We start from the raw sequence: 121,964 nt of genomic DNA on the forward strand, positions 1-121,964 counted from the left end.
ACTATAGCTCGACTCTTTGGAGGATTATCGAGAATATCATCCCTACATCCCTTCCTTTCTAATTCAATAGAAAAATGCTAGATGGATGGATAGATAGAGAGGTAGATATAAAAAAGAGAGGGAGGGAGGAAGAGAGAGAGAATTGGACTCATGTAAAAGAGTCTACAATCTACGTTTATGCTTGAGACAAAAATTAACACGTATTTATGAGACAAAGGAAAACACATGGAAGTGAAGACCTAATAACCTTATAGATGTTTCTAAGGTTGATTATTGAGAAGCCAGTCCCGAGGATGAGACTTTTTTTGTTTGCTTGTTTGTTTTCTAAATTTATTTATTTATTTATTTTTGGCTGCGTTGGGTCTTCATTGCTGTGCGTGGGCTTCCTCTAGTTGTGGCGAGTGGGGGCTACTCTTCATTGCAGTGCGCAGGCTTCTCATTGCGGTGGCTTCTCTTGTTGCGGAGCTCAGGCTCTAGGCAAGTGGGCTTCAGTAGTTGCGGCACACGGGCTCAGTAGTTGTGGCACACGGGCTTAGTTGCTCCGAGGCCTGTGGGATCTTCCCAGACCAGGGCTCTAATCCGTGTCACCTGCATTGGCAGGCGGATTCTTAACCACTGCGCCACTAGGGAAGTCCTGATGAAATGTTTTGAACATTAATCTGTGTATTATCATATGATTGGAGCCAATATGTGCATTTTATAAGGGAACAAAAATCTTATAAATGTCCATATTGCTTGTGGTGTTGATGACTTCTGTAAGTTCCTCTCTTGGTCTCACTATCACACAGCTGTGCCACTCTGTAATTTACAGACCAGTTTTAGAGAACAGGATACAGACTGTTCCTAAAACTGACTCCACAAGTACTTTTTTCTATAAAATGCTTTGATTCGATTATGACTGAGCTCTGTCCCCAACCTCACTGGGTACCAGGAAGAGAGGAAGCACGTTGTCAGTGGGCAACCCATTTGGACTTATCTGTACAATCCTGGATTCCATGAAAACCATCAAGATCAAGCCCTAAACTGGAATCAGTTAAACCTGGAAACTTTAGGGTTCCCTACCACAACCTTTTTAATCTGTGGATTCCACCCATAAGGAATCTAAATTTTGAAATATGTGTTTATAAACTCACTAGCAGTCTCAGGTTTACCCACTTCACAGATATTTGAGGGCCTGTGTGTGGCAGGAGGTGATGCTGCGGGAAGGGCTGTGGAGAAACACAAAATGTTGACTTAAGTGCATCTAGGGTTCAAGGAATGTCATGTTTTATTATTAAAATTGCAAATAGCGCTGATGAGAATATGCTGAAGGTGGGTTTGGGGGTGATCCTGGCAGGGGGCCCTATAATAAGGACAAGTCTGGTTTAGGTGGAAGCAGCAACAATTACAAGGAAAGCTGCACAATGCATGTCACACACAACAAAATGGATGGACCCTCACATGACGTGCTTGTCAAAATGAGGGGCTTCTCCTGCTCTAAGCCTGGACTTACTTTGGCTCTTTCAAAATAAGCAAGGAGGAGGGCATCTCATGGTAGCAAGGGACCTAGAGACCATTCTGCAGGGTTTATTCTGCTATCTCTTCACCCTCTACACAAAACTACTTTTCACAGCATTCAAAGATGACCACTGTATGTCCCCTTAAATTCACATGTTGAAAACCTACCCCTCCAGTGTGATGGCACTGTGGGGACAGTGGGAAGTCATAAGGTCATGCGGGTGGAGGCCTCAGGAGTGGGATTAGTGCCCTTATAGGAGAGTCCCCAGAGAGTTCTCTTGTCCTCTTTGGGCCACGTGAAGATACAGTGGGAAGCTGGAAGCCAGCAACCTGGAAGAGGGCTCTCTCCAGAGCCCGGCCGTGCTGGCACCCTTGTCTCAGGCTTCCAGGCTTCAGAACCACGAGAAGTTAATTTCTGTGGTTTATAAGCCACCCAGTCTGCGGAGCTTTGCTATAACAGCCCAAACGGACAAAGAGAACCACCCTGGATTTGGCTCTCCACATGTGTTCTGCATCCTTTTTTCCAATGCATTTGCACAGATTTGAAACTCTTATCATTGAGAGGGGCAGAAATAAAGATTTGGCCAGATAACAGGTCCTGCTTTAAAGCTGGGGAGGGGGTTGGTGCCACCTTCCACGCCCTTCTCTGTGGTGACACGCAGTGTGAATCTTCTATGTCATGTTGGGCGGGCCCTTCTTTCCTCTCCAGAAGCAACATAAAACAGTAACCAGGACAGCGTTTGAACAGGGATTCTCCACAGGAACTGTGCAAGCATTACATGGGTCATGTGTTGCAATAATGTGAAGTTTATCTCGCTGAGAAAGGAACACAGCGATCTTGGTGGGACTTACTTGGGAACAATAGTTAACAGTCAACTTATTTCCAACTGTTTTCCAACAGAAGGGAAAAAATAATTCAATATATGGTTAGTTTTAAGAGGCTCCATGCCTTTGAAGGGGATTTGAATATTCTCCGGGAACAACACTTGGACAATCAGATGTAATAATAATAATAATAAATAATGGCCAAAGGCAAAAGATAGAATCGCAGAGCTTTTAAAAATGTATTTAAAAAGTGATCAGCGACTAGCTGTAAGGGAACAATTGCCCCCAAACAGGACTAAGTATTTCAAATGTTCAGAAAACACCAAAAATCTTTATGCTGAGATCTAAATAATCACCTTAGTTTCCATCTCCTCTCACTGATTGCTTTATGGGAAGCAGAGCTCTCCAGCACGCAAGTGATTTTAAAATATTGCTTAGTATTTTTTATCCCAAGACAATTACCAGTTCATGCTGATGCCAAATATAAATTATGTTTATTTCTCTCCGAAAACCATGGCAGGGATTTTCATGGCATTCACTAGAGCATGTGATCAGACGCGTGCATTATTTTGAAAGGTTACTCATATATGAGCTCCAAACTCTCATGTACACTTTGTTGAGGATGGTGACAGTGTTCGCTGGTCTGAGCTTACATCAGTTTATTTCACTTTCAGATGAGCTCTTACATCGAACTCTCGGCAGTACTGACATTAAAATGCTAGCGTTTGCCAACTAGAACACTGTCAAGCGTGTTTCAGCACCCCCGTTCACGCTGCCATTCAGGGGAAAATGCTCTCACTCTCACACTGCATCACAAGTGACGGTCTTAATCCCACCTGAAGTAATAGAGCTGAAGTTGCTACTTAATTTCCAGCATCCCCCTAACGATGGCAAGTGTCCCTGCAAATGTCAGGCGTGCAGTTCTCAGTATCAAAGTAGATTTTGCACAGTTTGCTCTAGGAGAGAGTGCTGTTGTTTCTTCCCTTAGCAAAGTCACCAAACAAGATAGATTTTTATTTCTTTTACAGTACAATGGCTGTAAAATAAACAGTCATCTTTATATACAGCCTGTCTTCCTGGCCTAAGGTTGAAATAAATACAGAGAATATGTTTGAATTTAAGGCTTTTCTGAACAACACAGTCACCAACTACTTACATACTGCATGAATCTGTCTTTTACATCTTTCAAATGCCAGCTGCAGACTGCATCTCTTCCCCTGAGTCCCTGTTGCTAATACTATCTGAGCAGGCTATTTTGATGTCCTGTGAGAATTAGGCTTCTTTTGGAAGCAGAAACATAACTCCCACTGGTCCTGATACAAGTTCTGCATGTTGCAGAATGAAGACAGACAAGGTATGAGAAAAATGAGCTGCTTACTTACGACGGCATAAGGTGTTAACCAGCTGTCCGTACTTCTAAACTTTAGAACTATCTCCAAGTTAATAAGAGCACATTCGATCTTGTATAGACCCACATTCTTTCCTGGGAAAGGCAGTGAAGGAAGCAAATGTCATTGCCCAGAGTTGAGAAATAAACACAGGAAGATGTGGGTAATGTCTTAAGTAACAAAGGTTGAAGGGCAGAGCGAAATCACTTGGATAAATTAAAAGCTATTCAAATATTTGCTAGAACTCAAGCTTTTAGCTTCCTGGAGAGCTCATATTCTTCATTAGCATTATAAAATGAGATTTATTCATTATTTATGCAATGGGACGGATCATATTGGCACAGAAAGAACTTGAAGCTTTGCTGGACTCTGTGAAGTTGATCTAGGTTGAATGGAGCGTGGCCATCAAGGGTCTCCTGGTAACACAACGACCAACTTTTCAGAGAGCTCAACAGATGTACGTCAACAACTGCGCACCAGACCCTTGTAAGAGTTTTAAGAAAGAAATGGTCAAAGAATGAATACAAATGAAAACTAAAGAATAGGAAAGAGAGCCTTGCTCCCATCTCCTCGATTCATTAAGAAGATTTATGGAAGCTGCAGGCATGATCTATAGTGACCAATCAGGTGTCTTAATCCGTGATATAATCAAGTGATCTCAGAAGATCAGGACTGTGACCCTCCCACAAGTTACGAACCTCAGTATTAAATCAAAGCCATCCAAAGCTTAGGCTGATGGCAAATCTGTGCAGGATGTGAGGGGATGCAGACATCTCCACCTTCACACTACTGACAGCCGAGGGACGCTGGACAAGACCTAGAAGCAAGGCCATCTCTGACCACTCACACCAGGCATCCTAAGACCACCTTGTGGACAGCTGTGCGGGGAGAGCAGCCTAGTTAATGGGATGGCGTAAACCTCCATGCACTTACTGAGGGATCGCCAAGTGGCAAACATTTCACTACTCCTGATTCTGCGACAAGAGAGAGCTTTATTGTACCTCAGTGAACTCTGCATCCCATAACCTCCTCTTCATTTGGTTGATGAGGAAATTTCATGGCTACGATGGTTATAACTGTTTTTAATTGAGGTATAACTGACACATAACATTATATGAGTTTCAGGTGTACAACATTATGATTTGATATTTGTATATACTGCAAAATGATCAACACAATAAGTCTAGTTATTTGTCACCATACATAATTACAGATTTTTTCTTGTGTTGGAAAATTTTAAGATTTATTCCCTTAGCACCTTTGAAATATACAATACAGTATTATTAAGTAGAGTCTCCCTGCTGTACATCACATCCCCATGATTTAAAACACATCCAATACGTCATAATTTATACCCGTGCAGTCAAAGGAGTGAATGGATTAGTGATACGATGGCCCAGGCTGTGGCACATGTTAGAGAGGGAAGTCTCTAACCAGTAACTACTATGATTACTTCCGACTAAAAAGAGGAAAATATTATTCCCAGTTTAGAAGAGTTTTCTCTTTGAAGGATGAGTGATACCCCCTGCCCTGTTCTTTGAAATCTGTTAGAGTACCTCAGTCTCTAAACGTATGGACAACGTGGCATAATGAAAGGCTGATACAGTTTGCATACCTAGACTCACAAAAGTCTGTGCCCGTTGCTCTTTTCAAGTGACCTGTTATTTTGTAGCCTGCATCCTAGCAGGTGGAGGACATTTAATTAAATGTCGCATGTAGAATACTCCACACAAACCTGGCCCTTTGCAGGTGGTCCATAAGTATTAATTTTGATACTCTATCAGGCGAACAAGAATGAGACATCGCTGCCACTGAGAACCTGCTTGTGTGGATTAGTTTTCTCTCAAAAGCCTCATTTTGTGGCAAATCAGACTTTAAAGACAAAGGTAACAAATTGATGTGTCCCAGTTTATTTTGGGTTCCACACAGCATTCGGTAACCTTAACAACAGTGTTGTCTGAGCACGAGAACTACTATCCATCTCCCCTTGAGATACTAAATGGTCTTCCTCATCCATTACTGGCAACAATTTTTTAAAAACAAGGAATGTTTTTAGTAGAAATACAGGAAAGGAAATGTAGGGGGAATACATGAGCCCTTCCTTAAGTATCTATGATGGCTCGTATTCCAACTACACCTTCAAAACTGTTACCAAATGAAATGTAAGCCTGATTACATAAGTTATGAGCTCTTAGAGCACATATATTCACATACAGCAAGATGTAGAACTTTAGGAATTTTGTTCAGGAAACAAACATAGGGGTTAAAAAATGAGAACTGCGTTTGAAATTTTAAGCCTAAAAGCCAGAGCCGTACTGCTTGCCAAAGAGCAGTTATACTTCTTGGCTGGTACGTAACCAAGGAGATCTTGTAAAGAGAGATGGGTTTTAGTATTTTTTAATCAGCCAAACCTAAGGTAAATGTCTATGATTTTACATTGAGAAGATGTCCATCTTTAAGCTCCCCAGTTGATGCTATGTTAAGAAAAAAGAAACAAAACAAAGACAGTACATTCACTACCTTCTTCAACTTCTGTAGTAGATACAACCATTCTATACGAGAGCAGGGTGGTCTCCACTCAAAAGAACTGGTGTTTGCCTTTTAGCACTTAGCATATATCCTGGAGGCTGCCGGGAAACACGAGGTACCACAGGATCCATCATTCACAGTTTCAGGTACCCTATGTAATGGCTGGATTCTCTAACAGCCTAGAAATCATTGACCATGTTCATTTGCCTTCTGTGGCACCTGCAGACATGGAAAAAAATCTAGGAAAATGAAAGACATTTCCACTACACGAGCATGCACCTGGTGTCATTGCCAGAGAGGTCATAACTAATGTACTGACACAACACTGAGGGTCTGACCGGGTTTGACTGTATTTTCCAGTTGTATAAACTCAGCGGCTTTTTAAAACAAGTTCAATTAACTTGACACAGCTTCACACGGTATAACATACAATAGGTAAAGCCACTCAGCATAAGATGACTCAAGTCATGGGTATGAAAGAGGTCACTGGGGTTTTTTTTCTTGGTTTTCCTTTTTTCTTTGGACTTCATTTTTTCAGAGCAGTTTGAGGTTCACAGAAAATTGAGGGGGTGTACAGAGATTTTCCATATACCTGTTGCACCCACAAATGCAGAGCTTCCCCCATGATCAATACCTGCCACCAGATGGTACATTTATTGCAAATGGTGAACCTACGTTGGCTCATCACAGTCACCCGAAGTCCACCCTTTACATTACGGCTCACGCTTCACGCTGCATATGCTGTGGGTCTGGACGAATGTATAACATTTATAATATAAATGTACATTTATAATATAAATGTATAATATAAATGTAATATAAATGATACCATTATGGTGTCCCACAGAGGATTTTCACTGCCCTAAAATCCTTTGCCTACACAACCCTCCTCACCACCCAACCTCTGGCAACCACTGATTTCTTTTTTATTGTCTCCATAGTTTTGCCTTTTCTAGAATGTCATATAGGTGGAATGAAACAGAATCTGTGGGCTTTTCATATTTGCTTCTTTCACTCAGTGATATGCATTTAAGACCCCTCCATGTCTTTTCATGGCTGGAGAGCTCATTTCTTTTTAGTGCTGAATGATATTCCATTGTCTAGATGGACTGCCGTTTATTTATTCATTCACCTACTGAAGGGCATTTAGGTTGCTTCCAAGTTCTGGAAATTATGAATAGAGTTGCAATAAACATTTTTGTGCAAGTTTTTGTAGAAATATAAGTTTTCAACTCCTTTGGGTAAGTACCAAATAGTGAAAATTCTGGAGTGTACGGTAAGAGTACGTTTTGTTTTGTAAGAAACTGCCGGACCGTCTTCTAAAGTGGCTGCCCCATTTCGTCTTCTCACCAGCAGTGAATAATTCCTGTTGCTCCACATCTTCACCAGCATTTGGTGTTGTCAGTGTTTCAAATTTGTCAAATTTGGGCCATTTTAGGGGCTTCCCTGGTGGCGCAGTGGTTGAGAGTCTGCCTGCTGAAGCAGGGGACACGGGTTCGTGCCCCGGTCCGGGAAGATCCCACATGCCGTGGAGCGGCTGGGCCTGTGAGCCATGGCCGCTGAGCCTGCGCGTCTGGAGCCTGTGCTCCGCAACGGGAGAGGCCACACCAGTGAGAGGCCCGCGTACCGCAAAAAAAAAAAAAAAAAATTTGGGCCATTTTAATAGTGTAATGGGATTTCATTATTTTAATTTGCATTTCTTTGATGACACATGATGAGGAGCATCTTTTCATATGCTTTTTTGTCATCTGTATGTCTTCTTTGGTGAAGTATCTGTGAAGGCCTTCTGCCTATTTTTAACCAGGTTGTTTGTTTTCCTATTTTTGAGTTTTAAGAGTTCTTTACATATTTTGAAGAAGAGTCCTCTATCAGATATGTTTCCTTTTGAAATATTTTCTGCCAGTCTTTGTCTTGTCTTCTCATTCTCTTGACAGTTTTCCACAGAGCACATGTTTTAAATTTTAATGAAGTCTAGTTGACCAATTATTTCTTTCACAGATTATGCCTCTGGTGTTGCATCTAAAAAAATCATCACCATACCCAAAGTCATCTAGGTTTTCTCCTATGTTATCTTCTAGGAGTTGTATATTTTTGTGTTTTACATTTAGAGCTATGATCTTCTTTTGAGTTCATTTTTGTGAAGGGTGTAAGGTGTGTGTCTGGATTCAATTTTTTGCATGTTGGATGTCAGCTGTTCCAGCACTATTTATTTAAAGTCTCTCTTTGCTCCACTGTATTTCCTTTGTCCAGGATCAGTTGACTGTACATTGTTCTATTTCTAGGCTTTCTATTCTGTTCCATTTGTCTATTTGTCTACTCTTCCACCATAGACATACCACATTGTCTTAATTACCATAGCTTTATAGTAAGTCTTGAAATCTGGTAGTGTTAGTTCTACAACTTTGTTCTTCTTTGATATTGTGTTGGCTATTCTGGGTTTTTTCCCCTCCCTATAAACTTTAGAATCAGTTTGTCAATACCTACAAAATAACTTTCTGGGATTTTTATTGGGATTGCACTGAACCTACAGATCGAGCTGGGAAGAACTGACATCTTGAAAATATTGAGTCTTTCTGTCCATGAACATGCAACATCTCTCCATTTATTTAGTTCTTTGATTTCATTCATCATTTTTGTAGTTTTCCTCATATAGTTCTTATACCTATTTTGTTAAATTTATATTTAAGTATTTCATTTGGGGGGTGCTAGTATAAATGGTGTTGTGTCAATTGACTTTGTATATTAAACTTGTTTCCTGTAACTTTGCTTTATCACTCATACATTAGTTCCAGGAGGTCTTTTTTTTTTTTTTTTTGGCTGATTATTACAAATTTTCTATATAAGCGATCATGTCATCTGTGAACAAAGACAGTTTTATTTCATCCTTTCCAATCAATATATCTTTTTTTCTTCTTGTTCTTGTTTTAATGCATTAGCTAGGACTTCTAGTATAATTTTGTAAAGCAGTGATGATAGGGGACATCCTTGTCTTGTACCTGATCTTAGTGGGAAAGTTTCAAGTTTCTCATCATTAAGTATGATGTCGGCTGTAGTTTTTGTAGCTATTCTTGATCAAGTTGAGGAGGTTCCCCTCTATTCCTAGTTCACTGAGAATTTTTATCATGAACACATGTTACATTTTGTGTGATGCTCTTTCTGGATCTGTTGCTATGGTCAAGTGACTTTTCCTTTTTAGTTTGTTGATGTGATGGGTCACATTCATTGGTTTTTGAATGTTGAACCAGCCTTGCATACCTGGGATAAATCTCACTTGGTTGTGGTGAATAATGATTTTATAGATTGTTAAATTCAATTGGCTAATATTTTGTTGAGGATTTTTTCATCTTTGTTCATCAGAGGTATTGATCTATAGTTTTCTTTTCTTGTGAAGTCCTTGCCTGGTTTTAGTATTAGGGTAGTGCTAGGAAATATTCCCTCTACTTCTATTCTTGAAAGAGATTGTGGAGAACTGGTATGTTTGATAGAATTCATCAGTGAACCTATCTGCACCTGGTGCTTTCTGTTTTGAAAAGGTATTAATTATTGATTAAATTTCTATAATAGATATAAGCAATTCAGATTGTCTATTTCTTTTTTGTGTTTGTGAGTTTTGGCAAATTGTGTCTTTCATTGAATTGGTCCATTTCATCTAGGTCCATCATTTAAAAAAAACTTTTGGGGCTTCCCTGGTGGCGCAGTGGCTGAGAGTCCGCCTGCCGATGCAGGGGACACGGGTTTGTGCCCCGGTCCGGGAAGATCCCACATGCCGCGGAGCGGCTGGGCCCGTGAGCCATGGCCGCTGAGTCTGCGCGTCGGAAGCCTGTGCTCCGCAAGGGGAGAGGCCACAACAGTGAGAGGCCCGCGTACCGCAAAAAAAAAAAAAAAAAGGATAGATACCTAATCAAAGTGGTAGTCAGTTTCATACATGTTAATGGTTAAGAACTATGTAAGGACTACAATAGATGTTGCACTTTACCTTGAAAAAACATGAAATTTACTCGGGGAAGGTGTGTAGAAAGAAATGCAGCTTGTGAGTTATAGTCAAGCGGTGGAAGGAGTGTTATCAGAAATTGGAAGGAAATTTTTAACACCAGATATGGACAGATGTGACAGACAGTGAACTGAGATAGAGGTAGATGCCTGGGATGCGGGGGGGGGGGGGGGGTGTGTGTGTGTGTGTGTGTGTGTGTGTGTGTGTGTGTGTGTGTGTGTGTGTGTGTGTGTGTGTGTGTGTGTGTGTGTGTGTGTAGTTTCTATACTCCTTTGTGACCTGGTTCAGTTGGGTGGAGTTTTCTGTGTTTCTTGTGGATATCTTACACATAATTAGCACATGTGAAACTCTAGCTATGCTCAAATTGTTCCTTAATATATCAATCATGTTGGAACAAATTCACATTTTCAAAACAAGTGTTATAGCCTAACTAATTACACTTTATTTCCATCTTAACATTTGCCATTACATCTACTTCTTATCCTAATTTCTAGTCTCAATGCTTCTAACGAGGTGCCCTCCCCGTTTAGGAAACCTATTCTTCCAGCCGTGCTTTTGGTGGCAGTTAAATCAGTGGGTCGCTCTGTCCTTCAAGGGGTCTATACCTCTAAGACTTGCAGCAGCTCTCTTCAGCAATTCGATGTAAAAAAATGTCTCTCCCCTGACACCTTGTCTTCCCACTGAAAAGCGGACAACCTCCTTTTTCTGTCAAAGTCCTACTCTGTACCCTGTCATGCCTCCGCCTAATCTCCTGATTCTCTTCAACTAATAAGCGTAAGGGGAAAGGCTCCACATCTATAGCCGCCATCTCTCTTCACACCATGACAGACTCTACTTCCCTATCAGCTCTCTCGGTAATAGCCTCCTTGCCGGCAAATTCATCCTTTTTCTTTCCATTTTCATGCCCCATTCCTGTAAAGCACCTGGTTGCTGGTCACTGTTTTATTTTCCTGGGGCTGCCATAGCAAAGCACCACAGGCTGGGTGGCTAAAACAATAGAAACGTGTTCTCTCACCGTCGTGGAGGCTGGAAGTCTGAATCCAGTTGTCGGCAAGGCCGTGCTCCCTCTGAGACTCTGGACCGAGTCCTTCCTGCCTCTTTCTAGCTGCTGGTCATGGCCATCACCCTTGGCTCACGGCAGCCTTCTTCCAATCTCTGTCTCTGTCCTCACAGGCGTCTCCCTATGTGTCACTCTTCTCTCTTATTAGGACACCAGTTGTACTGGATCAAGGGCCTGCCTTATTTCCAGTATGACCTCTTGTTAATTTACATCTTAATCACATCTGCAAAGACCCTATTTCCAAATAAGGTCACATTCACAGATACCAAGTGTTAAGATGTCAACATCTTTTGGGGGGATACGCCCATAACAGTCACCTCTTCTTTCTTGAAACTCTCCTGTTCATTTGCTTTCCAAATGCAATAAAAATATTTTTAAATTTCTGAATGTTTACTCTGTGCCCCCGTCTGTGCTAAACATTTTACATCGGTTTTATATATTCCGCACAATCCTCACAACTCTTAGATAGGTGCAATTCTTCTTGCCCATTTTACAGAGGATAACATTTTAAATAGCTGCTCATAAAGACACAGCCGGTCAGGTGGCTCAAATGCGAATCTAGGAGATCTGATCCTGACACCCACACCTATCACAATCCTTTGACCAGCAACCCAGGATCACAACTACTGGGAAAATTAGTACTTCACTGCTGATCTTAGAAAACATGGCTGAACTAGAATGATGGGAGAAAATCCCAAACCGCAAAGATTTAGGAGAGAATGGGAAGAGAAAGAGACAAAGCAAGAAGGGTAGATTAGTATTACAAAAGGTTTTGCAAAGAAGGGGAGGAGAACGGTCGGTCGTTTCAGAGCAGAACAAGGGTCATTTTGAGAACAGGGGAGCATAGCATGTTGGTAGAATGAAAGCAGAGGTTAACTAGAAGCATCCTGAAAAGGCAAGAAGAATAAGGTCGGCTGATGGAACACCATCCTGAAAGGCAGACGAGGATGTGATGAAGACCAGACATCGAGGTGCTGGTCATTGAAAAGGCACCATTTCACCAGGTCACCAGGGAGGGGTTAGAGAAAGACGTTTTTTTCTCTCGTGTCTCAGCTTTACCAAACATCTAACATCTATCTCAGAGCAGACTTCATTACACGCCCTTTTTCTCTTCTCCCCACAAAGGTTTTTGGCCTAATTAAGGAGAGGGTCGAGCCATTCTTTTTTGGCACTCCTCCAATAAATAAAACCTGATTACTATCTGCGGCCCATAATCTTTTTGTTTAATATGTAGCCATTAAATGAGAAAGTGTATTCCCTCTGAAAAGTGGTTACCTTCTTTTTGTAATTCATTCTGTGTTGGGATTTCGGTTTCTGAAGTTTTTTCTGCATTTAAGCAGAGCAACTCTACCAGCTTTTCTCAGTAACAGTTCACATGTGAAAATTTGGTGGTCGAGATGTAGATGTCATTCAAAAATACTTCAACTTCTGTGACTGAGGGAAAAACTCAAGGTAAATTGTCCCTAGGAGCTGACATCCACAGGAGAGTCAGTCGTGTCAGTGGGGCATTGCTTAGTGCTGCAATTCCTACGTGCCCGATGCAGTCAGTGCGAAATGTCACCAAATTCCAAGTTTCAGGTCCACCAAAAGATAAATAAACAAACACATAAATAAATAGAAGGAGAAGAAGAAGACGAAGACGGAGGGGAAGAGGAAAGAACAGAAAAGAGAAATATACAGAAGAAAGCCACACGGAGCTTCGCCAAAATCAGAATGACATGCTGGCCCCCATTTAGCTAATGGCTAAGAATCTGTAGATCCGCATAGACATCTAACCTGTAGACAATGAAGAGGTCCAAGAGAAACGCTCCTGCTCTTAATGTGCACACTCACTGCCCTTCTCCAGGCCACCAGCCTAGTCTGGGCTCCCTCTGCGCTTCCTCCTGCCTGTAGCCTCCACTCGTGTTTCTGCACAGACCCCCATCCCAGCAGTAGCCACCCACCAGCCACCTGCCAAGCTGCCTTCCTGCCCTCATTCATCTGAAAAATTATCTTAAATCCCACCCCATCAGGAAGACTACCCCAGTCTGTGGGCAGGATTTTAAGAATCAGCCTCAGGAATATAAAGACAAGAATGTTTTATGCTTTATATAAAGTGCTTTAATTGTGAGCTCTTTCAATCTGTCCAGTAGCATTATAAGGTATTATTGTACCCATTTTACAAGGGAGGAAATTAAAGCTTAGAAACATTAAGTGGTTTGTCCACATTTCCTAGACAGTAAAGGTCACAGCTGGAACTCAAATAGAGGTCTTCTAATTCCTGCTGGTATAAATTGTTCTTAAAAGGGCAAAAATGTATGATGCACTCTATTCTAGGAACATAAGCGATATTCAAATGATTGTGCAAGTGCCCTGTGAGCGCTTAATAAATATTAAACCTATTCATCTACAAAACTAATTGCCTTCATACAGTAGTAAACGAGAAGCAGGAAACTGCCTTCTAGGAGTGAAGGGCTTAGCCACTAACTTTGCCCAAGCAACAGAGAGAGAGTACTATTTAGTGTTTCAATTTGCAAAAATGCAATGAAAAGCTCAGCTGAATCTCTGGGCAGGTTTATAAGCAAATAATAACCATATAAGATACATGGGATTCCTTTATGATGCCCTCAAAGTGAGAAGGATCACAAGGGAAATTTAACAACGAGCGCCCCAAGAGCAATGAGCAAATATTCAACAGACTTCAGCCAAGTCACTGTCATTAAACTTTCCTGCTTTCAACGTGAATATGCAGGAGTGTCTCGTCTATGTCAGTCAACGGATAAGATTCAGGAGTTAGCAGCTGAGCGAGGCCCAGGCCCTGCAGTCTAGGAGCTCTTCTCTGCCTGCTGTCTTTGAACTTTCTGCTCTAATGGACTCTTGCTCTGATTTTGTCTTGGTCATTTTTCTAAAGATGTCTCATTTTTTTCCAGCCTGTCTCTCAGTGACATTTCAGGTGCTCCTCTAGGGTTGACTCTGTAGTCTACGGAGGGTAGCTGTCAAAACTGCTGCAAAGCCTGACATTATTTTGCAAGCCTTTTTTTGAAGGAAGAATCTTTCTCCACTCTCTATACCATCCTACAATCAAGGCTCCCTTCAAGACCTATGATTGGATCAGGAGAACATTACAGTTGCCCCACTGCCACATACAACATGAACCAGTTATACAAAAGGGAAATTTTCACTGTTCTGACAGTAATGAGGTAGTCAGTGTTTCAACACTACTTGGCTGGTAGCTCTTAAATTTCATGGATTTGGTCACATGACATATTATAGGCGCAAAGTCACATTTACATCGGGTCGGTTCTTATTCGTCTGCAGCGGATTACAGAAATCACAGCCGTAAATAGAAGATTTCATAGAGGAATAGAAGTTTAATAGAACAAAATATGATAAAGGGGAGAGCATGACTTCTGGAATGACATATTGAGTCCCTCCATGTATCCACTCCTCCAAAAATGCGATAGCAAAAATGATTGAAATCAAAATTTCAAGAACTCTGGAAATTAACCAAAGGCTCGCAATGATCTGAGGAGTACTTATTCAATGAAAACTCTAAACCTTGGTAAGAACAGAAGGGTTTGTGCACTGTAACTTGATCTACTTCCATTTTTCTCTCACCAGTTCCACAATATCCTTAAAATTCAGCCACCTTGCAACCACAGTAGCTGTGAAAACCAACAGGAAGCCTGTGTACTTCCAGACACAACACAGACTACTGAAAACCAAAAATAAGGGGAGAACACCGGAAGCAGTAAAAGAAAACAACTCATCACATACCAGGATCCTCAATAAAATTAACAGCTGACTTAGGAAACATCAGAGAGCAGTAGGATGACATCTTCAAACGACAAAAGAAAAACTGTCAACCAGGAATTCTACATGCTAATTAAGACATTCTGAGAATTCATCACTAGCGGAACAGCCTTACAATAGAAACTAAAGGGAATCCTTGAGGTTGAATTGAAAGGACACCAGAAGTCATTCAAACCCATACCATTGAGAAAGTTAAAAGACAACTCACAAAATGGGAAAAAACATTTATAAGTCACATATGTGATAAGAGACTCATATCCAGAATGTATAAAGAGCTCAAAGTCTTTAGTAAAAAGATAAATAATCCAATTAAAAATGAGCAAAGAATTTGAATAGACATTTCTCCAGTGAAGATATACAAATGTCCAACCAGCGCATGAAAAGATGCTCAGCATTACTAGCCATTAGGGAAACGCATCTCAAAACCACAATGAGACATCATGTCACACCTACCAGGACGACTAGGATCAAAGAACAGACAATCATACATTTCCGTGAGAAGGCAGAGAAATAACAGTCCGCAGACGTTGCTGGTGAGAATGTAAAAATGTTTCAGCCGCTTCGGAAAACAATTTGGCAGCTCCTCAAAATGTTAAACACAGAGTTACTACGTGATACAGTAATGCTACTGCTAGGTGTCTACCCAAGAGAAACGATGACACACACAAGCATGGATGTTCATAGCAGCATTATACCTAATGATTATGTCTATTCATAGAGGAAAATAGAAACAACCCAAATGCCTATCAATTGATAAACGGCTGAATAAAATGTGGTCTATCCATACAATTAAATATTAACCATAAAATATGAAATACTGATACTTGTTACAACAGGGATTAACCTTAAAGCATTATGCTAAATTTTAGAAAGCTATACACAAAAGACTCCATGTTGTATGATTCCATTTATGTGAACTATCTAGAACAGGCCAATCTGTGGAGATAGAGAGTAAATTACTGATTTCCAAAGGCTGGAGAACAGGGGGTTGGAGAGTTACTGCTATTGCATATGGATTTTGGGGGGAGGGTTATGAAAATGTTCTCAAATTACAGCGTGGTGATGGTTGTACAACTTTGAGAATATATTAAACACCAAAAATTGTACACTTTAAACAAGTGAATGTTATGGTACGTGAACTCATTTTCACAAAGCTATTTTAACAAAATGGTAAGAAGTGAAGATAACTTACATAGATCCACAGTCACATACGGTAGCTTGCAACAAGGTGCTGAGAAATTTTAATTAAAAAATTCACAGACTTAGGAAATGAACTTATGGTTATAGGGAGGAAGGGTGGGGGAGGGAGGGATAGTTAGGGAGTTTGGGATTGACGTGTACACACGGCTATATTTAAAATGGATAACCAACAAAGACATACTGTATAGCACAGGGAACTCTGCTCAATATTACGTAACCACCTAAATGGGAAAAGAATTTGGAAAAGAATAGATACATGTATATGTATAACTGAATCACTTTTCTGTACAACTGAAACTAACACAACATTGTAAATCAACTATAATCCAATATAAAATAAAAAGTTAAAAAGATTTTTTTAATATATCATCAGTTTTACTGCAGGGCAAAAAAAAAAGATACTAAACACTACATATGGCAGAAATAAACACCATGATTTGGGGTGTGTAGTAATGATTTAATAACAATTAAAATTTACCAATTACTATGTCTTGCTGGGCACTGTGCTATAAATTAGACACTTTTACAAATTCCTTTGTCAGAACGGATCAAGAGAATCCCATTTCTCAGAAAGTGTCATAAGGAAAGAAGACAGCTTTGGTAAGAAAAAAGAAGAAACTAAGGTAAGAAATGTCTTTGTTACAGCATTATTTATAATAGCTAAAACCTAGAAGCCATTTAAATGTCCAACAATAGTGAAGTGCTCATCTACCTTTGGTAAATGCAGTGGTAAATTTCATATACATAATATTTAATCAATAAAAATTATAACTGGGAAGACTAGCTCCTTGTTTAAATAAAGGGCTACAAATTTGCTTATGTGCTACAATATTAATAGCAAACATGTATTGAGCATTTCAGATACTGCTCTAAACACTTTCCATGGATTAATTCATTTAATCCTCATGGTAACCCTTCGAGGTAAGTGATATTCAGGCACATAGCAGTTAAGTAACTTGCAGAGGTCAGCATGCTAGTAAGAGGTAGGGTCAGCATTTGAATCTTGGCCATCTGACCCCTCAGACCGTGTTTTAGCCTGGACCACCTTTGGTGGAGGCTGGACCACCTTTCCAGCATAGCATCGTACTCCATGGATACAGACAAGGACCAAAAAAGATACTCCAAATGGAAACATCTGACTTGATGGAAAGATTAGGAGTAAATGTTTTCACTCTAATTCTTTAACCTTCTGAAGTTCACATACTTTTTGGCTTTATACAAATAGAAAGCGAGGGAGAAACAAAAGTCTTATACTCCCATCATTATTCTTGTTTCCCAGCTCCCTCAGGATAAAAGATTTCATGTTTACCGAGAAAATGTAATGCAAACGCAATACCAAAGCAAACAAACAAAACTTTTCTCTATTCCTTCTTGAGAATGTGTATTGTAATATGTCTTAGTAAGAAAGTTATATCAATTTTACCTTGAATATATCTGCATGGTTGGGGTTAAACAGCTGGTGTTTCCCAGATGCCAAAATAATAGGACCTGAACATCTCGTTTCTCCATAGACATAAAGGGATACTGTTGCCGCGGTGCCGGCATTCTCAAGATCCCCAGTGACAACAGTCACCTTCCAATCTCCTTCTGCAAAGGAGAAAGGAAATCAATATGAAATTGTGGAGGAAAACCACATTGATATTAGGAAATGAGGAATTCTGCGTAATCTTAGTTATGAAATGAATAACTTGTGAACTTAAGGAGTATGAGCATCACTGCTAATCATGGGCTCCCTCTTGGAAGGCAGCATGTAGAAAAGTTTTCGCCATCTTATAGCATTTTAATTACGAAGCAAATAAGCAGTGGGCTTTTCGCGACAACAGATACTTGGGGGAATTTAGCACCAGGTGTTTGGCTGGCGGATTTAGGAGTCTATTTAGGCAACACTGGCAGATGTGCGGGTGGGAATGGGTGACAGACGTGTGACAGCCTAACATGAAGGCATTATCTGCACTAGGAGTCACCCTTTCAAGCCGGGGCTGGTGACACACTTTAGAGATCCGAGCAGAATCATGGAGACGATGCAGAAGACCTAAAAACAAAGCAAAAGGAGCTAAAAATTTTTTCAAGGAAAAATACTGGAGTCCCCTAAGGGTTGGAATGTTGTATGTAGGACCCAGCAAAGGAAGTTGGGTTTGGGAGACGGAGGATGAAGAAAAGAGGGATTTGAAATAAAGAAAGACAACATATCATGTAAGCAGAATGGATGGCTGAGCTCCCTGCCCTGGTGGTGCTGGGAACACAGGAAGGCTGAGTGAGCAGAGAATGACAGAAAACCTCTTTTTAAAAGATCTGCAGCTTGTTCTACGACTGTTTAGCTGGAAAGACGAACTGAGATGGTATTTATTTGATCATTTGGTGCACTTTGGAAAACTGTACCATCAACCCCGCAGCAGTAAACCCTCTGACGCTGAGGGCGCACCAGGCAGTCAGGCAACAGAGGATGAGGTCCTGTCGGCTGGAAATCTATGCAGGGCACACAGTCTACTCATCATGGGTCATCCCTGGATTGCAGGGACAATTTAAGGATGTCTTTATAGTTATTTCCAAAGGCTCCATGAACACACACCACCTTGTGAGTATTTTTTACATTTTCAAAATGTGATTAAGACCCACCACCAACCCGGACACCTGAGTTCTCAGCAACGTCTCCAAGACGTTATCTTCCTTTCAATACATAATACTATTCTCCCCTCCCCAATGTGTCCACAAAGATCATTCATATATCTGATTGCTTTAACACAACTTGTGTCAAGTAAATTTTGCGTAATGTTAAAGTTGATAATGAAGGCGGAGCTTAAGGCTTGGTGCCAAGATGGCCCAGGAGTACAGACCTGAGAAAGGACCCCTCCGCCCCTTCTACCCTGTGGCAAGTATGCTTTGAGGAACTGTTATTCACATAGGAAAATAGGAAACATGCAAATTTCAAACTATAATTCCACTGAGAACCCTATCACGATATCGATTCTTACAGAAAGCTTTCCACCTGGGCTTTGATGAATAATTCAAGAAGTTCAAGAATCTCTTTCCTTTTTCTAGATCTTTCCCATCTCATCCTCATCTCCTTCCCTGCCACCTGAGCCTGCCCTGGGACCTGGCATCATGCTTTCATGGGGAGAAGGTCAGGAATGAGTTTGCACATCAGCTTGGATGTCTTGTTTACTAAAACAGAGGCAAACAACATTGATCCATGGATTTATATGATACTCTTGTGTTCTTCCCTTTTGGAACTAGCGTGTCACCAGGACATGAGCTTTAAAGATGGAGTTACTAATGAAATATCTAATGTGATGATTTTTGTTGATTTTCAAGTTTTCCTGGGCATAATTTTCTTTTCTACCACTGGATGAAAGTAAGTATTTTCCAATATTTCCATAGTATACTTTTAAAATATGATCGCTTAACTTCTCTAAGAATGTCTCAGTATCATACAAAATAGGAACATTTGTAGAAAATAACATAGAGGAACACTCTGAGTCTATATTTAAAAGTTCTACCGTCCTGAGAAACAGTTGATTTTTATCAGAGTTAAAAATATGTTCATAATTTTTGTATTGCTTATAATATGTGTCACAGTTACAAGTTTTTTTCTGTAATTTGTGAAACTTTTTCACCAAAAAAATCAAAAGAACATGAGTTCAGATATTCTGTCTATACAAGTTTTTCTTTCTTTTTTCTTTCCTTGTAGCTGCTATCTATTCAACCAAGGAATCATACCCGAAAATACGGTCATCTGTTAACCCCTTTAGAAATCATTTCTATTAACTCAAAACTCCCAAAGGAAGAAACAGAATTTCATGTAATTGAAGTATTTCTTATGTTTACCAGGGTTTTGAAAGGCTTAAAAAATGCCATTGTTGATAATCTACCTCAGATGGTCCCATTTTATTCTCTTTTTGTTGGCTTTTGACCTTAAATTGGGGAAGACACTAAATCCTGCTACAGAAAAAAGAAGAAATTTCTTGGACACTTCGTCCTAGTAGGCTTATTTTTCTTTTGTGTCAACAATACTTTTAAAGAAGTCTAGATATACTTTATGATCTCTAAATAGCCCATAGTAAGTTTGGATTTCTTGTCATAAGGAAGTAAGGTTTAACAGGAACTTCCACTTTAACAATGAAAAGTATAGGCTCTGTCCTTTGACATTCCTATGCACCTAAGGGCATTAAGTATATATACAATTGAACTAGAAAATCCTGAACTTCAGGATACAAAGCTATGCCAACAATGGGAATTCCATAATACTTGCTAACCAGCTGGTTTACAGATATTAAGTGTCCATATTACGTACAAGCCTTGTGATGGACATTCAAGAGGCTCTAAGGGACCACGTGAGTCAAATCAGGAAATCGGACTCAACAGAGGTTATAGATCTCACCTAATACCAAGCTTACTGGTGATTCACTAGCAAACCACAAGCTAAGCGTTCTTCCTTTGGAAAGATCATAGACCAGGGTTGGCAAATTATGGCTCACTGGCCAAATCCAACCTGCCGCCTGTTTTTGTAATTAAAGTGTCACTGGAACCAGCACCCTCGTTTGTTTATGGATTGTCCGTGGGAGCTCTCGTGCTACATGGCAGGGTTGGGTAGCTGCCACAGAGACCACACGGCTTGCAAAGCCTAAGATGCATACTAATCAGCTCTTTATCATAAAAGTTCGCTAACGCCTGCCCTAGATGACCAATACAACTCAAAAAGGTCCTCTCCAGCCTGCAGTGGAACATGTGCTGGTTCAGATTGAACATGTGGGATGTAAACAAGGCAATGCAGAGCCATCACGCCCCATCGATTTCCCAGCTCACGTAACAGTTTCCAAGCATGCCCCAATCCACAAACACCAGGTTTATTTACAACAGGCAGCCTGGACAAACCAGGCGTATCCTGCTGTGTCATGCTGCATGATTTAGAGAACTCCTCGCTGATAACTCCCAACCCACTTGCTCTTCTGCAATGTGACCACCCTACTGCTCTGTGAAGAGGTGGAGTCTATTTCCCTCCCCGTGAGTCTGGGCTGCCCTTGGCTGATACAACACAGCAAAAGTGACATTCTGGGACTTGCGAGTCTAAGTCAGCCTGGGTCTGTCAGAACACTCTCTCGTGGCCCCCGGAGGCACACAGCGAGGCTTCAGGCAGGTAGGTAACTCCAGGTGAGCACCCGCGGCGGCAGAACCATGGGGCTGAAATCACAGGAGATTCACCTAGGCAAACCCACTTAGCTGAGCCACAATCTATTGAAAGATAACATAAATCACTGTTTCGAGCCACTAAGTTTTGGGGTGGTTTCTTGTGCAGGAAAAACTGGAGCAGCTGTTCAGACCAATTCACAGGCAGGAGCTCTCAATTATCTTTTTACTTACAGATACCGTTTGTGTTTTTTCCAGGAGGGCTGACTGTTAGCATGTACGCAAGGACTTTGACTGAGGCACCCCTTTCATTTCCCAGGTAAAGGGGAAAAAACAAAACAGATTGCAGGCCTGCTGTTAACTTTTTCCTCTCCAAGTTTTCTTACTAATTGGAGGTTTATCTTCAGGAAGGCATGAGCGAGTTACTTGGGTGAACAAAGTCCCTGTAGCTGGTGGAGTTCAAAGCCCTTTCTTAGATCTGAGCGCTTCATCTTCACCTTATTCTGTGCATTGTGTTACAGGGGTGCATGGACTTGACTTGGTGGCTCAGAAAACTGTCCCTGTGGTTGAATACAGAAACTTCTGTGTCTAGAAGCGGTTTCAGTTACTTGGCGACTCTCCACTGAGTGAATACTCAAGAAACGCAGGGAGGATGCATGGAAATTACTTGCTTGTTCACATACTGAGGGAAAGTCTTCAAGCTGCCTGCGGTTACACAAAGCACAGTAAACACTGTGGGACTGGCACACTTTGCTTGAAGACACACACACAGCAGCGCATGCCCCTGACACGTACCCAAGCATCACAGAGAGATGCAGCGAAGGTAACAAAACCCAGTGCACCTGTGCAGATGCACCTCCGCGGGCCTGGTTACGGGAAGGGAAGGTGGGGCCAGCCTATGAAGACAGGTACCACGCCGCCGCCGCCGCCGAGACGCTTGCGCAGCGCCTGCTAGGTGGAGGGGAGCCTCGGCGCAGGGGAGATGGAAGAGAAAGAGAACTGCAGGCCCTGAAGTTAAACAGATCCGCCTCCACCCCGAAGCCCCAGGGGAGGGTCCCCCAGACGCCACGTGGTGAATCCAAGAGTTCCTTCCACCCACCGTCCCTTGGCTCCTTGAGAGGGGCCTTTCCCCACCTTTACTTCCACGGCGGTGTTTTAACCTTACAGATCAACAAGCCTGTGAAATGCTTAACTCAACTCTGCTGGTGATACTGACACCCGCCGAGCCACAGCACCCCCGAAAGCAGCCTCCGACCCCTGAGGCCCCCTCACAGGACAGCTTTGCTTTGCTCCACCCTCCAGCCATCCAGAGGGCCCCTTCCCACCTCCAGGCTCAGCCAGGATGTCCCTCACCTACCTCTCCTCCTCCCCCTCACCCCCCCCACCCCCGTGAACACCTTTGACCCCGGGCTCAGCTCAAGGTCACCCCCTCTAAGGAGCGTTTCCAGACGCCCTTCCCACTCACGAGAATGAAGCCTGTCCCTGCTCTCCTGGACCCGGGCACACTTCAGCCCTTAGACAAGTAAATGAATGCCTCCTGTCCATGCCTCCCACCCCCTGAAGGGCACGTTTCTATCTTAAATGTCCCTGTGTCCCCAACGCCTAGCACAACACCAGCACACGGTAGCCTCTCAGACAAAGAATGAGTGGAAGATGCATACAACATTTGGGGATCTGTTAAGAAGTATTTTGAAAAGTAAAGACCTCATGGGTGAGGAAGGGCATTCAAGGTATTATTAGGAATGTTTCAGCACAATACAAAAATATTTCTCAATAACAAAGAACAAGTCTTTCTGATGATATGTCGTTAGTGTTATTTTTTGTACAAAGGACAAGGACATTGTTATTTACCTCATAATTGGTCTTGTTATTAGCACAAAGATAATAGAAACAATATTGACCTCGTATGACCCAAATTTTGAAGGGTGAGTAAATACATTTCAATAAGATTGGCAAAGACATTGTAAATAAGACAAATTATTACTTTATTCTAATTTTGATAATTTTATCTCCAAACAATTCTATGTATATAAACTCACAAGTCCTTGAAAATACAACCTCATAAGAGGATCATGAGATTTTTTTTGAAATTTTTAAGTACTTTACAAATATTTTTATTCTTCCAAGAGACAAATATTATTAATCCTATTATACACGTAAAGCAATAGAGAAATTACATGCTGACTACCACACGAGTTGGGAAACATTTGATTCTGAATTAGAAACAGTTATGCTTCCTAGAATAAAATGCTTTCAAACAATGCTTAATATTCTCCACTTTAAGTCCGGAAAACAACCATAGAACACTATCAGCAATGAATCTATTATATATTTCATATTGATGTTGGATTAGGGGGAATCTCTTGTCGTCTCTCAGGTTCTGTTCAGTGTGTATTGCTGTGGTGAAGGACATCCCAGTTCTAAGTGGGGAAGCAGTGCCAGAGACCGTGGACAGCGGTGCAGCCTGCTCCCCTCTCCAGCCCAGATGCTGGTCCAGTGGGGCTGCTGTCAGATGCTCAAGACCCATGACACATCTCATCACCAGGGAAAGGAGATTAAAAATGAGCATCTACTGCGCACATGCGACGCACCAGGGTCTGTGTAAGCGCTTTACAGATATAATTTTACCTAATCTTCACAGCAGCCTGATCGTTTCTATTATTGTCTTCGTTTTAAAAGAAGGAACTGAGACACGGGGAAATACAGTGATTTACCCAAGCCATGCAGGGAGTAAGTGGTACCATCAAGATTTAGAATCCACGCTATTAACCAAGATGCTCAGTAGCCTCTCTGCACGCTGGAACCCGTTACATGTCACTATTCAGGTAGAATGACTGTTCTCTAGGGCAGTTTACCACGAATCCCCTGCCCCTCTGGGGGGTATATTCAGCTCCACTTCAAACCTTGACTCGGCAGGGAGGACGGCATCACAGTTAAACGGCAAGTTCCTGTCAGGTGCCCAGGTTCCCTGTGACCAGCCTCAGCCTGGATTCCAGCTTCTCATCAGAGGCGTCCTATCACAAAATCCCCCTCAGACTCACACTCGCTGCTAATTCTCCCCGTGCCGCTCCACCTCTGCTCACCACCACCTCACTCTGGCTGACCTAGAGGCCTCCCTGTGGGTGTTTGCTAACAGTTCTCAAGTACTTTGTGTTCTGATCGCCGAGCGGTTTACTAGGTCCCAACCTACCTTCAGAAGCACATCGCTGTACACCAGTCACTAGAACAGCAACCCATGACCTTCATTTTACGTAGAAGTCAAGTCTTGACTGAGGTATGCACATCTCCGTGAGCTACCCTCTACCAGTTCTGCTGCTGTGGTCATCGACTGCCATGCAGCAAACCACCCTACGCTTGATGCCGTAAGACAGCAACAATTGCTGCTCTTGCCAATGTGTCTGCAGTTTGGGGCCGGCTCGGCAGCGAAGGCTCTCCCCTGCTCCACACAGTGTCAGCTGGGGTGGCTCCATTGCGGGCGGGGGGATCTGCTTCCAGGATGGCTCTTACATGACTGGAAGCTCCGCCAGGGCTCAGGGCAACAGCCTCTGTGTCTCCGCAAGCAGACCTCTCCATGTGGTCTAGGCCTCCCCGTAGCATGGGGGCTGGGTTCCAAACATCCCCAGAGAGAGAGGCAGGGCCAGGCAGAAGCGACATCGCCTTTCAGGACCTGCAGTGCACAGCAGAAATGTCACATAGCGTAACTTCTGCCCCACACGCTTAGCTGAGGGAGTCTTAAAAGTCTGCCCAGGTGACTCCACCCTCTGATGAGGAATTGGCAAGGTTCTGGAAGAGTGTATGGGACAGGAAATGCTATAACTGCAAACATTTGTGGCAGATGCAGTCTGCCCCCTTCTGACACCCCTCAGCCCCCTTTTCCAACAGAATCACGATTCTCTAGTTCAGTGGATCCCAACAGGGGGCTGATTTTGCTTCCAGGGGACATGTGGTGATGCCTGGAGACATTTTTTATGGTCACACTGGGGCTGAACGTTATTAGCATGGAGTGGGTAGAGGCCACGGATGCCGCTAAACATCCTGTGATGTATTTGACAGTCTCTGCAGCAAAGAATTATCCAGCCCCAAATGTCAGCAGTCTCAACGCTGAGAAACCTTGCCTCAGATAAAGTAAGAACCACTCGATTAATTTATTTCACCCCAAACCGTACTCTGCTATCTGTGAATTATCTCTAAACACAAACTGGTTGAAAGTAGGCTCTCTGTGGCAATGTGTCTGCATAGCTGTTGGATGTTCTGAAGATGCTGAGATCACAGTATTTCTGTGCTAATGTCAAATCCACTCCATTCAATTACTGTGTTGAATTACGGGTTTTTTGTCTCAGTCAGGGAAAGGCGTGGACCAATATTCTAGAATCAATGGCACACGAATGACTAGCCAAACACTGGCTATTTAATGGCAGGAGAAAATGAGGCGAAAGCCAAGCAGGGGCCTGGGAAGCCCTGTGTCCTCTTCCTGGCTGCTCACTTAGCTCTTCCTCAGACGCACGCCGAAGGTTCCGGGCACCGAACAGCAAGTCCCAGCAAACATCGGCCTCTGCTGCGGAAAGCGCGCTAGGCTCACCTTCCTCCTCGGGTTCCACACCTCTTCACACACGGCCCCTCCTGCCCATTAGTCCCTGGAGTCTGACGACCCGGTTGCAGGCTGTGTGTCAGGGCCGGTGAGGCAAAGCCCAGAGGCGGCTTTGCTGGCACGTGCGCTGCACACACCACGGGCACTTCTCTGCGACGCTGGCCCCTAACCACCCCCCCACCCCGTTCCCAGGCACCCCCGCTGTGTCCTCCTCTCCAGGAAGCCAGACTGACACGGGCAGAAGGTTCTGACGCAGGAGTTCATTACTGTCCACACAGCCACTGAAAACTGTGCCGTAAGTGATGGGAGCAGGGGGCAATCCCAAGCCATCGACATTAAATTCGGGATGCAGGAAGATTTCATAGGATAGTTTATGTTCTTAATTATGTTTAGCTGAGGCTAATAATTAAATTTCAGTTTCTTCCCCAGAGCAGATGCCATGTGGGTTGTGAGGCCAGTGAGCATATATGGAAAATAGAATCACGAAGACAGGAAATATTTTAATCTATTTACCACAGATAATCCACCAAGTTGCTAATAATCAGGCTACAAAGAGCTGGCATTGCCTGTAAACAAATGAGCAAGTGCTCCAAGAATGTTACAGTCCCTCCAGTCAGAAGCCCTCGAGGGCGTGTAGGAAGCAGAGCCACTCCGAGCGCAGCAGTTTTGTGTAATGGTGAAGCACTGAGTTCTTTCTTTCACTAACTGCTTGATTTAAGACCAGTTTCTGATACTTCTGAGCCAGTTTCCTGGGATGAGATTTTTACCACCACCACCATCCCCTCACCCCCACCCCCCGCCCTGCACTATAACACCATTAGATTCCAAATAAATGGCAAAAACAAACACAAAAAAACCCTCAAAACCCCAAACTTTTTAGTTCATTATTTCATTCCCAAGGAAGTTAAGAAAAAATCCCCAGTGCCAAATAACAATAACGATAAAAGGGGCCATCGGCAGAAAACAAGGGGTGAGCACAGTTGAAATCAAGACGGCTAGGGACTTCCCTGGTGGCGCAGTGGGTAAGACTCCACGCTCCCAGTGCAGGGGGCCCGGGTTCAATTCCTGGTCAGGGAACTAGATCCCACAGGCATGCCGCGACTAAGAGTTCGCATGCCACTGCTAAGGAGGCTGCCGGCCGCAACTAAGGAGCCCACATGCTGCAACTAAGGAGCCGGCGCAACCAAATAAATAATAAAATAAATAAAATTTGAAAAAAGAAAGCCCGGCTGACCCGTTGTGGAGGTGCTGAGGCCCCGGGCTGGGCTCCCAAGCAGGTGGGAGCAGGCCGGCCTGGCAACTTTGGAAGTGAGCCCAAAGGGGCTGCAGCCTTGGTGAGAGGTGGGCCAGCAAATAAGTGTCAGCAAAGGGGGTTTACCAGAAACACAATTTGTCTCCACAAAGGTTCTAGGTGGAAAAGAGATTAATAAGGATAATAACAATAACGATGACAATCTCCCCTGACAGTTAAAAACATACTTTCACTTGGGCCCGGAATGAGGTTGAAAGCTAAAAATCCAAAAATATGGCCTAATAAGTTAGAAAAATAACACAACAAAGTAAATCCAAAGATACAGATGATATATACACACACAGAAACACAGGCATTCTTAATGTCCGTGGGAAGTTAGAAGGCGTTCCTTTAAAGCAAGAACAGTACAGGCTATGGAGTCAAAACCATCTGGATTCGGATTCTAAATCTGCTATTTGCCACCTGTGTGACTTCAGGCAAGCTAAAAAAAATCAAACCAACAAAAAGCTTCTCTGTCCTTTAGTTTCATCACCTGTAAAATGGAGCAGCGATACTATCTACCTCATGGGTTATTGTGAGGATTACATAAATGAGTATATCTAAAACACTCAGCACCAACACAGCAAATCCTATATGTGTTCACTACTAATGTTCCCATTACTGCTTCTCCACATTGTACCAGGGACCTAGACAGCATCTTAGGACAAGAAAAGGGGCACGATCATTCACATGTGATACGGCTGTTTTTCCGGATCATTCAAAAGTATCTTGTGAAAATGTATTAGAATTAGAATTCATTTAAATGTCCTTATTATTATAGGATTAATATAAACATATTGGCATTAATAAGAGGGTTTAGTATAGTGGCTAGCTATAAGAGCGTTACACAGAAGGCACTGACAAGTTAGAAAATTCAATCCAGCAATGTACATTAAAAATATTATCTCATGACCAAGTCCAGTCTAACTCAGAAATGCAGTTTTACTAGGGCAATGATTTTACCTATAGAATTATACTTACGTTTATAAGGTGTCAAGCTTTGGAAAATATGCCTTAGATAATTGTGGGAGTTCATTAAACATGGCACAGAGTTAGTGATGGTACCTAATTGTACTTACTATTAATCACCCCAAAATGAAATTAGCTGAGCTGATTCCTTGCTTTTCCTTTCCTTCTACCATTACACTGAAATAGCATATTTTATGCAGCAACATAAAAAGGGATGAATTATATAAATGTGCTTCATACACTTTCAAAATCTAAGACTCATGGTTGCTCCTCAGGACTGAACCACAAGGGAACCCCGCCTCATCAGGTTAGACTTCCTAACTTCTCAAGGTTCTTGCCACACCATAAGTTAGCTTATTCACCTAACTATAAGACTATCAATGTATTTCTAGAATCATATTGAAATGGAGCAGGGACCCCACTTTCGGTAACAATATCCCAAGACATATTAAAGATCATATTCTTCAGAATTTAAAAATGAAATAAAATAAAAGAGGACCATTCACAGACAAATGATAGTGTCTCACGAACTAAGGTCTGCGATTAATCCACGTTAGTACTGTAAAAACAAAGATAGACCTAGAGTCTGTCATACCGAGTGAAGTAAATCAGAAAGAGAAAAACAAATACCGTATGCTAACACATATATACGGAATCTAAAAAAAAAAAAAAGGTTCTGAAGAACCTAGGGGCAGGACAGGAATAAAGACGTAGATAGAGAGTGGACTTGGGGACACGGGGAGGGGGAAGGGTAAGCTGGGACGAGGTGAGAGAGAGGCATGGACATATATACACTACCAAATGTAAAATAGATAGCTAGTGGGAAGCAGCCACATAGCACAGGGAGATCAGCTCGGTGCTTTGTGACCAGCTAGAGGGGTGGGATAGGGAGGGTGGGAGGGAGACGCAAAAGGGAGGAGATATGGGGATATATGTATACGTATAGCAGATTCACTTTGTTATAAAGCAGAAACTAACACACCATTGTAAGGCAATTATACTCCTATAAAGATGTTAAAAATAGAAGACATTTTAGTGAGGCCATAAGAAAAAACTAAAACCACAGAAATAATAACCAGAAAAACCACCTTATAATAGTTTATTTTAACCAAAATTACACTGATAAACTATATCTACCAAACTCCTAGGTAAACACTTCTGCTGTATAACATAACTTCACTATATTCGGTAACACTTATATTGATTACATGGCTAATACTATTAACAAAGGAATTTCAACACTTCCATCCTTAATTAGAATCTTCAGCTTAAAACTATTAGCCTCTATTATTCATATATGCCCTGCCAAGTTCTGGAATTAATGGATAATTTTCCACTTAGAATGTCATTTCAAGCTCTATTACTTAAGGGCTTATTGTAAGACACAGACCTTTTGAGACCCCTTAAAGTTACTTACTAAGTGATTCCAGAACATTAATAAAATTCTGTCCATATTAACACATGCACAGCCTTTTCTCTATAAATAACTAAAAAACATAAAGTAAAATCTAAGCCGAAATGCAATTTCTAACATCAATAAATGCAAATGCTAATCATCAGCCTGGACATCTCAGCAACCATCCTAGTCGGTACGGGACTTTATGAATATAATAATGCTAGCATCAAACCTAGCCTGGTTTCAAATTCCCACACACAGTACAAACATTGTGGAAAACATAGATGTTTGTTGACTTGACATGCATATTAGGAAACCGTACTTACCTCACTCAGATCAGCTTTAAAGTGCAAACATATTAAAAACACAGTTGCAAGTTGATTTTAAGAGGATCTAATAGCAAAAGCTAATCTCAAAGGACTTAAAAATAAAACTGAGAAACCAATATGCAAAGTTAGTGGCTAACAAAAAGTATATTAATAGAAATTAATCCTTTGAAAAATAATTATTTCCCCTATACATTTAAGTTATTGAAGGGAAAAAGCTTTTGTGGCTAAAGTTACTTATGCTCGTTTCTTTATAAATCAAGCTATAATTTAATACCTGTTTCTAGATTCATTTTAAGTATTTTTAATCAATAGTTTAAACTCAATATGAATATATTAAAAATTGTACAAGGCAGGTAATCTTAAAACAGAAATAAATTATTTCAGATAATTAAAAAGACAAAGGGTGGCAATAACACTTACCATTTGCTTCCTCTTGTATTTTAGCTTGATGATCTATTTGCATTTCTGAAAAAATAAAAGCAAAGTGCAGTTAATGATAGATCTGTCTGATGACATTATAAGTGGGAGGAAAAAAAAGTGTGACTTTAACTCTTAAATGGGAGCAAATCCTTGGGTTGCTTTTTAACTTACAGGAGGGCATTTGCATTGCCAAGACACACTTTACACATGCTTCTATTTTCACCATGAGGAATAGCTGGAAATCTGATGTGAAGGGTAAGCTACCTAAGGGGACATCCTGGGGGCACCTGGGGATGTCCCAGCTGTCAGTTGTACCAAAATCATGTTGTACTTTCTTCTACTGAAGCTGTCATTAATCCTCACCTTGTAGATAAAGTTCGATTTCTGAATGAATTATGCCCTGAGACATAAAGGGAAGCTGTCTGAGGAAAAGAAAAAAAAGAGAGAGAGAGAGAAGAAAACAGGAGAGAAAATCAATTTTTGTTTTTCTCTATTTTTACAATAAGTTTGATTCTGCATTAATTTTGAAAGTTAAAAGGTAATTATAAGAGTATCTTTTTAGAAAGTCAAACACAATCCAATCTACTGTGTACTCATCACTGTGGGAAAATGATACCGTAACTGTGGCTTGAAGAATGAAACGTCTGAACTGCTAGACCTGCGGACCGACCATCTGCCTCTCAGTCCTCACTCACTAACACTGATAAATGCAGCCGGGCCCCCAGTGGGTCGCTGTTCATGACGGGGCTGTGACGAAGCCAAGGGCGGGCCTGAGACTCTGAGCCTGACCCCGGGCTCGGGCGGAGAGTGGCCACCCCTTGGTCTCAAGGAATCTGGCACAGAAAGGTAGGTGACACCATTTTAGTACATCCTGAGTGGCGACTCTATCTTGCTCTCACATAGCTTCCTTTAGTAGCTTTTCCTTGGCATCTCCAAAAAGAATCACATTACCTTAAAATTCAGGGCAAATATTCCCACTTTGGGAAATGTGCTTTCGGGGAGTAACAGCACATCCTGGCAGCTTCCCTCTAAACAAACCAACTTCCACGTTAGAAGCAACTTGTGCAGAAGGCGGCTGAGCTCAGAAAACCCAGCTTCAGTACTTCCTGGCCTTGTAATGTTACTCTCTGGAAGCTCAGTCTCCTTGACTAGATTACCTGCCTCAGAGCTGTGATGAAGCTGAAAGGCACAGCCTTGTGGAAACACTGCCTGTCCTACTAAGTGGTACCTGAATGTTACCATTATCCCACGGTAACCAGTTACGGTTATCCCACACGCCTTCCATCCATCCACCCAGGCAACAGACGTTCAGGAAGAGCTTTGTGTGTGCCAGGCCCTCTGCTAAGTGCTGAAGATGCAAGAACAAGAGACAAGCCCAGTATAAGAGGAGAGATGAACGTGCAAAGGTGTGGCTGTGCAGAGCGTCGTATGTGATGTAAGAAATGCTTCCAGGTGTTATAGGAGCAGGAAAGGGGACTGGCCACCTCCGAATGCCCAGAGTGGGGAAGAACAGGCACATTTCAACGAAGAGGTGCCGGTGCAGCTGGAATCTGGACGGTGAACAGGTGCTTGACAGGAAGCCAGAGGTCAGGAGGGCGCGGCAGGGAGGGAGAGCACAGGTGAAGGCACGGAGAGCAGATGCTGCAGGGCCGAGGCACAGAAGGCTGCTGGCAAGACAAGGTGGGGGTGCAGTGGGGCAGTCGGGGGGCCACGGGAGTCACTGGAGGGGGGCAAGAACGCCAAGGAGTTCAGAGGCCGAGCTGTGGCACTAATTCCACCACACTGGCCTGGAAATCACTGGAGGATGCTAACAGGTGGGGTTGACAGGACACCTGTGAGCTCACACATTCCACTAAGCTGTCAGGACCGCTCTTCCCTGCACCCTTCAAAGGCAAAGAGAGACCTCATTTCCTCATTTCCTCTGACCGCTCAGCTCACAGTGTCCTTTCTCTCTCCCCTCTAGAATCTAATAACATAGCATTATTTTATGCATTGACTTAGCCCCTAATTATACCATCTTGCTTTGTTTGGGTTTATGCACCCATCTTTGCAGCTAGACGACTGGCTGCATAGCTTCCTTCACAGGCCAGGACAAACGAGGTCACCTTTTTGTGTGTAAGAGCATAGGCTCGGGAATGGTGTGGAGTCAGACTGCCCGGCCCATGTTCTTAACCTCTCTAAGCCTCAAGTTTCCTCATTTGTAAAGTATAGGTAATAATCATACCTACAGCATAAGGATGCAGGATTAAACATACATATTTAAATTTCTCATCTGACACCTGCTATCTGACATGTGATAAATGGTCAAGAAATATCATTACTATTATATTCTCTCATTGCCAAACACAGTACCTTGTACATAGTTGGTGTCACAGCAAATGTAATTCAGGCAACGGTCATCCCCCATCCCCCATCCCCTTTTTAGATGTTCCAGAAAGAAGTAAGCCTTGGAGAGCAAGGTTTGTACCAGAGGACCTGCCTTCCATCCTAGCCGACTGGAGATTAGTTAAGCAGATGTTCTCTCTTAATATTTTGACCTAAAAGATACAGCAACTGTGATCCGAGAATGCTGCCCAAGGAGGCTTCATGGTACTGGTACTGGTAAGGCCAGCTGGTACTCTGGAACCCAAGCCTGCTGCAAGCCAAAGAGATGGGTGAGAAGAACCTTCCAGAAGAAGCTGATCTCCAGAGAGAAGAATGGAGATTTTCAACGAAGAGACACTTTGAAAATTCAGAGAGTGACGGGCTGACTGGTGACTTTCTAGTTTACAAAGTTGAGCTTTATTTCTTTTAATTTATTTATTTATTTTTGGCTGTGTTGGGTCTTCGTTGCTGTGCATGGGCTTTCTCTAGTTGAGGCGAGCAGGGGCTACTCTTCATTGAGGTGCACGGGCTTCTCATTTCAGTGGCTTCTCTTGTTGCAGAGAACGGGCTCTAGAGCGCAGGCTCAGTAGTTGTGGTGTGCGGGCTTAGCTGCTCCACAGCATATGGGATCTTCCTGGGCGAGGGATTCAACCTGTGTCCCCTGCATTGGCAGGCAGGTTCTTAACCACTGTGCCACCAGGGAAACCCTGAGCTTTATTTCTTAAGGCTGGATTCCATGACAGTCACGTTCAAAATTGCCATTTCTAAAATTAGCTTTCATGAATTTCTCATCCTTGCAACCAAACCAGGGTTTATTGACTGACCAATTAACATTTAAAAAATCATACTCTAGTCTTGTCTTTTGTTCAGTCTACCTATGGAATGTCTCTTCTCTGATTTCTCTTCTTTCAGAAACTACTGGACTAAAGCAATGCTCTGGCCCTGAAAGCCACAGAGACCTCTGAGCACTAGATATCTACTAAAAATAACTCCCTCTAGATGGCTCCAGGATTAGATTCTTACACACCTGAAATCATCAAAACTGTTAACTCTTAATTCCCTTCAGTGGCCATCATTTCTATGGGATTTTTTAAAAAATTAGTTTTACATTGCCATCAGATGTTTCCTCACGGACCATTTCTAATAGAACAGGAGAGATTTTAGCTACTTTCGATGAGAGTCATGTGTAGGGCACGCGTAGTTTCTTCTGCATGTGCCTCTATCTACCTGCCTATGCACGTGTCTGCGCCCATCCTTCAATTTCTACCCCATCACGTGCTGCAAAAGAAGCTGAGTGACCTAGCCAAGGCCAGTGGTCGAGGGCTGTGAACCACATTTTACATCAGGATGTGAACATCCCCCCAAAGCCAGTGAACAGGTGGGAGTATGAGAGCAGTGAGCCTGGAGGGAGGCGTGGTGATATTAAAGGAATGGAATCAAAACGCCAACAGCAGGAGCTCGCGTGCCCGAGAACGCCGTACACATTATGCAGCCACAGCAAAAGCTCACCTCAATACCCCCAGGTCACCAGGGAGTTCCCTTTCACTGGGACAGCTGGGAAACACAAATACAGAAACGAACAAAACTTCTCTAGTCTTTCATGATTAAAGTAGACAGCCATGGAATGTGTTTGTGTGATGTGGCCCTAAGACACGTGGGTTGTTTTCGGTGGAGAGGGGGTATAAGAAGGTGGCAGGGATTAGATTTTGTCTGAGATACGTTTCAGATGTGGCAACCACTCACTCACCCTGCAAACAGCAGGAGAAACCTAAATGCTTGTAAGAAGGCTCTGTGTCTCCACCCCCATCCCCAAAATGAGCAAGACGCAGCCCTGCACCTCATTCTGTCAGCTTCCACCACCACCACTTGTCACTTTTGTACCAAGGAATGGCTCAAACTGACAAAGAAGAGCACAGAAGCCTGCAGCAGCACAAATAACATGCCCAGAATAGCGAGAAATGATTAAAGTGGCCTCTGTCAGGAGAAAAAATCAGTGAAGTTACATGACTGCTCGCTGTCTCATGATAATTTTTATTATTCTCTCTTCCCTATAAACATAGTGTTTTATATTTCTGTACTTTATCAAAATTTCAACATCCTTTCTTATCTATGTAATTTATCATTTCCCCCCCTTTCCCAGAAAGGGAAAATTTGTACATGGGCTGAAGTATTTTGAAAGTAAACAAATATATAAACTTCAGTTTTTCCAGACTGAGATATCTTGAAGTAGCTCTAACAACGTGTGTTTTGCCTAAATATCTATACCAGTGGCACAACAGACTTCTTAATTGCTGTGCTAATTCCAAGAGTCACTCTTTGGTACTGTATTAATACTTACAAATGAATATTCAGTGATAATTTTGTCTACACCTCTTAGTGAGATTAGGACGTATTTAAACTAAATTTTAGATTCCATGTTCTAATTTCCAATCCCTTCTTTCATGTGATTTCCCTTAGGGTTTAAGGTGTCTTCAAGAACACACGCCCTCCGGTTCCGTTGAACATGCAATTTTAACCTGTTCTATTCCAGGGAACGTGGTGGGGCTGTAAGTAAAAACGGGGAGCAACGGACCTGACCTTGAGGAAAGTCTTCCGCGAGTTGGAAGAGGCAGGCTAGACAGAAACACAGAAATAGGAATAGGAAGCACCGGGTTAGGGTTATGTGCTTTGGGAAAAGCTTACCGGGAAGCGGCACTTGGCCCAACCCGAGGCTGCAGGGAAGGCTCCAGGCAGAAGGGACATCCCTTTTGGTAATTCACAGTAAATTCACCGTGAGGTCGCGCTAGGCTCCGGGCACCGGGGCCGAGCAGCAGCGGGGCGAGCGCAGGTTGGGAGAAGGGCACTGGGACCGCCCGGGAGCACAGAGGAACCGAGTCTGCGGCCTCTTGGCCTGGCAGCGACCCCAGGGTGTGGCCGAGGCCGCCTCCAGGACAGAGAGGGATCCCGAGGGGGCCGGGGGGAGGCCGTCCTACCCGCCTCTGCTCGAACGCTTGCCTCGCCGGCCTGCGGGCAGGTGAGTCCTCTTAATGGCTAATGGCGCAACAGACCCTCTTTCCAACATTAGTAAGAAGGCACTGAGGGGGCGTGGCCTGGAGCGGGCGGGGCGGGGGGTGGTGGTGGTGGCATTCACCTTCGGAAAGCATCCAGGACTTGCTGGTGGTCTATGCCGTCCATAGAGGACACCTTCTTAAGTCTTCTTTCCTTCCATTTTTACACAAAGGAAATGATCTCAACCTTCCTCAACAACAACAACAAAAAAGCCTCCTGACTAGCAGTGAGGCTAGAACACTTTCCAAGTGTTGGCTGCAACCTCAGCCCTGGGGACAACTGTGCAGCTGCCCGGCCTCCCTCCTTAGGGCAAAACGCCTTGGGGTCACCCCACGTATCTGACCATGAATCTGACCATGATTTGGTTTTGTGAAGACAAAGCTGGTCGTTCTGCTGTGCCCTGACAAGTCCAGCCAGGCAGCTGTTTTAGGTATCATTTACCTGTATTTAACTTTTCAGTTCCTTTATCCATAAGTCTCCTCCCATTTAGAGCTGCCCACAGTAGGCCCTTATTTCAGATAACCTGCTCGCACCCACTCACGTCAATGCCGCTTCCCAGACCAGTCGGGAGGAATGGAAGGCGACGCTGGGAAGCTGCCTCGTCCTGAAGCTGAAGCTGAAGAACTTTGCTACTAACTGTGTGCGAATCTAGACTCTTCTAGGTCAAGTGGGTTAATGAATATATTCATAAATGAGACTGTTGCTATTTAAAGGTAGATACTAACTTCTTTTAAATGATTTCATTAAAGGTCTACACACACACACACACACATACACAGGCACGAGTACACAATAGCACAAGTTTGATGACAAACAGAAAAGTCTAGAGATACCTAATTCAATGCTAATGAACTTGCAGTGGGTAATACACTGGGGGGTCCACTCAAACAGTGCACTGGCTTAAACAGTGCCCCCCAGATTCACGTGCGCTCAGAATCTCAGAACGCGGCCACATGTGGAAACGGCTCTTTGTAGATGTAACTGATTCAGATGAGATCAGACTGGAGCAGGGTCAGCCCTCAGCTCTGGGTCCTCCTCAGAATAGGAGGAGAGGCTGTGGCGACAGAGGCAGAGGCTGGAGCGAGGCAGCTGCAAGCCCAGGAGCACCAAGGACTGCGGGCCGCACCCAACCAGCAGCGGCGCTAGAAGGGAGCACCCCAGAGACTTCAGGGCCCGGCCTACCTGGATTTCAGCCTCCTGGCCTCCAGAACTGTCAGAGGACACAGTTCTGCTGCTTTAAGCCGCCAAGTGTATAGTGTTTTGTTACCGCATGCATAGCGACTAATACGAAGAGTAAATAAGAATATTTACTTCAGTTCATAGTCAGTTGAATGTCTGCCCCATGCAAATGCAAATTTTGCTTGCTCCAAACCTCAAATAGCTAAATCTTATGTGTAAATGGTAGAAATTCAGTGCCGTATACTCTAGTTTTGCAGAAAAGGCAGAAAAATAAAATCTTCAGGTACAGAAATAAAGCCATGGGGCGTGGGTGTTCAGCTGAAGAGGAGATGCGAATCCTCGCAGGAGGCGTCTGCGGTGCACAAGTGTCCTCGCCCAGTCGCCGGGCCTTGTATTTCAGCCAAGCCTCTTCCCCCCTTAAGTTAGGAAAGGAACGAAACGTTGGTGGGCTTTCTCTCTGCCTCAGTTCAGCTGTGCTGTACATTCTTGTCCGTGCGGAAGCTTCCGGGAGCACGACTGAGATTGCCTTTCCCTTCCCCCGCTGATGTGCGCCTCTGCTGCCAGCGCCCCAGATCTCATTCCCACAACGAGCGCACCCTGCAGCCCAGCTTGGCCCCTCCGCCCCCCGCCGCCCGAGGCGTGACAGGAGGCAGGTGGTCCAGGTCCCGCCCCAGCGCCCGTCTCCTCAGCCGTCGGCGCAGCCTTCTAGGCTGGCAGCTGCCTCCGGGGAAGCTGTCCTGGACCTTTCTCGCGCAGAGAGAAGGCTCTGGGGGCACAGAGGCAACCGCGAGCGGGTCCGGGCAGTCCGCTGCTGTTGTAAAAGGGGTCGGCTCAGCCTGCGAGCTATCCCTGGTGCCGCTGCTCTTCTGCTTCTCTAAGCAAGTGGGACCTGCCTTGTCTCCGCGTCTGCAGGTGGGGGGGAAGGGGGGCTGCAGCTCACCCTCTTCATCAGGTGCTGTGTGAGTGGGCACCGGCTGCCGTTTCTCGGGACCTACCGCGACGGGCAGAGCATCAGAGCAGCATTTGTTACGCCAGGACAGTGCGTACCTGTTATATGACATTTGGTCGCTTAACGTATTTTATAATTAAAATTGTTTCAGCTACAACCCATTGAAACTAAGTTAAGCTAGTACTTCGGTGTCTTCCTTCTAGTCGAGGCCATGCTGGCACAGTACAGACATGCGCTGAGGGGATGCAGGAGGTGATGGGAGCGGGAGGGGCTGGCGGTGGTGCAGCACGGCAGTGTGATGAACCGATCCAAACTATCTCCGGGAGATTTCACGTTGGAAAGAAATCAGCTGTAACGTGGATGGACCTAGGGATTATCACGCGAAGTGAAGTAAACCAGAGAAAGACAAACAGCACATGGTATCGCTCACATGTGGAATCTAAAAAAGTGATACAGATGAACTTACACACAAAAGAGAAACAGACTCACAGACATAGAAAGCAAACTCATAGTTACCAAAGGGGAGAGGGGGGAGGAGGGATAAATTAGGGGTTTGGAATTAAATTATACACACTGCTATATATAAAATAGATAACCAACAAGGACCTACTGTATAGCACAGGGAACTCTACTCAATAAATTGTAATAATCTATAATGGAAGAGAATGTTAAAAAAGAATATATATATTTATATATATGTATAACTGAATCACTTTCTGTAAGCCTGAAACTAACACAACATTGTAAATCAACTGTATTTCAATAAAAAATAAAAACAAATATAAAACTAAATAAATCAGCTGAGTTAATGTGATAACGTTTGTCAGAACCTAAGAACCTGAAAAGAAAACCCTAGATGAATCACTCCCTAGCTCCTCTGCCGTGGGGAATAAATGCAGCTGCCCCCAGCCCCCAGGAGGCCCGGTGCTGGGGTGGGAGTGGGCGGGGCTGTGATGCTGAAGCCTCTTCCGCGCACTTGCCACGCAGCAGCCGGGGGCGTCTGCGCTGAGCTCTGAGTAAGCACGGGAGGAGAGAGACACTGTTGCTAATCGCGCCAATTCGCTCATGCGAGCGGGCGGACTCTGAGTGGGAACTAAAGGGTGGGCGGGGTCAGGACACTCAGCAGAGCAAGGAAGGGCGACCTGGGCGAAGAATAGCGCGCTCCGCGGGACAGAAGCAAAGAGGTGAAGTCAGGTGGTCTGACTTCACTGAGATCCTGCAAGAGGACAATTACAGCAACAGACTGGAGGGGAAAGCAATGGAGTCAGTTGGTATAAAGCCTTGAATGGAAAGATCATGAGGTTTGGTTTTGGTTTTGGTAGGCAATGGGGATTAATACAGATTTTTGAACAGGAGGATGATGTAATTAAAACACTGCTTTAGGAACAGGATCTCCCCCCCACGCTTTTTCTTGTAAAAATTTAGGGCAAAACTATACAATATAATGCTAGAGAATGAAAGTCATAATAGAGCAAAGGAAGAATGAAAGAGGAAAAGACAAGCTTGAGTCCGAATGAAGATCAGCAAGATAAGCACCAGAGTACAGTCGGCGTGGAGGCCGTCAGCGGGGTCGAGGGGCGCAGAAAGAGCCGGGACGATCAGAGGACGGCTCAGACCCAGGCTGAGACACAAGGACGCTGATTAGGGTGGAGGAAGTGGCAACGGAGGAAGCGGGATGAATTCAGCGGGAACTCTGAGAAAGCGACCGAACGCCGGCCAGGCGAGGAACAGGCGGGCGAGCCTGCCCTGGCCTGGTTCCCACTGCGCCATTCGCTGCTCCATTGACTGCAGCCCCGCCAATCACCTCTGTGTTTGTAGTTTTTGGTGGTATATGGTGAGTATTTTTAGTTGAACTGACTCATTGTTTTTTACCCGCTTTTTGCTTAGTAATTAAAGTCGTAGTGGCTTTGGCATCTCCAAATCTGCCCCCTTGAATTTTCCAGTGCCCCTGTCTGTGCCTCATTTCCTGGTTGATTATCTATTTGGAAAGATAATCTGTCTTTATCTGGAAAGATAAGGCTGTCCCCAACACTGAGGGTCCACAATTTCAGAACAGAGCTCCAGGATTCTCACTCCATGTCCACAGTAGATTGGGTTTTCATGGAGAAACCTGTCCTGTCTTGGGTCTGGGTCCCCTCCTGGCCCCGGCCAGCTGAAGCTGGGTTTTCTTGAGAAAGGAAGGGATCTAGAGAGCAAAGCTTAACCTCAAGGCTGTAGGGTCAGATCAGAAATGGAGGGAGGTGCTTGCGGTCTGTTCCTTATGAGGCCTGCGGGAAAGCCCGAGTTATCTAGGTTTCCATCTTTGTCTTTCTCATGTTCTGAGAGTTCCCTCTAAAAGTCTCCTTGCTTAATTCGATATGAAATTGTTAGAACGTTACCATTTTAGTAACGTAAAGGGACCAATATTTAAACAAATATTCTCACGTTGTAGGCAGTAATTTCCAGTGTGAAACTTTTGTCCTTTTGTGACTTAGAGCGAGTTGAAATAATAAGAAATTACAAGATAAGATTTCCTTACGATGCTTAGCAATAGATTATTTACTGAAACACTCGATGAGTGATGCGTGATGTGGAATACTGAGGAAACGACACAAATCCATGCACCTAAACACACAAACGCACTCACACACACTGCAGTTCCATCTTCTGAGGCGGCACGGGGACAGCACTACGTTTCACAGGAGAAGGTGGACGCGGACGCAGCCCTGGCTCCCTGGCCACCACCAACTTGCAGCACCAGTCCTGAGACTTGTCACTGGCCTCACAGCGCCACAGCGCCTTCTGCAGTTTTCCAGGCGACACTGCTTCCACTTGAAATGTATCCACCCGGTGCCGGAGGCAGAGAAAACCCCAGAGAGATAGCGTGAGTCCAGCACAAGACGAATGGGGGCAATAATAACAGCCCGAGGGGTGCCGGGAGCAGCACAATACTTCGGCAGAGATGCTACTACAGTTAGCATCCAACGGGGTAGTAAGGGAAGAAGAATAAGCCAACTACTTTTTTATCTATTAAAGATGTATTTCTAGCTATGCTTTTTTCTCTCCTGGAGTTTTATTTCCTCCACTGTGGTCGTGTCCAGTGTAACCAAGAAACAAACCCTAACACAAAGGCCTCCAGTCTGGCGCTCTTCCCTTGCTTAGATTCCTGCCCCCGGGACGCAGTTTGCTAGATGGTCAGGCTGGCGTGGGGGCCTGACAGCACACTTACTTTCCATGACTGCTGATTCTCCTTGAGGCACGGAGGAACAAATTCCTTTCTCTCCCTCCCTCCCCTCTTTCCTTCCTTTCTTCCTTCTCTCCCTCCTTTCTCTCCCCAATAAACCTTCTCGAACACCTTCTTCTGTAAATAATGTGAAGCACACCGTCGGGTTTGTTGTGAAAGAGCATCTTGGAACCTTCATTTTATCATGGCAAAAACTCACTGAGGTTTCCAGAGACGCAGGACCTAACGTAGGTGCTACGCTGGTCGGAAGAGAAAGAACTCACACGTCACTTCCTCACAGACTCCTGCTGAGAACAGACCACCTGAAGATCATCTGAGGAAAGGGTCAGGAATTTAATTAAGTCTGCGACGTTCCCAGAAGTGACAGCTGAATATTAACTACGGTCTCACTACTTTGCGGTAGAAGTGCAAATCCAGCATCACTTTTCTGTGGCACAGGCTGTCTAAGCAGCTGCCTGCACGGGCACTAGAGTACGTTTCAATTTCATATTTGAAGACACACTACCTGGCATCAGCTGTTGGTTCCGTGCTGTTGATGGAAATCTTCTCTTGTTTAGGCCAAACCCAAACCATCACTAGTCCTGTGATATTTTGGTCACCACATTGTGACTGTGTGTGTTCCTGGCGTCCCTGCACAGTCCCGCTGTCACTCTCCTGCACCCCCAGCGTGCTTCAAAAGGGACATTTCCTGATACACGTCACCTGTGGTGGTAGATACGCCTGGGCCCCAGCCTTGTCCTTGGGGCCATTTGTGGGTCCATAGTGCAGGCGTGCTGACAGCTCTCCATCTCACACCCTACAGCTCACGGCTTCTTCTCCTGAGGGTTTCGCCGGTGGGGCAGTGTTGAGGGGTATCCACAGGGTTTCTCTGAAATTCTCTAGCAAGGAGTCCCAGTAGCCAAAGCTCAGTACTGTCTCTTCTTGGGCTTTTCTCCATTCTCTTCAGGTCACACTGAGATCCCCTCCCAGATCAACTACCCTGGTCTTCACGTTCTGCTTCGAAGCAAATCTGAATGAGGATACCTCAAGGTCAAGAAAGGTTGCCTGAACCAGCTCTCCTGTTTCCTCTTTTTTCTTCAAGTATCTTTAGTTCTGAAGACAGAACTAAACTAGGTCTATTATGTGTGCGGCTGCCTGTTGACTACACAGCTGTACACTTTGCAGAGAAAACGACAACAACCAGCCCAAGGCCCTAAGGACATGGACGGAAAGGGCTACAGGGTCACCTCTGAGGGGCAAATAGGGAGGACATGAGCAGAGATAAACCCATGGAGAGACATTAGGACGGTGCTGGCCCTTCGGTTTAGAAAAATGAATAGCCTTTTCCTTATGTGTTCCGCCTGACGTCACAAATGATCAAAATGGGAAGGATGTGGCTAAGGATGTGAGCTGTGGTTCGTGTGGAATCTTCCTAGCAATTAACTACAAGATGGTTGCCACAGTTTCTTGCAGCAGAACTCTTGAAACCTTTTGGCATTTCCATTACATTCCATCCATTGAGGAAGATAATAGAGAACTCTAAAATGAACTAGGGAAGAAAAGCAGTTACATCTCTGACTCTAAACTATAGAACATGCCACTAAACCTACAGTTTACTCTTTTTATACACTGGATTGTTTTCAATCTATAATACACCCTTCCCACTCTCTGGGAGGTGCTGTACACGATGATGAACTGAAGACGATTCACCATGCAGACGTTTCACTTGCAAAATCTTAGTTGGTAATCCCACACCATGCCGCGCAGGCCGAGCCACCAGCAGGCGGCCAGGAGAGACGGCGCCTTCACCAACCACCACCAAGTGGGAGGGTCAAAGCGCCTGGGAATGAAAGCCAGGATAGCTTCACTGATCACTTGGTGTAATATCAATAATAATATCATGGCATCTAAAACTTTGTTTCTGCTCAAAATTAATAATTCACTTGTAACAGCAAAAATGAGGCATAATTTTGTTGTTTTCCCTCACTGCGATGAGAGCTGTGTTACCTGCAGTGACAAATAAAAGCTGTAGGTGAGCTTTAAGAGCTCTGATGTTTCAAAATATTTCATAAACTACAAGTACAAAGCAGTTTGAAAAACAGCACTCTCAAACTGGTTCGGGACTCTTCTTGCTTAAAAATGTACTCATGCTGTAGATATTCCCTATTCTTAATCTCAGACCCCAAATTGTACTTTTTTTTTCTATACACAACAAAATAACATTAAAAATTAACTGGGTTGATTATATACATCACTGCAACTCCTCAAGCATCAACTATATAGAAAGACTCATATGTGTATATAAAGGACAAAAGGGAATATGAAGGGCTTTAAGGTGTGAGAATAATGTATTTGGCTCCGTTCAAGATGTCTTAAAGAAAGGGTGCTGCATTATTCTGAGAAATATCCTATAATGGTCCTTCTATGACTTGACCTTTTAGAATAAGGCTTTGTACTTCCCAGTCCTGACAGGGTATGTTCACATATATTTTTCCCTGATATGATCTCATTTTTTTCTTTTACTTACACCCTCACTAATTTTTAATGTCTTTTTCTTTGTTCTATTATTCATTGCTAGTATAGTGTGTCCCATTTTTCTTTCAAGAAAAACTTCTAAAACAAAGCACATTAGGAAGTCGGGTCAGGAAAACTTGTGCTGAAGATGTTTTAAAACAAAAACTTGAAGGGTGTCAAGCCCTTGTCAACTTTCAATCACGTATGGCCACCTCTGGAGAGATTGCTAAGAACACGGGAAGGTTATCTGTGCAGACACACCTGTCCTCTTTGAAGTTTTACTGGCATGCTGGATTTGTACAGCAGTCTTAGACCAGAGTCTTACCTCTGAGACACAGTGTCCCACAGAGACACAGGGATACTTCGGCCTCCGTTTCTGCTTCCTTCAGTTGCCCAGTACGGACGTCAGCAAGGTAGCTCACTGCTGACAAAGCAAAGGGGAGAGAAAGAAGGAAATTAATCACCTGAGAGTTCATACAGACGGAACCCAGATCCATGGGCCACACTACGATAAAAATCATTGTATGAGAATTCCTCTAATCTGGACTTGCTGTATCTATGGAGAGATTTTTGATCTTTCAATCATTAATTTTAATTATAAATGGGCATTTTTACACCACGAGCAAATGCTCCGAAAAAGCAAATAGCTTTTTCAAAAAGACAAATGAAAGCTTTAAAAAAAAAAAAAAAAAAAAGCTGTTCTTTTATGTATGACATAGGAGGATATTTCATGATCAGTATTTTATTGGCAAGGGTGACGTTATTACTGTAGGTGATGCTTAAAGTTTAAAATGATGTAAAGGCCTCCTCCCTGGCCCAGGCTCACATCTTCATTTCCTGCCTGTGAGGACTCGGACTAAATGCAGTTACTAACCAACAACAATTACCACCACCTATATTTCTATTCTACTTTGTTTTATGAAACACTCTTCACGGTATTATTTAATCCTAAATTCAATCTTATATTTTCTTGGAAGAGAAATGATATATAGTCAAAGTCAACAAACACATTCTTGAGGCTAGCTGTCTGCTGGACACTGGATATAAAATACAGAATGTATTAGGATGAGAAAAGCTGAGGAAAATACTTCGAGGAATCCTAGTCTGAAATATCACAAACCTTTGTTGTAAATATAAAACAAAAAAATACTTCTACTTCTATTATGTATTCAATTTGTCTGATGATTCTTAAAAAATATGAATAATAAAGGCAACTAGTCACCAACACATTTGTTGGGCACTTAAAGTGCTTATGCTGTTCTACAAGATCTGGTAATAGGGACGGAGGTGCAAGTACTAATGCCAGTATTGGTGCTTTCTTTCTGGAGTTGGAAAAATGAAAAGAGAGTAAGGCTTAAACATGTTCTCAGAGAACACTCCAAGCATTGTTGCAAATCAGATACGAAGTCAAAGCCTGCTTCTAAGTCTCCTTATTTCTGGTCTGTTCCTTATGATAATACTCTATTTGTTACAAGGACTATACAAAGAGGATCAAGTATGGTAATTGCAACTGACTGAGGAACTATTAAATGCATGAATTTATCTTTGGTTCAAATGAACTGGCACAACTTTTAGAACGTTTCTATGAACTTCTGGAGTCTTTCGAGATTAAACACTTGACTGGAGATGTTGTGAGAAGAGGAAGCTGGTGCTGCCTGCTTTCATTGAACTAGAAAATCCTCAGAAACAAATATTTTTCTTACTGCATTTCAGAATGTGCTCTTTCTCTTTTGTGGTTCTTTCTAGAATCCTGAAGTGAAGAAGTAACTGAAAATGAAAAGGACCTGGAAATATTTACAAGATGCCTTAAAACTTCAAAAAATAAATAAATAAAGCAATCTCTTACTTAGTTTAGCTCATCTCAAGACTGCCTAGAGCTCACATCAAGTAGTACTAATTTTAAAATAATAACAAATACACGAAAACCTACATCTCATTTCAATTCAAAGGCTCAGAAGAATCAAGAAGTTTCCAGAGAGTTCCTATTCCAAGTGAGCCAATTTATCCAAGTCACGTGTAGCACACGTTACAGAGACAGCCCAGACACTTGGAGAGAGTACCGGGCCAAGGGTCAGGAGGAGGGGCTCTGGCCTCGAAAGCTACTAACTCTGCGTGTCTCAGCCAAGCCTCCAAAGCTCTCCAGGCTTTGTCTCTTTATCAGATTTCTTGCTTCATACCATTGTGGTTGGAAAAAAATGCTTGATATGATTTCATTCTTAAATTTATTGAGACTTGTTTTGTGGACTAACGTGTGATCTACCCTAGACAATGTCCCATGTGCACTTGAGAGGAATGTGTATGCTGCTGATTTGGGGTAGAATGTTCTGTACACATTTATAAAGTCTATCTGAACTAATGTGTCACTTAAGGCCGACTTTTCCTTCTTGATTTTCTGCCTGGATGATTTACCCGTTGATGTACGTGGAGTGTTAAAGTCCCCTACTATTACTGCACTGCTGTCAGTTTCTCCCTTCAGGTCTTAATATTTGCTTTATATATTTTGGTGCTCCTATTTTGGGTAGACATATATTTACAAGCGTTATATCTTCTCGGTGAATTGAACACTTTATTATTATATAATGCACTTCCTTGTCTTTTCTTACAATCTTCGTTTTAAAGTCTGTTTTGTCTGTTATGAATACAGGTACCTCAGCTTTCTTTTCATTTCTTTTGCGTGGACTATCTTTTTCCATCCCTTCACTTTCAGTCTGTGTGTGTCCTAATATCTGAAATGAATCTCTTGTATGCAGCATATAAATGAGTCTTGGTTTTTTACCTTTTCAGCCACTCTATGTCTTCTGATTAGAGAATTTAGTCCATTTACATTTAAAGTAATTATTGATAGGTATGTACTTATTGCCATTTTGTTAATTTTTTTTCTGGCTATTTTTGTAGTTCCTCTTTGTTCCTTTCTTCTCTTTTTTGTCTTTCCTTATGGTTGGATGACTTTCTTTAGTATTATATTTAGATTCCTTTCTCATTTTCTTTTGTGTTTCTCCTATAGGTTTTTGCTTTGTGGTTACTGTGATGTTCACATATAACATCCTATGTATATAAGAGTCTATTTTAAGCTAGTTCGCAACTGAAATTTGAACTCACTTCAAAACTCTGCATTTTTACTCCCCCACTCGACATTTTATGTGACATTTTAATGTCACATTTTAATTTTATATACCCCTTAATTATTGTAGTTTTCGTTAATTTTACAACTTATGTCTTTCAACATTCATACTAGCTTTATCAGTGATTAACCCACTGTCTTTATTATATATTTACCTTTACCAGTGAGATTTTACTTTCATATGTTTTCTTGTTATTAACTAGTGTCATTTGTTTTCAGCTTAAAGATATCCCTTTAACATTTCTTATAAAGCCAGTTTAGTGGTGATGAACTCCTTTAGTTTTTGTGTCTGGAAAACTCTATCTCTCTTTCTATTTTGAATAACTTTGCCAGATAGAGTATTCTTGGTTGGAAGTTTTTTTTCCTTTCAGCACTTTGAATATATCATGTCACTCCCTTCTGGCCCAAAAAATTTCTGCTGAAATATCTGCTGATAGCCTTATGCGATTTCCCTTGTGCATAACCAAGTTGTTTTTCTCTCATTGCTTTTAAGATTTTCTCACTATCTTTAACTTTTGACATTTTAATTATAGTGTATCTTGGTGTGGATCTCTTTGGGTTCATCTTATTTGGAACTCTCGGTCTTCCCGGACCTGAATGTCTGTTTCCTTCCCCAGGTTAGAGTAGTTTTCAACCACTATTTCTTCAAATAAGTATTCTGTCCCTTTTTCCCTCTTCTTCTGGGACCCCTATAATGTTAATGCTATCCTGCTTGATGTTGTCCCATACATCCAGCTATCTTCACTTCTTAAAATTCTTTTTTCTTTTTGCCTCTCTGTTTGAGTGAGTTTCATTGCTTTGTCTGCCAACTCACTGATTCATTTTTTTACCTCATCCAACCTGCTGTTGAACCCCTTTAATGCATTTTTTTAGTTCAATTATTGTATCCTTAAGCGCTGTGACTTCTGTTCGATGCTTTATGTTTTCTGTTTCTTTATTGAAGTTCTCACCATGTTCATCAATTCTTTTTCCAAGGTCAGTGAGCATGTTTTTGACAATTACTTTGAATTTTTTATTAGGTAGGTTACTGATCTCCATTTCATTAAGGTCTTCTTCTGAGTTTTTATCTTGTTCTTTCATTTAGAACATATTCGTTTCCTCATTTTGCCTGATTCTCTGTGTTTTTGTCTATGTATTAGGTGAAAGAGCCACCTTTCCAGTCTTGAAGGAGTGGCCTTGTGTAGGTGATGGACCTTATTGTTCGAGCTTGCACTAGCTCTTGGTTGTCTCTCAAACCTGTGTGATTGTCTAAGTAGCCTGGTTTATTCATGGTCCCTGTTGTTGAGGGTATGCCAAGACGTGTCAGTGTTCCAGGTGGAGTGATCTCATTTAGCACCTAGTTTTAGGTGATTGGAAGCCAAACCCTGAGGCAGCAGCTTTTAAAGTATGCAAATATATTTAGTCCTATTGGGTCACAATCATAACTCCTGCTGGCCTCCAGACCAGGAGAGCATGAAGTATCCCGTGGCTGAGTGTACAAGCTCCTTTCTGGGAGGTTTTGTCACAGTGTAGTGAGGCCTAAGGACTTAGCAAGGATGGTGTCTCCCTGCTTATGCTCCCTGAGAGCACGTCTGCAGCCTCTGGATGTGCACAGACCTGAAGCCTGTCCCTCAGGCTGAAGCTCCTGAACCAGTAAACAGGCCTCTTTCACAGGAAGAGTTGGGGGGCTGTTTCAGTCTGCTGTCTGGGCAGTGCCCTGGGAGTGGAGCCTCCCAAGAACCGTCTTTCCAGTTGTTACAATCCTGTGGAGTGCAGGAATGCAACACCCTTGGCCGCCAGGGCCAGGTAATCAAGGGCTGTCCTCCATGTGGAATGCATGTACCTGCCAGCCCCAGCAAGGCAGCTGGAGAGCACGGGGGGAGGGATACACTCCCGGCTTCAGCAAGGCAGCAGGAAAATACCTAGTCTGTGGGTGCCCATCCACTTTAGCAAAGAATCAGGAGGATGCTGTGATATGTGTGTGTGTGTGTGTGTGTGTGTGTGTGTTCACCAGCCCCAACCGCGAGTGGTAAGAGTGTCTGCCTGCTTCTTCGTGGCAGCAGGACAGTGCCATGGCCACTTGCCCCTGCAGGCCTCAGCAGGGCTCAGGAAGGTGCCATGTCTGCACTCTCCCGCCTATGCCAGCAGGGTAGAGGGAGAGTTCAAAAACCGTGTCCATCAGCACCATTGTCCCTGGAGAGTCCCAGTCGTCCCCTGCCCCTCCAGTAGATGCTTTAAGATTAGCAAATGAATCCCCCTCACATATAGCCCAGGTGCTTTTCAAACTGCTGCTTTTGTGCTGGGTCCTGGGCAAAAGAGATCACATGTAAGCCCTTTGAAAGGAGAACCAGCCCCGTTTGTTTCCTAAGCCAGATGTCTTGGGGGCTCGTCTCTCCCGTGCAGGTCTAGGAGAAGGTCCTCTGGGAGAAGCTCCGGACTTGTGAGTCCATCCCTATCGAGGGATGCCACGCTGGGCGTAGGGTTGTTGGCTACCTGCATCTCTGCCTCTCCTATCCGGCCTGATGTGCCCTTTTATCCTTTGTTGTGGAGGAGCAGTTCAGCTAGTTTTCAGGGTTTTTTCAGAGGGGATTGTTCCTCTGAAATGCAGCTGGAGATGTGGTGTGTCTGTGAGAGGAGATGAGTTTAGGATCTTCCTGTGCCACCATCTTGGACTGCCCCTCTCCTTTGTTCAATATTCAAAGTTAATTACTATATGACAGTGTTCAGTTAGAGCCATTTTATTTGGGCTCCAAGCTATCGGTTACCTGGAATCAATTCAGTGACTTGGATTAATAATTTATATCAGTATTTTGGAAGCTAGCTAGCACAACTGTATTAATGTGTTATTACTGTGACTGAAATAGCAAGTGAGACCTCCAAAGAGGTACCTAAATTATGATCAAGGAAAACTCTCAAACTTTGAATGACATAAAAATCTACCACTAGACCCCACACTGCCAGAGTGTCACGAAATGGGGCAGGTATTCCCTCCTGAAAATCTAAATGCTAAGCAAAAGAGCATGTTTTCACCCATTTCAACTTGGGATACTAGGAATAATTCCAACAAACACGTGTCAGAAGCACTGGTTCCCCCAAACAGTAATGTCCGGTAAGTGTTCTCGTTGCTCATCACAAGAAACTGTTGGCTGTAAACAGTTCATCGTTATCAATGGGGGAAAAACCCTCACAGCACATATCCTAATAATGGCAGACTTTATAGATTTTCTGAGTCCACAAAAGGTAGCCTTTGATCTATATAGAACCCACCGTTCTGTTTTTGGAAACAGTATTTCCTTTTGGCTCTCAGACCACAGCATCCTCAGTATACTTCTCTACTGAAAAAACCAGAAGCCCTGACTGTTGCTTTAGCTCTGAGACAAAGTTGCCAGATGTGAGCATTACAAAAAGTCAGTATGGCTGAGAAAAAAAATACAGAGATATTAAGGTTCAAAGCCATCTTCTGTTGGGATGGGTGTGAGGAATAAAAGGGTGAGTTTCCAAAAGTATTTTTTCATGGAAACATACATTCATTTCCCCTTTAAGACAAACAACTAAATAAAATGCTTAAGGAAGAGCAGTGTCTTTATAATATGAAGTCTTCAGCATTTGTTTTAATTTTCTGAATGAATAGAGAGAATTTTAGGAGTGGCTTCAGTAGAAACTAAAGTTCATCTGCTGAGCTCCCCCTGCTGATTTACAGCAGCAAAAATTAGTCGTTTTACAAGAAAATATTACCATGAAAACTCACTCCTGCTTTCTCAGAAACCTAAAATTCCTGGATTACTTTAAGAAATTTCAACCGAGTACATACATGTCCCAAAAATAGCTCACTGGAACAGCCACAAAGTACTACTTACAAGGCCTGAATTAACACATCAGAATTCAACACTGAGGTTATAACACCTCAGTCAGGTTACCCACCATTTCTGCTCAGAACTTGAGAGAATGGCAGAAATCAATTAGCTCCTTCAATGAATCTTCTGGAAGAAAGATGTAGTGAGATAGGCATTGCCTTGGATATATGACTATTAAAATTAAAACTCTGAGGAGAACTAAACCACAACCTGGTTTATAGTCGGATTAACTGTGGAATGAACTCATCGAAGACAAGAGCTGCGTCTTAGTCATGCTGGCACGCTTGAACTCCTGGTAGAACCCCTTCTACATCATGGGGGCTCCAGCACAACCTGTTGGAGTACCTGGAGTGTGAGTGCAATTATACACGCCTTTATGCGGCTGCGTTACTATTAACTTGAGCAACGAAGTCCAGAACAGAGAGATCTGTTGCTCTCTTCCTCCCACCCAGGCATATTGAAATATAAAAGGGAAATTATCTTGGTCCTGCTCTGTCCTAAAATGTAGAGCTAATTTAAGTAGGACTATGCTAGTCCTAGTTAAAAAAAAAAAAAAGCCGCGGTGGGGGGGTGGTGTCCTGGAAGAAAAGGGAAATATTGATTAAGAAAAGCATGTAGAAGATGTAAACATCACTGCATTGCTCCTCTGGGCAAGGCATAGAGATGACTAGAGCTTGCTATTGCACAGACATGAACTTCCCGTGCAGTTGTGAAATACTGAGAAAGGATATAATGGCTGGAGGGTAATTATCAACAGAAGATGTTGGTCACAGACAGATTCCTTTCTAGGAATGCAAGATGTGGTGATGGAAGGTCCCTAAGTCAATGCATTTATCCACTGACTCTACCTAAACAAGCTCAAGCAAATTGTGTCTGACAAACTCTAGGCTATTAAAGCACCGTTCAAACATGAGGAAACTACTTCAGCTTCACTTTCCCTCGTGGGGGGACAAGTCATTTTACGCTTGTAATTGTGTAATATTTCATGGTAACGCATGTGCAGCACTGATAACTGAAGCAGGCCGTCTCCGAGCAGCCTTCCTCTCCCCACGTCTCCCTGCTCTGCCCTTGTTCACACCTCCTTGTCCACAAACCTTCCCAGTTCCTCCAGGGTACACGGGTACCTCTTACTGGAAACCTACTGCGACTAGGGCCTGAACATACAATTCAGCATTTAACTGCCCCTACTCTGTGCATGCTTGCTACTGGATCTTCTTTCTCCATGCAGACTGAAAGCAGAAACCATGGTTGAATCTAATTTTTTTTCACTGCAATGGCTAAGCCAGACATGTGGTGAGTCCATCATTTTCTCTTGGATATACCATCGCAACCCAATAATTCACCGCGCTGTTTCCAGGTTAAAGATGGTCCCTTAGGATTATTTTGATCACCTCTCCTAGAGCTCTCCACAGGCCTGGAGAGCTCAAAAGAGTGGATTAGACATTAGCTAGTCATTTTCCAAATCATATAAATTATAAACCCCTACATATTATTAACTATGATTGGATTCACATAAACTTGTCACATTTCCCAGTGTGGAATTGTTATATAAATGAGTCAAAGGTAACCTCTGTATACTGGCCCATAGGTTGATTATTTCTTCACTGCAGACAGAGACCCATTAGCTCAAAAACCCACTGGCAGCAAACTCAACTTTTATAACTTCAAAACAGCCCAAATGATTTTCTCCACAATAAAAAAAAAAAAAAATAGCTCCAACAAGCAAATCTGTAGCAATTTACAGTCTGCCTGCTTTGCATACCCCACAAAAACCTCACCCAACAGCTCCTACCTTGAGAAAATAGGGCCTTGCAGTTATAAGGCCCCTATCTGCTGTCCTTTGGAGCTCGGGGACACAGAGACGCCCCACTGTGCTGCTGAGAGACGTCATCTAGACGTATAAACCCCCCTCCCCAGATCTTCCTCTCCCCGGGAGCTCCTGTGCCCTCTGCCCTTTCTGAGGAGGAACAGACTCCTGCTATGAGGGACACACCCATGTGCAAACCTGGCGAGGCCTCACACAAGAAGCTCGGGTGTGCTACTGCTGCTGTTCTTGTGGTCATGTGTTTTTCCTCGATTGGCCCCCAAATACCTCAAACCTCTATAGTAATGCATGATACTCTATATTCATTTCAAGGGATGTTAATAGATTCTACCTGCAAAATATGGTCTGATGGTGCATTTAGTTTGGCAATGCTGTGAGATTTTTTTTACTCCAGGGCATCTCAGAGCCTTAGCCATATCAACATGCATTGCAGATCTCCAAGAGAGGAATGAAAACTCAGTGTTTCACCACGGAACTATTTACTGGGAGCCTCTTGTGCGTGCAGAGGCCTGGCCAGGGTTGGAGTCCTGCCTCCCCTCAGCGCCCCTGCCCCCTGCCCAGGGATGCTTTCCCCTCCAGCTGGAGGATCACTGCACAGTGATGTTGCTGTAACCCTGAACACCCTTCTCATTCCAGGGCCCCAGAGAAAGCACAAGTCATGCTAGCAACTACAGGCCAACTTGACAAACGGGCAGGTCTTTTCTGAGATGTTCTGACTTGTCTTTCCCAGTAATTCACAAGTACAGAATTGGTAATTTTGCTAAATTTTGCAGGTTCTATGGGTTTCGCATCTTCTCCTTAAAAGGTCACTTTTTGTCTCTGCTTTGAAACCATGCAAAGCTTCTGACTAGAAAAACGTTAAAGCCTCCATATGGTTTTCTCCCGTTCTCACCAGCACTTAGCACAACGCAAGTCATATATTAGGTGCTCGGAAAATACTTCTTGCCTAACTCACTGGAACATATTTACCTGCTCCTATATGGTAAGAATGCCAGTTTTCATTATAGTATTAGTTATGTGCTAAGAAATGCTACAATAAACATTTCAGCAAATTTAACATTTTCTCATTTACTTTCATTATATGACCAAACACACAAGGTTAAAAATCACGGATAAGGCCAAGAAACTTTTAAATGGAAAAATGATAAATTTTCTAGATTCTGTCAGTGGTTTTCAAAGTTTTAAACCTTAAAAAATTTTAAATAACATATAACATTCCTGTAAAGGAATCAGTGACAGACTCGGCATTTAAAGCTAGAAAGCAGAGATGTTCTATGATTCAAACCATGTTATCTGACCCTACAATAATTACTGCTTCCATACAGAAATCTCATGGCTTCTCAGAATTTAACTGCTCTCTATTTCTGAAAACAAACTTGAGGCCCATGATGGTGCTTAAGAGCTCAGTCCCCAGAGCCCAAAATACAGTAAAACCATTTTTAAGTGACTTTGGTTCAAATTACTTTATTTCAAATTAGTTAACTTTATTGAGCCTCAGTTTTCTTATCTATAAAATAGGAATATCAATGGCACCTAAATCAAAGAGTAGCTGTTAGGCAACAGAAATATGATAGTATTTGTAAGGCAGCTGGTATATGCTAAGAACTCAGCAAACACTTATGATTATCGGTATTGCTATTACTGTTACTGTTGAGGTAGGATTCCAAAGTGCACACATAGCATGATTCCATTTCATAAAAGGGCAAGATATGTGTAAGTGTACATAGACAATATATGTTCTTCCATACATATAACATTTACATGTTTGGGGTGTGTGTGTGTGTGTGTGTGTGTGTGTGTCTGTGTGTTTAGGGAGACAGAGTTCGTGAGAGAGACTCATAGGAAAAGGATTTGAAGAAAAAGAACCACTCCAGTGGTCACCTGATGATCAATGAATAACTACTTACTTTCATTCTTATACTTCACTGTATTCTTCAGATCTCCCATGAACGCACATTGCCTTTGCAAATACAATTAAAATGCTACTTTTAAAAAACTCTCGAAGATGAACCATATGTATCTGAAGTGTAATATCTACAAAATTTTGTTCACATTTTGCACAACTAGAGAAATATGTTATCTTTCTCATTGCTTTAATAATCCTGCTTATTTCTTTTCATAATGGAATAACTACGAAGCACAAAAGAAAAAACATTACCCTCTGTAAGCTCCACTCGGTTCCATCATGTCCTATCCTTATATATCTTACCAACGCTTCTTATTTCAACCTGAATGAAATGCAAAGAAAAAATGAGAAGACTGTTTTAAGTTAAGCACGTTAAAAAATTCTTTCTCTTCTTAACGAAATGCATTCTTTGTTCCTCGTAGCTGAATAGCTCTCAGGGACCCTTTCAGAGTCTACAGATTAAGCCCTCCCGAGAAGCTATCAGTGGGCACCACAGACACAGAATATGAGACAGAAATATCATGAGGCTTGACAAAAAAAATATGCAGAAGGAGTCAGCTGAAAGAACAGGATAAGAGCATGCATATGCTCAGTCCTCTGACTACCGCAGTCTCACTGGAAGCCAACGTCTTCTGAGCTCAGTTCCAATGACAGAAAGATGGGCTCTTATTTTAAGAAGAAAAAAAACCCAATTTTCATCAAAGTTAAATATAGCTATTTCTACAAGCTTAAGAAAAAGTACCAGTGAGTCTAGAACTTCCTTCTACTCTGAAAATCCTCTCAGTTAGACTCATAGGCTAAGACATAGATGTTTAAAGCTCAAGGAAGAGAAACAAACTTGCACACACAGCATGTGCACCTGCTTAGTGTCTGACATGACCCAAGACTATCTGTTATCCAGGTGGCATTGTGGAGAACTGGCTTTGGAATCACTTTGGGCTCCGTTGGTATCTTGGACGCTGTGATCTGGGTAAAATAGGTTGTTTTACATCTCTGGTCCTCAGTTTCTTTATGGGTTGAATGGACATAATGTCTGTTGCACACAATTTTCAGTTCAACTAAATTAATGTTTATTTAACATATAATGTAGGAAATGTGCAAGGCCACAGGTATACAAAGATGAAGGTGATGGCATAGTTCCTAACTCAGAAATTTCTAGTCTAGTGAGGGAGGGAGATTTATAAGCAGACATTTTCACTATAGTAAGATATGTCTAGGCCATTGGACTGTGAGGATTCAAAAGGGCAATACACCACCTTATTATTTAATAACTTAAATAAGTGAAATAAGTCATACAGAGAAAGACAAATACCATACAATATCACTTATATGTGGAATCTAAAACATAATACAAATGAATATATATGCAAGACAGGAGCAGACTCACAGACAGAAAACAAAGAAGTGGTTACCAAAGGGAGAGGGAAGGAGGAGGGACAGATTAGTGGTAAGGGATTAACAGATACACACTACCATATAGAAAGTACATAATCAACAAGGATATGTTGCATAGAACAGGGAATTATACCCATCATCTTATAATGACCTATAATGGAGTATAATCTGCAAAAATACTGAATTACTATGCTGTACACCTGAAACTAACACAATATTGTAAATCAACTATACTTCAATAAAAAATATTAAAAGAAAGTAAGGGATGCAGAAAACCATTAGTGTCTACACAGATTACCTGGGGATCCTGTTAAAATGCAGATTTTGATTCAGTCTGTCTGGTGTGGGACCCAAGAGCCTGGATGTCTCACAAGCTCCCAGGTGATGCCCATGCTGCTGGCCGAGGGTCCACAAGGCCCTAAACTCCAGGGGACTTTTGTACCCATCCCTAACCTCTGCAGTTGAGGTAGTAGCTTAGAGCTGGGTAAGTCCTGCTCTCACTTCACAGCCAATAGGAACATATGCTGGTGCCACTGGCCAGGAGAGAGTCCTCGGCAACTGTAATCGATACCCACCTCCCAGGGGCACTGCCCATCACACACATTCCCAGACAGTCTTTAAACCTCACGAGCCTTTTAAATAAGTAGAATTATTACCCACCTCCCCCTCTTTACTAGGAAGGAAATCCAAGATTAGTGAGAATAAGCAATCTGCTCAAGGTCACACAGAACTAATGAGTGTCCCATCTGGATTCGAAACTGGTCTCTATACCTCCAAGACCTCTGTTCTTAACCAATTTACTACATTCTCTATATGTCCATAGGATTTTTTTAATGTATATACATTGTCTCTTTTTGTCATCAGACTACCTTGGAATTTAGGGAAAAAACAGATTATCATTTCCTCCATTCTATATGTAAATATAATCCTGGCCTGGAGAAAATAAGGGACACATTCAAGGTCACACAGTGAATACACAGAAAGCTAGGGCTCTGATCCAGCTCACCTGATCTGCAGTCGAATGCTGCAACTGGGATTCTCAGCCTTGGCTGCACTTTACAGTCATCTGGGAAGCTTCTAAACACCTCAGCGCCCAGGCTGCACCCTAGAATTGGAATGTCTGGAGGTAAAACAAGGAGGCTTTGGTGGTTTTTAAAGCTCCCCAGGTGATTCCAATGTGTAATCAAGACTGAGAATCCACGCCATCCACTCCAAGACAGGACCCTGGGTGAACCTTCCCAGGAAAACCTTGACAGGATTTACCGACACATTAAATACATACACCACAAAGTATACTCTCGGTAATAGACTTTTGTGGGGTTGCCCAGGGATCTAGCCATAACACATGCATATTGAATTCTAAACAATCATCTGCAAATAATCTTTTGAAATGCACGTGTTGTATAAGGTATGACTGCCTGTGAACTGGTCCAAAGTGCTCCTTCATGACTGCAGTCTTGACTGAAAACCTAATGGTTGCAAAAGAAGAATGCCAGGTTCAGGTCTGAAAATCTATAAACTACGTAAGTATTAGTGATGGCCATGTACTACAGCCTAAGCAGCCTTGGCTTCCTGGTGACTTGAGTTGGCTCCAATCATTCCCTATTCTCTGTCTAGTCTTAGGACACAAAGGAACATTCCCCAGGGAGAAAACCTGCCCTTGAACAGTGCACCACAGACCTGTTTAGCTTTCACCCTGTGGGAGTGCGGTGAATCAGCGAAGTGGAATGTAACTGTCCAAAGCCCTGAGGAACTGGGGGAAGCACCCAGCGATTCTCAAAATTCTCAAAACAATGCAGCTCAGTGTTCTCTGATGCTAAGGAGAGAGATATTCAAACGAGCGTTGGCAGAACCTCAAAAAATAGCCTCTGAAGATGTCAAGAAAATGATTTCACACCCACACAGGTCAGCAGAGCAACATCTAAGAGTATATGCAAGCATATAAAAGAAGGGTTTTCATCATCAGAACAATCTCTAAATGGCTAATAATCTGGCTAAAATTTGAGTTGAGGTTGATGGTTTATGGGGAGAGTTTCAAACCAATGGCTTAACATGAGCTGTTTTTAAAGAAAGCAATTTTCTTCTACAACTTGGCTAATATAAGATATGTAGGGGAAAAAATGCTTCCTTTGATAATTACAATAGGCATTAGCATCATTCACAGGGATTCTAATGGACCGGAGATTTACTTTATATAGGACACACACACAATCACACCCTCTGTGTTATAGAAATTCCTTTGAAATGTTCATAAAACCAACAGGATGGTCAATGCTGCCCACCTGAAACGTATCTTCCTGTCTGGGAAGGAACAGCTGCTCTGGGCTGTCCTTGCTGAGAGGGATTGGTCCAGCGACACCCCGGTCTCCATACACCCAGAGTGGGACACTGGCTCGAGTCCCTGTGTTTCCCGTCACACTAACACCTTCCATTCATCTTCCGACAGGGGAGTCTCACGGCTTTGGGAAGGTCTGATTTCTGCTATGGGGAAAAAGTAGCACATCAGATGCAACATCAGGCTGACAGTATCTTTTGTCACCTGGAGCCCAAGGACACCAACCCTGAGCGGGGAGGGCTGGGGTGGGACAGGGAGGCTCCAAGCTGCTACAACTCCCGGGCATTGATTTGTGCTTGTCTCCTCACAGCAGGGCTCTGGTCAGCTGAAGCTCAACTGCTTGAAGTAAATTAAATTAGAGCGTTAACCATCTGACGTGCCTAGCAATCTTTCACTTGTCCTCAACACAACACGGGTACATGCTGGAATTTGCAGTTTTTTCATGAATCTGCCCACCTGGCTTACAGTTTTAGACAGAACGACTACAATATAAATTAACAAAAGAAAAGTGCAATTAAAACACATTTTCAAATGAGATGTAAGAATGACAAATGAAAGAGACAGAAAAGTTTTTGAACTGTTTCTGGAAAAAAAAGTACCCTATCAGAGAGAACAGTGAAAGGTTTTGGAGCCGAAGGTAGGATTGTCACAAATGCAAACGGTTTCCGAGGTGCTTTGAGCAGGCCAGGCTGCAGTGGCGGGAGGAACAGGTCCTGCCCCGTAGCGGCCGCAGCCGCCGGCAGTCACCAAACAGCCACTCCTCATCCACACGAGATGCTTAGGAAGCGAGGCCCCGGTTACACCTGGGTTACAACTGCTGCCCTCTTTGCACTCGCTTTAGCCTGTACGCACATCTAAGGAGATCCTGGGTACCAAGCTACACTGCACTGGTGTCTGCATTGACCCAAGAACCTCACGTCAGCTCTTCACTGATACTTTCAGGTAGAAATATTGCAGACTTAGGAAATGAGACAGATTTCCTCAGGTCAAATGGCTAAAAGGAAGCCAAGACTCTTCCTTGAAACTACAGGCAACCCTAGGTAGCACCTAGGGTCTCACCAGTACAGCACCAACAAGGATGACAACAAACCCAGCAAATAACTAGCTATTTCCTGCTCTGATGAAGAAATGTTAAAATAAAAACTACACACACACAAAAACTGTAAGTCCTAAGAAAGAACTGGCATTCATTTTTAATAGTTGCTCCTCCTTCACTATACTGGGTAATTTCTGTCATTATAACAGCCGGCATTTTTTTCCCTACAATTATAATAATCACCATTTATCAAGCTCCTACTATATAGTAGGGTCTGTGATGAATACTTTATATTCATTTCTCACCCCATGAAGTCAGTCAAATTCTGATGTCCATTTTAAGATGAGAAAAAGAGGCAGAGGTTAACTAACATGCCCAAGTCATGCAATAAGGAAACGATGGGATGTCACACTCCGAAGCCTCAGTGCTTAAACAAGCCAGATGGGGCTGCTCCACTAGACATGGGTTCCCCGGGACACGAGGGCTTTCACCCTGTGCCGAGCACTGTCCTACACACTGAACGTGCAGCGTCACGTCAACCTTGCTCATCCCTCACACTATCCTAAGAGGCACGGAGCCCTATTAAACAGGTGGACAGGTCAGAACTCAGAGGTTGAATCGTCTGCCCAGAGCTACACAGGCAGCAACAAAGAACTCAACGTGAACCCTAGGCAGACAAGCGTGAGCCCCATGCCATCCTGGATGAAGTATCAAAGGTAGCTGCCCTGGGAAAGATCACAAAAAATCGGTCCAACGAAACTTGCTGACACAATCTAACCCTCAACACCCAAATGCTGGCTGACTCTTCTCGCTATTTCTAGTCAAGCACCATCAGGAACCTTGCAAACCCACTTGGAACTTCTCCAGACCCAAGACAAGAGCGCGGTCAGATCTCTAGTGAGGAAAACTCCACAGCACGTTCGTGAGTGCCAGGGAGCAACCAGTGATCCAGGTCAGTAAGAGTTGCTGTAGGAGGCTAATCATTTAATCAGCATCTTAGTCATCAAAAAGGATTATTTTTACTGCATTCAAGAAAACTTTATGTAGTTCCTATTATTTTGCTGGGCACTGTGTGTGGTTCATGGCTCTCTAAATACTGACGACAGAGATTAAAATTTTGAAAAATAATGAAAATCTCAACCTGGAGATACACATTGCCTAGTGGGAAAGGCAGATGTATAGGTATTTGATTTCAAACAAGCAGACGCACTCATAGAAAACAAAAGAAATGCTATGAAGCTGAGATGTAGCAGAGAGCAGGGAGTGACTGACTGTGGAGGGGCAGGCAGGAGGGGCATCCCTGAGGGAAATCACGTGCTGGATGTATGACGATGAATCAGAATTTTGCAGAAAGAAGCGAAGGGCATTCCAGGTGGAGGGACCAGCAGGCCCACACACACAAAGGCTTGAAGCAGCGGGCACGATGGGAGAACCACACGTGGTGACATGTGTTGACCATGACATCACACAGATGTCACGTGAGAAGAGGAGAGACAGTGAGGCGGCAGACGGCGCGGGTAGGTGGGGAAGGAGTCGGGACACAGTTGTGCGGGCACCATCTGCTGAAGTCTGGTGGTGAGGTGATTAGAGTATTAGAAACATCGGCCTGAAACGGGTAAGCTGTATGGAGCAGGGAGAGACCCGGGCAGGAAGGCCAGCGAACGAACGATGAACCGGGAACCGCAAACAGATGAACGAACGCTGGGGTGGGGTCCACAGACCGTGGTTACTTGGGTTTAGCTTTCCAGGTGTGCACACACAAGTGTGTGTGTCTGCATGTGTGTGTGTGCGTGTGTCTGAGCTCAGCTTGTTTGTGTGATTTAACCTGCAAACAAGTTGCTTGTCTCCAAAGCCTCTTCTTCCCGTTCTAGCATTTTCACAAACATAAAGCATTTGCACGAACATAGCGCATCTTCAGAGTGCACTCACCTTACAAAAATTGACGACTGAACGTGGTGTAGCCTGTAATACAGAACAATGTATCAAAGTCTGTGCTGTTGTCAATTAAATATGAATTCAATTCAATGCCCTGATCTTTTGGAAATGAACCAAAGTCCATTAGTCTCAGACCATAAATTTATCCGTTTGAGAAACATAAAAGCACTTGATTTTGTCGACTGGAGATTTAAAATATTCTAAGCTGGAAGAATATTTGATGGGGACTCTGGATTAACTGACAGACCCCTTCAGGGTGTTTCTGAATAAAATCTATAGTTCTAAACAAACAAGATTAGGCAGATATTGGTAATTTTTGAAACTGAGCAATGGATACCTGAGGATTCATTATTCCATTCTCTCTACTTTTATTTATGTTTGAAATTTTCCATAATTAAAAATTTCTTTTAAAAAACAAGATTTCTTCCTTGAGCTCTACTTTCCCTAACAGAACCAGCAACATAATCCAACCCATAGCCCTCAGGAGAGCACTGCAAATTCAAGCACTGCACCTCTATTTACCGCTATAAAAGCACCGTTTACTGTATATGCGGTACTATAAGTTCTAAATCTTTGTCTCCCTTTGATGTAGATGAGAACAGTCCCATTTTTATTTCTTACCAAATGAGCATTTTGAATACAGAGGACAGGTTTATTTTATCTACAATACCTAATTCCCTGAACAGTGAATGAACACCTTGCCCTACCCTGAAAGTACACTGACAAACATAATCTCATTCTGCAGGAGGTGACAGCTGTCTCTGATGTCTTTGAAAGTATGAAATACGTCTTCTGAAGTATTTTTCAACTAACATGATTTTAATATGAATGGCTAATGTAACCCAAATCTATCTAGCACAACAGCTAAATTGCAAACGCAAGAGGAAGGTATTCTTTTGAGAAACAAATTTTAACTATGGTTTGGTAGAGGTAGAAAGAAGACAACTGAAGAGAGTCATGATCTAATTAATCAGCAATGAATGAGAGTCTTCTAGGTAATGTTCATATGGGAAGAGGTGTTTTCTCCACTTAAGTCATGGATGCTTATAAAAATCATTTCTACTGCAACCAGAGAAGGCAAAGTTTAAACAAGTCATGGGCATTTCGTAGATGGCATTTGTATTAGGAGAGCTTTATCATCTGGATTTTCAGGATTTCATGTCCAAATCCAAAGTCTGTGCCATGTCAGCATTTAGAATAGCTTCATAGGGGCTTCCCTGGTGGTGCAGTGGTTAAGAATCTGCCTGCCAATACAGAGGACGCCAGTTAGAGCCCTGGTCCAGGAAGAGCTCACAAGCCTAGGAGCAACTAAGCCCATGCACCACAACTACTGAGCCTGTGCTCTAGAGCCCGTGAACCACAACTACTGAGCCCGCGTGCCACAACTACTGAAGCCCGCATGCCTAGAGCCTGTGCTCCGCAACAAGAGAAGCCCCCGCAATGAGAAGCCTGCACACCGCAACGAAGAGTAGCCCCTGCTCGCTGCAACTAGAGAAAGCCCACGCGCAGCAACTGAGACCCAACTCAGCCAAAAAAAAAAAAAAAAAAAAAGCTTCAGAAATTACGTTCGCTCTTCATTTCTACTGTATTGCCATCAACTATAATACAGAACTTATGTCTTTGCACAATGAATTAATGACAAATTTTATTTTGTGTCTAGCTTGCCTTAGATATTTTTCTTCATCTCATTTATCTATTTTTAACTGTGTATTTCTGTGTAAAGGTTCAATGCTTATCTGGATCACTAGACTGAACTTCTAGAGGTCAGATGTTGTACCCATCACTATATTGCCTTATATCTGACATTTAGTAGGCATGCAACACATATTTGATGATTTATTAAATGAAAGAATGATTTGTACAGGTCTATATTTATCATGAAGCCTAATTTTATCATTTTTGAAAATGATTTGGTCTGCCTTGCCTCAGTATAAAACTTACACTTTCCAATACTTGCAAATTTAACAATGGCATCACATAAGGGATTATTATCCAAAATATATAAAGAACAACTCAATAACAAAAAACAAATAATTCAATTTTTAAAAGGACAGGAACTAAAGTGACATTTTCCAAAGAAGACAACCAAAAGGCCCACAGGCACTTGAAAAGATGTTCAGCATCACTAATCAGCAGCAGATTGCAAAACAAAACCACAATGAGACGTCACCTCACACCTGTCAGAACGGCTGTTATCAAAAAGACAAGAGATAACAAGTGTTGGTGAGGATGTAGCGAAAAGGGAACACTTGAGGAGGGACCTTCAAGATGGCAGAGGAGTAAGACGTAGAGATCACCTTCCTCCCCACAAATACAACAGAGATACATCTACCTGTGGAACAACCCCTACAGAACACCTACTGAACACTGGCAGAAGACCTCACACCTCCCAAAAGGCAAGAACCTCCTTGCGTACCTGGGAAGGGCAAAAGAAAAAACAGAGACAAAAATAGGGATGGGACCTGCCCCTCGGGAAAGGAGCTGTGAAGGGGGAAAGGTTTCCACACATTAGGAAGCCCCTTCACTGGCGGAGGTGGGGGTTGGGTGGGGGGAAGCTTCGGAGCCATGAAGGAGAGCACAGCCACAGGGGTGCGGAGGGCAAAGCGGGGAGATTCCCACATAGAGGATCAGTGCCGACCGGCACTCATCAGCCCGAGAAGCTTGTCTGCTCACCTGCCACGACAGGTGGGGGCTGGGAGCTGAGGCTCAGGCTTCGGAGGTCAGAACCCAGGGAGAGGACTGGGGTTGGCTGTGTGACCACAGCCTGAAGGGGGCTAGTGCACCACAGCTAGCCAGGAGGGAGTCCGGGAAAAGGTCTGGAGCTGCCGAAGAGGCAAGAGACCATTGTTTTGGGGTGCGTGAGGAGAGGAGATTCAGAGCACTGCATAAACGAGTTCCACAGACAGGCGCGAGCCACAGCTGTCAGCGCAGATGACAGACACGGGCATGAAATGCTAAGGCTGCTGCTGCAGCCACCAAGAAGCCTGTGTGCAAGCACAGGTCACTATCCACACCTCCCCTCCCAGGAGCCTGTGCAGCCCGCCACTGCCAGGGTCCTGTGATCCAGGGACAACTTCCCTGGGAGAATACAGGGTGCGCCTCAGGCTGGTGAAACGTCACGCTGGCCTCTGCTGCTGCAGGCTCACCCCACATTCCGTACCCCTCCCTCCCCCTGGCCTGAGTGAGCCAGAGCCCCTGAATCAGCTGCTCCTTTAACCCCGTCCTGTCTGAGTGAAGAACAGATGCCCTCAGCAACCTACAGGCAGCAGCGGGGCCAAACCCAAAGCTGAACCCCAGGAGCTGTGCAAACAAAGAAGAGAAAGGGAAATCTCTCCCAGCAGCCTCAGGAGCAGCGGATTAAATCTCCACAGTCAACCTGATGTACCTGCATCTGTGGAATACCTGAATAGACAAACAAATCATCCCCAAACCGAGGCAGTGGACTTTGGGGGCAACTGTAGACTTGGGGTTTGCTTTCTGCATCTAATGTGTTTCTGGTTTTATGTTTACCTTAGTTTAGTATTTACAGCTTCTTATCATTGGTAGATATGTGTACTGATTTGGTTGCTCTCTTCCTTTTTTTTCGCATATACATTCTTTTACTTTTTCTATTTTTGTCAGTGTGTATGTGTATGTTTGTTTGTGTGATTTCGTCTATATAGCTTTGCTTTTACCATTTGTCCTAGGGTTCTGTCTGTCCGTTTTGGGGTTTCTTTTTTTTTTTTAGTATAATTTTTAGCGATTGTTATCATTGGTGGATTTGTTTTCTGGTTTGGTCACTCTCATGTTTCTTTCTTTCTTTTTTTTATTACTTTCTTATTTTAATAACTTTATTTATTTTATTTATTTATTTTTTGGTCTTTCTTTCTTTCATTTTTTTTCTCCCCTTTCTTCTGAGCCATGTGGCTGACAGGGTCTCAGTGCTCCAGCTGGGCGTCAGGCCTGAGCCTCTGAGGTGGGAGAGCCGAGTTTACGACATTGGTCCATCAGAGACCTCCCAGCTCCACGTAATATCAAACAGTGAAATCTCTCCCAGAGATCTCCATCTCAATGCTAAGACCCAGCTCCACTCAACGACCAACAAGCTACAGTGCTGGACACCCTATGCCAGACAACTAGCAAGACAGGAACACAACCCCAGCCATTAGCAGAGGGGCTGCCTAAAATCATAATAAGATCACAGACACCCCAAAACACATCACCGAATGGGGTCCAGCCCACCAGAAAAACAAGATCCAGGCTCATCCACCAGAACACAGGCACCAGTCCCCTCCATCAGGAAGCCTACAAAACCCACTGAACCAATCTTAGCCACTGGGGGTAGACACCAAAAAGAACAGGAACTACGAACCTGCAGCCTGCAAAAAGGAGACCCCAAACACAGTAAGTTAAGCAAAATGAGAAGACAGAGAAATATGCAGCAGATGAAGGAGCAAGGTAAAAACCCACCAGACCAAACAAATGAAGAGGAAATGGGCAGGCTACCTGAAAAAGAATTCAGAGTAATGACAGTAAAGATGATCCAAAATCTTGGAAATAGAATGGAGAAAATATAAGAAAAGTTTAACAAGGACCTAGAAGAACTAAAGAGCAAACAAACAATGAGGAACAACACAATAAGTGAAATTAAAAATTCTCTAGAAGGAATTAATAGCAGAATAACTGAGGCCGAAGAACAGATAAGTGACCTGGAAGATAAAATAGTGGAAATAACTACCACAGAGCAGAATAAAGAAAAAAGAATGAAAAGAGTTGAGGACAGTCTCAGAGACCTCTGGGACAACACTAAATGCACCAACATTCGAATTATAGAGGTCGTAGAAGAAGAAGAGAAAAAGTAAGGGACTGAGAAAATATTTGAAGCGATTATAGTTGAAAACTTCCCTAATATGGGAAAGGAAATAGTCAATCAAGTCGAGGAAGGACAGAGAGTCCTATACAGGATCAATCCAAGGAGAAACAAACCAAGACACATAATAAATAAAATATAAAAAAATAAATACAAAGAAAAATATTAAAAGCAGCAAAGCAAAAGCAACAAATAACATACAAGGGAATCCCCATAAGGTTAACAGCTGATCATTCAGCAGAAACTCTGCAAGCCAGAAGGGAGCGGCAGGACATATTTAAAATGATGAAAGGGGAAAACCTACAACCAAGATTACTCTACCCAGTAAGATTCAATGGAGAAATTAAAACCTTTACAGACAAGCAAAAGCTAAGAGAATTCAGCACCACCAAAGCAGCTTTACAACAAATGCTAAAGGAACTTCTCTAGGCAGGAAACACAAGAGAATGAAAAGACTTCCAATAACAAACCCAAAACAATTAAGAAAATGGTAATAGGAACATACATATCAATAACTACCTTAAATGTAAATGGATTAAATGTTCCAACCAAAAGACACAGACTGGCTGAATGGATACAAAAACAAGACACGTATATATGCTGTGTACAAGAGACCCACTTCAGACCTAGGGGCACATACAGACTGAAAGTGAGGGGATGGAAAAAGATACTCCATGGAAATGGAAATCAAAAGAAAGGCTGAGTAGCAATTCTCATATCAAACAAAACAGACTTTAAAATAAAGACATTACAAGAGACAAAGAAGGACACTACATAATGATCAACGGATCTATCCAAGAAGAAGATATAACAATTGTAAATATTTATGCATCAACACAGGAGCACCTCAATACATAAGGCAAATGCTAACAGCCATAAAAGGGGAATACAACAGTAACACAATAATAGAAGGGAACTTTAACACCCTACTTTCACCAATGGACAGCTCATCCAAAATGAAAATAAATAAGGAAACACAAGCTTTAAAGCATACATTAAACAAATGGACTTAATTGATATTTATAGGACATTCCATCCAAAAACAACAGAATATACTTTCTTCTCAAGTGCTCATGGAACATTCTCCAGGATAGATCATATGCTGGGTCACCAATCAAGCCTTGGTAAATTTAAGAAAATTGAAATCGTATCAAGTATCTTTTCTGACCACAATGCTACGAGACTAGATATCAATTACAGGAGAAAAATCTGTAAAAAATACAGACACAGGGAGGCTAAACAATACACTACTAAATAACCAAGAGATCACTGAAGAAATCAAAAAGGAAATCAAAAAATACCTAGAAACAAATGATAATGAAAACACAACGACCCAAAACCTATGGGATGCAACAAAAGCAGTTCTAAGAGGGAAGTTTATAGCAATACAATCCTACCTCAAGAAACAAGAAACATTACAAATAAACAACCTAACCTTACACCTAAAGCAAATAGAGAAAGAAGAACAAAACATACCCCAAAGTAAGCAGAAGGAAAGAAATCATAAAGATCAGATCAGAAGTAAATGAAAAAGAAATGAAGGAAACAACAGCCAAGATCAATAAAACTAAAAGCTGGTTCTTTGAGAAAATAAACAAAATTGATAAACCATTAGCCAGACTCATCAAGAAAAAAAGGGAGAAGACTCAAATCAATAAATTTAGAAATGAAAAAGACATAACAACTGACACTGCAGAAATACAAAGGATCATGAGAGATTGCTACCAGCAACTGTATGCCACTAAAATGGACAACCTGGAAGAAATGGACAAATTCTTAGACAAGTGCAACCTTCTGAGACTGAACCAGGAAGAAACAGAAAATATAAACAGACCAATTAGAAGCACTGAAATTGAAGCTGTGATTAAAAACCTTCCAATAGGGCTTGGCTGGTGGCGCAGTGGTTGAGAGTCCGCCTGCCGATGCAGGGGACACGGGTTTGTGCCCCGGTCCGGGAAGATCCCACATGCCGCAGAGCGGCTAGGCCCGTGAGCCATGGCCGCTGAGCCTGTGCTTCCAGAGCCTGTGCTCCACAACGGGAGAGGCCACAACAGTGAGAGGCCCACGTACCGCAAAAAAAAAAAAAAAAAAAAAAACCTTCCAACAAACAAAAGCCCAGGACCAGATGGTTTCACAGGTGAATTCAAGCATTTAGAGAAGAGCTAACACCTATCCTTCTCAAACTCTTCCAAAATACAGCAGAGGGGGAACACTCCCAACTCATTTCATAAGGCCACCATCACCCTGATACCAAAACCAGACACAGATGTCATTGAAAAAGAAAACTACTGGACAATATCACTGATGAGCATAGATGCAAAAATTCTCAACAAAATACTAGCACACAGAATCCAACAGCATATTAAAAGGATCATACACCATGATCAAGTGGGGTTTATCCCAGGAATGCAAGGATTTTTCAATATACGCAAATCAATCAATATTAATTAATTAATACACCATATTAACCAATTGAAGGAGAAAAAACATATGATCATCTCAATAGATGCAGAGAAAGCTTTTGACAAAATTCAACACACTTTTATGATAAAAAACCCTCCAGAAAGTGGGCATAGAGTGAACCTACCTCAACATAATAAAGGCCATATATGACAAACCCACAGCCACATCATTCTCAATGGTGAAAAACTGAAACCATTTCCACTAAGATCAGGAACAAGACAAGGTTGCCCAGTCTCACCACTATTATTCAACATAGTTTTGGAAGTTTTAGTCACAGCAATCAGAGAAGAAAAAGAAATAAAAGGAATCCTAATCGGAAAAGAAGAAGTAAAACTGTCACCGTTTACAGGTGACATGATACTATACATGATTCTGCCAGAAAACTACTAGAGCTAATCAATGAATTTGGAAAAGTAGAAGGATACAAAGTTAATGCACAGAAACCTCTTGCATTCCTATACACTAATGATGAAAAATCTGAAAGAGAAATTAAGGAAACACTCCCATTTACCACTGCAACAAAAAGAATAAAATACTTACCTAAGGAATAAACCTACCTAAGGAGACAAAAGACCTGTATGCAGAAAACTATAAGACTCTGATGAAATAAATTAAAGATAATACAAACAGATGGAGAGATATACCATGTTCCTGGATTGGAAGAATCAACATTGTGAAAATGACTATACTACCCAAAGCAATCTACAGATTCAATGCAATCCCTATCAAATTACCAATGGCATTTTTTACGGAACTAAAACAAATCATCTTAAAATTTGTATGGAGACACAAAAGACCCTGAATAGCTAAAGCAGTCTTGAGGGAAAAAAACGGAGCTGGAGGAATGAGACTCCTTGACTTCAGACTATACTACAAAGCTACAGTCATCAAGACAGTACAGTACTGGCACAAAAACAGAAATATAGATCAATGGAACAGGATAGAAAGCCCAGAGGTAAACCCATGCACATATGGTCACCTTATCTTTGATAAAGGAGGCAAGAATATACAATGGAGAAAAAACAGCCTCTTCAATAAGTGGTGCTGGGAAAACTGGACAGGTACATGTAAAAGAATGAAATTAGAATACGCCTTAACACCATACACAAAAATAAACTCAAAATTGATTAAAGACCTAAATATAAGGCCAGACACTATAAAACTCTTAGAGAAAAACATAGGCAGAACAGTCTATGACATAAACACAGCAAGATCCTTTTTGACCCACCTCCTAGAGAAATGGAAATAAAAACAAAAATAAAAAAATGGGATCTAATGAAACTTAAAAGCTTTTGCACAGCAAAGGAAACCATAAACAAGACCAAAAGACAACCCTCAGAAGGGGAGAACATATTTGCAAATGAAGCAACTGACAGAGGATTAATCTCCACAATATACAAGCAGCTCATGCAGCTCAATATCAAAAAAACAAACTACCCAATCCAAAAATGGGCAGATGACCTAAATAGACATTTCTCCAAAGAAGATACACAGATTGCCAACAAACACATGAAATGATGCTCAACATCACTAATCATTAGAGAAATGCAAATCAAAACTATAATGAGGTATCTCCTCACACCAGTCAGAATGGCCATTATCAAAAAATCTACAAACAATAAATGCTGGAGAGGGTGTGGAGAAAAGGAAACCCTCTTGCACTGTTGGTGGGAATGTAAATTGATACAGCCACTATGGAGAACAGTATGGAGGTTCCTTAAAAAACTAAAAATAGAACTACCATATGACCCAGCAATCCCACTACTGGGCATATACCCTGAGAAAACCATTATTCAAACAGAGTCATGTACCACAATGTTCACTGCAGCTCTATTACAATAACCAGGACATGGAAGCAACCTAAGTGTCCATTGACAGATGAATGGATAAAGAAGATATGGCTCATATATACAATGGAATATTTCTCAGCCATAAAAAGAAACGAAATTGAGTTATTTGTAGGGAGGTGGATGGACCTGGAGTCTGTCATACACAGTGAAGTAAGTCAGAAAGAGCAAAACAAATACTGTATGCTAACACATACATATGGAATCTAAAAAAAAAAAAAAGGTTCTGAAGAACCTAGGGGCAGGAAAGGAATAAAGATGCATATGTAGAGAATGGACTTGAGGACATGGGGAGGGGGAAGGGTAAGCTGGGATGAAGTGAGAGAGTGGCATGGACGTATATACACTACCAAATGTAAAACAGATAGCTAGTGGGAAGCAGCCGCATAGCACAGGGAGACCAGCTTGGTGCTTTGTGACCACCTAGTGGGGTGGGATAGGGAAGGTGGGAGGGAGACGCAAGAGGGAGGGGATATGGTTATATATGTATACGTACAGCTGATTCACTTTTTTATACAGCAGAAGCTTTACACCATTGTAAGGCAATTATACTCCAATAAAGATGTTGAAAAAAAAAAGAAAAGGGAACACTTGTGCACTGTTGGTGGGAATGTAAATTGGTGCAGTAACTATAGAAAACACTATGGAGGTTTCTCAAGAAGTTAAAAATAGAACTGCCATGCAATCCAGCAATTCCCCTTCTGGTTATTTACCCAGTGGAAATGAAAACAGGACGTCACAGAGATATATGTACTCCCATGTTTACTGCAGCATTATTCAAAATACCCAAGATGTGGAAACAATCTAAGTGCCCCTAAACAGATGAACAGAGAGCAAAAACATATACAATACATAAATAATAATGTATATAAAATATTACTCAGCCACGAGCAAAAAGGAAGTCCTGCCATCTGCAGCAGCACGATGGACCTTGAGGACACTGCGCTGAGTGAGGTGAGTCAGACGGAGACACATAGGGTGGCGCTTACATGTGGAAGCTGAAAGAGCCGAGCCCGTGAAATCAGAAAGTAAAATGGTGGCCACCAAGGACAGGGGTTGGGAGGAGGGGGATAATAAGAGGAATATTTAAGGTACAAACTTGCAAATAAGACCTGGAGATCTCGTGTACATTATTGTGATTATAGACAAAGATATTTTATTATAAACATCAAATTTACTGAGAGACTAGATCTTAGTTATTCCCATCACAGAGAAGACGTAAATAAACGACACTGTAGGGGTGTTAGCTAATGCTACAACGGCAATCATATTGCAACGTATAAATGTATCAAATCAACATGTTGTACATCTTAAACTTAAAAAAAAATTTTAACAATGGTAACGTTTTTAAATGCTTCTGCCAGAAAAAATCTGCATAAAATATATAAAAGATTTTCTGTTAAGCATTTTGCTACTCATAAAAAAAATATTCCTAGAAATTTCAGTTAGCATGCTATTTTCAACCAAGGAAAATTATACTTAAGGTGGTTTTCCCAGATTTAGTTGCCCTTACTTCCTGACACAAGATTAAATTCTCCTTCTGTGAAAAATTTAACTAAGTACATGTTTCTTATGCAGTGTGATTTGTCACATTGCTCCATGGATTCATGCCACAATATAGAAATATAAAACTGGGCCTTGGGACTTCCCTGGTGGCGCAGTGGTTAAGAATCCACCTGCCAATGCAGGGGACACGGGTTCGAGCCCTGGTCCAGGAAGATCCCACATGCCGCGCAGCAACTAAGCCCATGTGCCACAACTACTGAGCCTGTGCTCTAGAGCCCGTGAGCCACAACTACTGAGCCCACGTGCCACAACTACTGAAGCCCGGCACGCCTGGAGCCCGTGCTCCACAACAAGACAAGCCACTGCAATGAGAAGCCCACGCACTGCAACAAAGAGTAGGCCCCGCTCACCACAGCTAGAGAAAGCCCTCGTGCAGCTATGAAGACCCAACGCAGCCAAAAATAAATAAGTAAATAAAACTGGGCCTAGTCCAATGCAACAAAAATCAAAAGGCTAACTTCCCTTCCCTCTGGTTGATGTGACCGTAACCCTGGTTGTCAGCAAGAGACATCTATTTTCTGTTACTATCTGAGAGAAAAGAGAGCACACCCAGTAACTAATTTTCAAAAAACACTTTTTTTAAAGATAACATTATATCTGTCTCTCAAGATAGGTTTAAAAAAAAAAATGGTTCAGAGACAGCGGTCACGATTTCATTTTGCCGAAAGATGACTAGACTCTGATGCACAGAACCTGTCAGATAGCATTCATTTTACTTCTCAGTCAGATGGAATTTAATACATTTAAGAGCAAGAAAAATAATCAAACATACTAAGAGACGGACTAAAGATTCAGACCTCTGCGGCCTAGAGTACTTTCTTCATGCCTCAGTTTCTATATCAGGGAAATGGAGGAGGTTATTTTTGTTATTGCTTAGATTTTGGTGAGAATTTGCTGTTATTCATAAAACATATTCATAAAATATTTTTAAGTGATAGTCCCATATGATGTTACAATTTAATACTACCTTCCTTTCAAGTATTGCTCTAGAGTGAACACTGAATTCAAGAGAAAGAAATAAGCACATTTTAAAATATACATATTCTTTGCAATATAAAACCAAAGCATGAAAAAGCAAGGCAACATCTTAAAAGCAAGTTCATGTGGTATAATGTCACCTATATTATTATAAAAATAATTCGGTGTTCTCCCTGAGGTGGCCACAAAAAAAGCAGTGCAGACAGACAAACAAGAAGAAGAAAAACAGCTGTTTCTCACTTGCAGCTGAAGAAAGAAAAGCTCCTCTGGCCTCAGGTTCTGGTGGCATTTCTTGCTGGTTTATCAACTCAAGGATCTTTTCCTCCTCTTGGCCGGGTGTTGCAGACATACCCGCTGGGTTTTCTCTGCCAACTGAAATTAAGATTTTCAAAGATTCTACCCTCTCAAAACCACTTGTTTCTTCTCAGAAAACTCACCATACGTTCAGCTCTGCAAGTTTAAGTTTGGCTATTGTTTCCACCTCAATGCATGGTCAAATCTCTTTACTCTGTATTACATAGTGACCAGAAAATGGTTTTTTATAGCAGCAGGTTGCACATGAGTGGTATTCCTATTCAATCTATTCACTGCTTTGTAAATCCAAGCAATAATTTAACGCCACAGTATGAATCAGATGACTTATTCAAGATGTTTTTCTTATAGGTTCTAAATTGGAATTCCTTTGATAATGTGCATTGCTTTCATCAAAAGGAAAAACTGACGAACACGTCATTCAAACAATACTTCATGTGACTCTACTGAAATGTCAGAATGAAAGAAGTATACATGTAAGTGAAGAAAGCATTAGCTATTTTCCTGCCTTTTATTTAGAAGCGAGCTGTTTCGGTGTCTTGTTCAAGAAAAGATGTCTCCAACCTAGCTGAATCACGAGTCCAGTTTCATAGTAGATGCTCACGAGCGCTATCTGTACTTAGGATTTCAAAGTTCAAGCTGTCTGTGTTTCATTTTTAATGATCAGACATAGTACAGTCATTATTTAATGGTAGTAATTCATACTATGATTGTCAGATTTTAGAGGCCTCATCAGTGACAAAAAACTATACAGATGTCTGATTGTACATAATAACAATAGCAGCCACTTAATACCACAATGCAGTCAATAATTTAAGATGAGTCATAAAATATATGTTGGCGTGAAAAGGCATAACAGCCTCATAGGTATGGCTAATGGGAATTAGCAGCACTTAACCATGTAGAATGCTGGCAGAGACCATACAATACTAGTGTCTGAAGGACTGTGCATGACCATATTGTCATTTATATCCTGCAAGTACTATATCACTTCAGACAATAATAAGCTTTTAAACATCAAACCCTATAAAACAGAAGTTTTTCCATGTGGTTTATTTATAATGCAAGACATAGACACTGGAGATTAATGCTAATAAAGGAACTTTAAAGTATTACAAGGAAGATCAGAAATAACCAGAAATATGTCCACTTAGGGTAAACAAACACTTGGAGAGGAAAACAATCAAAACAGATTCTAAATATAATTTAGGGTCCATTTTATTATTGTCCAATTAAGGAACCCATAATTAAGTGTCTATGTTATTTATAAATAATGTAGAAACCCAGGATTTACAAAGACAAGATAAACTCTTGCAGTCACTGCCGTAAGCATAGGAATAAATCAACGCATAAGACATGGCTTTGACATTGATGGGGCTGCAGCCCAGAAGGAGAATACGTAAACAATGACCTCTGGTATCTACTGATGAGTGCTGTAACAGACACATGCACAGAGCCCCCAGGGAGGACAGAGAAGAAAACAATTAACGGGACCATCTAGGAGTTAGAGGCGGGCACAGAAAGGGCTGCACAACAGGGTCAACCTAAGCAGACTGTGATATGGGATAAGCGTCTTTCCTCTCTCTACCACCCCCCACCACTGGCTGCTCAAGATTCTGCCTCACCCTCAAAAACAATGTCAGTATTTTATTATAAACACGATAGTTGCTTTAATAGAAGGAAATTCAGGGCTTAGAAGATCTTTTCTGGAAAGGTCTTTCAGGAGGTTCCTGTCCTCTGCAGAAGGCTGTATGCTCTGCCTTGGGGCCAGGTAGGTTACAGATGGAGGTCCAAAACCCAAGTACCAAATGGCCCTCCAGTGGATTCACAACCGACTCTGAATTGGAGTAACTCTTACCGCTATGCTCTTTGTCTCACTTTCACAGTTGATAAAGGAATGTGAAAATATATCCACTGTAACATAAAATAAAACCTGTGATGAAGGTCAAAAAACCAGAATTGTCTAGCTGGAAATACTATCAAAATGTATGTACAGTATTACACATATAGCTGGAATTAAATGATTCATTTATCCACTTCTGCTAGTGTCTCATTATATGCAAAAGCTTAATAGTATCAACATCCACCAGACAAAACGGCTGCCATTCTACAACGTGAACCAGTAAAAAAAACACAAACTTTTATTTAATACCAGCTATTTAAAAATTAAAACAGCTAAAACTTACAAAACAGCAATGGGTCATGTTATTATGGCATATGTATTTTCAATCCAGGAAGTCTATTTTATTATCCAAAACATATTTTTCCATATTTTCCAAAATAAGAACATAATATACATACTCAAGATCTGATGAATCAAGTATATAACAGTATTTCATCTAGATTTTGAAACATGAGTGATCTTAGAAGACTAGCATGAAGCAAAAATGAATTTTCCAAACATATTTCAATAAAAACTTCCGTAAGTCTTGAACCTGAAATTCCTCTTAGTGCAATAAAAAATGTAACATCTGAACATATCTTTGGTGCTGCATTTTTTCATGTTACTAATACCCAGAGCCTCACAATTTGTATACAGAGGATGCCTAATACCGTAAAACTGGGCTGGAATTGGAGCAAAAGGATTATTATGCATAATTACTGTGCATAATTTAAGGCTCTGTTATGATACCTATAAAACTCAGATATGTTCACTATTACCTAGATGTTCTAAAAAAGTAACAGGACATTGAAGTTAAGGAAAAGTCACAAGTTACGTCGATTAAACATTCTTTAAATGATACCTGGCACAGTGTGGTCTTATATGGAATTATAAGGATGGGCTTATTATCTGGAACAGTAAGAATGAACAGAACTTTCAAATCATCCATATACCCAGATAATCCATTGAGAACCGTCTCCATGGGTGCAATAGTAAGCACATGAAGTCAGATCTCTTCACACTTTCTCCTATACATAAGGTTCATAGTACTGTAAAAGTAAATTTATGAAAGAGCAAATGAAGAAGTTTTGCTGCACCAGCTAAATAGTAGTGGAATAAATGGCTTTTATTATAAAGTCTCAATACACAATTAATTAATTAAACCAAATCCTAACCAAATTGGAGAGGAAGAAACCAAGTCACAGAGAAGTTAAGTAATTTGTCGAAAAAAGATTAAAAGAGGGAATGAGAGGTATCTCTTGTCTTCCGAGAACCTATAAAGTCTATTTAAGTTGTAAAAGACACACCCTAATGAAGTAGAGCAGAAACCAATGGAGACAGAACAGAAAGTCAATAGAGAAAATCAATGAAACCAAAAGCCGGCTCTTGGAAAAGATGAATCAAATCGATAAGCCTCTAGTCAGGCTAACTAAGAAAAAAGTGAAAAAACACAAATTGCTAACATCAGAAATGAAAGAGGGGGCATCACTATATATCCTATGGACATTAAAAGGATAATAAAGGAATACAATGAACAACTCTATACCCATAGATTTGATAACCTAGATGAAATGGAGCAATTCCTTGAAAAACACAATTCGTTGAAGTCCACACAAGAAGTAGACAATTTGAAGAGGCCTGTATCCGTTAAAGAAACTGAACCAATACTTGATAATCTTCTAAATCAGAAAGCATCAGGCCCAGATGGTTCGTTGAAGAATGCTATCAAACATTTAAGGAAGAGATTATACCAATTCCAATTACCCAAAATTTCTTTCAGAGGATGAAAGCAGAGGGAATACTTCATACCCATCCTATGAGGCCAGCATTACCCTAATAACAAAACCAGACAAAGACATCACAAGAAAATAAAACTATAGACCAATACCTCTGATGAACACCAATGTAGAAATCCTCAACAAGACATTAGCAAATTGAATCCAACAATCTATAAAAATATTTATACCAGTATCAAGTGGGATTTATCCCAGGTAAGCAAGGTTGTTTCTATATTCAAAAATCAATTAATGTGAGGATTCTCAGGTCAGTGAAAATATTCTGTAGATACCGTAATGATTGATGCATGTCATTATACATTTGTCCAAACCCACAGAATGTACACACCAAGAATGAACCGTAATGTTAACTATGGACTTTGAGTGATTATGATATGTCAATGTAGGTTCATCAGTTTGTAACAGATGTACCGTCTGATGGGGGATGTTGATGGGAAAGGCTATGCATTTGTGGGGCAGGAGGTATAAGGGAAATCTCTGTACCTTCCCCTCGATTTTGCTGAGAACCCAAAACTGTTCTAAAAAAATACAGGCATACTTCATTTTATTGCACTTTGCTTTACTGCACTTTGAAGATACTGCATTTTTTACAAATTGAAGGTTTGTGGCAACCCTGCATTGAGCAAGTCTATTGGTGGCATTTTTCCAAGAGCATTTGCTCACTTCATGTCTCTGTGAGACATTTTGGTAATTCTCACAATATTTTAAACGTTATCATTATCATTATATTTGTTATGGTGATCTGTGATCATTGATCTTTTTTTAATTTTAAATCAGCTTTATTGGGATAGAATTTACATATAATAATTTCAATGAGTTTTGTCAAATAGTACCATCATGTATTTGCATCTAATCTAAGGATAACCTGCAAGATCTAAGCATGATACCTAATAGTCCAAACTCAGCACAAGAGGAAGCTCTCTGTACAGCCAAGACAAACGAGAACCTTTAGGCAATTCGCCACAGGACTGACAACTAGTGCCAAAGCCCCACTTCTCATTGCTGACACTGCTAGTATCGCTATGGGACATTCAGATTTAAAAGGTCTATTGTATCTAAATTGAGCAAACAATTCCTCTTCTGGTAACTTACGCTAAGAAAAAATTTCAGTCTACTACAAAACTATGTATGTACGTGAATGATCTTCCCAATATTGTTTATAATAACAAAAAATTAAACAATAAAATATCCAACATCAGGGGATTGGTTAAATAATTTGTAATAAATGCATCAATGAAACTCATTTGAAAATATGGTATAAATCTATGTGTATTGATGAAAATCATTTTTAAAATAAAAAGGCAGATAAAATTGTTTTATATATACAAGACTGTAGCCCAATTTTATATTTAAAAATATAAATACTGGGCTTCCCTTTACATATTTATATAAATATAAATATAAATATTTATATTTAAAAATATAAATACAGTGGCGCAGTGGTTGAGCGTCTGCCTGCCAATGCAGGGGACACGGGATCGTGCCCCGGTCCGGGAAGATCCCACATGCTGCGGAGCAGCTGGGCCCGTGAGCCATGGCCGCTGAGCCTGCGCATCCGGAGCCTGTGCTCCACAACGGGAGGGACCACAACAGTGAGAGGCCCGCGTACCGCAAAAAAAAAAAAAAAAAAAATATATATATATATATATATATGAAGACTTTGAGTATATTTATAGAAAAAAGTTGATAACTTCATAGAAAAAAAATCATGAAAAGATATACCTCAAAATGTAAATAGTTTTTATCTCTGGATAGATTTTTACATGAGCAAACTTTCAAAACTTTCCACAATTACATGTATTATTTGTATAATAAAAATAATATGGGGAGAAAATCAATTATATAAACAGATTACAGATGTCTATCAACACAGCATCAAAAGAATCAGTCCCAGCTCTATCGGCTATAAGCTTTTAAAGTTAATTCACATCACTGAGATATTCAATTATTTTTTCAAAAACATTATCAAATAATAAGAGTGCAGTTTCAAAACACAATAAAAATAGTATACCTACTTTTCAAAGTGACATAAAAGGAGATAACCCATGCTTTGCAGCGTCTGCATTAAAATAACTGCCCACAAATGTTAGCTATTATTACCGAAACAAGAACTTTCATATACAGTTACATATACACCAGCTCTCCAGGGGAGAGAGGGAAGTTACTGCTGCTATCTGGGTTACACAGACACAGAAACCAAAGCTCTCCCATGTTAGCTGGCTTCACCAAGACAACACACCTGGTCTACAGAGAAGAAAACTCAAATCATCCATGCTCTAGTGAAAGAACTAAATTGTAGAGCCTATAAAAAAGAATGGCTTTGTTTCTATTTGTTCTGTTTGTACTGATACCCTAAATCGGCAAACACGGCCTTTTATGATCTCTCTCCTTTATTGACACCAATTATTTTTCTTCTACTCTTCTCCTTTTCTGAATTATTGCTGTCTCTTCTTCCTCATCTTGTCCCCACTGCCCCTTCCTCTGGGTCACTCCTCCTTCCTCCCGTGCTCTTCCAGCACGGTTGCTGTCTCCTGCTAGCTATTTCTCCCTGCTTTCTCGACTACTCCACCCTGGGTCTTTCTGCTGTCTCTCAAGAGCTCCAGAGACAGATGGCAAACCCATTTCGTTGAGTAGGAGTGCCACTCTGTGCCAGCCTGTGGGAAACGGAGAGTGGAGGGAGTGGGTGTGGGTGGCAGTCAGTTAAGGTGTACTAGCCCAACAATTTGCAAAATTTTAAATATGGCAACTAAAGGCTGAGAAGGAATTGATGCCGATAACAGAAAGAACAGGGCCAGATACACCATCATGTTAAATCAAGCTCATTATGTTCTTATTTTAAACTATCTTCTATAGGATATTGTATATATAAATATATACAATAATATATAAATAAAGATATAGGTATATTACCCTAAAGATACGTATTATATTTATATATCACCCATCTGATAGGATATATATTTTTAAAACTTACAGAATTTTATATGTCTCCCTATAAACTATAGGTAGACCTTGCTAAGAAAAGAAAAGTTAAATAAGAGTCAGACTGACTAAGAAAATCATCTAGATTTTGATTAAGCCAAAATCCATGGAACTAAATGAGGTAAAAATTAGATAGTAAACTGAGATTTGAGGTAATTTCAGAACACAACAGAGTTACCTCATTAAGCTTTGTTCACGCAAATACATTCTAAGCTTAAACTGTTTAAATACATTCCTCAAATCCTTACTTCAATTTGCTAGATAATCTGAACTTAAATATGAGAGAAACCAGTTTCAAAATATTCACATTTCTGTCCTATCCTTGGACTTTTGTCCCAAATCCTATTTTTAATTCAAATCCCATTAGTGTTGATCTTTTTATCTCCTTTTACACATGAATATTAAAAATTAATAGCAATGAAGTTGAGAATGTCTCCAACAGCCCCATCTCCTCTCAGTGTATATGGAGACATCCTTAAACAACAAAATACAAGTGCACACGCACACACACACCCAATTTAAAAAAATGCACACACCCAATTTAAAAAACTATAAAGGAGCTTAATGTAGCAAAAACTCTATACCTAACATTAAATATCTGAGAATTTGAGGCAAGGGTCTTCATTATGGTGTTTTTCACTGTTTCTAGCATAACAAATAGGAAAATATGATGAGATTATCAGACACTGTACACAAACCATCGCAAAGCAAACAAAAATGGAAGTATTTCGGGGTAAACGTGCATTTCATGACTTGTGGATAGAAGAGAACATTCCCATTCTCGGTATACGCAACTGGTTTTGCCTGTCTATCTGCTTGAAGTCCAACAAACAACCCTGGGCTCTTTGCAGATTCCAGGCTTATACATGCATTTTCCAAGTTCTTCTTAATTTTAAAATGACAGTCAGTGTCTCCTGTACCCTACAATCAATAGAACATTATTTCATAGATATAAGCAAACACTGAAGGACAGAATTTAAAACCAGTCATTTCACAAGAATATAATTTTGCTTCATTTTCAAGTCCTCATGAGAAATCTAGAAGATGCTTCACCCTGTTCCATAAGATCCAGAAACAGGGACCACGTGATTAGCTGAGAAAGAGGACAAAGGGCCCTGAATCTCAGAGAAGCTTCATGTAAGCTGAGTGCAGTGTGTGCTGACTCCCTCCAGAGCTGCCCACCTCTGTAAGTGATTAGGGGATGCTGAAATGTGAGATTTCCCTTTTGGAAAACACTCTAAAATATTGATGAAAAAGAGGGCAATTCTTACAAGGCCGTTTACATTTAAACATAAACCAACTTTCACCAGTAAACACAGTTCACACAAATTACTCAAAGACTGTAGAGCAAAGCATTCAAGAATTAGATGATTATAAATTACAGGAGGGATCTATACACCCTTCAGATCACCAGAATCACCTCGCTTTCACGGCACTTATAATCTATATTAGAAAACATTTCACTTTTTTCACCTTTTGTTGCTTTAAGAAGTTTTCTTATAAGATTTAAGAGTTCTAGAAAATAAGTTTTGTGAGAATGAATTAAAATTTCCAATAACATCTATTATTTTATTTGTAAAAGATAACTGCATTCTGATCTCTGCCCTCCAATGTGAGTTTCTTGTAGGTAAGAACCAAATGCTGTTGTCCGTTTCTCTCTTATAATATAAATATAAATTAAGCAACTTCTACCTTTTGTTCTTGTTATGGATATAATAAAACTCTGGCTTTGATTTGTCCATGGCCAAGTAGAGGCCACAACCCCATATACAAATAATAATATAATATGTAAGGCCAGCATGATAAAGGTGAATTCCTTGGGTTTGGGGAGAGAAAAGGCACTAAACTCAGGAGAATAAGGAAGAAACTCAATAAATGTTTTGTTAGCTCTAAAAAAAGTTCTCTGCTTTGCTAATTTCTAATCTCATAATTTCTTCATGTAATGTCTTTTCCTCTCCTTTTGATAATGAGAAATGGGATTATTCCCTGTAAAATTCACCATTCCAGGTGATCGGGTTTAGGACACGCTACCCGAAAATATGGCACGTTAGTGTATTGAATATTTCAAGCTGGCAGGTGCAGGAAGGGTTTCCTGACCTTCCCACGAAGCAGGTCATAAAACCTTTATGTGAGAGGCGTCCTCCCAGAGCGTCCTATCTCCAAAGGCAGAGGGACTTTGATGGACAGATCCTGCTCATTCCCCAGTTCACCACATTTAGCTCATACCCTTCTTTGTCCTCTCACTTCTTTCCTCCACTCTTTATCACACCCAGCGTAAGAACACTCAGGTTTAACCACTACTTCAGGGCTTCACTCTGTTCTTCTTAACAAGGACTGCCCATAGGCAAAACTAGTTACCCAGAGCCTAATCTTTTTAGGTTTTATCAGAGCCCAACTGAACTAGGGGAAGGGAATTATCCAGCTCCAGCCCCCTCTAGCCATCCCAGAACTAAGAAGCACTTGTGAAGTTCACAGTCCAGAGGTGATGAAATAAAAATTCACATTTTAAGGCAAGACAAGAAAAATTTAAACATAAAACTTTTTCTCTGCCCTTTGGCTTTCTCTCTGCCTTCTAGTGTGTGTTGTGCACCTTCATTATGCATGAACCAGACCTCCCCAATGGCAGAAATACCTGCTCAACCATAACGATCGATTTTTCTCCTTCTGGAGCTAGCCTTGTAAGTCTTCAGAATATAACATTTCTTTCTCAATCCTGTAAGGGGTCACAATGACCCTCCACTCACTTGTACCTGCAGACATCTTTGGTGAACTTTATGTAAAATGCCAATATACCATTTCCCTTCAAGAGAGCAATTAGTGCAGAACTGACCAGTCAGAGGACCTGGGGAGATCCTGGGCTGCACCTAAGTTCTTAGCTTAAATACTTACTTATGACCATATTAATGTTATTAGCTACATTACTTGCCTATTTTACGAGATTATTGGTTCTTGCATTACCAAATGTGTGACTAAGCCTCAGATAAAATTAATGATGACTAGGCAACTTGAAACAATCAACCAAATATATAGTTCTATAAGATCAATAATTGTAACCGTGTAAGTCTAGCTATGGGAGGAAGCAATGAGAGGAAAGCATTTCCTGGACCATAACATATTAGTAGGACAGGCGGCCGAGAGGCTTTTGGTTACCGTTAACAGGGCCTAATCCAGGAACAGCACTGATTGGCTTATCGACGAAATCCTCACCTGACCTGGGAGTGAGCATTCCTAGCACCATGGGACAAATTGATCACTAAATGCCTTCCAAACCTGGGTCAAAATTAAGACCAAAAGGGAGGGGATTGTAAAATAAAGAATGTTGCCCACCATCCGGTTCTACAAGAATCAAGTCATCAGCCACTGCAGACACTGACCTACAGCACACCCTGAAAGGAGTTCAGGGCGAAGATCAGGATGAGGTGCTCTGTGCTCTGGGAAACTGCAGAACAGACCTTCAGATGGTTAGATATTTGCAGGAGAAATTTTTTACGAACCTGGATTTTTGCATCTTCCCATACTTCCAATAGCACTAAAACCATTAACTAAGATGCCTCTTCCTTGTGACTAGCAGCAAACTTCTGCTGGGATTCATGCTTGACTGCACAGTACCCCTCGTCCAAAATCACACACACACTGACCTCCCCCACTTACCTCTTTGGAACAGTTCTCAGAGCTCTCCGAGAGGCCGTCTCCCGGACTACAGTCCTCAGTTTGGCTCGGACTCTATTTTCTATTTCTTTCTTATATTGACTACTGATTAATTTTTTTCATTGACAGAGACATAGACCCACTAAAAACATGATTTATCATTATTTGCATGAAACTAAGTATGTCTTTCACTGAATTGTATACTTTTCAACCCACTGGTCTAGCACTGTATATACCTAGCCCATCTATATGCTTCATAAGCAAATTGGTCAAAATATGAATAGTCTTTAACTTTTTAGTTATTTGCATGTGTAGAAATATATTTTGAGTGAAGAGGCAAAATTAGATAAATCTGAGATGAGAGAATCCTTCCTAGTTTCTACAAACTAGACCCTCGCCCACAAACAAGGATCCTACCAGTATAGGGTGTATCTGCGTGTGCACTGTCTTTGGTATACTGGTCACTCTTCAGCTTGTCTTTCCTACAAATCCGACACCTTTTTTCCCTTTGTATTCATGTGTAGTGACAAGTTCCACCCATGTTGTTTTGAGGCTTTGCTTCTTTAAATTGACAGCCTTACAGTTGTTGCTAGTGATGGCATGCTGTTTGCATGCATGCTAACTTGAATCCCTACTCCACCCGAGTCTGTTAAAGTGACTTATTCCTATAGCATAACAATTCTATGGCAACAGAAATAGAAACGTTTGTTTGTTATCCGATCAGCATTGCTTGGTTAAACATAAATGTGTTTGCCTATGAGAAATATATAATGGCAGACACATTGGAAACATTAGTGCTTTTATGCAATTCAATTTATACAATCAGCATTTGTTGAGTTGCTACCAGGATGAGGCACTGTTAGGTATTTAAGTTATAGTAACATGGGCTGCATCTTAAATTCCTTTGGAGATAGTAAGCAAGCCTTATCACAGGCTCTATGCAAATGAGGATAATTAAGATATTTGTTACCATTCTATTTTCAAAAGTAAAGTCATTCCAGCCCAGGGATTTCTGGTCAGATACAGTGAAAGTGAACAATAATATGCCTGTTGTTATGCATCTGTACTATATCCTAAGAGCAAAAAAGCACATGAATTTTGACTAAAAAGACCCACTACTGAGACAGGTTGGAACCTGGGACCCTTTGCTGCAGTGCTGAAATGCTTGCACCTGGACACACCTCTCCTCAAGGAACAAAAATACAAAGAAACTATATGGGACTAAAAATAACTGCGTGCATGCACAGTTGGGGCAAATTCTGGACAAAAGATACAAAAAGACCAAAAAAACCCAGCTGCTAAATCTGAGGAGCCAGGAGCAAAAGCAGGGTGTTGGGAGCAAAAGCAGGGTGCTGCTCATGCCCCCTGCACACAGCACCACATAAGCGGTGGGCAAAACACCTAAGCCACCCCTCCCCTCACCCCATGTAAGAAGCAAGCTTGCCCCCCCTCAGGGAGCGAGCAAGGGAACCTGTTACTTGTTCTCACTCCCTCCTGCGGCTGCAGGGGTCCCAGTAAAGCCTCGCCTGAACCTCTTGTCTGGCCGCTAGTCAATTTCTATTGATTACAGAGGCCAAGAACCCTGGTGCGCACCACTACCAAAATTCCAGGTGCAGAATTTTAGTCAGACAACCGTATCAATGTGTCACTAAACAAGTTATAATATAAAGAAAACACTACGATGGAAGTGGCAGAAGGAAAATACATATAAGAGTTCCGTGCAGAACCTTCTCCACGGAAGTGCTGTTAAATAACAAAAAATCTACTGAGTAAATCTTAAAAGATCTAATTGGCTTTACTGAATGATTCATGAAGCAGGCAGCCTCCCAGGTAGCAAGTAGAGGGGAGCCTCAGAGGGCTGCAGAGAGGGAGAGGGTTTTAAAGGTGAGACAAGGGAGTCATAAACAAACAAATAAAAAGATTATTTCAGATTACGTCATCTCCCTTTGGGGACAAAAGGGTCTTATTAGGTGGGTTACCTCATCTCCCTTTGGGGATGGAGAGGGCCCATGTGACAGATTACCTCATTGGAACTGAGGTAATTCCAGAAAAGACTACATTTCTGGAGGAGGGTAAAACTTCAGTTAGGTGAGGTATTAAGTCCCGGTTTGGCGACATGGTCTAGCATAAGTGACTCTGTTTTGGGCCTGTGGTCTTCTTTCTAATAATACCAACGTAAAGGTGAAACATCAATGTTGTTTAAAGGGGGGACGCCATTAGGAGGTGGCTACAGACAGTCCTCCAGCCATGACGCGAGTCCACGTGCACGAAACAGGCGGCCACACAGGACCCACAGGAGGAGCCCTCGCTGCCCTCGATGTCCCATGGCCACACCAAGGGGCCAACCTGGGCTGTGCCTGGTGGGTAAAAGCTTCAAGTTTAGACTAGAAATGCTTCAGTCCTGGCCAATCTGTTAATGACACCAAAGGAGTCCTTAGATAATTCTGATGCGTCAGTTTTAGGTAAAGACACGCTACTATTGTTTGCTTGTCTGATTATTCAGGGGTTAAGGGTGTCGTACAAATATGAGAAAGCTAGCTCAGCCTTTTTTCCAGCCAACAGACACCCAAGCACAGGAGTCCACCTCCTCTCCTAGCTCTCCTTGCTGATCTTCTTACACAATCAGGAAATTCACCTTTGGCCAGAATTGTGGCACGTTTTCCTGTGATTTACAGAGCACTCTGGCTTCCTGGAAAGGCTCTTTAAAATTTCAGATCTTTTAGTGATAACTTTCCAATGCAATAATTTTTCTAAGCCCAGGCTTTGAACTTTTAACAGAAATACTGAAAGGCTAGAGACCTGTATAGAACGTTTGAGCCCCCGATTTTAGGAGGCAGATGGACAGAAGTAACTGACCTTTAAGTACGTCATAAGCCAGGGAGACCTCTGAAACCTTACTTTAAGCTGAAGATTTTTACCGATGTTTTAAAAACAAGAAGTGACAAGATTTCCAGTGCCGCCCTCAAGGACAGCAGCCACCTCCCCGTGTGTGGGCGCCCATAGCGAACTGCACACGTCAGGAGAGCCACTCGTTCTGTAAGTACTGAAACTCTTCCATTCTAGAGGGTCAGGAGCTGCAGTCTGATCCGCCACTTTGTCCTAGCGCTCAGGCTGCTCCGGACTGCGAGAGCCCGGGGGGCCAGGGCCCACTCCTGGTGTTGTGGGGTGCGGGCTGGACCCCAGCAGGAGGAACCGCGTCCCGATAGATAACACGGGCATCAGCGCTACCCCCCGCTCCCCGTGCTGATAGCCCCCGGGCTCCTCTACCTCTCAGCTGTACTCACAGGAGCGGCGGCGGACTGAGCTCGCTGTTAAAGGCAGGCTTGTGACTCTCGCGGCCCTGTCCTTCCCGGTCTGCCCTTTGAAACAAGGGTTTTCTCCGTTCAGCTCCTGCTTCACGCACGGGTGCCCCCTCACGAGGCCTCAGAGGTAGGGCCTCAGCCTTTGGGACAAATCACAGGCAACTGAGACGTGGCATGCTCATTTCCAAAAGGCCTGGGGCGTCTCTGCACTGCACTCTGCAATGGACTGAACGCCCTACTTTAATGCTCTAAATATCAAATTCCATGCAATCAAACCGTGATCAACAGATCTCACCGGGTTCTCCATTTTGGCTATCTCTGTCCCAAAGCAAACAGAACAGATGCCTCTGCTTTTTTCAAGTTATTAAAAATCTTTAAGAAGTGATACTTGAGTTTAAAACACCAACACATGGTTGCCGGCCTCAGTTCCAAAGTGCACAGGAAAGCCTGAACCTAGCTTCTCGGGCTGAGAAGCCCATCAGGGAAGGGGGTGGGGCTCCTCATGCTGGTTAAGGCACAGGACAGGCTGAGAGGACACAATTCCAGATCCAGTCCCTCACCCGGCAAGCTGCCCACAAGACTGGTTCTCGGAAAGTTGCTGAAGTAGAAAAGCTGTGGACTGGAGCTAAGGGAGCTGTCACCAGCTATTCTGAGACCCCATACCAGGTGAAATCTTGCATGCAAGAAGATGAACCTCATTATAAATAAGATGGAATCTCTCTCCAACCTAGTGGGATAGGGGCTTAGAGGTAGATTTAATTTGATTTTAGAAAAATAAAGTAACAGAACAGGTTTTGCACTCTTCATTTAATTGGGTAGATTCCATACCCACTACACTCATATTTGTTAAGCTCTGATTGACTAGGACCTTTACTAAGCAGAATGTGCTGTGAAATACAGTAGGGGGTAACTTTCTAAGTCCAGAGCAAAGAGACGTTTTCATGAAGGAAATGTGACTGATTAACCACTTAGCCTTAATTTCAGCCTTACAAATTACATGGGTTTTCTTTTTCAATAATTATTATTATCCTTAAGTTACCAAACATGCATGAGTAAAAGAGCACGTGTAAATTACATAACATCACACGAGAGGCTGCAGAAGGAGAGCTGAAGCCAGGTGGCCTGGGCTCCTCCTGCTGCCACACCTACTAGCTGCGAGGCCTTGGGCAGCGTGCTTAGTCCTTCCACACCACAGGCTCTTCATCCGTTGGAAAGGGAAAACAACGCATTCTCCCAAAGGGCAGATACGAAGGCTGATGTTGTAACACACACTAAGCACTTAAAACAGTGCATGCTACCCTATGCCTTCTCATTTTTAAAAATAAATAATATGCATGTATTTTTAAGACATTTTTAAAAGTCTTATATATTAAAAGCTCCGTTTCAAACCTAGACTAACAAAGCATATTTAAGTGAAATTATTGGTTTTTTCCTTAATAACGTGGTCCCCCAAGGGGCCTTTGAGACGTCAGATTGTCTCTTTTAGGAGGTTCATTAGAATTTTGAATGTTATCAGAGACGTGGTCTACTTTTTTGTGTAGAAATTCTAATTGCTGAAATTTAGGACCATTTACGTATCAGTTTCTCAAAAATTAGTGAGGCAAAACAGAACAATGAAGAAAGTAAAAGTAAAAGCCAAAGGAAAATATAAACTGATAATCTTAAAAGAATGCCTTATGCAAAAATATATTATATATGGATACAATACGATTGACAAACAGCAAAAAGAAAAACTTCTACATACCATTCCAGTGACAGAGCCGTTGTCAAGAGCCAGAGGAAGATGCCTCATTTCATGACTGGAAAATGCATACATTTCCTTTGTGGAAAATAACATCAACGAGACCTAGAAAACGTTTTAAGTATTAGCAAGTAATTCTTGCTTTTAAAGCTTTTCTTCCTATTCAATTATACATTGAAACCTCCTAATAATACATTCTATAATATCTCTCAGCTAAATGTATTTAATTAGTCAAAAGGTAGAATGCCAGTAACCCTTAATAATCTACATGCTGCTTGGCATTTCCATGGAAAATCTCTAATGCCTTCTTCCCATGCTAGTCAGTAAGGCCCTGAGACCACCCCACCCCAACTAACACTCAACGGAACTGGTTCCAGAAAGACAGATTATCCTAGCGTAAAAACCCATTTCTGTTCTGTAAGTCTCAGAGACTTGAGGTAAAATAAATGGATACATTATAAAATTAAATATATACTATTTGGGCATTGGTGACTAGTTTGTATGATTATGATGATAAAGAGTATGTCATCATATATTTGATGGCTTTTAGCTTTCAGTATACCTTCACATGTCTTTTTATCTTGAAATGTAAGCTTCTTGGGGGCATGAATTTTTGCCTACTCTGTGTACAGCTATATACCAGCACTCAGAACAATGCCCAGGACACAGTAGGCGCTCAGAAATACTCCTTAGATAAGATCACTAAATTAGATCCCCAAATACAAACACGAATACTGCCTGATCTCACTTACATGTTAAATCTAAAAAACAAAACAAAATAAAAAGACTCGTAGATACAGAGAACAAATGGGTGGCTGCCAGAGGGAGGGAGTAGAGGGGTAGGCAAAATAGGTGAAGGAAATTAAGTGGTACAAACCTCCAGTTATATAATAATTAAGTTACAAGGATGTAATGTAATTATATCCTTGTCAGCCTTGTAATGTAGCATAAGGAGTATATGGTCAATAATATTGTAATAACTTTGTATGGGGACAGATCTTACTAGACTTCTCATGGTGATCATTTCATAATGTTTGCAAATGTCAAATCATTACCTAGTACACCTGAAACTAACATAACATTGTATGTCAACTATCTTTCAATTAAAAATAAAAAGGTAAGTGTTCAAAACTTGTTGAAAAATAAAAAAATTAGAAATCTCATTTAAATTATAGAGTTAAGGAGCTATTCACCATGAGTAAAGAGTTTAAGAATGGAAATATTATTTAGTTTTAAGAAAATGTATTTATTCAAGTAACATAACTCTAAACCCAACATGAAAAAACGTATTGAATCCAGTAGATGCCAAAGAGAAATGTCTTCACATTCATTTTTCAATCATCTTAATAGGGTTCCTAGTAAAGTTAGAAATAGATGACTCTCTTACCGCTGTACAGGACAAGTATGGAAAGATCACGAGTAACGTAAGGGGGGCCTCCCCTCCCCATGCCCGTGCTCACGTTCCCTTCCACCAAGCCCAGAGAACAGGGCGCAGCCCTTGGGCTGGCGACTGAAAGGAGCTAAGTACTCCAGCTTTGCCCTTTCTACCCCGGGGAGCCGCCATCACGAAGGCCCTTTCTCTAGCGTTCTCCGTCACCCGCCAGCGCAGCCCCCTTAGGGGAGCCTGTGGTTGCCCAACACTGCCTACATTTGGGGAGGTAAGCTTGTCTCATTCTGGGGACGGTTAGCAAGTCCTATGGGCTCACAAACAGAGCCAGTACCCCGCCCTTGATTCCATCAGTAATAAAGCTGAGATTTTGATTTCTATTCATCTGTGTTCTGTATCTTATCTCAGTTGATTCTGCACACAGGAGCAGAAGAAAATGGTATTATTTATTGATGCCTTTTCTAATACCCAACTCTCAAAAAACAATAAAAACACCCCATTAAAATGAATCACAAAATGAGAATGCCAGTATTACCAACAGTATTTCACTTTCTTAAGGATGTTCTTGCCAGTGGAAAAGTGCTTAAAACCAAATCAATAGATAGAACTACTGGGAAGTAGGAGATAAATTTATTATATTTGTAAAACCTGAAAAAACTCTTTAAATTAATTAGAGTGGAGTAAAGTGGTGCGATTCAAGATAAATATAGATCTAGCCCAGTGCCTGACATATAATAGGCACTTAATAAATACTGAATGAACAAAACATATAGAAACTACAGATTTCCATATATTTGTATATACGTTAGCTTTATTACGGAAAAAGGGGTTATTTACAATAGCAACCAAAAGCCTTGGAACAACACTAATAAGACGATGTAGTACGTATGTGAAGAGAGAAAACATGAATGTACATATACACACACACACATACGTGGAGTCCTGAATTAATAGACAGAGGACAAACTCTTAAAGAAAAAGACTGAATCCTGTGAAAACATCAGTTCCTTCCAAGTTACTGTATAGATTTAACATAATTTTAGCAAAATTTCCTTCAGGATTTCTTGGGAACGACGAAATAAAGTCAGTTTGTAAGAAAAACCGTAACGTTAACTCTGATCAATGCTCTGTGCTGCAGTTTGAGTATTAGACTCTCACGTCACTGTCTGACATTTCAAAATGCCACTCGCCCTCCGCTCGCGTACAGCTGCTAGAAGCTCCTCGGAAGGGACAGGGCCTGGCCTGCCTTCCCTGTCCTGGTCTCCCAGTCTCCCTCACCTTCATCTACCAGGTGAGGTTGGGAGGCGATTCACCTGCTCACGTGAGTCACCATGGAGGCAGCACTGCAGGCCCCCCCTTTGGTCGGTCACTGCCACTTCCCCATCCCGCAGCGCAGAGGTCACACAGTGAGCCACGAGTGCGTCCAGCAACTGCCTCCTGGCACTGCGGAGCCCTTTCAAGATGAGGCCTCTTGCACTGGACAGCCGCCTGGGGTGGCCGGATGGCGCCTGCTTGCATGTTCTAGCCGCGCTTGGTCTAAATCGCTGAAAACCCAAGGGTCCATACCTCAGATTCAAGAGAAATTAGGGGCTCAGGTCAACCTCTGACCACTCCTACTTTGCTGTGCCTTCCTAGAGGCCTTCCCTACAATCTAGTGGCTCTAGGTCCACTCTTCTCTGCCATCCAACATCAGCTGGCCTGAGAGAAAACACCAGTGTATCACACGGACAAGCAGTCCCTACGCAGCGGTCAGCTGTGAAGTCAGGTGGCCACACTTCCGTAGTTCAGTCAGGAAGGACACAGCAGGCCCAGGTGGAGTGAGAGAGGATTACACCCAGCGCAGCAGGCAGCAGGGGCTGCAGGTTCCTACCGGGCCCCCAACCCCCGAGTCCCATGGGGGCAATGCAGAGCAGGGCTGGGTAAATGGGGCACACGCAGTGTCACAGCTTACATTTTATCTGGGTGACTAGGTCTGGGTCTCTCGTGAGGCTGCACTCAAGGTGTTGGTTGGGGCTGTGGTCGTCTGAAGGCTTGACTAAGGCTGGAGGGTCCTCGTGCAAAAGGGCCCCTCACACGGCTGCTGGCAAGAGGCTTCTGTTCCTTGACTAGCTGGCCTCCCCACGGGGCTGCTTGATGGCCTTATGACATGGCAGTTGACTTCCTCCAGAGCGAGCGATCCCAGAGAGAGTGCCAGGAGAAATCTGCAACGCCTGTCTCACCTGGGCTCGAGAATCACACGCAGTCACTTCCACTACATTCGGCTTGCTGGCAGAAAGTCACCTAGTGCAGCCGGGACACAGAGGGAGAGGAATACGCCCCACCTTCAGAAGAGGGCAGTGTCACGTAACTTGTGGACATATTTTGCAAGCTCCACGCTGAAGAGTGCAGCCACCTCTCCCACATGCACTAGTCTGACACGACACCCAATAAACACTCAACCTGGTACAACTATTTACATAGCTCCATAGAGACAAAACAGAAAAATAAGAACACATTAGAAACTTCCAGTGATGTGCTACCTTGTACATTTTTAAATGCATTCTTAATCCTCTGAGGAATATGTCAAACGAATCTGAATTTAGATTATGATCTTTTTTAAAAAAAAAAAGTACAACTATAAAGTGAGAAAACTATGTGAATCTGTATTTTATAGCAAATCTTCTGAAATTTGAGGGAATGGGAAGTTTGTGGAACTGGCCCAGACACAGAGCAGCCATCAATGATTTAGAGTAAAAACTGATTTACTTTGCTTATCTGGTCCTTCCTTTCAGTTCTAGGATCCCACACCAGAGACAAGAAGACTTGTTTTTTTGTTTGTTTGTTTTTTGCAGTATGCGGGCCTCTCACTGTTGTGGCCTCTCCCGTTGCGGAGCACAGGCTCCGGACGCGCAGGCTCAGCGGCCATGGCCCACTGTCCCAGCCGCTCCGCGGCATGTGGGATCCTCCCGGACCGGGGTACGAACCCGCGTCTCCTGCATCGGCAGGCGGACTCTCAACCACTGCGCCACCAGGGAAGCCCAAGAAGACTTGTTTTTGATTGCCATTGTCAATGTTGGTACAGTGTTGTTTTTTATACTTAAGACCTTGTAATCATACAATGAAGCCCCCTGTGGTATTTCAAAGATCTCATGCTGAGTATCTGCTTGTAGGTCCACTATTGCCAAGAAATGGTTCAGTAGCTCTCAAAGAAATGAGCATTCTAACTCTCTGAGTATGGAAATACCTAAATTCACAACCAGCTTGATAACAAAATAGAGGATTGGTACATGGTGATGAAACAACGTTTTTTGTGGAGTGAAAATTTAAGCCAATATATCTGAGACATATTCTTAAAATGTTTTCTTGAAAAGATGTTCACGGGTCAGCATTGCTCATCACAATACTTTCCAGGCATGTGAAAACTGATTCATGAGTATGAATTTATGGGACACTGCGCGTAACATCAGGAAATAATGCTGCAAGTAATTATCACGCATAAAAGACCTCCTGCTGCAAATGTCAGTTATGCTGAAGGAAATTACTCATCCTATCCTGCACCTGCCTTTTTTAGGACTGCTCATTCTGCTCTATGTACTACAGGACTACCATATTTAGATGCTGGGAACATTTAAGGGTAAAATTTCTCTATTTTCATCATCTATCGGTTAGTTTGTTCTACACAGAGACACACACCTGGCTGTCAGTGCTGGCTGCAAGACAGAAATCCAACTGGGGCTGTCAGAGTACCACTTCTTTCCCAGGGAGCCTCTCTGCCCAGCTCTCTGGGCTTATTCGTATGATGGGGGCTGGCTTCCATGAAGGACTAATCCAAGAAGTGCAGGTAGAAGATGCGGACCTTGGGAGTTACAGTGTGGGTTCATCTGCATTCTGTTAGTCAAAACCTGTGGAAAGGCCTGACCCAGCGAGGGATGAGGAAGTCGCTCCACTTCTTGATGTGGGACTGGTAGGTTCCCTTTATAAACCAGCTTGTTGGGATGAGTGTTAGAAGACAATTCTCCCTACATTTGTCATTTTCCTGCACGGTCCAGTGCCTCTGAATAAAGGCATTTGCAAATATTTGTATACGGAAACATTCCAGCATAGTAAAGCTTAGGTATCTACTTCTCTCCCTCTCTCCCTCTCCCTCAACATTCCAGGGGAGTAAAGATAAAGACCTTTCCCTCCCTTCCCTGGAGAAGATTTGCTTACATTCCAGAAAAATGGTAGGTTCTCTCTGTCTCTTCTTTCTCTGTCTCTGTATCTCGCTTTGTTTCTCTTTCTCTAGAAGGAAGAATGGGCAACTCTGTATAAAATCAGAGTTTCCTAACTTGGGGATTTCTCCCCTTTAATGCACCCACCCACATACGGTCATAACATCAGGCCCTCACTTCGTGACACAGTGAGATGGGGGCTGGGGGAGCCAGTGTAAGATGCTGTTCTGGCTGCGGCATTTGCTCTGAGAAACGATGGCCTTGGTCTTTCACTCAGTGCTCTTGTGTTTTCTGCAAGTAGACTAAAACTTAGATCCTTCACAGCTTCTGATTTAACAACGGGAGACATTTTCGTGACCACATTTGGAAATACAGTCTACTACATTCAGTAAGGAAAAAGAGCGCCAGCCTTGGCCCCAGGGGCCCCAGGGAGCAGGATATGAAGGACCATTTTGACTGATCTAAGTAGATAAGTGATCCCAAATGGGAACCGATAGGTAAGAAAAATGTCTAAGAAATAGACTCCTTTTGAAAAGAGAAGCTACTAGGACATATTCTTAGATTCCCACATATTTTCATAGAAGAGAAAGCTGGATTATTCCCTGGGATCTCTAATATGAGGCGGAGGTTACATTTTGGGGAAATGCTGTAGGTTAATGTCTCCTGCACATCCTAGAGGCTATTTGAATGGCAGTTTCTAGCAAAGTACAGCAAGGTTACATCCGTAGATGCAGCAGGCAGATTTTGTTTAAACAGTGCAGGTGTAAATTTCAAGAGGAGCTGGAGGTTTGGGTTCATGGTGAACGTCTACCATTATCGGCTTTACTCCTTCTTCATTGATTTTTACGGTCACAGCTTCATGACACGCTGATATTAAACAACGAATCCAATTTCCCTTTGCCTACTTTTCCCTCTGTGCTTTCCTTATGACACTACAAACAGCCACTATTAGAACTGTTGTATGTGTTTGTCTTCTGTATCAGATTATGAGTCTCTGGAATTCCAAATAATGTCTTTGTCATTTCTGTGGCCCTCAAATTATTCAACATGGTGCTTTGACCTAACAGGTACTCGGTGTCTAGTAGAACCATTCAATTCAAGAGCCACAACTGCTGTTTTTTATGAACACTTTACGTTAGTTGCCTACATTTTATTCTTCATGTGAGTAATACATGTAAAATGTAAGTAAAATGTAAGTTTTTTCATGGTGCGCTGTCTGCATAGTTGTATTGTCTGCCCAGGTTTGAAGTCTGTTGTCTATTGACCATTTGTATTAATGTAGATAGGGAATCATTTCAGTGGTCTAAGACTGGTATAAAGCTGTCTGAGGAATAAGAAGCAAACCTTAAGCTGGGAACCTGCTTTCCTCCAGCTCCCAAGATTGCCACAGCACCACGTTCTTCGCCCAGTGATTTTACCATATTTGCCTGTCTGCTCTCCAACTGCATCAGCTGGGCCATCTGGATACAGACATACGGCAGAAGAGTATTTCCTTTCATAAACTTCCAGCTTTCCACAGTCCACTAAATAGAAAATCAAAATAAACAAGCAACACCAGTATGAGAAAACAGAAGAAATTGCTAGGAAACACCACTTACTAAACATTATATACTGTCTTAACACATCAAGTAGCTGTTCGAACACTGTTTTGTACCAAATAATTTAAGGCCGAAAGTAAAATCTTACTGTTTCTTTCCTCTTAACTTCCAGCTTCTGCCCTCAGGACACAAAGGAGAGAGAGGAGCATTAATTTCAGCAGAGCCATGCTTTCCTCAATCATCATGAAACAGAATTTTCCAGCACATGTCTGACACTCACTTGCAGAGATGATACTGTTATCCCTGGCATACAGTTCTCTGACAATTTTACCATCATTTTCCCCTTGATCCAGCCATCTGTGGAAAGAAAAATGTATCCAGTATATTCTGAATTTATATTTACACTAACCACTGGCAATTATCTAGCCGAGTCAGAAATAATGGATACAGGAGTTAGAAAAAGCCATAGATACCTAACTGGTGAAAGCAGACTAGAAATTGGAAAAAGAAACACTTTGAATGATTATGAGAGTTCAAGGGAGATAGGAGAAGCTGCTAACAGGTAAGGATGAAATATGTTTTTCCCTAACTCACAAGTGAATTACTCAACCAGTTAGCCTGCCAAAGTCATAGATTTTACATCCACTGGACAATTTATTTTATCCTGTTCTTTGGCCACCAACTACAGGTCAAACTATAGCCAGTTATTTAATGTACAACTATTATTGGTTGTAAGGAGAGTGTTGAAAAAAAGAGCAAACCTATCACTATTGTTGGGACAATAACCCCAAAATCAAGACTTAGTGACCATGGGTCAGCAATGCACGGTTGTATAAAAAGTCCCATACAACATTTATTTTGTACATTTATTATTTTTGAGCTATTTGAGACTCAGTCCAAAGGGAACAACTTTTCTTACCCGAGATTTTCATTCTCCTTACTGATGAAGAAAGAGAAATCATATTTTTAAAATCTATATTAGTTTACCAAAAAAGATTTAAATTTGTATCATCAGGAATGATAGTAAACATAATGGATATCTTTCTAAATAGAAGAAGCAGCCCTTAAAATTAATGTTCAAAAAAGTTACCCAACAAAGCATCGGTGACCAGGAATGATTGAATAAACTATCCATTTCTCCAAAATACATAAACTTGGAACTGACTAATATGAATTTGTTCAATGCAAAGCAGGCTTATGAACCTGTGGCAGAAAAAGGCATATTCGTGGCTCATTGTGGGATCCTTGATCACAACATCATCCAGAAACCAGCCGCTTCCTAAACACAAATTAAAGAAAGAAAAATGTGGTGTGTATATATATGAACCAGGTGTTACTGGAAGTTTTGAGAAAGAGGCCCTAGCTTCCAAATATATAAAGGTCTTGTTCACCTTTAAGCTTTAATGCTTCAAATAAAGCAAGATACAAGAGAGGTAAACTGTAAGAGGCATTTAAAAATACTTCTTAAACATGTAACAAAAGCACAGCATAGTTCAAGGCTTTGTGCTTTACAGCATCTACTTCAATATGATTTTCCAAACATCTGAAAAGAGAACAATTCTGCAATTGCTCTTAATTTCATAAACTGCATTTATAATCCTGGACCTAACATCATCCAAAAAATATGTATCTGATGAGTTAGCAATACTGTCGATGTCCAAAATGCATACACATAGAAAGTTATTAAAGTTCAAATCTGGACCAAGTCTACATTAATTAATTATATATGTATGTATGTATGTGTGTATATATATATATATATATATATATATATATATATATATATATATGCTAGAAAAAGAGCAGTCATTCAGAAACTCTGTCCAAGCACACAGAATGATACACATGAGCTGATACACATGAAGATAACAATCTCTTTTTACAGAGCAGAAATAAATGAAATAGAAACAAAGAAAACAATAGGAAAGATCAATAAAACTAAAAGCTGGTTCTTTGAGAAGATAAACAAATTGATAAACCATTAGCCAGACTCATCAAGAAAAAGAGGGAAAGGACTCAAATCAATAAAATTAGAAATGAAAAGGGAGAAGTTACAACAGACACCACAGAAATAGAGACTACTACAAGCAACTCTGTGCCAATAAAATGGACAACCTGGAAGAAATGGTCAAATTCTTAGAAAGGTATAATTTTACAAGACTGAACCAGGAAGAAATAGAAAACATGACCAGACCAATCACAGGTGAGGAAATTGAAACTCTGATTTAAAATCTTCCAACAAACAAAAGTCCAGGACCACACAGCTTCACAGGTGAATTCTATCTAACATTTAGAGAAGAGCTAACACCCATCCTTCTCAAACTCTTCCCAAAAAATTGCAGAGGAAGGAACACTCCCAAACTCATTCTATGAGGCCACCATTAATACCAAAACCAGACAAAGATACTACAAAAAAAGAAAATTACAGACCAGTATCACTGATGAATATTGCAAAAATCCTTAACAAAATACTAGCAAACAGAATCCAACGACACATTAAAAGGATCATACACCATGATCAAGTGGGATTTATCCCAGGGATGCAAGGATTCTTTAATATACGCAAATCAATCAATGTGATACACCATATTAACAAGTTGAAGGATAAAAACCATATGATCATCTCAATAGATGCAGAAAAAGCTTTTGACAAAACTGAACACTCATTTATGATAAAAACTCTCCAGAAAGGGCGCATAGAGGGAACCTACCTCGACATAATAAAGGCCATATACAGCAAAGCCACAGCAAACATCATTCTCAATTGTGAAAAACTGAAACCATTTCCTCTAAGGTCAGGAACAAGGCAAGGATGTCCATTCTTGCCACTATTATTCAACATAGTTTTGGAAGTCCTAGCCATGGCAATCAGAGAAGAAAAAGAAATAAAAGGAATACAAATTGGAAAAGAAGAAGTAAAACTGTCACTGTTTGCAGATGACATGATACTATACATGGATAATCCTACAGATGCCACCAGAAAACTACTAGAGCTAATCAATGAATTTGGTAAAGTTGCAGAATACAAAATAATGCACAGAAATCTCTTGCATTCCTATATACTAACAACAAAAGATCAGAAAGAGAAATTAAGGAAACAATGCCATTCACCATTGCAACAAAAAGAATAAAATACCTAGGAATAAACCTACCTAAGGAGGTAAAAGACCTGTACTCAGGAAACTATAAGACACTGATGAAAGAAATCAAAGATGACAAAACAGATGGAGAGACATACCATGTTCTTGGATTGGAAGAATCAATATTGTGAAAATGACTCTACTACCCAAAGCAATCTACAGATTCAATGCAATCCCTGTCAAATTACCAATGGCATTTTTTACAGAACTAGAACAAAAAATCTTGAAGTTTGTAGGGAGACACAAAAGACCCCAAAGAGCCAAAGCAATCTTGAGGGGAAAAAACGCAGCTGGAGGAATCAGACTTCCTGACTTCAGACTATACTACAAAGCTACAGTAATCAAGACAACATGGTACTGGCACAAAAACAGAAATATAGATCAATGCAACAGGATAGAAAGCCTGGAGATAGACTCACGCACCTATGGTCAACTAATCTATGACAAAGGAGGCAAGGATATACAATGGAGAAGAGACAGTCTCTTCAATAGTGGTGCTGGGAAAACTGGACAGCTACATGTAAATGAATGAAATTAGAACACTCCCTAACACCATACAGAAAAATAAACTCAAAATGGATTGAAGACCTAAATGTAAGAACAGACGCTATAAAACTCTTAGAGGAAAACATAGGAAGAACACACTTTGACATAAATCACAGCAAGATCTTTTTTGACCCACCTTCTAGAGTAATGGAAATAAAAACAAAAATAAACAAATGGGACCTAATGAAACTAAAAGTTTTTGCACAGCAAAGGAAACTATAAACAAAATGAAAAGACAACCCTCAGAATGGAAGAAAATATTTGCAAATGAATCAGTGGACAAAGGATTAATCTCCAAAATATATAAACAGCCCATACAGCTCAATATTAAAAAAACAAAAAGCCCAACCAAAAAATGGGCAGAAGACGTAAATAGACATTTCTCCAAAGAAGACATACAGATAGCCAAGAGGCACATGAAGAGATGCTCAACATCACCAATTATTAGAGAAATGCAATTCAAAACTACAGTGAGGTATCACTTCACACCAGTGAGAGTGGGCATCATCAGAAAATGTACAAACAACAAATGCTGGAGAGGCTGAGGAGAAAAGGGAACCCTCTTGCACTGTTGGTGGGAATGTAAATTGATACAGCCACTATGGAGAACAGTACGGAGGTTACTTAAAAACTAAAAATAGAACTACCATATGACCCAGCAATCCCACTACTGGGCATATACCTAGAGAAAATCATAATTCAAAGACACATGCACCCCAATGTTCATTGCAGCGCTATTTACAATAGCCAGGTCGTGGAAGGAACCTAAGTGTCCATTGACAGATGAATGAATAAAGAAGATGTAGTACATATATATAATGGAATATTACTCAGCCGTAAAAAGGAATGAAATTGGGTTGTTTGTAGAGATGTGGATGGACCTAGAGTCTGTCATACAGAGTGAAGTAAGTCAGAAAGAGAAAAACAAATATCATATATTAACACATATATGTGGAATCTAGAAAAATGGTACAGATGAACCGGTTTGCAAGGCAGAAATAGAGCCACAGATGTAGAAAACAAACATATGGACACCAAGGAGGGAAAGCGAGGTGGGGGGGATTTGGGGGGGATGGTGGTGGTGGGATGAATTGGGAGATTGGATTGACATGTATACACTAATATGTCTAAAATAGATAACTAATAAGAACCTGCTGTATAAAAATAAATAAAAATTTTAAATCTCTTTTTAAACATTTATTTTTATATTAATTTGCAGACTGGAGTTGGTTAAAATACAATTTATTTTTATTTATAGATAAGATGGAATATTTTAACCCTTCATCGTGGTTTTATCTATACAAAGAGCCAGTTCAAACTCTATCCTCCTTTATTGAAACTGCTTGTCTTGAGGAGGGAATACTCATCAGCTGTAAACTCTTACAAAGCACACATTCACAGCCTGGTCTCTGTTTACTCTTGGGCTTCATCACTCATCACACTCCCATTACTGAGCCAGGCCAAACTCGTCATCATTCCCTAGATCTGTGGTTCCCCAACTATAGTGAGCCTCAGAACCACCAGGAGGGGTGATGAAAACACAGATTGCTGGGCCGTACAGCAAGCTTCTGACACTGTGGGCCTGGGATAGGCAACCTAAGGTGACCAAATGCCCCAGTTTGCCCTGGACAGAGGGGTTTCCCAGGATGCAGGATTTTCAGTGCTAAAATCAAGATAGCCCCAAGCAAACCAGCATGGTTGGTCATCCTAGAAGAGACCCCAAGAATTAAATTTTTAACAAGATCCGAGGCAATGCTGATGATCCAGGAACCACATTTTGAAAACCACTGTCTGGATCTGGACAGTATTATGCTTCTGAAATAAGTGAGACAGAGAAAGACAAATACTACATGATGTCACTTATATGTGGAATCTAAAAAATAAAACAAACAAATGTGTATAGCAAAACAGAAACAGACTCAGAGATATAGAAAACAAACGAGTGGTTTCCAGTGAGGGAAACAGTGGGCGAGTGGCAAAATAGAGTTATGGGATTAAGAGATACAAGGTACTATGTGTAAAATAAATAAGTAACAAGGATATATTGTGCAGCACAAGGAATTATAGCCCTTACCTTGAAATAACTTATAATGGTGTATAATCTGTAAAATGCTGAATCAGTATGTTGTACACCCAAAACTAATACAATATTGTAAATCAACTATACTTCAGTAAAAAAAATGTAGCTTACAACTTTTTTAATTTTTAGTTTTTTGAATAATAAAAATTTATATGTGGCCACTTTGAATTGCTTTTTTAATATGCATTGCTCATTTGTATTAAATCCATTTAAAATCTGGTTCAGATCTGATTTATCAGTCTGCCTCTTATCATGACATTTACTAAACTATATTTAAAAACTGTCATCATTATACATTTTAAAGTGAGCATCGTCTGTGCTAGTGTTTTTCAAAATGTGATACTGTAGTCTATTATATCCTCTTAATTTTTCCAGATAAATAACAATAATTTTAACAGCTTTATCGAGAAATAATTTACATACTATAAAGCTCACCTATTTACATGGATTCAGTGGTTTGTAGTATATTTACAGAGTAGTGCAACCATCATCATAATCCAAACTTAGTACATTTTCATCACCCCCAAAACAAAGTTTGTACCTATTCACTGTCACTCCCAAGTACCACCTGGCTCCCCTCTCCCAGACTTAGGCAACCGCTAATATACTTTCTGACTTTGAGGGATTTGCCTACTCTGGATATTTCATGCAATGGAATCATGCAACATGTGGTCTTTTGTGACTAGCATATTTCACGTACGGATAGAAAAAGGAAGTCAGCTATCTATCTCAGGATTTACCTTCAGATTAATTGTATTGCCCTGTATTTCAGATTTTCTCTCCTCTAAGCCTGTGACAACTCTTGATCAAAATTAGCAGATATATCCATGCAGTACACCTCCACCTCCTTCCAATTCTCTGTCATCTCCTCACTTGTGATGCTCCACTTGATTGCGGAGTAACTGATAGTCTTCCTGTAAAGAAACCATTGCAGGAGATTCTCTCCATCATAGTCTGAGAGCTTATCTTATGTAAAAATAAATCTTGCAGCAGATTGTTTTTGCCCAAACAAATGGACACACCTGGGTGCAATTTGGCTAAACAAAATTCTGTAGTTTTATAACTGCCGATACACCACAGACACAGGCAGCTGGGGCCTAAACTATATATGTAAATATATGTAAGCACAAAACCTTCATCTCGCTCACCAAAACACAAAACAAATCAAAACAAAAAAACAGTGCTGTTGGAATACTGCAAGCAACGACTGGATCTACAGCTAGTTGAGATCATTGGTAAATAAATCGTTAAAGAACAAATAGGTTCACTTAATCTGAAAGAGGGACAGAATCTATAAACCACACTTTCTTGGCTAGAACTTCCTGTTACTTCTCAATATGACTTTCAGACAAAGCCAGTCTAATAATTCAGATGGGCATGTATTTCTTACTGTTGATGTTAATTATTATATATTATATATTTTTTTGCTGTTACTCTGAATAAGATCTTTTATATCTCATATTTTCAACGTAAGAAAAACAGCCTCCAGTTATTGTATATTGATTTAAATTCTAATCCCTTTATAAATTCTCTTCATTCATCCATTTTTCAGTTGATCTTCCTTGCATTTTAATAGACATTTCTATCACCTGCAGGCAATAAATTCACATTCTTCTTTCCAAAATTATAACTTTAAAACTATATATATACAAATGCTTTCCAAAGAATGACTATCTCATAATGAGAAAAATCCTTATTGTATTTTAATGGATTTCATTGTTTATTAAGTGGTCATCTTGAGTTAAATAATTTTAAAGTATTTTTTCTGTTCCATATTTTCAAAGAATTTTTAATAATGGTATTATTTGACTGTTTATGAATAATTTTTCTGCTTCAACCTTCTGAGGTGATGTATTTTATTAATAGGTTTCCTAATGCTGAACTATCCTTCAATTTCCTGGCATGAGCCCTACTTAGTTGTTATACATTATTCCTTTATTATACTTCTTGATTCACTTTGTACACGTTTACCTTTGAATACCTGCACATGCACATAGCAGTGCTGCTGGTCTACAGCTGTTCTTCTGGACAATGCAGACTCCATGGGATACTCACATTGTGCCACCAACAGTGAATATCCTCAGAAGTAACATAAGTTCAATTTTATTTGGATATTTGAGGTAGGGCAAAATGAGAAATTTACCTGTCAAATTAAAATATTGTCTTCATCTGCTTGGGCTGCTATAACAAAATACCACAGACTGGGTAGCTTATAAACAACAGAAAATTATTTCCATATTTACCATAGAAAATACTCAGTACAGCACCTGATACACAGCAGGTCCACCAAATATATTTACAGAATTGAATTAGTTGCCATATAAGTGTGAGTTGGGCATATTAACACATCCTTTTATTGTTGTACCAGAGCATTCACTGTCCTACAAGCCTGCCTGACTCCCTGCAGAAATGGAATATTACCTTAGTATTTACTGTGGATTGGAGCCCAAACTCTTTAAAATTAGTTGTCAACTGACAGAAAAATAAGATGCAAAAGACTTGGGTCTGGTCAAAATATAAATGAATTTTGCCCAAGAGAGAAAATAACCTCAAAGTTATGTTTTTATTATCTTAGGACATTAGCCATATCTTTAATTTATCAATCTTATTTATCATTCTTTTTGTTTTCACTGATTATAAGTATATATTTTTCAGTTTTGTGTAACGTCTTTTGAACGAGCTTTGTCAACTGGCTAATTCCCTCATTATTTAAACACATGTCCACTATATATTGGTATGAGAACTTTGTTCTTAACATTTTGCAAGTTATATGTTGACACTCTTAAGTAAAAGAGTTTATTGTCTTGTTTCATGTTTGGGGGTTTTTTAATGCTTTTCGTGGTATATGCACTTTTGTTAAAGGATTTTATTTATCTTATGGCAATCTTATACAATAGCAGAAAATGAAAATACTGGTCATTCACAGTCGGGAAAATTGAGATAGAAACATGAACAAACTGGCAGCAGAAAACACAGCAAGGCTGCCAGGACAGCCTCCTGAAGGTGTCACTGCTGGCACCATCATTACCACTTAATGGACTGTCACTGTCAGAGGACACTGCCGCTATGTCCACCAGCAGCATTCTGGAACACTGCCACGTGCCACAGCGTATAAATCCCAAATTCCCCGTTTTTATGCATCATTTTTTCTAGTTTCCTAGGCAGAGCATCTACTTGAAAAAGCCTACATAATTTTGAAAAATAATACATCCACTTAAAATTTAAGGAATATTTGGGACAATATTTTAATTTCAGATAGTCAATACTTAGAGATCAGTTCGTTACGAGTTTTCCACAATTATTTTCTAGATTTGTACAGGGCTTCACATGAACAGAGCAGAATCAGACCTTGAATATCTACCTATGGAAGACGCTTACCTGGTCCAAGCCCATCATGGCCTACGACAATCTTGTACAAATTCTCAAGGGTCATGGCTTCTAGGGAGAAGGTGTCAATCTGTAACAAATCAAAAAAGTATAGTTAGATCCAGACTATGAGTCTGATTTCTAATGAGTATAAATTAAGATACAGCAAAAATTCATTGTGAAAGGGATTAGGTTCATTCAGTAAATACACAAATCTGTCTAAATTAAGAAAGTAAAAGTTAAAACAATATTAATTTATAGAACATAATAACAAGTTTTCTTGCCCATTTTTCATTATAAAAGCATAAATTTGAGGACTCTCTACAAATATGTTTTCAAATAATGATAATATAAATGTAATAATTATAAAGTATACTAAATGTTTCCACTCATTTGAATTCAACAAACTCTTATCTGTCCTGAATGGAATTTTTTAGCAATGTTTATGGGTCATTTGCAAAAATAATGTTTCTAAAGTAATTTTAGAATATTGATGCAAAAACTACTGAAAATTTATAACATTTATCTGGAACAATGTCCCAGTGCACTGCTACAATCAAAACTGTTCATGTTTGTGCTCCAATAGTTTGTGTATTCAGAATATGGGTAAAAGTGAGGAGCCAGAGTTCTTTTGATAAAACCTACGATAATGATACAGATTAAAATGCAAGAAAATACATGATGTAGCATAGCAGTTGAAAAATAATTCAAAAACAAAAAATAAGCTTTGCATTTCAGTGTCTTATATGTTTTGAAATATTTTCACACATAGCGATATTTTATCCTTAAAACTCACTCAGTGAGAAAAAAACATATCCACTCTAGAGATAAAGAACAGTGAGGCACAGAACCAGTATTAGAGCTCAGTTCCTCTGATACGTAATAATACTACCTTCCTTTGCAATCACTCTGCCTCTGCATAAGTGGACTATAAAAAATATAAATAACAGATAAAGCCATTAGCATTTATTTACAAAGAATACAGTCAGTGCCTGATAAAGGTTAATGGATAACACTGCCATCTCTTTATCATGAAAGGGATCTGCTAGAAAAGGAGGACATCCTATGCAATAATAGAAAATACTAGCAAAGAAAATCATGAGTTACAATATTTATGATGATTGATGTAGAGAATGCTAAGAAAAAAAGAGGAAACATAATGAAAACATGCTGATATACTTAAAATTATTTGGATTATCACAGAAAGCTGAGATAACTAAAATACAATGGGCCCTCTATAATTTACTCAGTTAAAAAATTAAATATTACTTACATATTAATATTAGTAATAGTAAAAAAAATAACATATTCAGTTTCCAAATTTGACAATGAAAGTTGTTATACAGTCCACCCATGAACAACACAGGTTTAAACTTCACGGGTCCACTTATACATGAATTTTTTTCAATAACTGCACTACAGCACTACCCAATCAGCGCAGTTGGTTGGATCCTCGGATGCGGAACCATGGATGTGGAACCATGGATGTGGAGGGTCAACTGTAAAGTTATATGCAGATTTTCAACTGCATGGGGGTCAGTGCCCCTAACCTCCTATGTTGCTCAGGGTCAACTGTATATAGTAATCCTCATTTAACAATATAAAAGTAGGTGTAAAAATCAGACAATTGGGAATGACTTCAGCGAGATGGTGGACTAAGGAGAACCGAGCCCTCATTCCTCATGGAGACACCATTTTAAACACAGTGTATGGACTAGAATACTTCTGTGAAAATTCTGAACACCAGATAAGAAGCTGCAGCACCCAGTCCAATGCATAATGAAGAGGGGACTCCATCAAAATGGGAGGAAAAAGAAACAAAATGAAGAAAAGTGAAGAGAACCTAAGGGGCTTTTGGAATACGCTCAAACGGCATAGTATATGCACTGTAGGAGTCACAGGAGAAGAGAGAGAAAGGGGCAAAGAGCTTTTATGGACATACAAGTTCAAGATCAATGAACCTGAACTAAGATAAACCTAAAGAGACCTGAACCAAGACACATTATAATCAAATTGTCAAAAGTCAAAGACAAAGAGAGAATCTTGAAAGCAGCAAGAGAAAAGTGGCTCGTCATGTGCCAGTGAGCTTCTAGAAGTTTATGAGTGGATTCCTGAGCAGAAATCATGCAGGCTAGAAGGCAATGGGACAATATATTCAAACTGCTGGAAGAAAAACCTGCCAACTAAGAATTCTATATCAGATGAAACTGTCCTTCAAAACTGAAGGTGAAATTAAGACTTTCCCAGGTAAAACAAAAGCTGAGGGGGTTCATTTCCAGTAGACTGCCTTACAAGAAATGCCACAGGGAGTCCTTCAAGTTGAAAAAAAATAAAAAGGATAATAAATAGCAACACAAAGCTATATGAGTTGGAGAAAATATTTGCAAATCATATATGTGACAAGAGATTAACATCCAGAATATACAAAGAACTCCTTCAGCTCAACAACAAATAAATAACTTGATTTTAAAATAGCAAAAGACTTGAATAAACATTTCTACAAAGATGATATACAAATGACCAACAAGCATATGAAACGCTGTCAACCTAATTTAACATTAGAGAAATGCAAATCAAAACTACAGTGAGATATCACCTCACACCCATTAGGATAGTTACTGTCAAAAAACAGAAAATAACAAGTGTTGCCAAGGATGTGAAGAAACTTGAACCCTTGTGCATTGTTAGTGGGACTGTAAAATAGTGCAATCGCTATTGAAAACGGTATACTGTTTCCTTAAGAAAATTAAAAATAGAACTTCCATATGATCCAGCATTCCTGCTGCTAAGTGTATACCCAAAAGAATTGAACTGGGGATACCAATTCAATGGTATGCAGAGGACACCCACTGCATTATTCACAATAGTCCAAAGTTTGAGGGACTTCCCTGGCGGTCCAGTGGTTAGGACTCTGTGCTTCCACTGCTGGGGGTCCAGGTTTGATCCCTGGGCAGGGTAGTAAGATGGTGCAAGACGTGGTGTGGCCAAAAAAATTAAAAAGTAAAAAAACAAAAAAGTTTGAAATAACCCAAATGTCCATCAATGGATGAATGAATAAAGAAAAGGTGGTGTATACATACAATGGAATATTATTCAGACTTATAAAGGAAGGAAATCTTGTTAGATTCTACAACATGAATGAACCTTGAGGACATTATGCTCAGTGAAATAAGCTAGTTCACAAAAAGACAATCATTGTATGATTCCGATTATATACTCAAATTCAGAGAGACAGAAAGTAGAATCGTTGTTACTAAGGATGGGGGAAAGGGGAACGAGGAGCTGTTATTCGATGAGTATAGAGTTTCAGTTTTGCAAGGTGAAAATTTTCTGGAGATCTGTTGCACAGCAAGGTAAATATCCTTAGCACTACTGAACTGTGCACTTAAAAATACAGTTGACTGGGCTTCCCTGGTGGCGCAGTGGTTGAGAGTCCGCCTGCCAATGCAGGGGACACGGGTTCGTGCCCCGGTCCGGGAAGATCCCACATGCCACAGAGCGGCTGGGCCCGTGAGCCATGGCTGCTGAGCCTGCGCGCCCGGAGCCTGTGCTCCGCAACGGGAGAGGCCACAACAGGGAGAGGCCCGCATACCGCAAAAAAAAAAAAAAAGAAAGAAAAAGAAATGAAACAGGGAGAACCACTACAGATCCCGTGGAAAATTTAAATAATAATAAAAGAATACCATGAAAGACTCTATGTCCACAAATTTGATAACCTAGATGAAGTGGACCAACCCCTTGAAAGACACACTGTGTCAAAGCTCACACAAGAAGAAACAGAATTTCAGCTTTGTGAGATCTGCTGCACAACAATGTGAATATATTTAAATGAAAGGTGCACTTCAAAATGTTTGACAGTAAATTTTATGTTATGTATTTGTTACCATAATTAAAAAAATATATATATATATATATATACACCCAGGACATATTGTATAGAACAAGGAACTCTGCTCAATATTCTGTAATAACCTAAATGGGAAAAGAATTTGAAAAAGAATAGATACATGTAAATGTATAACTGAATCACTTTGCTGTATACCTGAAACTAACACAACATTGTTAATCAACTATATCCCAATATAAAATAATTTTTTTCTTTTAAAAAGGAGAGATGAAGAAGCAAAAGTGATCTCTGCATCATTACTAACAGTAGGTAGAACAGGGCACCTGGCGAACTCCTCCTACCAGGTGAATGGGTGGGCTGACGAGGAAGAGTGTTGAGAAAAATACTCATAAATGTTGAGGGAAATGCTTATGAGTGATACAGTGCTCACACAAGCCTTCACTTTTCAGCAAATGGAACTATTCATATCTTTTCAAAAGTTAAAAATTTAACTTCAGAAACTTAACAAAGAGTTTATTACACCTTATTTAAAAACCACAAAGGAATCATCAGTCTCTGCAAATGTAGCAGCTCATGGTTCCTATTAAGTTATACAAGTTATTATATATCTAAACCTAATATTAGATTCTATGACATTATGGAGCTTTTCTTAATCTTTACATAGTATTTATCATTTATTTCTTTAGAAAACTAAGATATCACATTTTTAATGGAAAATGTTGTGAACTGGAGAAAAATCTGTTTTTATCAATTGCCCATATAATAATTCTCATATATCCTTTTCCTATTCTCTTCCAAAGTAGAAGCCAGCAGACACAAGAGCAAACAGCTCTTCTGGACAGAGTCACCCTGAATTCTTGTGGCCATTGAGCAGTGACTGACACGGAGCACAGCCTATTTCTCAGCCACATTTACACGAGTCTTAAACACACCTCTGCTTTTGGCCCAAAGCTTAGAAAGTCATTAGGCAGTTCTGTTTTCATTTCCTAATCAAATAGATAAATTTTCAAAAATGAGGCTGAGCCTGATAAGGAAAGCATACACTGATTTTGCATTTTTTAACGCAGGAATAACTTCATTGGACATTCAATTTTCTCATGACCTTCTAAGAATTAATTTTCTTTTTTGATTAGGAGGCATTTCAGCTGACATTCCTACAGGTTTAACGGTTGACAAGAACATATTCCCGAATGCCAGTACATGAAACAACTAAAAGATATTTAGATGCAGCTGTCACACCAGCAGAGGCAATTGGCGAGGAATAAGCAGTTCCTTAATCACTCATTCATTCAATTATTCATTTACTCAACACGTATTGAACTTCTCTGTCCTTCAGCATGTAGGCAAACAAGTTTTACTTGTGCTGCCTGGAGTGGACCTTCCCTACCTGGAAGGATGGACGACTGCCCTTTGTTTAAAACAGGAAATTCTCAACAGACTTCCCTGTCCTCTTGATCGCGTGCCGACCATCGTTGAACAGGTATATAAAACTGTCTTCCAGCATTCATGTCCCACAATTGTGTTTACAACAGCAACAATATTACTTATAAAAAATGTAAGAATACTTTATCAAAGAGTCAAATAAAAATTTTTATCCAAGCCTGACACTTAAGAAGGCCTTTTCCCTTTTTTTAGTAGAAGTCGTTGAATACTTGACAAGAAAAGTGTTAATTTCTTCTTTTATTGCCATCTCAAGTACAATGGCATTTCTTTTCTCTACTTTGAAATTTTTCTATTTCTAATTTCTCCATATTGAAATGCTAGACATGTCAATCTCCTCCCAAATTTTCTGTCATCAATATTTTCCTATCTAGAAAGAGATATTTACAATTTTTAAAAATCTATTCCTTCCCTGTTCCAACCTCTTAGTAATGAATTTCTTTTTACTTTAAAGTGATTTTCTAGAATACTAGCATGAGCTTAGATTCCATGCACTACAGATTCAAATTAATATAGTTCCCTCCTTGGGTCCTTAGCAATTAATGAAATTCAAGCTATAATTATTTATTTGGGTTCCTATTATACCATATTATATCTAATCCATTCATCCTGGACTTAAACAAAGATGTTAATACATTCTGATAGGTTCAGATGAATGCCAAAAATCATCGAAAAGTAGAAATATGTTTTCTGATTCTAAAATCTAGCCTTTCATGAGAAGGGTACTATCATTCTTTTACAAACTTCTGTGAGGTATTGTTTTATCTGTTAAATTAATGTTACTGTCTTTAAAATGCCTTACATCGGAGATTTTCAACTTTAATGTGTTTAGAAAATCATGTTGTTATAAAGGCAGATTTTCAATCCTTAAACTTACTATCTCTGTGGGTCTTGGTAAGGCCCAGAAATTTACATTCATAAATTCACATCAAGTGTGATTCTGGAGCAATCACACTTTAGAAAGGCTCCCTGAGAGCCGCACAGAATTACCGTTGGTTTGCAAGGTTAACACTGCTGCCACCACTATTTGATTCAGTTTTTAGATTACAGTCCAAGGCAGATCATTTGAGAAATACAAAAAAATCACCATTCAAAATGTTTTATTTTGTAATCTTCCTTAACTTAAAGAATCAAGATTAAGTTCATAAAAGTAATGTGATTATTTTATGGATTGTGGAAATGTTGTGTCATTATTGCTATAATAGACTCAGTGTTTTAAATCAAATCCCTTCAACTTATAGGCACAGGTTGGCTTACTTAAAATTTTAAATTTCAAACTTCTAAACTGTATTATAAAAATTCAACAGAAAATTCTAAACTCATTATTTAACATCTTAATTTTGCCAAATGGGTAGATTATATACAGGCGTTATATACTCAGAATAAGACTTTGGATCAAGAATATCTCCTCTTCACTGGTACTGAAGGACAGGTGAGGTAAACCTCAGGCAAACACGTGGCCTTGCAATGACAGAGTACTCGCCATAGAGAGAAAGACACCAAGAATTTTCAGCCTGATTTTTTTGTCTTTCCTCTTCAATATTATATAATTTCTTCAGATCACTTAACCACTGTCTCAGCATCCCAGCTTCATAATGAATATAATATTGCTTATTGGTTACTGATCAAATGAGATGAGTGTTAATTTTCATAAATTAGTTTAGCTTACTAGGAGAGAAAAAGTAAAAGATATTATTATCATATATGATCACTTACATATCAGTTTGAATACTATACTTCAAAAGCTCTATATATCAATAGCATAAAAGAGAAAATTATTTCATACAGAAGCCAGGTAGTAATTTTGAATTTTGAAATCTAACATCTACATTCTGTATTTCCATAAAGTGAGTTTCATTGATTCATTCTGCTTCAGGATCTCTTGTGACTTTAATGTAAAGAAGATGGCATTATTGACAACTGTATATTTCTGCTAATGAAAGAAAAAATAGGTTTTTAAGGGATTACTCATCTTCCATGAATTAATTAATTTTCTCATGTGTTATAAAACTGTAGAACAAGTTTGCCAAGAATATCAGGGGTCTGACTAGGTGTTCTTTGCATTTTGAGAACTTGTTTAAAGATTATTTATTCTGAAATGACAAAAGAGGGAAATATACCATACACAAAAATGGATTACAAGCTGCATGGTATCCAGTGTTAAAGACATGCAACATTGGCAATCACAGTAATAAGTAAAATTTTAGATTCTGAACAATGTAGAAAATTGAAGCCTCTTTTTGCTCCTAAAAGCACTCAGGGACTTTATCTCACTTAGCATGAGTAGACTAAATTTGAGGGCTGGCATTCAAGTCTAGTAGAAAATTATTTCATCAACAAGAATGGGCTATTTTACTGCCCTTCTGGAGCAGGTAACAACCTCCTAGTCACGTTTTCATCATTATTGCAACCATATCAAGAAGCAATGTGAGTTTATCCAGATTCCCAAGTATTTTCTTTTCTTTGCAAAGAGGCAAAAGGCTTGCTTGGTTGAGGTGCTTCCCTCAACTAATTAGGGATTACAATTATTAATAAGGGCACATGATGCTGCTGCCTTGAGGAATACACCGACTAAAAAGTCCAGGTTTGACTCCATCCATTCACAATAGGTATGAAATGCCCCCTTGAGGTTTGATTCTCAAGCAGAATTTATGAGGATCTTGCAAAGGATGGAAGCATTGATATGTATTTACCTCTTTACAGTGCCAGGAAGGGGAGATTCTGGAGTTCGTATGAACAATACGAATCTTAAAGAGTGTTCCAATGTCTCCAACTGTGATCTATAAAGGAACCAAGAGAACTTCTTTCAATGTAATTTCACAAAATCCATTTTTTTGGGGGGGGGTACGGGGGCCTCTCACTGTTGTGGCCTCTCCCGTTGCGGAGCACAGGCTCCGGACGCGCAGGCTCAGCAGCCATGGCTCACAGGCCCAGCCGCTCTGCGGCATGTGGGATCTTCCCAGACCAGGGCACGAACCCATGTCCCCTGCATCGGCAGGGACAGGGAAGCCCACAAAATCCATTCTTTTTAAAACCTTATATTAGGACATTATATTTTGATAAAGTAATCAATCTATCAACAAGATTTCAGAATTATAAAAATTTATACACCTAATGACAGAGTGCCAAAATGTATGAAGCAAAAATGGACAGAACTGAATGGAGAAATAGTCTACAATAATTGTTGGAGACTTTAACACCCCACTTTGAATAATGGAAAGAACAACTAAACAGAAGATCAATAAGGAAATAGAGGACTTGAAAAACATTATACACCAACTAGATCTAACAGACATTTATAGAAAGCTCCACTCAACAACAGCAAGAATACATAGTTTTCTCAAGTGCACATAGAACATTCTCCAGGATAGACTATATGTTATGTCAAAAAAGAGGTTTTGAAAATTGAGTAAGACTGAAATCATACAGAGTATCTTTTCTAACTACAATGAAATGAAACTAGAAATAAATACAAGGAAGACAACTGGAAAATCCACAAATACATATAAATTAACCTACATACTCTTAGGCAACAAATGAGTCAAAGAAATTGCAAGGGAAATTTAAAAATACCTTGAGATGAATGAAAAAACACACAAAAACATAGTGGATATTGCTGAAAGCAGAGGTCACAGGGAAATTTTAGCTGTAAACCATAAAATATGAACGTACTGAAAAGGAGGAAACCATTTCAGGTGAATGTCCATCAACTAGACTGGCAAGCTTGCTGTGAGAGAAAACTTCTTTGGAGATTTTGATCCAACAAATCCAGAGACTCTAAGGAGAGGGAGAAGGAGGAGGGGGAGGAGAAGGGAGGGAGAGAATGAAGGACGCAGAGGGTGCGGGTAGGAGGAAAGTGGGAAGAGGAGGAAGAGGAGGAAGAAAACGGAGGTTCTCAAATAAATAACCTATAACTTTACAACTTAAGGAACTAGAAGAAAGAGGAGTAAACTAAATGCAAAGCTAGCAGAAGAAAGGAAATAATAAATTAGAATGGAGATAAAACAGAGAACAGCGGAACAGCAGAATCAACAAACCAAAGGCTGATTCTTCGAAAAGAAAAACTTACAAACATTTAGCTAGCCTAAGGAAAAAAAAAGAAAACTCAAATTACTAAAATTATAAATGAAAATAGGGACATTACTCCTAAACTTACAGAAATAAAAAGGATTATAAAGGAACATCATGGACAATTTATGCCAGCAAATTAGATAAACTACATGAAATGGACAAACCTTTAGAATCACACAAACTATCAAAACGTTCTCGAACAAAACAAAAGAAAAAGAAAGTCTGAAGACGCCTGTAACAAGTTACTGAAGCAGCAATCAAAAACTTCCCAACAAAGAAAAATCTACGACAGTTGGCTTCACTGGTGAATTCTACCAAATACTTAAAGAAGAATTAATACCAACTCATCTCAAAATCTTCCAAAAAATAGAGGAGATGGGAACACTTCTTAACGCATTCTACAAGGTCAGCATTACCCTGATACCAAAGCCAGACAAAGACATGACAAGAAAACTAGAGACAAAACCACTTGTAAATACAGAGGCAATAATGAAACTTAAAAGCTTTTGCACAGCAAAGGAAACCATAAACAAGAGGAAAAGACAACCTTCAGAATGGGAGAAAATACTGCAAATGAAGCAACTGACAAAGGATTAGTCTCCAAAATTTACAAGCAGCTCATGTATCTCAATATCAAAAAAACAAACAACCCAATCCAAAAAAGGGCAGAAGACCTAAATAGATATTTCTCCAAAGAAGATATACAGATTGCCAACAAACACATGAAAGAATGCTCAACATCATTAATCATTAGAGAAATACAAATCAAAACTACAATGCGATATCATCTCACACCAGTCAGAATGGCCATCATCAAATAATCTACAAACAATAAATGCTGGAGAGGGTGTGGAGAAAAGGGAACCCTCTTACACTGTTGGTGGGAATGTAAGTTGTACAGCCACTATGGAGAACAGTATGGAGATTCCTTAAAAAACTAAAAATAGAACTACCATACGACCCAACAATCCCACTACTGGGCATATACCCTGAGAAAACCATCATTCAAAAAGAGTAATGTATCACAATGTTCATTGCAGCTCTATTTACAATAGCCCGGAGATGGAAACAACCTAAGTGCCCATCATCGGATGAATGGATAAAGAAGATGTGGCACATATATACAATGGAATATTACTCAGCCATAAAAAGAAACGAAATTGAGCTATTTGTAATGAGGTGGATAGACCTAGAGTCTGTCATACAGAGTGAAGCAAGTCAGAAAGAGAAAGACAAATACCGCATGCTAACACATATATATGGAATTTAAGATAAAAAAATGTCATGAAGAACCTAGGGGTAAGACAGGAATAAAGACACAGACCTACTAGAGAACGGACTTGAGGATATGGGGAGGGGGAAGGGTGAGCTGTGACAAAGTGAGAGAGAGGCATGGACATATATACACTATTAAACGTAAGGTAGATAGCTAGTGGGAAGCAGCCGCATAGCACAGGGAGATCAGCTCGGTGCTTTGTGACCACCTAGAGGGGTGGAATAGGGAGGGTGGGAGGGAGACGCAAGAGGGAGGGGATATGGGAACATATGTATATGTATAACTGATTCACTTTGTTATAAAGCAGAAACTAACACACCATTGTAAAGCAATTATACCCCAATAAAGATGTTAAAAAAAAAGTTAAAAAAAAAAAAAATAAAATGCACTAATATAAAAAAAAAAGAAAAATATATAGAGGCAAGAATCTTCAACAAATACTAGCAAACTGAATCCAGAAGCATAATAAAATGATTATACACTCTGACCAACGGGATTATACATCCTGACCAAACCATCCTGATTTATCCCAGGAATGGAGAGTGGGTCAACATACAAATATCAATGTAATACACCACATAAACAGAATGAAGAGGAAAAAAAAAAAACTCATCTCAACTGATGCAAAAAAAAGCATTTGACAAAATCCAACACACTTTCATGATAAAAACACTCAACAAACTAGAAATAGAAGGGAACTTCCTGAACATAATAAAGGGCATCTATGAAAAACCAGCAAGTAATATCATACTTAATGATAAAAGACTGAAAGTTTCCTCCTAAATCAGGAACAAGATAAGAATGCCAGTTTTCATGACTTCCGGTCAACATTGTACTAGAAGTTGTAGGTATAGCAATTAGGCAAGAGAAAGAAATTTTAAAACATCCAAATTGGAAAGGAATAAATAAAATGATCTCTATTCACAGACTATATGATCTGATATATAGAAAATCCTAAAGATTCCACACACACACAAAAAAACTATTAGAGTTAAAAAATGAATTCAGCAAAGTTACACAATACTCACAACACACAAAACACAACACATAAAAATCTGTTGCATTTCTATAACTAGTAATGAGCAATATGAAAAAGAAATTAAGACAACAATTCTATTTACAATAGCATCAAAAAGTATAAAATTCTTAGGAATAAACTTAACCAAGGAGGTGCAAGACTTACACAAGAAAAACTGCAAAATATCACCGAAAGAAAGTAAATAAATGTAAACATATCATGTTCATGGATTGGAAGGCTTAATATTGAAAAGATATCAATACTACCAAAGTGATCTACAGATTCAGCATATAATCCCTATCAAAATCTCAATGGCCTGTTTTGCAGAAATGGAAAACCTGATCCTAAAATTCATATGGAATTGCAAAGGGCCAGAAATAGCCAAAGCAATCTTGAAAAAATAAAAACAAGGCTGGAGGACCCAAAATTTCTGATTTCAAAACTTACTACAAAGCTATGGTATTGAAAACTGTGGGGTACGGGCATAAAGATATATACATAGATCAATGGAATAGAACTGAAAAATAAACCCTATGCATCTATGGCCAGTTAATTTTTGACAAAGGCATAGGGTTATTCATGGGAGTAGGAATAGTCTCTTCAACAAACAAAGCGAGGACAACTAGGCATGTCCCTGTAAAAGAATGGAACTGGACTTTTACTTCATACCATATATAAACTGTAACTCAAAACAGATCAAAGAACTAACATAGAAGAAAACAAAGTGGTAAGTCTTCGTGACCTTGGATTCGGCAATGGTTTCTTAGATATGACACCAAAAACACAGGGAATAAAAAAAAATAGATGAATTGGACATCATCAAAATTAAAAATTCTTGTGCATCCAAAGATACTATCAAATGAATGAAAAGACAACTCACAGAATGGGAGAAAATCGTATTTCTGATAAGGGTCTAGTATTCAGAATACATAAAGAACTCTTACAACTCAACAGCAAAAAGAAAAAAAAAAAACAATTTAAAACTGGGTCAAGACAGGGAGATCAGCTTGGTGCTTTGTGACCACCTAGAGGGGTGGGATAGGGAGGGTGGGAGGGATGCAAGAGGGAGGAGATATGGGGATATATGTATAGCTGATTCACTTTGTTATAAAGCAGAAACTAACGCACCATTGTAAAGCAACTATACTCCAATAAAGATGTTAAAAAGAAAGAAAAAAATTAAAATGGGCCAAAGATTTGAATAAATACATATCCAAAGAAGATACACCAATGGCCAACAAACACATAAAAGATACTCAATATCATTAATCATTAGGGAAATGTAAATCAAAATGACAATGAGATCCCACTTCATACCCATGAGGATTGGCTAGAATTTTTTTTTCGAAAATTGACAAGTGTTGGTGAAGATGTGGAGAAACTGGAATCCTCATACATTGCCAGTGGAAATGTAAAATGGTACAGCCACTGTGGAAAAGAGTTTGGTGGTTCCTCAAAAAGTTAAACATAGAATTACCATATGACCCCAGAAATATATACTGGGATATATTTTATATATATATATATATATATATACACACACACATATATATATACCCCAAGATATATACTCAAAAAAAAACCCCAAAAGTAAGTGATTCAAGAAATATTACTTGCACACAAATGTTCATGTCAGCATTATTCACAATAACCAAAGGGTAGGAAAAAAACAAGTATCTATCCATAGATGAATGGAAAAACAAAATGTGGTGTTTCCCTACAATGAAATATTATTCAACCGTAAAAAGGAATGAAGTATTGACACTGCTACAACATGGACGAACCTTGAAAACATGCTAAGTGAAAGAAGCTAGACACAAAAGACCACATTTTATATGATTCCATTTATATAAAATATCCAGAATTGGCAAATCCTTAAAGACAGAGGGCAGATTAGAGGTTGCTAGGGATTGGGGAAAAGGGAATTGGGAGGGACGGCATAATGAGGTTTCCTTTTGGGGTGACTAAAATGTTCCGGAACTAGGTAGTGGTGATAATTGAACAATACTGTGAATGTACTACATGCCACTGGATTAACTTTAAAATGGTAAGTTTTGTTTTGTAGATTTTACCACAATAAAAAAGGAAAGAAAAGAGCTATACAAAGAAACTGTAAGGAAAAAGAAAAGGAAAGGGGAAAACAAAAGCTTTCTTAAAAACCCTTAGAATAAAACAATTCATGAGAATAAATGAACACTATGATCAAAATCAGCAATAAATTACTAAAGTTAATGAAGCCATCACTTCTACAAACAAGACACACATGTAGCAATCCCAGGGTCAAGCAAGAGAGACCAAGACAACAGGAACAGCTGAAATGCAGGAAGCAGTGCTAAGAAAAACAGAAGCATCAAACTATGAAAATGGTTTCCTGTGGGAAAGAAAAAGGGAATGGGGATTATAGGCGCTCCTATCTTACTACAGAATTCACCTTAAATTTAATGATTAACCCTACACCATGTGAAGGTATAATTTGATTTAAAAGTAAATGTGAAACAATAAAATAGCAAAACAACAAAAACAGCCCAGACTCTTTTGGTACAATCACCTCTAAAACTATTTCTTACTCATGCAAATAACAACAACATCTTCGTTTTTTATTTTTACTCGTTAATGACCATTGACACAAGAAAGAGTTTATTCAAATATTGACTCATATAGAAAGTAGGGAAAGAACAGTTCAAATTAAACTATTAGTTTCATTTTAGATAGCTCAACCTCTTCTGTGACGTATGTGGGCTGAGTACACAGGTTGTAGTAAATCAAACACCCAGGACCACATGGAAGGGGTATTGTGTGAAGATCAAAGATACTCAAGGACCCTTTTTTCTGACTGTGACTTTATTCTCTGTCTCTACCCAGTTCTAGTCAATCCCTCTGTACCTCCAGTCCTTGGTTTCATGGACATCACTAAGCATCTGAAGTGCAAGGTGCTGGGCTCACATCAAGTCCTGCCTTTGATTGCGAGTCTTTGTCTCTAGTTTAACAATGTGACCCGGGTCCCCCCTGCTTCATCTTTGCTACCTCTGTTTCTCCCTAGATCTTGATCTCAATGTGTCCAGCCAAGACATAATAATGTGATGACAACTTCTTCGCCTTCCTTTACTTGATCATTTATTTTTCCCTTTTTGACCTTGACTTTCAGGCTCATCTGTTAGAGCCTCAGACAGAAAGGCACAGCCCTTGCTCCTGGCAGCCATGAGTATACAAACAGCAAATGCTGGTCATCCAGTACTTCTCTCTAGCTGTTGTCTCTTACTGTATTGCAGTTTTATTGGTGTTTTAACCCACTTGAGCAAAAACTGCCATGAATTACTTTTGATTGATCTTCTACAGGACACGTTGCTATAACAGGAAGCACTCAATTCCATAGATTGCATTCATTCCAAACTACCTACTAGCTGTATCCCTTATATTACCAGGTTTTACTCAGTTTTATTACTTACAGTAAATATGTCTTCATGGCCATGAAATCAAGCTCCATCTGTTCCATAAAGATATATGGGGGCTGAACTTCTATGATGTCCATAAAATATAATATAAATCTGTGAGCTTGTCCCAGCATTTGGCAAGTCACTGGTGATTATGGAAACTTTCCATTTACCACCTATAAGAAGCACAAATAACACAGAGAATTACAACAACTTATAAAAATGGAAGACTCAGAAGAACAGGTCATCATAAAGCTGGGAGAGTTTAGGCTTCCCTGATGGCGCAGTGGTTAAGAATCCACCTGCCAGTGCAGGGGACACGGGTTCGAGTCCACATGCCGCGGAGAAACTAAGCCCATGCGCCACATCTACTGAAGCCTGCGTGCCTAGAGCCTGTGCTCCACAACAAGAGAAGCCACCGCAATGAGAAGCCCACGCACTGCAAGGAAGAGTAGCCCCCGCTCGCCACAACTAGAGAAAGCCCACACGCAGCAACGAAGATCCAACACAGCCAAAAATAAATAAAATTTAAAAATAAAATTAAATTTAAAAAAAAATTATAAAAAAATGAATATCCTTTCTAAAAATAAATAAATACTCAATAAAATGACTATGTCCTACAGTGTAACTGGGAGAATATTTCTAGAAGATCTTTAATAAAGTTGTCATAGTTGATCATGCCTGGACAACAAGAGAGTCACTATATAAGTTCTCTTAAGTTCCCAGCATTTTAACAAAATATCTCCAATAGTCTTAGCTCTGACATATAACACTGGGTTGGCCTGAAAGCTCATTCAGGTTTTTCTGTAACATCTTATGGAAAAACCCAAACAAACTTTTTGGCCAAACCAATTTGTGCATTCAGAAGTATACCTTTTAAGATCTTTTGAGTTTAGGTGTTTATTTTCCAAAATTAAAAATTATGTAATAATTTATATAAACATAAAAATTGGAATCAGATAAGTTAGGAATTCAAAAGTCATCTGGTATAATTTCTTCACTTATTGTTTTAAGTATTCCTAATTAATAGATAAATTAACCTGAGTTCCACAAATGTTAAATAAATTTTGTATCATCCAGCAACAAATAAAAACAGTGCTAGAAAATGTATGGTTCCTGGTGAACATAACTGAGATTAACTAAACATCGTAACACATTGACAGTGGTATGATATTACTTCCTACAATTTTAATTTAATTTTGACAGGTTTCTTTGGAGTGAACATCAAGAGTTGATCAGTAAGAGAACTGAAGCAATGAGAAATTATGGTAATACACTCAAGCTGACATTAAAGAAGAAAGAATATGATGCATAAAATTCAGAACTATGGACTTAAATAACATTCTACTCTTTAGGCTGTGATTTTCTCTCTCCCATATTTGAACTGAAGTGTATTTTCCCATCTTGATCCTTCAAATAGCAATCAAATTCTAGATTTAAATTTTACTTATACGGTACAATAAATATATGTTAAATGAATGTCTATTTTTTAAAATCCACTTTAAAACAGGAAATTCTACTTTATTTTTCCAACACATAGTAAAAAGCCATGTTAGGCCACCAAATCATCTTGGTAGACGATCAGTTAGTAAATAAAAACATCATTTTAAAAAATTGAAAGAGATGAATAGGCTATCTTTAACAATAGCAGAAGCAGCTAAATTGCAATTACAAACTACAGAGCTGGGAAAATCCTAGCTGTTTTATGTAGAATAACTAGTATGTTAGTGCTTGTTTGAATAAAATGAAATAAAGCTCTTCAGCTTTTTCTCTCTTAGAAATGCAGCAAAAGAGTTCAGGGGAGAATCAATACTTGCTAAATGTACAAGGACCAAATCAATAGGGAAAGAAATTGCATTTTCCAACAACTAAGACAGAAAAGGATGAACTGTATAGGAATAGAAATAAAAATGAAAATAATTAAATATGATGTCTGTTTACCACATGTTTTTAAACCATTTACCTCTTTAAATCATTAAAACCTTAACCTTGGGAGGAAATGTTGTAAAAACTGGAGCAGAATCTAAAGATCATGAACCGAGATTCATCTTTTTGTTCATATCTTCAGTCAATCGATAGCCAACAAGTCATTGAGTCACTACTGGGTGTCCAGTGTCATGGGCAGTAGTTGGAAATCACAGAATGATGTCTTGGTCCTCCATTAGCCTATAATCTATATGAGGTAGGAAGGCCAACACACCAAAAAGGAAGAAATATCAGAACATTC

The 121,964-nt window shown here is 40.6% G+C and overlaps 1 protein-coding gene and 1 long non-coding RNA gene across 4 annotated transcripts; both read right to left on the reverse strand.

Moving 5' to 3' along the window:
- Positions 1-2,429: 2,429 nt before the first annotated feature.
- LOC307176339 (uncharacterized protein) lies at positions 2,430-88,512 on the reverse strand. Of its 3 annotated transcripts, XR_013824719.1 has the most exons (6): positions 88,411-88,512; positions 72,985-73,116; positions 58,018-58,213; positions 54,593-54,662; positions 43,981-44,079; positions 30,410-30,444 (listed from the first exon to the last, which is right to left on the reverse strand). XR_013824719.1 is itself a non-coding variant. In XM_079902383.1 (4 exons), exons 1-4 carry the CDS (start codon positions 44,174-44,176, stop codon positions 3,752-3,754), a joined length of 459 nt encoding a protein of 152 aa, XP_079758509.1. In that variant the 5' UTR covers positions 44,177-44,526; the 3' UTR covers positions 2,430-3,751. The 3 variants fall into 3 exon arrangements, 2 of the variants coding, with proteins under 2 accessions (XP_079758509.1, XP_079758510.1); XM_079902383.1 differs by lacking the exons at positions 54,593-54,662; positions 58,018-58,213; positions 72,985-73,116; positions 88,411-88,512 and adding exons at positions 2,430-3,805; positions 17,706-17,869 and having other exon boundaries at positions 30,400-30,444; positions 43,981-44,526; XM_079902384.1 differs by lacking the exons at positions 43,981-44,079; positions 54,593-54,662; positions 58,018-58,213; positions 72,985-73,116; positions 88,411-88,512 and adding exons at positions 2,430-3,805; positions 17,706-17,869; positions 30,763-31,117 and having other exon boundaries at positions 30,400-30,444.
- A 2,464-nt stretch (positions 88,513-90,976) lies between these two features.
- LOC307176343 lies at positions 90,977-96,037 on the reverse strand. The gene is made up of 4 exons (XR_013824720.1): positions 95,803-96,037; positions 95,671-95,702; positions 95,329-95,507; positions 90,977-92,074 (listed from the first exon to the last, which is right to left on the reverse strand). It is a non-coding gene; the product is annotated as an uncharacterized lncRNA (long non-coding RNA).
- Positions 96,038-121,964: the final 25,927 nt, after the last annotated feature.

Source organism: Stenella coeruleoalba (assembly GCF_951394435.1).
Source record: "Stenella coeruleoalba genome assembly, chromosome: 17".
Taxonomy (NCBI): Eukaryota; Metazoa; Chordata; class Mammalia; order Artiodactyla; family Delphinidae; genus Stenella; species Stenella coeruleoalba.

Bases quoted from the DNA above. Each gene is read 5' to 3' on its own strand.
- LOC307176339 (XM_079902383.1), bottom strand. From the start codon at position 44,176: ATGATTTTTATCGTAGTGTGGCCCATGGATCTGGGTTCCGTCTGTATG. The intron at 30,445-43,980 runs GTAAGACTCTGG...TTATTTTTTCAG, and splicing joins TGGGACACTGTGTCTCAGAG to AAATGCAAATAGATCATCAA. The intron at 3,806-17,705 runs GTAAAATTGATA...TGCCTTTCCCAG, and splicing joins ACCATGCAGATATATTCAAG to GAAAGAATGTGGGTCTATAC.